The sequence below is a fragment of the Quercus lobata genome, chromosome 4, assembly GCF_001633185.2.
Source record: "Quercus lobata isolate SW786 chromosome 4, ValleyOak3.0 Primary Assembly, whole genome shotgun sequence".
NCBI classification, from domain to species: Eukaryota; Viridiplantae; Streptophyta; class Magnoliopsida; order Fagales; family Fagaceae; genus Quercus; species Quercus lobata.
In genome coordinates this window covers 52237780-52381958 of record NC_044907.1, presented here as the reverse complement: position 1 = coordinate 52381958, position 144179 = coordinate 52237780, and the positions used below count along the sequence as shown (strand labels likewise).

General features: G+C 34.9%; 5 protein-coding genes and 1 pseudogene across 9 annotated transcripts; 2 read left to right on the top strand and 4 right to left on the bottom strand.

The window, feature by feature from the left end:
• Nucleotides 1-27048: 27048 nt before the first annotated feature.
• On the bottom strand, nucleotides 27049-35778 carry LOC115983940 (subtilisin-like protease SBT4.3). 2 transcript variants are annotated; one of them, XM_031106798.1, is made up of 10 exons: nucleotides 35335-35652; nucleotides 34949-35040; nucleotides 34542-34788; nucleotides 31061-31553; nucleotides 30682-30776; nucleotides 30381-30599; nucleotides 30070-30181; nucleotides 29759-29972; nucleotides 29169-29665; nucleotides 27049-27487 (listed from the first exon to the last, which is right to left on the bottom strand). In XM_031106798.1, exons 1-10 carry the CDS (start codon nucleotides 35595-35597, stop codon nucleotides 27452-27454), a joined length of 2268 nt encoding a protein of 755 aa, XP_030962658.1. In that variant the 5' UTR covers nucleotides 35598-35652; the 3' UTR covers nucleotides 27049-27451. The 2 variants fall into 2 exon arrangements, with proteins under 2 accessions (XP_030962658.1, XP_030962659.1); XM_031106799.1 differs by having other exon boundaries at nucleotides 27049-29665; nucleotides 35335-35778.
• An 18821-nt stretch (nucleotides 35779-54599) lies between these two features.
• LOC115985429 lies at nucleotides 54600-58356 on the bottom strand (annotated as a pseudogene).
• Nucleotides 58357-68892: 10536 nt separating this feature from the next.
• Nucleotides 68893-83630, bottom strand: LOC115987070 (protein SCAI homolog). The gene is made up of 10 exons (XM_031110519.1): nucleotides 83256-83630; nucleotides 82282-82669; nucleotides 80678-80884; nucleotides 80299-80520; nucleotides 80101-80167; nucleotides 79768-79959; nucleotides 72680-72771; nucleotides 71016-71198; nucleotides 70788-70924; nucleotides 68893-69384 (listed from the first exon to the last, which is right to left on the bottom strand). The coding sequence occupies exons 1-10, from the start codon at nucleotides 83411-83413 to the stop codon at nucleotides 69150-69152; spliced, it is 1881 nt and encodes a 626-aa protein (XP_030966379.1). The 5' UTR covers nucleotides 83414-83630; the 3' UTR covers nucleotides 68893-69149.
• A 4690-nt stretch (nucleotides 83631-88320) lies between these two features.
• On the bottom strand, nucleotides 88321-94998 carry LOC115983456 (COP9 signalosome complex subunit 8-like). The gene is made up of 5 exons (XM_031106133.1): nucleotides 94860-94998; nucleotides 94694-94773; nucleotides 94046-94227; nucleotides 89520-89627; nucleotides 88321-88627 (listed from the first exon to the last, which is right to left on the bottom strand). Exons 1-5 carry the CDS (start codon nucleotides 94941-94943, stop codon nucleotides 88488-88490), a joined length of 594 nt encoding a protein of 197 aa, XP_030961993.1. The 5' UTR covers nucleotides 94944-94998; the 3' UTR covers nucleotides 88321-88487.
• A 9069-nt stretch (nucleotides 94999-104067) lies between these two features.
• On the top strand, nucleotides 104068-125043 carry LOC115987795. 4 transcript variants are annotated; one of them, XM_031111401.1, is made up of 20 exons: nucleotides 104068-104332; nucleotides 107596-107850; nucleotides 108869-108950; nucleotides 109046-109123; nucleotides 109231-109290; nucleotides 109397-109501; nucleotides 111000-111110; nucleotides 111976-112017; nucleotides 115441-115563; nucleotides 115730-115806; nucleotides 116591-116700; nucleotides 116773-116879; nucleotides 116982-117024; nucleotides 117155-117246; nucleotides 117757-117805; nucleotides 119196-119266; nucleotides 121154-121273; nucleotides 121853-121938; nucleotides 124184-124229; nucleotides 124727-125043. In XM_031111401.1, exons 2-20 carry the CDS (start codon nucleotides 107774-107776, stop codon nucleotides 124757-124759), a joined length of 1512 nt encoding a protein of 503 aa, XP_030967261.1. In that variant the 5' UTR covers nucleotides 104068-104332; nucleotides 107596-107773; the 3' UTR covers nucleotides 124760-125043. The 4 variants fall into 4 exon arrangements, with proteins under 4 accessions (XP_030967261.1, XP_030967265.1, XP_030967264.1 ...); XM_031111404.1 differs by having other exon boundaries at nucleotides 104070-104332; nucleotides 108899-108950; XM_031111402.1 differs by having other exon boundaries at nucleotides 104070-104332; nucleotides 115441-115554.
• A 3733-nt stretch (nucleotides 125044-128776) lies between these two features.
• Nucleotides 128777-130383, top strand: LOC115987796 (RING-H2 finger protein ATL52-like). The gene has a single exon (XM_031111406.1). The coding sequence runs from the start codon at nucleotides 129056-129058 to the stop codon at nucleotides 130142-130144; it is 1089 nt and encodes a 362-aa protein (XP_030967266.1). The 5' UTR covers nucleotides 128777-129055; the 3' UTR covers nucleotides 130145-130383.
• The last annotated feature ends 13796 nt before the right edge of the window (nucleotides 130384-144179 follow it).

Below are 144179 nucleotides of genomic sequence, written 5' to 3'. Positions count from 1 at the left end.
TTCACATTAGACTAAGGACTATCTCATTGTTGATATCCACACACAACACACAAGTTTATGTTCAATAAATGCTATATTCATTTGTGTGATTGTACTTGATGAAATGTGTTTTCACATGCTCAATCTTTGTTAATTCAAGCACAAAAAGATTTTTGAGTGTTTTAGGTGTTTTTGGAAAGTATTTTGTTTGAAAAAATTTGAAAATTTCAAAAATCCGGTTTTGCCCTATTTTGGCAACTCAGTCGCGGGTATGTCAAGTCGCGAGCCTCAGTCGCGTCTTCGCGGGTCATTTTTGGCGACTTGTTCACGAGTGGAAGGTCCAGTCGCGAGGGTTACTCAGAGATTTTCGCGGCTCAGCTCACGACTCACTCGCGGGTAGACCTTCCAGTCGCGGAAAACACTTAGAAAAATTTTTCAAATTTTTGTTCTTGAGTGTTTTGGCGGCTTGAACTGGCGACTGTGTGGCGACTTAATCAAGTCGCGAAAAACGCGTGTTTGGCAAAAATAGGAGCAGTTTTTAAATCTTTTTTTTCAGTTTTCCCTCGAACATTTGTGACTGTTCATCTTCTTCCTAAACTATCTCCTTCCCAAACACTCCGTGAATCCATTTTCCAATCTCCATTGTTGCATATTTTCTGCTCAAATTCTTCAAGTCGCAGGTATGGGTTTTTAGTTTTGATCTCATTTCTACTTGATTTTGTGTTTTTCCCTTTGATTTCTCGCTTCTGTTTCTGTTTTAGAGGTGGGTTTGTGTTTCGGACATTGCTTTTTGTTCATGCTTAGCTTGCGGATGCTGTTGCTAGAGTTTGATTTGATTTTAGTTGTTTCCTTTTTGGTCTTCATCCTGTGCTTTGCTAAGTGTTTCTTTTATTTTATCTGAACTTGAGCTGTGGAGCTGTTTCAAAATGTTCCGTTTGAGGTTGAGAGTTTTACTGAGCTGATTGTGCTTGTTCTATTGGGAGCATCTGTTTGTTTCACAATGCTGATTATGAGTCATATCATTTTCCATTATCTGTCTCATTGTCATATATCTGCCTTTAGGATAGTTTCTGTATCTGATGATTTTATATGTGTTTCCTATCTTAGGCATGTTTATCCATGTGATTGATCTAAGTAGCTTATTGTTTAAGTGTTCAAGTTCATCTGTGTAGCTGATATTTCTTTGTTAATTACATGGTACTGACTTGTTCTGTTCATATACTGCTCTATGCTGTTGTGGCCTTTTCTGATTGTTTCACAGATGGCTCCCTTACCTCCGAAAAAGAAAACTTCTGCAAAGAAGGCTGACAAAAGATTGAAAATGGATCCTAAACTGTTTAGGTCAGTTCATCACTTTGAGAGATACAAGGATATCTTCTTGAAAGCAGGAATTATTCAAGAAAGATTTGTAGATTTGGAGGACTTAAGACAATCCTTTATCCCCAGTTGTTTTGAAGGAAGAGGATGGGAAAAGTTTCTGAGTGATTTCCCTGTAGTGTGTGAACCCCTAATTAGGGAATTTTATTCAAATGCTGTGATAAAGGAGAATGAGTGAAGTTGCTGGGTTAGAGGTAAAGAATTCATTTTGGATGCACATGTCATAGATGATGTGCTAGGGCTTGAAGGTTTAGAAGATCAGGAATTTATTAATTACAAGGATAGAAGTGTTTCTATTGAAACAGTTCAACAAAGGATAGGTGGGCAGAGAGAAGGGAAATGTTTGAACACCACTGCCTTTCCAGTGGACATGAGGTGTTTAACAATAATCATGATGTTTAATCTCTATCCCATAAAGAAGTTGACTACAATCAACTGTGCAAGAGCAATTTTTCTGATGGATCTCAAAGAAAAGAATTTCATTGACATAAGTTCCCACATTTATGACACCATTGTGGATGAGACAAGAACAACCTCTAGGCCAAAATTGATCTTTCCCAGTTTGCTAATGAGGATTTTTAGAAGGAAGGGTGTTCCAATCCCTCAAGACATCAGTCCCATGTCCACACCCTCTGCAATTAACAAGCTTACCTGCAAAAGGATAAGTGTTAGGCTTCTAGGAGAAGAAGATGAAGGTGATGAAGAAGAGGGTGCCCCAATGGAGACTGAAGCAGAGGCAGCAGGGCATGCATCAACCTCAACATCTAGGAGGAGTGGCAAAAGGTCTAGAGCATCAACTTCTTCAGATACACCTCCAGATGCTTTCCAAATCATTCTGGAACGACTTGATGGGATTAGAGAAGTCCAGACTGAGCACTCTGAGAGGATGAGAGCCATGCAGGACCAGATTGATGTTTTGTCTGCAAAACTTGACAGCTTCACCACCCAGCCTGAACAGTGACCCTTTGGCCATTCCGGTCAAAAAGGGGGAGATGTTTCTTTTTTTGATAATGACATTGATGATTGAGAAGCAGAAAAACAGCTCTTAAGGGGGAGTAATGTGTTGAGGGGGAGTTGTCAAAGTTGTCAAGATCATAAACTTTGTTTATATATGCTTATGTTTTGGGTATTTAATGTTTTTATGGGTTTGATACACTGTGTTGTGTTGTGTTTTTATGGGTTTAATGTATAGTTGTTTCTAACTCTTAACCTATACTTTTGGTTTAAACTTTTATATATCTTGATGATGTTATTCAGGATTTTTTGTGTTTGTACCCATGTGCTGTTGTAAGCTTTTAGGGTTAATATTTTATGCATAGTTTGTAGGCTTTATGGTATGTACCTTGCTTAATGCAGCCTTTATGCTATGTTGAAATCAGTACTTTAATCTAAATGTCTTGCATTTTGATTTATGTACTGTCACTCTTGTGCCCTTGTAGGATTGTTCCTAGATGCATATACCTTGTGTACTATTCATTGGTTGAGTGTTGAACATACAAGTGTCTTGCCTTGTGCTTGTTAACTTGTATGTCCTTGTGTTCATTCCAAGTGTGAATGAGCACTGTGATCACTACCTTGTGGTGTTCACTTGGTTGATCAAGCCTTGGTTTGTTTCTTAACTCCATCTTTGCTTGATCACATATTGCCTGTTTCATATGCATTTTATGATTTTCTGCTTAACAATGATCATGGTGTATTGTTGTGTTTTAGGAGTATTATGTTCATATGATTCAAGTGCTTCACAGCTTCTAGAGTTAGGTGTGAGTGAGTTTTGTTCAACTGTTCTCAACTCACATGTTAAGTCTAGAGTCTGTTTTAGGGTTTTGTCACGGAATAGCCAAAGGGGGAGATTGTAAGGTTGAATTTATTCAACCATTTAATTGGCTTTATTCTGTGCCAAATTTGCTTGTAATTCGGCATTTAGTAACCCTGTATTTAGGTGGGTTTGATGTAAGGTTAGTGAGTGAGATAGAGTGAAGATTGCTCAAGAGTGTGCAAGAAAACAGAGACTCGCGGCTGGGCCTCGCGGGTGACTAGCGGCTGCAAGCCGCCAGACGCAGCACACATGCCAAGCATGCTAGAAGGTGAACAGTCATGCAAGCTGGAGCACTACAGGACAAAACATGACAACTGGCCATACGGTTATCTCGCGACTGGATCTCGCGACTTAGTCAAGCCGCAAGCCACCCCTGTTTTGTAAAAACCTGACATTTCACATTCCTCTCCCATTCCAGTATAAATACCCCTTTTACCCACGATTGTGAGAGAGCTTCCAGAGAGAATTTTGAGAGAGAAACCCTAAAGAAAAACAAGATTGATTCACCCACAATCTATACATTAGAGTCTCTTCAAATTCTTCAACTCTCTTCCTCTCCATTGTCAAATCCTTGAGAGGCATTATACCAAACCTAGTTCTCACCATCATCATCACTGTGAGACAGCTGTTTGGATTTTTGGGAAGCAATTAGGAAGGAACCAATCTTCATTGGTTGATGCTACGGTCTAGTAGCGGAATCCGGGAAGCTAGAAAAGAAAAAGGTTCGGTGCAACCTCGTTGGAGCAAGAAGCTTGGAGGGCTTAGGTGCACTGGGTAGATTAGGCTTGGAGGGTCTATTGCTGTCCATGTATCCCAACTGTATTTTCTAGTAGATTGTTTACCGCTTGGAGGACGGCGGAGAGGTTTTACGCCGAGGGCTTCGGTTTCCTCTTCGATAACACATCGCGTGTTGTCTTTGTATTTGCATCTTCCTTCCTCTCTATCTTTGTCTTTTTATTATCTGCTGTGGATTGTATTTTGTTTTGGCTTAGATAATTTTTAACCAATTCCATATTATAGCTTATGTTAAGTTTCCGCACACTTGTTGTTTGACATATTGCTTGAATTGGTTAAGTTGTAATTTGGGGGTCTAAACGTTCAAGGGTGTTTATACACATTTTTGAACTTTCAGTTTCTAACACCTTCCACACATGTAACCTGACTTCTGAACTAAAAAATCAATATTTTTTTTTTCTCCATCCACATTAGATTAGGAAAAATGCCCTTTTTCTTAACCTATGATCTTTAATAAAATCAAATAGAGTCAGGTGACCAATCACACCTTAGAAAAACCAAATGATTGGTGGCAACTTCACTTACCCTTGGTAATTTCCATAAAATCGACTCAAATTCCAGTCACATACCCAAGGTACGACACACCTCCATATCCATCCTCCACCGAAAAGAGGAGAGGCGCATGAGCGTCGTCGCGATGAGTGGTTGAGTAGCTGTGAGACGTCGACATCACCCTAAAGAGATACTACCAGTAGTATAAAAGACTACTGACTATGTTACTACTTTTCTTTTTAAGTTATGTAGACCATTAAGTTTTCAAGTTTTTAATAGGACTCCTAAAAGCCCGTCAGGCAAGGCTGTCAACATTTTGTGTTCAAGTTATTTTTAATAAAGGAACTATTCTTAAGAAATCATGTCCTCAAACAAGAAATTGGCGAAAAAACACAAATCCAACTGATGACCAAAGACACCGACGGATGGCTAGTCACTTAAAATATTGTAGGTCTCACCCAAAGGGAAGATTGGCGACCAAGGACATCAAAGGGTTCTTGGTCACTTAAAATATTCTATGTCTCACCTAAAGGGAAGACTGACGAATAAGGACACCGACAGATTCCTGATCACTTAAAATATTCTAGGTCTCACCTAAAGGGGAGATCGATGACCAAGGATGCCAACGGCTGCCTGGTCACTTAAAGTATCCTAAGTTTCACCCAAAAGGAGGACTGACGACTAAGGATACCATCAGGAGCCTAGTCTCTTAAAAGATTCTAAGCCTCGCCAAAAGAGAAAGGCTTACACCTAAGGGTGCTTGGCCTCTTAAAAATTTTTGAAGTTTAACCCAAAGGGAAACCAAGACTACTGATGATCAAAATAATTACATATTTTGACTAACGGTTGCAAAACACATCAAGAAGAAATATTTATATTGAAACTCAAAAACATAAAACCGACGGAGGCATCAAATATAATTAATATAAAGTGTTTCATCACATTGTTGAGCCAAAAACAAGGCACCTTAATTGATTTCAAAAAAATACAAATAGAGAAACAAAGAAACTATTTAAATCTTGTAGTCGTCTAGATAGTTCAGTTGAGTTGGCTCGTCAGTTTCCTCCTCAACTTAACCATCGGTCCCATAAATCACAAGGGGGTAACCTCCATCCCCCCGAGAATGGTGTCTCCCTCGTTACGGGCATCTCCATCATAAGGCGTCATGGAGATGAGGGACTCTATCTAGACTTGGGAGAAATCCACCTCAAGAAAGAAAAGGGTCACCTATTTTCAGAAGTCCTCAAAACCATCACCATATTGGATCCCCAGCTCGTCGATGTAAGGTTAGGATGATTGAAATTCAGTGACGGCGTCGGCCTTTATCTAGTCCATTCACTTGCGAAGGGCTGCCAGCTCTAACACCAAATTGGTGTTCTCCTTTTCTAGCACCTCAGCTTAATGGGCATTTACCTCCTGTTGGCTCAACTTCTCCCTCGGCTCTTTAACTTCAGCACCAAGGGTCCACATGCCTTCCTTATAGGTCTTTAGCTTCACCTCCTCGTCAGCTAGGCGAATCCTCAGCCTTTTGACCGACGCCTTGGCAACACACCTTATCTAGAGTGCCCTCATCCTCACTAGCCCCTAGAAACAGACGAACAATTAGGCAGGGCAAGAATTCACACGAAAACTACTAAGTCAAATGGAACAATTGCTTACCTTCACCATATCAGAAAGGCCCAAATCTCCTAGATCTTTGGTCTTATGGGATGTACGAACTCCCCCCCGACGGACCTCAGAAGATCACGAGCCCGTCAGTCTAAGATGAGGTGTGTCCCACAAAGTGCTAGACTCGTCGGATTATATAGAAAGATTCCCGACGAATCAGTCCTCATTCTCTACCATATGACTTCAGTTGTAGTCGACGAACTAGCTAACCTTGATCCATACTGACAAATGGAAGTGGGATCATACAAATGGATCACAAGAAGACAAGGAGATCGACGAGTGGAGTATGGTCCTGACAGTTGATCCATAGGTCCTGCAGGGTCCTTAAGTGTTCACCACTCATAAATCCCTAGATTTCTGGGCATTAAACTCTACATCTTCCACACAAGAAAAAATCTTGTGTTCATAAGATCTAGGTCGGCCCTCTACCACTATAAAAGCCCTAGGTCTCCCCATACCTAAGGTACACAGAAAATCCCTAACTCTTTCACTATAAAGTTCTTGGATATTTTTCATTCACTGACTTAATTTTCAAAGGGTTTTTGGCTGGCACCTCACCTATGCTCTCTGTAGGTTCCTAGTTTCTTCAAATGCCCATTAAAGTGTCCAAGGGTGATCAGCTCATTAACAAGTTTTGAGCATCATCATATATATATATGTGTGTGTGTGTGTGTGTGTGTGTGTGTGTGAATTCAAGAGGCAAAAAAATGAAAAATACCTTCTAAGTCATCTTTGGGCAGAGGTTACTAACATTTTTTTGAAAGGCTAAATAAAAATTCATTTCAAGACAACATACATCAGCCCCTACCTAGCTACAGGATACCTCATTATATCTTTTGACTTTTCCAATTTTCTCTCGAAACAATAAACACCACTTAGATTTTTTTTTCTTGCTTTCTCATCTAAGTTTCATCTAGCTTGTTATTTTTAGACCTCTAAGAAAATTAGTGTTTAATCAACTTCAAGGCCATATTTTTAATTCAATCAATTACGAAAGCCTTAGGTTACAAAAACAAACATTCATGTCATGGTGGAATATTAAATAAGACAAAATATGATAACCTAGAAAACCTTATGGAACAACTTGTTCCCAAAGAAAAACCTGAGAGGACTTGACCTAATCAATCTAGAAATAAAAGTTTCACTATAAGCTGGAAATTGACAATAAAAAATTGCAATTTGTAGAAATCTAACTTCAATTACTAAACTGAGCTATGAATCCCATAAACTTCCTTTATAATGAACTACTGCAATGTAAACCTCCAATCCACGCACTTCAAAATCCCATTGAAGATTTAGAACTCCAATACACTTGATAGCTAACGCTTAGAAACTTGAATCCATTGAATGAATGTGTGAGTGATCAGTGGTAGTGACTTTAAAAGAGCAGTAGGCACAAACATTTAGATTTTAAATTGAGCAGCTACAAAGTCTCCTAGAAAGGTACCTTAGAATTTCCCTTAAATATTTAGTGAAGTAGGTCTAAAACCTAAACATTTGATGGGCTAATAGGCTAAAGAAAAGATTCTAGAAATCGACTTTCAATCTTTTGAAGTTAAGTTTCGACCGATCGAAACTATTAAATATTCATATTCTTGAATCAACTTCTTTCCTATTCTTGCACACTGAATACCAGCTTCTTTTGCATTGTCTAATCAATTCTATAGACTCTATGAGCTATATCTAGACAAGTTTGCATTTACATGTTTGCCAATTAATCTATACAAGTATAGAACCTAACATACCTAGCTCCCCTTTGCTTTCTTAGATCAGTTTTATCTACCTCCCTTGCTTTCTCATATCAGTCTCTCATCTCAATTTCTCTTTCTCCCTCTCATATTTCTTTCCCTCTCTCTCTCTCTCTCTTCCCTAAACAAATAGTTCATACCCACATCCAAGATCTAACAATGATAAAGCAAAAAGCCTACATCTGACCCTATAAACCTGTGCACAGTTCTATAATGCTAGCATTTTGAATGCAGTTGGAGCAGTTCCCAGTTAAAATGGATTTCACGAGTTTCTTTTTGTGTTTAAGATGACCAGTTCCTAGTTAATCAGGTTCGACCATCCAGTCCGATTTTCAAAACCATGCCTAGAGCAGAAAATAATTTTTCATTAGCATTGCACAAATTAATGACTATTAATAATAATTTTAAATTCTTCTACTAAAAAGTTTATAATTTTCAAGTTGTACAACACTTAATTGTATTATTTAAGGAAATGAAAGTAAAATGAAATAATACTTTCTAGGATTTATTTGTGTACACAACAATTGGACTTCTAACGTTACGAGTGCCATCCGACCACACGAGCGATGCAGACAACCTGCTGGTCCAAGTGATTCTTTAAGTTCCTACAGTCCTCGGTGGTATGCCTCGGTTCTTGGTGGTATTGGCAATATAGGTTTTGCTTGCGTTTCATGGGGTCTCCTGCCATCTTATTTGGCCATTTGAAGAATGACTCATTCTTGATCTTCTCCAGATGCTGGTGTACTGGATCTTGAAACACAGCATTAACTGCCTACGCATCGGCAGATCTGAATTGCCCTGCAAAGTCTCTCCTCAATCAGTTGTTGTTATTAAATCGGTCCGACCTGAAGTCCCTCCTCTCCTGAGGGACAATCTTTGCTTTACCTTTACCCAATTGTTGGTCTTCTTCAACCCTTTTATACTTGTCGATTCGATCCATGAGTTGGCGCAGGCTAGTGATAGGCTTTCCTGTTAGGGATTTTCTTAAACCATGATCGGTTGGGAGGCCGCTCTTGAAAGTGTTGATGGCGACATCATCAAAGTTACCCTCTATCTCATTGTACACCTCCTAGTACCTGTCCGAGTATGCTTTCAGGGGCTCCCCTTCTCGCATGGACAAAGACAGTAAAGAATCCAAGGGCCGAGGAACCCTGCTACTCGTGATGAAGCGAAAGCCAAAGGCCTGGGTTAGCTGCTTAAAGGAAACTACAGAATTTGGCCTCAGGCCATCAAACCATCTCATTGCCACTAGTCCTAAGCTGGATGGAAATACTTTGCACATCAAAGCCTCGTTTTGGAATGGACGGCCATCCTCTGGTTCAACTGGCTTACATGCTCTACGGGGTCCGTTCGACCATTGTACATGGTGAAAATAGGTTGATGGAATCACCAAGGGAGCTTAGCCCCTTCTATCTTGCGTGTGAAGGGTGACTTAGAGATCTGATCCAAGGCCTTGCTCATGGCGTCATTTAATAGGCCTTTACGAGACGGACTTTTGTATCTGTGTTTATGGTGGTGCTCTTCCTCATAAGAAAATGTTTCACTTGGTGGAGTTCTTGACATTTGTCTATAATTGTCGTCCCCTTCATCATTACAGGACTTATCTGAACTGGAAGGGGACCGCTTCCGTTGCGCACGACATAGTTTCTTTTTTAAGTTGTCAATCTCCTGCTGCAGGGTTTTATTACCGTCCCGCCTTTGGGACACGAGACTTCCCACCCTAGAATGGCTTCTACTTGTATGGGTAGTACGCACACTACCCTCTCGATACCTGTCCCGATCTCTTTCCCATTCAAGGTTAAGAAAGTTGTCTTGCCATTGAGAACCTGCAGGCTCTGTTTGGTGTGGACCTACTTGGTGTGGACCTGATCCCACCATGTTTAACTATTACACTCACTGAGGCACAAGTTCTCCCCACAGACGGCGCCAATTGTAGGGTCACAATTTACAGCCCAAGCCCAAAACGTATGGAGTCTTGGCCCAATAAGCCCAATATAATAAATTTGTAGAGAATAGATTAAAGAACTAGGTCCTAATGAGTTGAACAACGACTAGTATTGAATTGCATGACGATCAAACATAAATAAATGATGCTGATATCAATGGACTTTCAATCCGAGGAGGTTAGACCTGTATATAATGATCACTCTTGGATATCAGAATGATTTAGATTGCTATAATATTTTCTCTCTCTATTTTTCGATCCCCTTCTCATGGAGGGTCTCTCACATTATATAGCTCCTTTTGGGTCATCTTAATCCTACACTTGTTGATCATCTGAGTCCCTACTTGAGTGCCCGTCCCATCAAACACTCCTTTTAGCCTTATGTGAGTTGTGGTAGTCAATGCAGCACTGTTCAGAGGTCTTCTTCACATAAATGCGGCCAGAAAAGTAGCTGCAATACATTTAATGCAGTAGTAGCAACTTTTCCTTAGATATTTTTGAGTTTCCTTCTTTCTTGTATGTTCATGAGGCACATTCCTATCGCTAGAGCCTTTTGAAGAGTCACTCTAATTGCTAGAGTACACACTTGGGCTACATTCATCGTATCTGAGGAGGGATTCCTCCTAGGATCATCTTCCATTCATTCCCTACTTATAAGACTTTAACTGGGAATCCCTAAAAACTATTTGCTCCTCCTCGGACTTGTCAATGTCCCAGATAAATCCCAAAGCCCAATATATGATCTTGGGCCCTTACCCCTACAGCAGATTTTTTAAACCCAAAAAAAAAGGTAAATCATGACAAAAAAGAAATCAAGAACATGTTTCAACAAAAAGATATTGACAATACATGGTATGAGCATTTAGAAATCAAAACTAAAAGAATATTTACACATGCATCATCAAAATAAAAGAAATAGAAGAAAAAGAAAATAGTAAAGAAAAACTACCTCTTGCATGGACGTACTCTTCTTCTTGAGGAAATATTTTAGGGTTCAAAGAAATTTGTTTAATTATCTTTGAAACCTAAAATACCTTGCTTACAAAAAAGAAAGTCTTAAGGCTAGAGCCTCTTGAACGTCTTTAACGTAAGAGAGAAAATAATAAAAAAGGGAGTCAGAAAGAGAGGAAATTTGAGAGCGTGAAAAAGTGTGCTAAATTTGAGATGAAGCCTCTATTTATAGAGGCTGGGAGACTTGAAAAAATAGCTAGATGATCAGAATATGAACTGGGACGCGTCCTTATCTCTAAAAAATTGAAAAGGCTGTGTTTTAGCTTAATCTGAATGCCCTCAAGCCAAGGCCTAAATTTGCGCCATTCGGCACTTGAAAAGTGTCGTTCAGCACTTGGAAAGTGCCGAATGGCACTTTTGGGTGTCAAACCTACTTTCGAGTTTCAGTCCATTTTAGACTCTTTTTTTGAGATTTTTTTGAGCTAGGACTTGCACTTAGACGCGTTTTTAATCCATATTCTAAAAATTAAACTCTTTTATGGATAATTCAAGTCTTTTCAGCAACAATTATCTTGTAGATAAATACTCTAAAAAGTCTTAATTATCCACAATTTTATTGTTATCCAACTATCCCCTTTATTCCCATGCAAGCAAACCTATTTTTGACACTAACTAACAACCAATTACAAAATTATTTAATTAATATTAATTGTTTGAAAAATCAGAATTAATTTAAATTAATCATGCATGGTTGATTCTACCTAGACACAATGCATGCTGATCGTGCAAACTTGATCATGCGATATCTTTCGATCCAACAATCCGATTTGGAAACCGGTATATCGTCACGACCATTAGAATCTCAAGATCATTTTTATGATATACAATAAAAAAATTAATGCATGTAATGCAATCATGAATTTTGGGTACATGAATGATCACTCTAGTTATCTTCCTTGATTAAATCATGGGTGCAAAATCGAGTGTCTACAGCATCACATTGCATCTTTAAAGTCTACGCCGCATTGCACTTGGATTGCATAGCCTCTCTTCTAGGTCGTATCGCATCACCTGACATCTTTAGAGCTTAGACTACATCACCACTTGTCTAAGTTATATCACCTCGCATCTCTGAAGTTTTGATGGCATCGCTAATTTTCAAAGTCTTAGGACGTCTTCTCACATCTTTAAATTCTTCATCATGTCATCTCTCAGCTTCAAAGTCATGTTGGCATCTCCTTGCGCCTTCGAAGTTTGGGATATGTCCCTTTGTATCTCTGAAGGAGCCTTGATGACGAAGCAAACATTCAAGAAGATAGTTTTCATCCTTGAACATGGGAAGATCACCACCCTGCTACTCAAGGGGGCATTTAAGAAGATATTTTTCATCCTTGAACGTGGGAAGATCACCACCCTACTACCCAAGGGGGTATCAAAAAAATTTGTCCACTTGAGCATGGGAAGCTCACCACCCTACTACCTAAGTGGACCTTCAAGATGATAGTTCTCATCCTGGAGAAAGAAGACCTTATCAAGATGCAAGGAGAATTGCCAGAGAGTTGAAGGAACAATTGTCAAAAACAGGAAAGAGCATGAAGTTCCAATGAATCAGAGAAAGAGAAGAAAACCATAAAAGAAAATCAAGCCAAAGAAAAAAACAACAACAACAGTGGCCGCTTGAAAAGAAAAGAAGCACAAAAGTTGTAAATTCATTGAAGGAAAAGACAAAACCAAAGAAATAAATAAATCCCAAAAAAAAGAAAAAAAGAAAAAAAGAAAGAAGATCTGTAGCTGCGGCAAGGTGAAAGTATGGATCATGTCTCCTTTTATAGGTGTCGTGACAACTGACGAGTAACCCTAAAGGTACGTTTGGTACATTGAATATAAAGTACATTAGGAATAGTAATCTTTATTACTGGGAATAGAAGTGATGATCACAAGGAAATCAATAGGCTGAATGTCTCGGGCGTTGATGATCTCAATGTTACTTGGAATGTCCTAAAAAAGTAAACACAAAATCAGAAAAGACCGAGGAAGACCGGCCAAAAATCCTCCGATACTAAAGTCAGTATTTTTGGAATTCCAATTTGTGTGGAAGTGTCTGAATGACTTACCCTTTCATAGATGAAAGTTTGTATAGCACATAGTTGGGACAGTTACTGGTTTAGCAACTGCTCCTATTATTGAGGAGTTCGGAAGACTCGGAGGTAACTTCCATAACTGCTATGGAAGTTACATGACCCTGTTCTCTGTAATTGTTATTTGGAAACGGTTTATGGTAAAGGACTTTGATCATTATGTTCCGTGCCGAATATGGAGCTCGTCCTAAGCTCGTATGCAAAAGAGATTTTTGGAATGTAAGGAGGTCGTCCAAACCTTTCATGGACGGACGACCTCCTCATGGACGAGTATGTTGTATCAGCATAGAGCATATTTTCTACTCGCGGTCTGTTTGTATTGTTTCCCTTGGACAACCATCGTGGACGAGTCTGGAGTTAGGTGATTATCATGCACCATCAGTTGCCCCTTCATCCATGGGCCGTCTACGGAAACGTATGCCTTCAATTTATTTCCTTGGACAAGTGCATTTATGTCACTGATTAGATGTGCCACGTGTCACTGTCCTATTGGTGACAAGTTATGTCGATTCATGTTTTCGAGGAGTAAGCCACGTGTCATTCCCTAGTTGGTTATGTCGTTTCAGGTGCTTAGGTCAGCTGCTTATAAATAGTGGAATTCCTCCTCTACCCTTTACATTTCTGAAATTTTTCTTCATCTAGAGCCTCGTCTAGAAGTCTCTCCGCGTCCATAGTCCTCTCCCATCTAGAGCCAGGTATTCTCTTCCTTCTCGTCTTTAGGTTTTTGGTTTCCAAAAAAAATGTATGAAACTATTATTTCTTCGTCTAGCAATAGTACAGAGAAAGCTATAGACAAGTATTATGATACAACCAGTGATAGTGGTTCTAGTAATAGTAGCCATAGTAGTGAGGGGAGTTCTATGGACGAGGGATATACCTCTGGTGTCCCTGGGCTTCCTTTAGAAGTTATCCAAGAACAACTTAGGAAAGCCTCTAGTTCCCAAGCTGGCACCCCGTCCAGTGTCCCTCCGTCTAGTCCTGTGGACAAAGAGGAGATCGTCTATAGTTGTGCAATAGGTATTCATTCCAAAACGAATGAGCAAAGGCTTAACAATCTCAGGACATGGTACCAGATCCCGGATGAGCTTAACCCTAGGTTGCCCGTCTGTGGAGAATGGTGTTGCAATCTCTATTTTGGAGTAGGCGTCTATAAGGCTTATTTTTTTGGGGGGTTTTAGGTTGCTTTTGAATGCATTTGCTAAAAAGTTACTAGTTAGGTTAGGTTTAAGTATATGTCAATTCAACCCTAACGCATGGAGATTAGTTATCTATATGCAAATTTTGTGGAGGGAAGTATTTGGAGGGAACTATCCTCTTACTGTGGACAAGTTCCTCTTTTGTTACAAACCCTCAAAGATAAATCAATCTCTTGGCTTTTATCAATTCACAACTAAGGGTAAAGATTGTAGATTAATCAAGTCCCTGGCCTCATCTAATAAGAATTGGAAGACAGAGTTTATCTTTGTCTCCGGTTTTTGGGCAGGGAACCCTGTGGACATTGGCAAGGACCCTTTTGGCCCTTACTATGGGGACTTAGGGAACCTTCATCCTGAAGGTATGTCCCTCCCCTTTTTCATCTTTCTTTTTCTTTTCTCTTATTTTTTATTTGTTTCTAACCCTTGTTTATCATTTGCTTTACAGGTGTTAAACAACCATCCTTAAGTAAATTTCACCGTGACCACGTCCACAGGGCTCGTCTTTACATCAATAGGGATTTTCATTTTTTGGTTACCCTACGACGTCTTGCCAAGTGGGGACTTGGTCCTGAACCAGCAGACAAGGCTATTGCTCACGAGGTCACAGTGCGAAGAAGTAAAGTTTTCATTTAATGGTCATTTGAACATCCTGTCATATTTCCTGATCTATTTATAATTCGTCACTTATTGTTATTGTTTTTTTGCTTTAGGAATGTCAACAATGAAAGAAAATAAAGAGAAAGAAGTTATAGGTGAGGAGAGTCGTCCTGAGACTCAGTCTCAAGCTCATCCGTTGGCCAGGGACAAAAGGAGGTCTTTGTCTAAAAACCTTGATTTGGGAAATCTCCCCAACCGACGAGGCAAAAAGGCTAAGCATAGGTCATCCCAAACAGTTAAGCCCAACCTTCCTATGTCTCAACCGTCCGTCAAAATATATGACATGGACTCGTCCACTCCAATTGAGACCACTCCGTCTAAGACTCCTCCGCCCAAGACGACTATGCCATCCACATCCCAGCTTTCTCAACAGGTCCCTTCAATTATTATTAAAAATGAAGACCTGGCTTGGGAACATTTTCAAAAAGCTATTTCAGATGAGGACATAAACACTTGCTATGACATGTCCCTAAAGGATTTTGAACATTCTGGTGTTCATGATCTTTTTAAGGTATGTAATCGCATTTTTTTTTTTTGCTAAAATATATATATATATATATATATATATTTTCATCTAACTTTCATTTTTATTCATTCATTTTCATTTTTTTTTAGGTTATGTCAAAATTTATTGCAGCATCCAGGCAGGCCACAGGATTAGATAAGACGAGGATCTTGTTAGAGACAAGGATTCAGGAGGTGAAAGAAGAATCAAAGAAGTGGGCTAAGGTAGCTGCCAAGGCTAAGGAGAAGGCAACGAAGCTACAAAACTTGATTAAGGAGTTGAAAACTGATGTGGTGGAAAAAGATACTCGTCTTGATCATCTACAGAAAAAGAGCAACGAGCTGAGTACTCTTCTTTCCAAGGCAAAAGGAGATGCAATGATTGAATTCAAGGAGTCCAAGCAATACACTGATCTTCTGGACGACAATTATGCAGTAGGCTTTGAGGATTTTAGAATGGATGCTATGGAAAATTTCCCTGAAGTGGACTTTAGCTCCATTAGGCTTAACCTGGTTGTTGCTACCAGCTCTCTTCTTCAAACTAGCTCTAAGGACGTCAATGTGGAAGATGATGCTACCACTCAGCCACTTCAAGACGACCCCAATGCTAATGCCCCTTCTTCATAAAGACGAGACCTTTACATTTAGGTTATCCTTAGTATTTCTATCTTTTTTCTTCTTCTTTTTTATTTGATCCATTGTGTTGGTTCTTTTTATTGTAACCCAAGTACATTTTATCTCATCTATACTTTTAGGACGGGCTTCTAAAAAATTGCCTTTTGGGCTTTTTATTTAACAAGGGTTTTTTTGAACTTTATGAATGTTTGTTTCCTTTCTATCATTGTGTGGACGAAAATGTTTTTTTTTTGCATTGGTTTCACTCTTGACTCGTCCATGATAGAAGTTGTATTCATTCATCCTTTTGAATTTTGCGAGTTATTTTACAAGTATAACTCGTCTTTGGGGATGGCAACACTTTTTTCCTCAGCTTATTCGTCCTTGGACTTGGTAGCTGGTTTTACATTCCATCCATAAGCCTAACTTTTTACTTGTCCAAATAATTGGATTGTTATAGTTAGCATCCTGCTCAACATGAAATATTCATGTATGCATTTCCTCGTCCATGGGTAGGACTGATGCATTATGGGCTTTCTTCATCCATTGTTAGGACGTTTTCATGCTTCACCTAAAAGTTTAAGGCTTCTGCTCGTTCATGATTTGGACGAATATGCCTCTGTTACCCTTAGGAGAGTTTATAGATGTTACATCTCTGCGTCCAGAGAATTTACTCGTCTTGGGCTCTTAGCCTTCTTATGGACTAATTTGAATGAAAATAGCATGGAAACTAGGAATTCACACAACATTATGTACATGGCATAAATATTGTTCACAGATGAGGCATATGCTTAGAAGCGAATGCCTTCCAGGGAGTTTAATAAATACAAACAAACCCACAATTTCATTCATAACCACAACATAATAATAATAAAGTAGTATTAAAAATATGTAGATAAACAGGCTCCAAGCTCGTCCATAGTAACACTCGTCCAGGCTAGCATTTTACTGATAATACCTCCTCATGTGCTCAACATTCCAAGGATGCTCTAGTTTCCTCCCATCCAGGGCCTCCAAGTAGTAGGATCCTTGCCTTTTACAGTTAATAACTTTGTAGGGTCCTTCCCAATTAGGTTCTAGTTTCCCATGAGATGGGTTCTTGATTTCCAAAGAAACCTTTTTCAAGATGAGGTCTCCTATGTTGAATCGCCTTGGCGTCACCATTGCATCATACTACCTAGCCATGAGGTTTTTGTACCTCGTCATCCTATGTTCTACATCCGTCCTTACCTCGTCTATTAGATCGAGGTTTAAATGGAGTTGCTCCTTGTTATCCTTATCTTGATACGTCGTTACCCTATGGTTGGCCATGTGCTCTTCTGCAGGTATGACTGCCTCGCTTCCATAAGCTAGCTTGAAAGGAGTTTCCCCTGTAGGGGTTCTCACCGTCGTCCTGTACGCCCATAAAACACCTGGTAGCTCATCTGGCCATACTCCCTTTGCCCCCTCAAGCCGAGTCTTGACGATTTTCAACAAGGATCGGTTTGCAGCTTAGACCTGGCCGTTTGCTTGGGGGTGGGCAGGCGAGGAATAATGATTTTGAATTCCAAAATGTACACAGAAGTCCCTGAAAAGTGCATTATCAAATTGTCGTCCGTTGTCAGATACTAATACTCTAGGTACCCCAAGCCTGCACACAGTGTTCTTCCAGATGAAGCTTTTGACATTTTGTTGCGTGATATTCGCTAAGGGTTCTACTTCCACCCACTTGGTAAAATAATCAATACCCACCACCAAAAACTTCATCTGCCTCGTCCCAAGTGGAAAGGGGCCCAAAATATCTAGCCTCCACTATGCGAAAGGCCATGGGGTCATCATTGGCGTGAGATACTCTGACGGCTGTCTGGGGACGTTGCTAAACCATTGACATTGGTTACATACCTTGACATAAGATTTTGCATCTACCTGGATAGTTGGCCAGTAGTACCCTACATGGATGACCTTGTGGATAAGTGACCTAGCCCTCGAATGGTTTCCACAGGCTCCTTCATGAACCTCTCTCAACACATAGTTTGCCTCGTCCGGAGCTAAACACCTAAAATGAGGTTGAGAGAAGCATCTCTTGTATAGTACTTCGTCCAAAAGGACATATCTGGCTACCTTAACCGTAAGTTTTCTGGCCTCGTCCTTCCCTTCCGGGAGCTTTCCGTCCTTCAGGTATAACATTATGGGGGTCATCCAGTTCTTTTTATTCTCTATTTGTTGCACTTCTGGAAGATTTATACTCGGGACATACTGAACTTCATCGAACTTGTCCATGGCTTCATTCGCTGAGGCTTCCTTTACTAAGGTATCTGCTTCCATGCTCTCCTCCCTCGGGATTTGAACGAAGTTAGCTTTCTTGAATTTCTTCACAAACTGCAATACCTTTTCAAGGTACTTTTTCATTCGTTTTTCCTTAGCCTCACACGTCCTGTTTATCTAGCCCATGACCAACTAAGAATCCCCCAAGACGAGTATTGATTTTGTTTCTACTGATCTAGCAAATTCCAACCCTTTAAGAAGAGCTTTATACTCAACTTCATTATTAGTTGCTTGATATTGCAAATGGATCTTATGCTTTAGCTTATCTCCTTCTGTGGATTGTAGAACCACTCCTATTCCCCCTGCATGTTGCGTGGACAAGCCGTCCACATGGACGACCCATTTCTTACTGTTTTCTATCCCTTCTAAGTCATCATAGCTTGGTGTGAACTCCGCAATGAAATCTGCCAGGGCTTGAGCCTTTATCGAATTCCTTGGTTGGTACCTGACGTCAAACTAATTGAGTTCAACAACCCATTGGATCAGTTGTCCTGTGGCTTCCAACTTGTTTATGGCTTTCTTGAGCGGATGGTCCATCATGACATTGATTACCCATGAGCTTGGAAGTAGTGCCTTAGCTTCCTGGAAGCCGTTATTAGTGCGAAAGCTAGCTTTTCTATTAGCAGATATTGTCCTTCCGCTCCCCTTAGTACTCTGCTTGTATAGTACATGGGCTTTTGTACTCTTCCTTCCTCCCTTATCAATGCTGAACTAACGGTATGTGGGGTCACTGCTAAGTACAAATAGAACTCCTCTCCCATCACAGACGAACTTAGCAATGGAGCCGTAACAAGGTATGTCTTTAAGTCTTGAAAGGCTTTTTGGCATTCATCCATCCACTCAAACCCTTTCTTAAGAACCTTAAAAAATGGTAAGCATTTGTCAGTAGTTTTAGAGACAAACCTGTTAAGGGCAGCAACTCGTCCGATAAGGGACTGGACTTCTTTGATGTTTTGTGGAGGCTTCATATCTAGAATTACTTTAATCTTTTCAAGATTTGCCTCAATCCCCCTATTCGAAACCATGAATCCGAGGAATTTTCCTGATGATACTCCGAAAGCGCATTTGCTGGGGTTCAACTTCATACTGTATCGTCTAAGCGTGTCAAAAGTCTCTTGCAAGTCATCTAGATGCTTTCCCTCGTCGAGGCTTTTTACCAACATGTCATCCACATAAACTTCTACATTTCGTCCAATCTGAGGACAGAACATATGGTTGACCAGTCGTAGGTATGTTACCCCAACGTTCTTCAAGCCAAAGGGCATCACTTCATAACAGAACAAGCCTTGACTAGTAACAAAGGATGTCTTCTCCTGGTCTGCCTCGTCCATCCTTATTTGATTATATCTTGAGAAAGCATCCATAAAACTAAGTAATTTATGACCGGCAGTGGAATCCACCAATTGATCAATACGCGGTAATGGATAGCTATCATTGGGGCAAGCCTTGTTTAGATCAGTGAAGTCTACACACATCCTCCACTTGCCATTTGCCTTCTTGACCATTACCACATTGGCTAGCCAATCTGGATAATACACCTCTCTAATGAACTTCGCCGCAATCAGCTTTCGAACCTCGCCCTTAATAGCATTGTCTCTCTCGGGGGCGAATACTTTTTTCTTTTATCGCACAGGCTTAGAGGAGAGACATACATTCAAACGGTGGGTAATGACACTAGGATGTATACCTGGCATATCCTCATGACTCCAATCAAACACATCAATGCTCTTTTTCAAAAAACGGATGAGGTCCTTCTTAGTCTTCTCTTCTAGATCTGCTCCAACCCTGGTGCACCTCTCAAGGTTATTCTCGTCTAAAGAAATATCTTCCAACACTTCAGTGGGCTCGGCCACAACTCTCTTTTCTTCAATATTCATTGTCTATACTTGTTCGTCCATGGCCAACATGGCTAGGTAACATTCTCTTACTGTTAGCTAGTCTCCTTGTACTTGCCCTATTCCATACTCTGTTGAAAACTTGACTGTCAGGTGATAGGTAGATGTAACCACCTTCCAACTATTTAAAATCGATCTTCCAATTATAGCATTGTAGGAGGAGGAACAATCTACGACAAGGAAATTCACATGTCTGGTTACTTGTTGTGGATATGCCCCCACCACCATAGGTAATGTAACTGTGCCTACAAGCTGCACATTTATTCCACCAAAACCTACCAAAGGCGAGTTCATTGGATGAAGTAGGTCTCGTCCTAGCCTCATCTGCTGAAAAGCTGGATAATACAAAATATCTACTGAGCTTCTGTTGTCTACTAACACATTTCTTGTTGTATAATCGGCAATAAGCAAAGTGATGACAATGGCATCACCATGGGGGTGGTGAACTCTTTTAGCATCATCATCTGTGAATGTGATGGCTTGTTCATCCATGTTCCTCATCCTTGGTGTTCGTCCAGATAGTTGAACGTTCTGCACTACCTTGAGATATGTTTTCCTTGACTTGGATGACTGGCCTGCTAAACTTCCTCCTATAATAACTCTTATTTCTCCAAGCGATGGTTGCAACGATTCTTTCACCTTCCCTTTCAACTTCTCGTCCTTGTGGTCTCATCCAAGGAAATTTCTCAACTTTCCTTGCCTTATGAGATTCTTAATCCGCTACTTTAGGTCAAAACACTCGTGCCCATGGTCTCTATGGAAACTACAATACTTATTTCTATTGCGCTTATTGGGGTCTCCCTTCATTTTCTCTGGCCATATCAAGGAAGGATCGTCCTTGATTTGCAAAAGGACTTGCTCGAGCGGCATGTTCAATGGCGTGTATTCTTGACTCTGTGCTGAAGGACTAGCCTTCTTGCCATCTCGGTCTTTTTTATCTTCCGTCCATCCCTTTTTTGGAAGAGGGCCCTGCTTAAAGTGGCACATGGGGTTTGCTTCCATTCTCTCAGCTCTCTTCCTCTTCTTAGTTATGATCGCGTCTTCTTCATTCATAAAGTTCTGGCCTGAATGGACGAGTTCAGCCATGGACTGAGGCTCCTTCTCATAAAGCTTGTGGATGAACAAATCAGAATTAACCCTATTGTGAAAGGCCGCCAATAGTACCTTATCATCCACCTCATCCACCGTCAAGGCTTCCCTGTTGAAACGAATGATAAAGGACCGCAGGCTTTCATTCCCCCCCTGTTCTATAGTCAACAGGTTGGATGAGGAATGCTTGTGTCTCTGTCCCCCAATGAAGTTATTAATGAACAACTTACTCAGCTCTTCGAAAGAACTTACCGAATTCGGGGGTATTTTACTTAACCACACTTGTGCCGAACCTTTGAGGGTGGTAAGGAAGGCTTTACACATAATTTCATCCGGGACCCCTTAAAGGTGCATCATAGTCTTAAAAATAGAAATGTGATCAAACAGGTCATGCGATCCATCACACGAATCCAAGGAAGTCATCTTGAATTTTGGAGGCAAGGGGTGACCATTGATGGAAGCTGTGAAGAGGGAGTCTGTTCAATGAACTAGATCCTCTATGGGATTTGCTCTTCTCATGTTCTCCTTCATCTCATCCATAACCTTCCTCATCTGGTCGATCTTGTCTCTCCAAGTATGGCACCCTTCTTGATGTGGTGCCCCTTGATTGACTTTCAGGCTCAGCGTCTCTTCCATCTCCCTGGTTCTGGCCTTGTTCTTCTCCATATGCCTCATGCCGTTGCCTCCTGAGATTAATCTCCCTTGTTAGTTCTTGGTTCTGGCAAGTTAACTCTGCCATAGCAACTGCCATGGATTGCACATGTTGAATAGAGGATGGTTGCATGGCAAGCGCAGATTGTCGATCGCTGTGCAGATTGCTAGAGGCATCCCTACTCTCTTGATGGCCTGGGCTAGTAGTCCTCGATCTTGTCCAAACCATTGTAGCCTTTTTGTCAGAGAAAGGAATTGTAGAACTCAAAGATAAAATCTAACAAAACTCTTTCCTACAGACGACGCCAACTGATGATTACAAGGAAATCAGTAGGCTAAATGTCTCAGGCGTTGATGATCTCAATGTTACTTGGAATGTCCTGAAAAAGTAAACACAAAATCAGGGGAGACTAGGGAAGACCGGCCAAGAATCCTCCAATGGTAAAGTCAGTATTTTTGGAATTCCAATTTGTGTGGAAATGTCTGAATGACTTACACTTTCGTAGATGAATGTTTATATAGCACACAATTGGGACAGTTACTGGCTTAACAACTGCTCCTACTATCGAGGAGTTCGGAAGACTCAAAGGTAACTTCCATAACTACTATGAAAGTTACATGAACCTGTTCTCTGTAACCATTATTTGGAAATGGTTTATGGTAAAGGACTTTGATCATTATGTTTCATGCCGAATATGGAGCTCGTCCTAAGCTCGTATGCAAAAGACATTCTTGGAATGTAAGGAGGTCATCCAAACCTTTCATGGACAGACAACCGCCTCATGGACGAGTATGCTATATTAGCACAAAGCATCTTTTCTACTCGCGGTCTGTTTGTATTGTTTCCCTTGGATGACCATCGTGGACTAGTCTGGAGTTAGGTGATTATCATGCACTATCAGAAGGCATTGTAATGGAATAACTATTACTATTCATAAGTTTGGTTGTTACATATGGAAAGCTTGTAAAAGATGATGTATAAGGAAACTTTATATTTTTGGAAATATATTAATTTTAAAACCTATTATATGCTCTAAGGAATAACTATTACATCCATTTTAAAAAGGAATAGTTATTCTTCAATTTAAAGAATAGTTATTCCAATGTAATAAATAATCTAGGCAAAAATGCAAAACTGACCCTCTAACTTTCACCTTTTTCATTTCAATTCTCTAACTTTCAGTTTTGTCAATTTAGTCCTCTAAATTTCAATTTTTGTCAATTCAAGGCTCCGTTACAAATCTGCTACTGCTGCTATTACTGCCAGTAATGATGCCGTTTTGCATTTTTTTTTTAATTCAGAATTAAAAGAAAAATCTGGGAAAAGAAAAAGAAAACCACCACCAACACGATAGGTTCGCTACTAAACAAAACAAAAGGAGTTCTAAGTTCAAAACGGCAAGTCCGCTGCCAACACCAAAAACAGTCACAACCACTCCACCGCCACTCCATTGCCAAGACAACCACAACACAGCCAAAACCAAACCCAACACAGCCACAACTACAACCACAACACAGCCTACGGCAACCACAACACAGCCAAAACCAAACCCAACACAGCCACAACTACAACCACAACACAGCCTACGGCAACCACAACCATAACCCACTTCTACAACCAAACCCATAGCCAAAATCAAACACGAAACCACCACTAACATAGCCACCAAACCACCATTTCAACCACAACTCACAGTCACAATCAAACCCACAAACAAAATAAAAAATTAAACCACCACCATAGCCACTGCAGGAAAAAAAAATGTGCACCGTGCTTCATCAAAATAGATTGGCAGCTACTAGAGATCGAGATCAGAAAGAGTGGATACAAAGAGAGAAAAACAAAAGAGAACAAAAGAAGAAGAAGAGAGAAACGGCAGGTCCCTGGAGAAGATGAACTCGTTCATGTTTTCTTTTCTTTTTTTTCTTTTCTTATTTTCTTTTAATTCCGAATTAAAAAAAATAAAAAAATAAAAAAAACCCACATGGAAAATGGCGTCGTTTTAGTGGGTTTAATGGTAGCAGTAACAGATTTGTAGTGGAGCCTTGAATTGACAAAAATTGAAAGTTAGAGAACTGAATTGACAAAACTGAAAGTTAAAGGACTGAAATGAAAAAATGTGAAAGTTAGAGGGTTAGTTTTGCATTTTTGCCAATAATCTATGTAATAAAGATGCAACCAAATGACCGAATTGATATTATACATGAATAACTATTCTATTATAGAAGTTATTACAGCATACTAAATGTACCATAAGTGTGCGAGGAAGTGGTTGCTAATGATTGACCATTAGGTCATCTAGAAAATTCTAGTGCACCGCCTCTGATGATTGACCATTAGGTCATCTAGAAATTTTTTTTTTTTTTGAGTAAAAGGTCATCTAGAATTTAATAAAACAAGCCAACCTGGAAATGCATAAAAGCTTAACATCGTTGTTCTTTATAAATGGGTTTAAGCTCACCAAAGCCCACTTCAACAAGCCCAGTTCTTACATACTCGTGGAAAAGAGCATGTTCAAATTGTTCTCAATTTGTCCAAGACAAATCATGCCATCATACATGCGATTCTTTTGTTGCCAACGTCCGCGTTGGCTGTAGATAAATAACTGAAGGCAAATCTTCCACAAAAATGAATAAATAAATAAATAATTCAAGAAAGCACTTGCAAAGTCTAAGTCTCAAACATCAAAATTTATGTTTTGAGATTCGCTCACTCACCACACTCAAAGATTGCGTACATGAACAAGTCTCGAGGGGGTATTTGTAGAAGTGGAAATTTTGCAACCAATCACAAAGCGCCACATGCTATTTAGTAGGTCCCACTAACATTATTTAAAGACCAACAGAAATATTCCAAGTGTTTCGAAATAAAAATTGCAAAGACTACTTAAAGGCCAATCACACGTCAACACGTGTTAATATTTTAATTTTAAATGACATAAGCAGTCAAATTAAATACTGTCATATGTAATTTTAAATTAGAACATTTTGACTAATCAAATAGTCTCATGTGTCCCTTGAAGAACAAGACATAAAGTTCTTCCATTTAAATTATTACATGTGTCACTGCTCATAGCCAATCATGTGTAATCACACCTTTCTAAGAGATACTTCTCAGTCTTATAGGGGGATTCAGAAAGATTTAGAAGTCTTAAGACTCTGCTAGAATCAAGCTCTAAAACCTCCAAGAACATTAAAAACTTCAACCTTCGAACACAAAGAACATTTGAAGCAAAAGCATTTAGTCATCCCTCTAGATCTCAAAACTCATTGGAATCAAGCTCAAAAGCCTCCATAAACACTAAGAGCCTACAAATTAGTGAAGCAAAAGCATTCAAGCCATCCCTCTAGATCTCAAAACTCATTGGAATTAAGCTCAAAAACCTCCATAAACACTAAGAAACTACAAACTAGTGAAGCTCTATGGATCCAAGCCTCCAAAGCCCAAAGAACTTTCACTACAAATCTCCGAAGACGAAGAACATTCATCCAAATAATTCTTTCCAAGTCTCAAAATTCTACTGGAATCAAGCTTTGAAGCCTCCAAAAACTTCAAAGACTTTGATCCATCGAAGTTTCATTGGATTCAAGTTCTAAATCCCCGAAAAACTTCCACCACAAATCTTCGAAGATCAATAAAATTTGAAGAACCCATGAAGAATGCGAAGAACAAGAAATCCCTAACAAGCGCACAGCTAGAGATTCATCGTAATTTCATTCCAAAGAACTTTCAATCCACTTTCCAATCCAAGTGGAGGACATCTTGTGTTCGAGTCAAGACTACATCAACACAACACTTGAATTGAAGACTTTTCTAAGGAAATCGAATCAAAGGATTATTCAATTGTATTAGAATCTAAACATAGAGAATATTACCTACAAATTCATAAATACAAATTTACACTTGCGAAACATTGCCAATTGTTTGATTTCCAAACTTGAGATTTTGTGTTTACAGTTACATGTCTTTAAAACATTAGTTAATGGAGAAGCAAGGTTTCCTAAGTAACTCCAACTTTGATGGGCAAGTGGAGGTTATAGATACAAGGAATTTGGTCCTCTCTCTGCCTATAAAAAAGACATTTAACTATCCTATCACATACACTGAATAGTTAAAGAGAAAAAAGAGTTAAAAGAGAGAAAACAATTCTATAAGAATTAAATGTCTTTTATACTAAGACTTGATCTTAAGAAAATTTCAACAATGGATCAAGGTAAGCTTAATAATTAATTTTTGTAGTTGTGATATCATGATAATTTAAGATCCTAGAAATTATGTTATGGTTGTTTATAATATAACACCATAAAGAAAACATTTACACAACAATGCCCCCAACTGAGAGCTTAAGGGATCAAGGATAGGGGAGATGTTAATGTTACGGAGCTAGTTGCAAAAGCAATCCAAGGTTGCTATAAAATCAACATAAAGAGCGCCTCGTTTAATGCATCACAGACATCCAGCATTGAACTATAGGGAGTTAGATTGCCGCAATGTAGTGACTGCACTGAGAGATGGAGGGATAAGTCACTGGTGGGGCACATTTTACAGGGTGCTCTTCGACAAACAAAAGATTACTCATCTGTACTGCAAATCAATTAAGGCAGCTCACTTGCTCACAAAGCACATTGGCCAAATAGAAATTACGATAGTGTGGCTAGAGGAGATAAATCATAGAGGGCATAATTTCATTGAATGGATGGACTATTGGACAATACTGTTGTGGTCTACCTAGAGCACAGAATAATATATTTCTCATTAGCATTGCACAAATTAACGACTGGTCACAAATAATTTTAAAATTTTCCACTAGAAAGTTCATAATTTTCATAGGTACAATACTTTTTTGTGTTATTTATGGAAATGAAAGTGCTATGACATTGAACTTTCACGTTAATTGGACTTCACGTTATGGGTGCCATCTGACCATGCAAGCAATGCAAATAACGTGCTAATAACTTTTAATCCTTTCCCAGACATCTGTATCTTTCTAATATTAATGGAATCAAGTCAATCGAAGTTCGCTAAGGCCTTAAAACAAATGTCCATTGTTTAAAACTAGAAAAGCAAGCAAACCAGTGATGTACGCTATGTGTGGCCCAGGAAGACATGCGCGCACACGCCCGTGAATTCCGAGCGCACACTATGTGCGCCTAGAACTGAACAGTCTCAAAAAATTTATAAATATCCCCTCCTCTCTATATTTCAATATGAACAAATTTTGGGGTCTTTGAAGCTTTTTCTGGGCAGTTTTCCCTCTCTTTTCTCTACAACTCTATCCCAAAACACTCACCAAAAGTCTTTGATTCTCTCTTCCTCCATACATCAAAATGTAGTGTTTTTGCTTCCATTTTCTCCTCCTTAGTCCTTCTTCCTAGGTTTTGATGTTTGGAGGGTGTAGACGTAGCTTCTTAGCTACTATCTACACCCTTTTTAATTATAGCTTTTTAATGTTTTGATTTAATTTCCTAGCATGCTTTATTGCTTTGTTTAAATTATGTAGCATGTTTTTATTGCTTTGATCATGTTACCCTAGCCTTCTTAGTTAGGATATGTCTAAATTTCATTGTTTCTGCTCTTTATGCCATATTTGCAATTTTTGATGCTATGCTTACATGCCTTTTGCCTTGATGTCATATTGTGTTTTGTGTCATAGGTAGGGTGTAGATCTTGATTTTCTAGTCAAAATTTACGTCCAAACACCCGCATTCATTAAAGAGTTTGGATCTAGAGTCTTTATTTCATTTTTTGTATATTTAGTGTTTTTATGCGTTTCCTTTTATGTGATACCGTGTTTAGATGCTTTATAATTAGATCTATACTTACATGCTTAGATCTAGCCTTTTTCATTTTCAAACGTACTTCCTATGCTATTTTCTCCCATTTATGGTCCGTTTGGATTGAACTTATTGTTGCTGAAACTGAAAACTAAAAATACTGTAGCAAAATAATTTTTAAATGTGTGAATAGTACTGTGGGACCCATTTTTAATGAAAAAGTTGCTGAAAAATGAGATTTGTGGTCTCGTGAACAGTACACGGAACCCACTGGCAGCTGTGATCACGTGCTTCTGGTAAAAAAAAAAAAAAATCAAAAACATAGACGCAAACGCCGGAATAATTCGAATCCAAACACATACTTAGTATATGTTTGGTTGCACCCTTTGTATTTTCCTTAGCATGTTTTTTTGCACCTTTGTGCTTTTCTTGTCTACGTTTGGTTGCATCATTTTCTATGTTGCTTATATCGGTGCAACCCCTTGTTTGCGATCATATGATGATGATGTTGACATGCTTACACCTTGCCTCTCTCTCTTGATTAGTTTTGAATATTAGGATTTCTCATGTTAGCATTTAACGTGCATTATGGCGTGTTTATTCTTTGTCCTTGTATGTGATGATAACATGGTTTGCCTCCTATGTGCTAGTGGCTTTACTTGTTGTATGTCATCATGTATGATTTCAATACGTTGGTTGCACCCTTGTTTGCTTATTTGTCTTGTTTATGCATGTTTACTTGCTTGTCTTGTTTGCGTAACAAAGTTTTCCTCTAAGATAGGGTTCCTTGTTGGTTCACACCCATCTATATATACGAAACCTGAGAACCACTTTTAGGAGCTTAGCTTGTTAGAACGTGTATCATCCATAATTCAATCCAATGGAGATGCACATCAACCTATGAAACTGAGGTATGATATATACGAGATGGCAGAGGAGACAACTTAGAATGCTTAATGGAGTGCACAGACCTAAGAAACGTGTGGACTACAAAAATTCCCCCAACTGAGAGCTTAAGGGGGATCGAGGCTAGGGGAAATGTTACCGAGCCAGTTGCAAAAGCAATCCAGGGTTGCTATACATAAAATCAACATAAATGGTGCCTCGTTTAGTGCATCACAGACATCTAGCGTTGAACTAGAGGGAGCTAGATTGCCACAATGTAGTGATTGCACAAACAGATGGAGGGATAAGTCACCGGTGGGGCACATTTTATAGGGTCCTATTCGACAAACAAAAGATTACTCATCTGCAATGCAAATAAGGCATCTCACTTGCTCACACAGCACATTGGCCAAATAGAAGTCACAATAGTATGCCTAGAGGAGATAAATCATAAAGGGCATAATTTCATTGAATGGATGGACTATTGGACAATACTGTTGTGGTCTACCTAGAGCACAGAATAATACATTTCTCATTAGAATTGCACAAATTAATGACCAGTAATAAATAATTCTAAATTCTTCTACCAGAAAGTTCATAGTTTTCAATGGTACAATACTTTTTTTGTGTTATTTAAGGAAATCAAAGTGCAATGACATAGAACTTACTAGAGTGAATTTGTGTACACAACAATTGGACTTCTCACGTTATGAGTGCCATCCGACCACACAAGTGATGCAGATAACCTGCTAGTAACTTTTAATCCTTTCCCAGACACAGTCACAATGAAAGACTTCTTTTCACCCGAAGACTTAAAGGAGAGTGTACCAGGTTTCACGCTAACTTTGATATCAGAATCTGCAACGTCTACTTTAGCCACATACGTTGAATTACCGGGGCCAACATTCGTTGCTGTTCTGGGAAACTCAACTGTAAATTTTTTTACTGCATTCACTTGAGCTTGTATTGAAGGGTAGTTCAAATCCTTTGGAGATCCTGTAACATGCTTTGGACAAGTACCAAAAGTGGTAATGTTGATACTGCAAAGCATTTTTAGGTAGTCATCTTTAGATGCTTCATAAACTAGACCGGGAGCTTTTGCTTTCACTGGATTGATATGGCCAGCCCCAAAAGCAAATTCACCATCTTCATATTGACCTTGTATAGTGGCATTCATTGGCCAAGCTAAAAGAACAAGAACATATAGCGCGCAATAAGTTATAGTAATAAATTTAGCAAAGGAATGATTGAGCTGAAAGTGTGGCAAATGAGATATACCAGTGGTCATCAGGGCAGATTTGATGGCGGATGGAGACCAATCAGGGTGAAATGTCTTAATATAGGCAGCTGCACCGGTTACATGTGGACAAGCCATGGAGGTTCCAGATAATATATTGTATTTTGCATGCCTCTTATCCTCATTGAATGAAGAAAGTGAAGCAACAGGGGAAAATGCTGCCAAAATTTCTATTCCTGGAGCACTTATATCTGGCTGTTGTGTTTATGAAATATATGTATTAGAGAATCCAAATGTAACAAAGGCACAACTAGAGAAAGAAATGGAGATATGCAGATGATTGATGCATAACCTTCAAAATATCTTCTAAAATGCTGTTTGGCCCGCGTGAAGAGAAGGAAGCAACTACAGGAGCATGTGTATCTTTAGTGGTTTCACTTTTTAGTATACTTCCTTGTGGGTTTCTGAAAAACATATGACCATGAAAAGTTAATTGAGGAATCATGTATCCTTTTTTTTTTTTTTTTTTGCCAATCTTATATGCCATTAATCATCATATTAAAATTCTCATGAATTCAAGTAAAATGTCAATTTTAGATCTAAATGTTCTGCAAAAATAAAACATTGCAAGATCAAAGAGGAAATAACTATTAGAATCCTTACTTTGTAGAGTTCAAGAAAGACTGAAGCACACTGAATTGGTCAGTTGCCAAAATAGATGCAGGTAACGGTAATACAAAAGAAACATCTTTTTGATCATCACCTAAAATGATTGTCCCAAGGGCGCCAACTCTAGAAGTTTCTTCAATTACATTTGGATCATTACATACGACAATTTTTCCTTCCACCAATCTGCTATCCAAACAACCTTCTATGCAATTCCTAATATTGAAAATGACAAGCAAAGTTCTTAGCTTTATTAAGAAAATTTGGAGTTAGCAATAAGCAAAAGAGCATAAATTACCAAGCTAAAATATCAGAACAACTTCTTGAAGCAGCTTTCCCATATACCAAAGGGAATTTAGTTCCGTTCAGTGTGAAAGAATTTACTGCATTTCCCTGATAACAAAAAATGAAACTGTGACACAAATACACTAGAATGAAAAGAAATATATATATATTGAATACAATCATTCTAAGGAAGTCCTAGAACTGCATAGGTTGATGTCCTATAATTAAAGGTATCATTGAGCCACAGCAGTGTCAGTGACGGGAAAGAACAAAGTAAAGAGAAAACGGTTATAGTTGAAGAAACTTGTCATCAAGCAAAGAAAGCAAAGAAAACATTTTAAGGGAATTATGAGGATAAAATTAAATTAAATGCGAAAGATGAAGATACTTACAGTGAGTGTCTTTCCATTTGCAAGAACAACCTTAGTAATAATTTTACGATCTGTGCTGCTGGCTGCTACGGAGAACAACCATGGTGCAACACTTGATACTGATGATACAGAAGGACCTTCGTTTCCAGCTGAATGAACGGTGAGTATACCTTTCTCCATTGCATGAAAAGAACCAATAGAAATAATATCAGAGTCAACAGCTATTGGTTCTCCACCTAGTGAAATGGAAATGAGGTCAACCCCATCTGCAATAGCATCATCAAAGGCAGCAAGGACGTCTTCGCCTGCACACCCAATAGAATCACAGACTTTGTATGCGGCAATCCTTGCGGACGGAACCCCTCCTCGCGCGATGCCCTTTGCCACTCCATAAAAGCTTGCATCTGGTACTTTGCTACCAGCTGCTGTTGAGGCAGTATGGCTACCATGACCTTCCTCATCCCTTACGGAACTATTTTGATCCGAGGAGTAAGCTCGAGCTCCAATAATCTTACTGCAAATTGTACATTTCACATTGTTCATTATGTTAGTATTTTTAGTATAAGTAGTGTCAAAGATCATGTTAATACTGGGTTTATGTTTATTATGTGTATTGTTACAAGTGACCCAATTTAGTGTAAAACTCATCCACACTTAAACAAACCCTATATATATATATATATATATATATATATATATATATATATATACTCACACACACCATACAAGGGGTCTTTCTATTTCACACAATTCTAATATCAAAGATGTAGCCGTTTAGGACTTCATCTCTGTTAGACTATGTGGAGCATAGTTTATGTTTAATCCAAATTAATGGCCCAATCTAATATAGAAGTGTTATGATTTTTAATAGGAGATTTTCTAAGGCTAAGTCCAGTAGAGATCAGCTATGAGGGATATAAATATTGTTTCTTATGATTAGGGTTTGATTGTGTTGTTTTAGAGAGAAAAAGTGTATTGCTGAATCTTGTATGATTTCCCTAAAAATACTTAAATCATTGCGACGCCGTGGATGTGGGCAAATTGTCGAACTACATAATTTCTTATATTGTGTGATTGACTTGGTGTGTGTGTGTGTGTGTTTGTTATTTTTCTTCTGTTTTTCGTATTTCAAAAATCTGGAAATTTGAGTGTATTCCTAATAATTCTGTGGATATAGGCGGTCCGGCCAAAAAATGTAACCCGAGTGTTCTTTCTTTTCTCTTTACTTTTGCCTTTGCATTTCTTTACATTTTCTCTACAATTCTTTTTTTCTTTAAATTTTAACTTGTAGAAATCAATGTTATGAATCCCGTTTCAGGACCCATTTTGGTTTGTCTATTAGAATTGAATATTTTGGTATCGGCTTATTTCATTGTACTATTTTAGACCATGTTAGAATTACAACAAATAAGTATATATATATATAATATAATATAAAATAATTAATTCAATATACTTGTTTTTTTTAAATCTCAAATAAAATAAGTATATGGATATTAAAAAATTCATTTGTCAAAATTTTTGTAAATAAAGTCAACGTCATGATCAATTAGAAACTAGGAACCTTCTTGAAATTAACCTTTCCCATTTTCCCAAACCCACCCATGTGAACCTCTATCTCTTTCTCACCTAGCCAATTTATTTCCTGCCTCACACACTAATCAATTCTCAATCTTCTCACTCAAAGTTTCAAAAAGTTGGAATGATCTCTCTCTCTCTCTCTCTCTCTCTCTCTCTCTCAGTTTCTTCTTATTCTTTCTTTCTCTACTACTTCTATTTCATTTCTTTTCTTCATTGTTTGTTTTTTCATCTTGTGATTTTTCTTCTCCGTTTTAAACAAAGACGAAGGCAGTGGATTTTTTTTTTTCCTTCTCAAAAGGCAGTGGCTCAAAGTCTCAGACATCAAAATCAGAGGGTAAAAAAGCCAAAAATTCATACAGGTCGAATATATAATTCCGACCGATATTGACAGAAATGCCCAGAATAGCCCGAAATGGGCCGAAATTCTACCCAAGATGGAATAGGGAGGGGTCACCATTCCGGCTTGCATACCGATATGAGATATTCCAACTAGAACGGAACTATATTAATAATAATGGTAGAAACCAATGAAGGCTCCACATGCAAGCGAAGGTGATCATAGGACCACATTAACTTACCAAAAAAATTATACTTGAAAAAAGAAATAGTGTGTATATATATATATATCAATAACAACTTGTCTTCTAAGATTTGTTGTGAAAATATTGTGGACATAGTATTTCTCAGAAAAATAATTTCCTCCCAACATAATCTTTGACCTTTTAAATAAATAAATAAAAATTAGCTTAAATAAGAGCAAAAATTAGCCAAACAGCAACAAATAAACAAAATACTCAACAAAAATCTCATTCAAAGACAAAAATAAATAAATAAAGACCCTTAATAATTTAGATTTGTAACTCATACAACTCATTTCATAAAAATAATCATTGACTTCATTTTTAGGAATTTTTCCTTTACATTCGTTTGGAAGTTCATAAAGAAATGAAATGTATTTAAATAAAGCAAATGAATGAAAAAGAAATAAATGGAATGAAATTAAGTAATTTTATTTGGATGTTTTAACATAAAGGAATGGAAATCATTGTTTGATAATAACATAGAAGGGAATGAATGAATCATTTTCTGACAATATAATTATTTGACCCCTATTTTGAAATAAAGAGCTAACTATATAAGGATATTTGGAAGTTTTTGTAAAAAAATCATTAAATCTAATTATATTCTCTCCAATTTCTCCTAATTTTGGGGGGAATGAAAATTTTAGGCTTTGAGGTAATAGAGAAGAATAAGTATTCCCTCCTATTAATTTCATTCCCTCCTAGTTAAACTCTCAAATAAGGGAATGAACTTTTCTTTCCCCCCACAAAAACTCTCAAACAAGGGAATGAAAGAATATCCTAAAATTATTTTTTTCAATTAATTCCATTATTTTCCCTTCTCCCAAATGAGCTATTAAAAAACTAGTGATTCGTTGCTCTACTCTCCTTGGCTTTGCAAAGGCAACAATTCTACTCTTCTCGACAACTCGGCTCGCAGTAGCAATAGGTGTCATCCGTTGCTCTCTCTCTCTCTTTACTTTTTTCTTTTTTATTATCATTTCAAACTCTCTCACTTTATTACTCTCATCTCAGCATTTTCAGTTCTCAATTTATCTCTTATGAATCCATTTTTGCCTTTTCATTTTGTTAGTTGAATGAAATTGTAAAACCTTATATACTTGCATGTTCTCTTTTTTTTCTTTTTCTTTTTTTTTGGTGATAGCGATATTTTCAAGTTCTCTTTCTGTTCAATTTTGTATAATTTAAGTTTCTTAATAACTCCCCTAAAAAAATTTCCTAGAGTCACCAATGGTAGAAACCCAAAAATCCTACAATGATTTTCATCTTTTTCATGGTGTAGGCTAGGAAAATTATTCAAAAGAAAAATCATAATATTATTCTGGGAGAAAGGAAATTACTTGTTGCAAGTAAAGTTGCTGCCACCTTTACAAGTGCCCTTCCATTTCTTAGGTGGTGGACCATAACCTTTATCGCTGAAACTTTCAGACTCAGGCCAAATTCCAGTATCTAGAACACCAATTATTACGTCACTCTCGACAGCAGGATTTCGTTTTGCAGTTTCGGCTAAACCAATGAATTCCCATGATCTTGTTGTTTGAAGTTGGAGAGTTCTACTTGGAAAGACAGATAGCACTTCCTTCTTGCCTGCACATTATTGTCAGTATACTAAGAAATAAGTTATTCCAATAACACTACGTTAAACACTAGAATGATTGGTGTTATTATTCAAAGAAATTCAACTACACAATTGGAGGTGGGAGGGAGAGAGAGAGAGAGAGAACAAAATAAATAATAAATCATTTACTAGCAATTCTTTGTTGCTCTTCATTACTGAGTCTGGCTGCAAATGCATTGAAACTCCTAGTATAGCTTCTAACTATGGACTCAGTGGCGGCACTGCGAGGACAGAATTGAAGAAATGGTCAAAAACTTAAATCTTTCTTCCTCTTTTTTGCTATTTCTTTCTTTTCAAATAAAAAGAGATAAGACCTGTATATGTATAAGTCTTAACAGTAAGATTTGAGAGCATAGTTGATGTAAGGATGCTAGTCCCATAGCACCAAATCATTGCATTTGCATACGGAATAGAATTATGGATTGGCCATTATACAAAACTATATAGTAATTTACCATCCTAAAAGGTGCAGTATTAATGTTATAGATTAAAGGTAAAACTCTATGAACTGTTACCTTTCCCCAAGAATTTCTTCAAGAAGGCTGAGATGGTGAGATGTAGGAGAATATTGACCTTCTGGTAGGGAACCCATGTACACAATGTAAACATCTTTCTCTTTGTCTGTAGCACCACAACAAATGCTGTGGGCGGCGACCAAGAGAATCAAAAGGAAATGGAAAGGGGATATAATGCTAGACATAGCAGTCATTATGCTGGGATTTAAAAAATGAAGAGGTCTGAACTGATATTTATGATATGAATCCAAGAGAATTGCCATTCATACGACCGTACTTTCCTTTTGAATAGCCAAACACATTTCTGGCAATGACAATACAGCTCACTAGCCAGGCAATTAAAGAATTTATGGGGCCTCAAATTTTCATATGTTTCCTTTTTTAAATTGGTGCAAAAGAATCTTGATATATAAGTAGCACTAATATCGTCTACATTCACGGTATCAGCAAAGCATAAGGACCATTTGTACTTTATATATAATTTCACATGTTAAGAATATAAAGTGATAGAGAGAAATACTGAATAATCTGTATATTGATGTATATTCTATTTGTATAATACAATATAATAGAAAGCCTTATATAAGCTAAATATATGTGAAGTACAAGTAATATAAGTATATTACAAATACAATATACTGAGCTAAGCTTAATAAACTAAGTTATATACTAACACCATATAATCTGTTGTAAAAAATGGTTTACCCATGATTAAAAAAGAAAGAAGATTCATAAAAAAATAAATAAATAAAAAGAAATGATTAAAAAAAAATGAAAGAAGAGAGATAAGAACAATTGAGACATCTAGATCAACACAAAATTTATGTAACTCAGCACTTTGTCTTTGTCCATAAGGGTGAGAAGCTATTAATCCATTATATAAGAAATTAAAGTTGCATCAGTGTTTATATAGCATAACCCTACCCACTCCATTTCCACTCATTGTGCTTTGCTCAGCTCCTCTATGCCCATAAAAAGGCCCTTTGGTCAATAGCCTAGAAATAAATCTGAGCAAACTCCAACAATCTCAACCTTGACAAATATTCAACTCCTTATATGAATTCTCATTGCTTTGCCTCAAGCTTCAACTAATAGGTGGGAGAATGTCATCTATCAGAATGCACATAATCAATATGCCTTGGGTCTTATGTGCGACAATTTTAAATTGCACTATACATTGCTTTTCATAATACAATATTTGCAAAAAATCCAATTTACATTACTTAAATCTAGCTAACAAATTCGAATGTGTTATAAAAGTGAATCATCATGCTCAGACTTTATTACAATGGCAACTCTACCTACAATGTTACTGCTGAACAATTTAAATATTCCCACCTACTTTTTGACCCCTTATTACAACCATAGCACCCTTTTCTTTCTTCATTATCCCACTCTCAGACATATACATATGAAACATGTCTTACCTCTCTTAATGTTGTCACCAAATTATTAAACATCTTAATTTTAACTCTTCTTATTCTAATGATTTTTTATGAAGCATCATTACCCATTAGAACATAACCACAATTAGGGGACACCACACGGGGTGTGGCTTGATAGTAAGAGTTCTCGTTCTGTACTCAGAGATGAGCGGTTCAAGTGATAATCCCAGCAAGACCCACGTAGTACACTTGGTATTTACCCATTACCGTCACGTGGCATGGGATCGATAAGCCCACACCGGAGACTCCCTTTTTCATTAAGCAAAAAAAAAAAAAAAAAAAAAACAATTAGCTGACTTGTAAGTGTCAAACTAGTCTGGGCAGTTACGTGGAATAAACAAATATAATGAATTTAGAATCCAATAATTGATCAGAACTTGATGAAACTAAAAACAAATCACTGTCAAAGTCTGAGTTAGCTTCCACTACATTGAAGGATTTTGAGGGCCCTTCCTCTTATCTTTCTTTTCCCCCTTTTCCAGTATGGACAGACCTGCTTAATATGCCACTTCTTCTAGCATTTGTATTATTGCACAACCTTTTGTTGAATTAGATCTATTATGTTCCCTAGTACAACTATTTTCTTCCCAGGTCTCATTTCCCCAATGCAGTATTTAACCAAGTGTTCATAGGAAACAGAAAGGTGGGTCAAAAGCATCAATGCTTTATCTTCATCATCAAATTTGATATCAATTCATAACAGATAACTAATGAACTAGTTCAGCGTATTGATGTCAGAGCTGGGTCCGCACCCTTGGCCATCTTAAGCTCGGACATTCAATTTATTCATGATGTACTTGGACATGCATTGACTCTCCAATATTAAGCATATCCTTATGGTTGATCCCTCGTACATGACATAGTAGATAACCTTGTTACTTGTTAGTTAGACATATCCAAATTGTACTAACCGCTTTCATTTCAATTTTTTCCCACTCATTGTCCGTTATTTTCTCTGGTTTCCACGTTATCCTAACTGTACCAACAAATCTTTCTCCCTTCTTTACCATAACCCGAAGTTACCAATTCCATTGAACTTAACTGCATACGGATGCCTTAACAATAGAAGCATATATATATCTCCATTGGAATGACCAACCTAAGCTCTAATAACAATTTATGTAAAAAATAGGTTTATGCAAGATTAAAGAAGAGGGATGAGAGAAATCAACATAGACAGCTCACATGGATTGGTAGTGTGCCTACATCCACAAGACCGGGTGGCTTTTTAGTCTATGATATCAGAAATTAGCGTTACATCATTGTCTATGTGACATAACCCTACTCGATACAAGGTTAATATCTAAATAAATACCCTTGTACTGTTACACTCCAATCCACTATGCCATAAGTTAATTTTTTTTTTTTTTTTTAAAGTTTGATAATATAGTGTAAATGTTTTTAGACATATGATTTTAATATATATTAGTCTCATTACACGCGCTCCACACATGTGATGGGGCTCTTTTTTTTATTTTCAAATTAATGTAATTTTTCATTTTAAATTTATCTATTATTAGTGAGGTTACATGGGAAGAAATTTTTAAGAAACTAAAATTTAAGATTTGAAATTGAGTAAACTGCTAGATTTAGTGTATGCTAGTTGTAAGAACCAGACTTGAGTTCCTAGCTCAGCACGTGAATGGACTTAGGCCTAAGAAGCCCAAAACAATGAATTTGTAGAGAAATGAGTTGGAAAACTAGGTTTTAGTTAATCAAACAATGATCTAGATAGGCTTGATGACAAAAAGATAAAAATGGACAATTATGAAATGAAGAAAGAACGTCCTCAGCGAAATCCGAGGACAATAGTTCTAATATAATGTTCTTAGATATCATTACAAATTTGATTGTGGAATGCTATAGTATTTCTTCTCTCAATTTCTCCCTTCTCTTTCTTGTTTCCTTCTCCTTCTTTTATACTCTCCCCCCTTTTCACCTCCACCGTCCACCTGTAAACTAGATAATTAGGGCTAATACTTGTCCCATCAGCCCTTCTCATAAATCCCCAAGTAGTAGATGTAAGGTTGAAATACACTGTTTAGGTATCACTTCTACATTAATGCGGCCAGGAGATTTAGCTGCAGTGCATTTAATGCGGAGGTAGCAGCTTTCTCCTCAGATATTTTGGGGCTCATTTTTATCTTATATCTCTGCAATGCTTGTCCGCCCCAAATGAATTTCAGGGGTTGTCATCCTTGCTGTCAATCCATTTTCCAAGACCTTGGCCATGTTCAGCCGAGGAAGTTTTCATCTTCAGCACACTCTCCGAAGCCTTTAGGACCAAACCCCACCTTTTTTCATCAGTGCAATTTCCTCTAATGAAGACATCTCCTACTAGGGCAAATCTTCATTCTCAGCTTGGACCACAAGCCCAATATATGAATAAATAATGAACTTCTAGGCCCAAGGACCCTACACTAGTTTTTAGGGGAAAAAAAATGTATCAAACGTGCGTGAGATATATTTAAATAGAGAGTGCTAATTTTTAGGAAAAAAGTTTCTCTAGTAGTTTTTTTTTTTTAATTTTGTTGAATTATAATTTTAACCCCATTTTTTATTTTTTAATAATAAGGATTATCTAATTAAATTAGGGGTATTTTTAACATTTTTTGAAGTCATAACTAACTTTCTGAATCCTCTTTCTTTTTCTTTTTTTTATAAAATTTCTAAATCCTCTTAATATATAAAGACGATCATTTTAGGATATATATAATCTAATTTTAACCATTAATTTATTATTATAAATTATATATTAAATAAATTATTTTATATTAATGATTAATGAAGATTAAGTAGATATATGGGTACAAAACAATATATACCGCGTAATCCTCCATGATCTTGTTTGCTACACGAATTATGGAAAACTCATCCACAAGCTCCATAATAACCCATATATTATTGAATTTTGACAATGATCGAATGTAATCATATATAACAAAAATATTTAGTATACTCCAAAATATATATATATATATATATATATATATATATATATATATAACAAAGAGAGAAAAATGAGGAAGGCAACCAAACCCATATATTTATTTCATTGATATAAATGATTTAAATAAATTGTGCTTCAAGTAAATGAAAATAATATTTGATGTGAGAGATAAAATTTTTGAGGGGCTGATATGAGAGATAAATGATCGAGTGTTATGCAAATCAATTTCTTAAAGTAAGAATATTTCATTTTTCGCATCATGTTAGACTTTGAACTATATATATATTGTTAGTAACCAAATTATATTTTTCGCATCATGCATGTTAGTAACCAAATTATATTGTGCTTGTATATTGCCTCATTGCCTTAATTGCTTTTAAAAAAATATTTAGAATTTAACTTTTTTTTTCTTTATTTGTCTTAATATTTAAATTTTGAGTTTTTAGCAAAAACTTAATGCTTGAAATTATGTGAGTGCCCATAGAATAGCTAGAAAAAAGAAAAGAAAAAAAATTCAGTGGAGGTATAGGGGCAATATGAGTGTGTGTGTGTTTTTTCAAGTTTTTTTTGGTTGTTTTTTGGAGTTATTTTAGTTAAAATATTGGTCCACTACTCCAACTGGATCTTTGGATTATAGTAAAATGAGAAAGACGATTTTTTTTTTTTTTTTTTTTTTTCAAGAAAGATGAATTTCAACAAGTTTTAATTTTTTAAATATTACATCATACTTCTCTTCTTATCTTTTCCATATATATCATTTCTTTCATTCTTTTTTTGAATAAATCTATTGTATGTAACTTATCTTTTATTTTTTCCATATATATCATACATAGTATCTTTCATTCTATTTTTGAATAAATCTATCATATGTATGTAACTTATCTTTTATTTTTTCCATATGTAGCATAAATATCTTTCATTCTTTTTTTGAATAAATCTATCATATTTATGTAACTTAGGAGTATCTTTTATTTTTTCCATATCTATCATACATATCTTTCATTCTGATTCTCAAAAAAAAAAAAAATATATATATATATATATATATGTTTCATTCTTTTTTTGAATAAATCTATTATATGTATGTAACTTATCTTTTATTTTTTCCATATATATCATACATATCTTTCATTTTTTGAATAAATCTATCGTATGTATGTAACTTATCTTTTAACGCGGGGAACTTATCTCCACTTTTTAGCAAAAAAAATTTGTCTTATTATCATTTTTAAAATTATTCTTTATGTTAGAATTAAAACATGACATGCTCACATTAGTCGAAGGATTGAGTCTCTTTCCCAATGGGTACAAATTACAAAATCTGGCTAAATAAATTAGATTGATAATTTGTGTATTTACCTCTTCTTTTAACGAGATCATTTAAATAGTAGGCCTTTTTTTTCACTTTTTAAAATTTAAGAATCAATGAATGGTAATCTTTTTTGAGAAATATATGAATGGTAATCTAAAATGATAAGTTATTACCCAGTATGATATTTTCCCGTTATGTACCCTTATTTATTTATCTATCTATATTGAGAACAATAGCCATAGTGGTCTAAGATTGGACAAATGACACGTTCCTTGAGAAGGAAAGAGAATTTTCTTTATTTAGCCTTCCACCTTATCAAAACTTTGCATTTATGTCAATGTATTAATGAAAATTGCTACAAACAAAACAAATTTCACAACTTATTAAGTTGGTTGAATATAATTGGTGGTGACATCATTCTCGTTTGGACAACCACTATCATTACTTTATAGCACACCATTTGCAAATTATCACATTTACAAGTGTGAAATTTGTTGTCAAAATCTTTGCATACTTAGACTTACTTTGTATCAATTGACATCATTCTTATCTAGTTACCATTATCATCATTTTATGGCACACTAATTATAGATTGTCACCTCAACAAATGTGAAATTTGTTGTCAAATTCTTTGTGTACTTGGACGTACTTATTTTTTGGATGTTCTTTCATTTAACCTTCCACCTAAGAGAAGGTTTTAAGGATTTTTTTTTTTTTATTATTTATTTCTATTCATCAATAATTATATCTCCTTAATATTTAAATTATAATAAAAATTTTAGGCAACCACTTAACATTTTATATATATATATATTAGTATTTTAACTCACACTTATTTTTCAATATGGGATGTAGGTTCTAGTTAGCTCAACTGGTAAAGTCTCAGATGGTTAAATAAGAGATCTGGGATTTAATCCTTGCCTACATCAAAAACTTATTGGTGTCTTGATTTGATGATAAAAAACTATCATTAAGAGCGGACGCCATAAGTTGAAACTCTCTAAAAAAATTCCAATGTGGGATTAACCCACTGTTTTTTCTTTTGAGAATACTAAGTGTTTTAATACACACACACGGGGAGAGAGAAGAAGATCTTAAAGAAACTGACATATCCAAAAGAGCCTAAGTCTTGAATACACAACACAGACTTTAAACTTCTTTAACTCACACTCATTTTCCAATGTAGAATTAACCTACTATTTTTTCTTTTGAGAATACTAAATATCTTAACACACACACACACACGGAAAGAGATGAGAAGATTTTAAAAAAAATTGACAATAATGTATATCCAAAAGGGTCTAACTCTTGGATACACTGCATGGAAAAATAACCCTATATGATTTATTCTCCCTTTTATTTTTCATAAATATGAAATTTAATACTTACTATAGCTATTAATTGGTATTTGTTATGATTGTATTTGTATATAGAACTATAGATTGTAGCACTATGGACTACGCATTTATTATGATCATGTTATATATGGAACTATATATTCTAGCATTTAAAGAAATATGATATGTTATAATTTTAATGGAGAGTTAATATTTAGAATAGATTTGAAATTTAATGAAAAATAGGATAAAGTACAAATTTAGTCCCTAACCTTTTCACTATATGTCAATTTGATCCCTAACATTTCAAATTAACATACAACGAAAAGGTTAGGGACTAAATTTTTGTACTTAATTCTTAAATATATAAATATATATATATATATATATATATATATTAAATTAGGGCATGTTTGGTACACTGAATGAGGATACGACTCTTTATTTCTAAGAATAAAATTTTTTGTAATAGAATAACTAAACATATTCATAAGTTTGGTTGTAAGTTGTAATATTAGAATAAAACTTAAAATTTATTTTAGGAAATATCTTACTCATACAATTATATTTCCTAAAAAATAATATTTTTTAAATTTTTGATAGAGAGGATTCTTTCTCATTTTAAAGATAACTATTCATAATGAATGATTAATCCTTGTAATAAAAACATGGACAAAATTTGATAACAAACTTTACTGTAACCTAAGACTACAATTCAATTAATATCTTTTTATTGGACGTGAATTTTAATAACTCCATTATTAGATTACATTTTTTTTCTTATATCCTCCATATTTGCAAAATTCCAAAATATTAAAGATCAATAGCGATGTCATCACTCAAATGTTAAATTTCAATTTTTTTGTAGTCTAAAATTATGCATAGAAATTAAGTTTATAGATCGAATAGTAAATAAAATCTGATTGACAAGAAATTTTACATGTGTATTAAGAACATTAAGAACATGCAATTCAACGGTTAGATTTTCAAAATATGTAGTCTTGTTAATTTTTTAAGTAGGAGTTGTAACTTTAGGCTACAACCAAATTTGTAGCCAAACTTTATTCTAAAAATATAACCAAACCATAGAATAGCTAAATCATAGGAATAACTATTACATTATAGTATCTATTACAATCTACCAAACATGACCTTAGTAGTGTGTATTCTGAGGTCTTAACTCTTAAGATTTATGTTGGCACAATATTACGAGATTTTCCAAAAGGATATATATATATATATATATATATATATATATATATATCCTTTCAGCTCATAAGAGCACCTTGTTTGTTTGGATGATAGTTAAGGTCGTTGGCCATGTTTGTTTTTTATTTTTAGTGACTCTAAAATAGTGAATCACTCGCCTTTTGCTTGACAATTGACACACCAAGTTCTTGGATACTGAACCTATCATCACTCATTTCCCAAGTGACACCTATGGGACTTCGGACATACGAATCTCACGCAGCTCTTTGAAATTTCACCCCGCCCCATGTATGCATGCTATTTGCCATGTGCATGGGTTGGGCCCAAGCCATACGTCGAAGTAAAATATTTTGTCTTTTTTTCTTTTGATTCCATTAGCGAAGCTCATGAATCAAAAGAGGGGCAACTATAACACTTCATTTTATACCCCTTTAAAACTTGAGCCCCCGTTTCCCATTGACGATAACACTAGGAGGTCTAGGGCTAATCTAGGGCCTAGCTATGGAAATACTTTAGTTGAAAAATTCTTTGAAAAATATGAAAATCCTTACAAAATCCTAAGGGTGCGTATGCAGCTATGAGCTTGCGTATGCATCCTTAACTCTTACGTTCACGGCCATGAGCCTACATATGCAGTTAGGGTTCCAGAAACTTCTATAAGGCAAGTTTTTTACAAAATCTCAGCAGAGGCAGTCCCACATCACTGGGAATCACCTCCGCCCCTTCTCTTTGAACACTATAAAAGGTCCCCATAGCCCCTTTTCCCAAAACACACAGAATCTACTCCAAAAAAGTGATTCAAAGAGTAGCTTTTTTACTTTGAAAAGCATCCTAAACTAAAGTTTCTTGGCTAGGACTTATTTTAGTCCCAAAGCCTTCTAGTTAAACTTACTAACCCTCTAGGTATTTTGTTTTGTAGATTGACTGAGGGAAACTATCAAAATTAAGCTTTAAAAGTTTCTTGTGTAAGGTACTTGTTCTTGCTACAATCTCTCTTTTTGTTTGTTTTCACTCCTATTTGTTTGCATTATTATCTTCCTGCGTAGTTTAGGTTTGTTTTTAGTTTGTTTAGAAAGCATAATAGGTCGTTTAGATTAGGTTTTGATTGATGTATGCTTGCCATATTATTAGGCAGGTTACAGGTTCAGCTAGGGCTGTCCAGGCAAACCGAGAACCCGCCGGAACCGACCAACCCGACCGGAACCGACCCGTCACGACCGAACTGACACCTCCGACGGGTCGGTGACGGGTCCCAAACTTCAGAACCCGACTTCGGCGGGTCGAGTGGCGGCTTTCGTCCTCAAAAACCCGAGCTACCCGACCCACCCGACAGAACCTCAAAGAAGGCCGAAATCCGGCGACGATCTGCGCTTCTCAGCTCCGATCTGGCCACATTTGGCCTTCCTTTACTCAGATCTACTCAAATCCTCACTTAGATATGCTTAAATCCGGAGAAGCTAGCCCAGATCTACTCAAACTCGGCCAAACTCCGGTAAGCCCGACTATAACTTGGCCAAATCTCAGCCATATTTCCATAGATCCGGCGAGTTATCGGCCAAATCTCGTTAGATTCGGCCAGATCTGACGAGATCCGGCCAGATTTCGGCCAAAATCCGGCGATATCGGAAAACCCGAAACCGACCGATTCTCACCCGAAAACCGATACGACTTGATCCGGTTGATCTGAAACGTTATTCGGGTCGGTTGCGGGTAGAAATATTCCCCACCCGATAAGGTCGGGTCGAGTCCGGGTTGGGCACAAACCCGACCCGGCCCGACCTGTGGACAGCCCTAGGTTCAGCCTAGAAACCCAAATTCACTTAATTTTGTTCTTATTCGGTTACATGCATGTTTTAGCTTTTTGTTATTCTCTTTTATATTTGTTTTAGGCCTCAAGTCAATAGTATAAAATGTTTTAATTCCTTTTGCTTAGATTATATGATTAGGGCTTACGATTGAATTAACACCATGAACATGCATATAAATATGAATATGCATTGACGCATAGGTGCTATAATGCAGTGAGGTAAGTAAGATAAGTCATACATATGAATATGAACATGCATTTGATTGATTGACATGAGTTGCTTGATGAACATGATGAATGTGATTGATTGATGTCATGCTTGGGTATTTGGATTGCTTGATATTAACATTCCATGATGCTCATGCCTTGATATACTTGCTGGTCTTGGATAATGTGATTATTAAATGCCATGATAGATGAATGCTAAGATTTTGGGATAATATTCCATGTTTGTGTGATTAGATGCATGTTAGAGTGTGTGAGTTTAGAATAGTCAATTAGAAAACCCTTTGATAGGACTAGGATTTGAAACAAAATAAGTGGAGGCCAACTCACGGGTCGGGTGGAGTTGGGTGCCTAACACCTTCCCATCCCTATACCTAAACTCTAGACACGTGCTCTGGTAAAGATCATCCTTCACAAGGGCACTATATATATGATTCCTAAACCTAATCTAAGTGGTGGCTCCATTTAAACTCTCTGTCTGGTCCACCCTAGGCTGGAGCGTACTTCCCACAAGGAGAAACAACTCGTCATGGGCATTTGTGCCCACAAAGGTTGATTTTCAACCAAAAGAACCCACACTCTTTACCATACATATAGTTACTAAGGTTAAGATCAAGTAATACAAGGTTTGATCAAAACTTGGTAAATATTTCAAGTTTTTGGTAAGTTCTTGTTTTCAAAATAGATGAATCAAATGTATGATTCTCCTCTTCAAAATTTCAGATTCTTTGTTTGTGTGAATTATTCAAAATTTGAAGTAGATCCTTAGACTTATTTCTACAGCATATTTAATACCCTATATGATGATGCATGTTGATTTCCCAAAATTTTCCCCTTCTACATCCATAATAGTTTCTCAACAATTTCACAACAAATCTCAGATAGTAGGTTGTTATTAGTAAATAAAAAAGTAATTTAAGTGATGAGCCCAATTTATAACCAGTAAAAGTTTGCCACCTAGAATTTATTGCGAAATTATTGTAAAAATGTTATGAACATAGCATTTCTCTTAACTATAAAATCATATGCAATCCCCTCCTCAATTGGAGGAAGGGTATTTTGGTCAATTTGGTATGGAATATAAAATGATTTCATTAGGTCTTAACAGAAAAGTGGACGATAGAAGGCTATTTAGTTTAGGGACATTGATCGATTATACAGTTTTAGCGATACTTTGAATGGCCCTATAGTTGTTATTTAAGTAAATGAAAGGGCAATGACATAAGACTTTCTAAGTTTCATTTGTATACACAACAATAGGAATTCTTACATTATGAGCACCTTCTGACCACACAAGTTATGCAGATAACCTGTTACTACTTACTAGTGTGTAATCCTTTTCCAGTAGCCTAAACATATACCACAATTTGTAGTCAAGCCATGGGATCCCATATAGTCAATGCAAAGGCCAAAGAAGTAAGGGTGAATCATCATCTTCTACAACTCTTCCTCTTCTAATGCTTCTGAAGTAGAAACTTCTATTTATTGGACCTTAACTTTTTTCTTGTGCTTTTGAGCTTCAATCTTGTTAAGGGAGCAAGACCCTATGGGCATTTGTAGCTTGACTGCAAGAAGGAGAGGAGGAATGGAAAAACCAAAATGCAAATGAATTTTGGTGATGAACATAGGGTGAAATAAATCAATTCTCTTGTCATTAGTGAAATAGACAAATAAAATAGACTTGCAAAAAATAGAATGCAAATCAAAGGAAACATCAATCAACAGAGCATACAAAAAATATGCCTTGTGCAATGGTGATAGCGTTTGCATGGAAAAGAAGTAATAGGATTAGGATATGATTCATAATTCTATTTACCAAATAGACTTTTCAATCTAAGGAGGCGACACTAGGGCCAATGAACCAAGTCTTCTCTCTATCACAAAATGTAGTCAAAAGAGTATTTAAAGATGGTTCGGTATAGAAGAGATAACCTAATTCTTAATTCTGGGAATCCCAAGAGTAATAGATACCATATCAGCGCCTTTTTTGCTAATTGTGCTGATTTTGCAAAAATACTAGTTATGTAGCCGAAAATGAAATATATTAGTTATGTAGCATTGATTGGAACTCGAGTTCCAGATGTGAAACTCTAGTCTCAAAAACTCAAGTTCCATGGAGAAAAACATCAATTGATATATTTTTGTTATGTTCTCAGTGGAACTCGAGTTTTACAGTCTCAAGTTCTTCACATTGGAACTCGAGTTCCAAATGATGTTACTTAACAAATATATTTCATTTTGAGCCACATAACTAACATGTTTGCAAAATCAACACAACTAGCAAAAACAAAACCACAGTAAAGATTGTTCCCTAAATAAACACTTTGAAAGTGTGCAAAGGAGTCCCAATAGAACAAATTTTAGTAGAACTCAAATATGGATGACATGAGGGATACACATCTCACTCAACTCATCTAAATGGATCAGACACACTCACTAAAGATCTTGTTATGGATTCTGAGATTTTCATGGTTCTCTTTGCAATCGAAGTTGAGGAAACAAGTAATGTCATAGGTGTTGATGGGAAGATAAGGTCTACAAAAGGCTAAGGAAGAGTTGTGAGGAAGTGATTTCCTGGGTGCCAAGATAATCACTGAAACACAACACACAAAATTGATGCATGTCCTAATTCTATATGAATGGAATGACAAGAGACATGCAAGATGTTTAAGAACCAATATAAATAATTTGGAGCACTCTATCAAACATTGGAAGTGAAATTTAACCCTAACTCCTCAATTGCAAATATGAACTATGATTTCCCAACATTTACATAAATTACTCAAATTGAAGATGAATTCTGTGAAATTTATGATCCTAATTGAACAAGTTGGCAACCCACTAGAATCAAGGGGTTGTAAGGGCTACTTCCAAAGAGAATTATGGCAAGGAGAGCTTTCAGACAAAAAATGAGAATTTCGGTGGCTTTTGCCACTTATGATCAGTGTTTACAAGAGCAAGACAATTAACTTCAAAACTAGGGTTCCAAAAAGCTTAACTTTTATTAAAAAGAAGTATAAGTTTTAGAAAGGGGCACCCTAACTATACCCCCTAAACTACAAGGTAGCACGCAATGGCTTTTCAGACTACCTATCAATCAAAAAATGGGATTTGAGAGGACCACCAGCTAGCGAATTAAAAAGATTTTTATCCTACTCCTACCCAAGCTTTCCGATCAATTAATCCCCTATTTTAGGGTCATCCCACCAATCCTTGCATCATGTCTGCCTTTTTTCTTTGCTATCAAGGCCCGAATTTTATTTCGTGGACAATTTTTATGAAACCCCTAATTTCTATATGACTTGTGCATGAACAATGAAAAATAAGGGTTTAGATTGACTTACCAGGAGATGTGGGAAAAACAAAATAAAAACAAAAAAATAAAAACCTTGAGCAGCTTTGAAAAATACACATACTTTTAGGAAACTAGGCTAAAAAGCTTTGATCAATCAGAAATGAATCAAGGAAATTCCAAAATTGTTCAATCAATCTAATCAAGTGTTAAGCCTATGTTAAGAAAGCAAAACATTCAAAATAAAAGGAGACACACTCAAAAGTCTCAAAGAGATTGAAATATGTAAAAATATGGAATAATTATGCATATGATTCATCTCAACTCTCAATTTATACAACTTTGAGACACAACACTCAACAAATGCTACTCTCAAATCTCTTAAACAAACAATCAACTCGATTTTTTTAAGAATTTCCACTAAATATTTCAATTTAGCTTAAAACACACTAGTATGTATGAATCTTCTTAAGGCCACCAACAAGACATCAAACCATGTACCAAAGGTAGCAAAAACTAAGCGTGTAATGTGTGAGACTAGCAAGTCAAGTTACTGAAACATGAGAGGTGACTTAGACAATTTAAACATGATCACTCACATCCAATATCATTTGATTGGGATAATGACCTATTAGGTCATTTAAAATCCCCTCAACGGGAGGGAGGGTATATTAGTCAATTTTGGTATGAAATATAAAATGATTTCATTAGGTTTTAACACTTTGTTTGTTTCAGTGATGATGTTTTCTATAAAATTATGTCATTTTCCTATGTTTGGTAGCAACTTTAAATGAGTTGAAAAATAATTTCCTAACTTCCCTTATTCAGCTTGTTATGAGATAGAGTTGTTTTCCAAAAAAGATTAGTGGAAAACAATCTCTAAAATAAGTCATACTTTTTATATTTGTAAATACCATATTTTGTCTGCCCTCGATTGGCATGCCGGACCTCAAAAATTCCAGAAATATTAAATTTTCTCCATGGGGTCGCGAAAACATTTAGATTGACATGGCATAACCCATTCGAGCATCAGAGCACTCAAAGTGCCATTTTAGGTTAAAATGACCAAAACGCCCCTAGTGACCGAAAGTCAAAGTTGGTCAAAATCATCTCAAAAAAATATTTTTCATGCTTTTACATCAAACCCAAGCTGCTTGGAGATTTTTTTCAACTTTTACCAAGCTTGACTCGAGGTTGACTTTAGAAGGCATCGAAAACCCTAATTGTGATCTGTCCATCAGAACGAGTTGGGACCAGTGTCATTGCGAAGATTATTGAATTTCCTTTCCAATGACTATTCATGGGTCAAAATCAGAGTTAAAACAGTTAAGATATCTCGAAAGCTAGTTAGAGCGCGTCAGCATGCTTCTCGAGGCTATAACTTTTTATCTGACCATCAGAATTTCAACTTCTTTAGTGTTCTAGAAATTAAACATCCAGATATTCCTAGGGACATCAAGATCATATTTATTGTAATTTGGGAAGACCTTCAAATATGCATCTGAAGTTGAATCGGGGAAGAAGTGAGATTACTGATGTCAGCATTAGACCCGGCGGCCACTAAAGGGCCGCCGGACCTAACCAAAAGCCACTAAGTGGCTGCTGGAAGCTAAAGAGTCACTTTTTCATCTATTTAACCCCTACCCCTCAGATAAATAAAATAAAATAAAAAAAATTTTGGGCATTTTTGGAGTACTTTTTTGGGCAGATTCTCTCTCTTTTCCTCTCTAAATTCTCTCCTAAACACATCCAAAAACTTTTGATTTCTCTCTTTTCTCAACAATCAAAAGGTAGTGGTCTTACACTCTTTTTCCTCTCCTTGACCTTAGGACCTTGGATTTAAGGTTTTAAGGGTGTAGATGTAGCTTTTTAACTACTATCTACACCCTTTGCTTTATCTTGCTGTACAACATGTTTTATTTCTTTCCATAGTATATCTTCTTTTTTTTTGGTTCAACTTTCCATTGTATATCTCTTGCTTTATCTTGCTTCCTAGCATGTTTTGTAGCTTTCCTAGCATATCTACTTGCTTTTTGCCATGTTTTATTGCTTTGATGATGTTGGCCCAACCTTCTTGGGCTATAATATGCCTAAATACTATGTTTATGCTTAAATCTATATATTTATGTGCTCCTTGCCATGTCTATGCTTAGATCTGTACGTGGATATGCTCCTTGCCATGATCATTTATCTAGATCTACATGTTGGATGCTATGTCTAGTGTTTGGCTTTTCCTTTTTCTCTCTTGTTATGCCTTTTTCTTGTGTCTTGGCCCTTAGGTAGGGTGTAGATCTAGATCTTGTGGTCAAGGCCTACATCTATACACCTTGGCCTACATTAAAGGGTTTAGATCATTTCCTTTATGCATGTGTATGCTTGCTTGCTTGCCTAGATCTAGGTTTTGCCATGCTTGGCCCTCTGTGGGCTTGAGTTTGTTGGTCTTTAGGGCCACTTGCTCGTGTTTGGCTGCATCCGTCTCTCTTGTGGCGTGTTTGGATGTAACCGCTTCTGAGACACATCTCCATGATGTTGGTGTGCTTGATGCATACCTCCCTCTGCTCCATGCAATGATATTATGCTTGCCTTGTTTGCTTTGTGCCACCCATTTGGCTCTCTTTGTTTCTTTGCATCTTTGCACGCTTGCCTACATGTTCATGCATGAGTCCTTATGTGTGCTTGTTTGTGTCATCAAGTTTAGTTCCTACAATCTCGTGCAAGTTCACACCCATCTTTGATACACGAGACCTCAAGTCCATTTTAGGAATTTCACTTGATGGTACATGTGTCGTCCATACTCCAATCTTATGGAACTATGGACACTAAATCCAAACATACATTTGTCCTCCTAGAACACCCCATTTTGCTTGATAACATGCTTGTTTGCCCCCATTTGGCTCTCTTTGATAGTTTGTCCTTTTGCATGCTTTCTTTCCAGTTGTTTCTTTGCTTGTCTGTTAACTTGTTTCCTTTGTCATTGCATGTACATGCTCGGAGCTAGGGTGCAAGCAAAAAGGGCAAGGATGCAAGCAAGAAGACACAAGCCCAAAAAGGGCAATGTTTAGTAAATTAGGAGGCCTAGCCTCCCTAAGTGGTTTTCTCTCTTTCTCTTACCCTTTTCTCTAGAACAATGTACTAAGGTTTCTCTTTTCCTTGTACCTTTTATCTTTCCTGCATTTTGCTTCGGCCGCGTTCCCTGGGTATGGCAATGTCTAATTTATATTTCCTGTACCTTGCTAGGCCATATGCTTGGAACATTAGCAATATCTGCTTTACTTTCCCACTCTGCATGATAGCATTGTACATAATGTATGTATACCTATATATGTCTATATATGGGTGATCATGCACTTTGTATGATGGACTCTTATGGCTACGTGAGCGACCCTCTCTAGTCACGAGTGCTCTTGACCTTGTAGTGTGGGTATGTGCTCAAGGCAATTGTTGTAGGTGCATATTCATGCTATATTGTATGCGTGATCATCGCAACGTGATTGTCTCAATCCATGTCACCTGAGTGATATTGGTTTCCATGTGTATGCGACACGCATCAATGTGCTTGATGCTTTGAGGGGCTCCGGCTCGTCTTAGCACAAGCATGTTGGCATGCGCCATAAACACAAGCATGAAACCCTGCCGATGCACCATAGCTCACCAAACGCGAAACTCTGTCGAATTTTCACCATGAAAATTGGGCACCTCCGTTGCCGTATTCTCACAGCAAAAGATTGGCGAGAATAATGTTTTGTTTTCTAGATGCACCTAAGGCGAAGTGCTACTGGATTTCCGCCATGAAAACAAGGCGAAAATGCTGCCAGATTTTTGTCGTAGAAATTTGGCAACAATTCCAAACAAATTAGGGAAGCATCGATCAAGACTGCACCTTTTTCGAGACCACACCTCAAAGCCCAATTCGTTTAAAGCCCGAAAGCTAATGCCAATAGCTCATTTTTAATTGTCAATGTCCAAAAATAAAGATTTTATCAAAACAAAGGACTGTCATTGGATAGGCATTGTAGGGTGCCTAACACCTTCCCCATACATAACTAGACTTCCAAACTCAAGAATCAAGATTTTTTATCCATCCACATTAGATTAGGAAAAACTACATTTTTCTTAGCCTAGGATTGGTAATAAAATCAAATAGAGTCAGGTGACCAATCACACCTTAGAAAAAACTCAATGATTGGTGACAACTTCACTTACCTTAGGTAACTCAATTAAAATTAACTCATATTTCAGTCACACACTTGAGGTATACCCTTCTTCACAGCACCTGAACTCCCCCAGCCCGCATAACACACCTCGTGTATGCACTTCAAGGGCATGCGAGCATCTCCGCAATGGTTGGTCAAACCACCGCAAGGCATCAACAATATTGACTAAAGATAGTTTTCCTTTGACTCATTTTTTCTAATGTTACTAAACACTATAAAATATGGAAAACTATCTTTGCATAATATTTTCCATTGAAATTGAAAGATCGGATTTGTGTAAAAACACAAGAGCTTGTTCAGACCCCCAATCAAAAATTACAACTAGATAACTTTTACTCTAACTCAAACTAAGTGCGGAACAAGAGTAAATGATCGTAAATAACCGATAACACTACCCTAAGCCATATTCATCCATTATCAACAATAAAAGAAAAGCTTAAAGAGTAGGGAAGATAGATGCAAATACAAGATAACACCAAGACATGTTATCGAAGAGGAAACCGAAGAACTCGGCGAAAAACCTCTCCGCGACCCTCCAAGTCGAAATCAATCTACTAGAGAATAAAGTTGGAGTACACAAATAACAAAAGACCCTCCAAACCTAGTCTACCCCATGTACTTGAGCCCTCCGAGCTCCTGCTACCAACTGGCTTCTCGGAACCTTGTCTTCTCTAGCTTTCCAGATCTCGCAATTCAACCCAATTGCATCCGCCAATAAATGGCTCCTTCCAATGCTTCCCAACAGCACCAAATTCTTACTTTACACTCAGGATGAGTGTAATAAGTGTTTGGACTATCAACCTCTCAAAGATATGGAGATGAAGAGGTAGGAATTGAGAAAAACCATAAGGAAATGTGTCGATGATTGTAGGTATAACAATCTCTAACTCTCAAGTATATTTTCTAGGGTTTTCTCTCTGAAAATCACTTCTTACACTTTGTGGGTGATGAAGGTATATATAGTGTGAGTAAAGACTTGGTAAAGCAAAACATAACTTTTTGCCAAACAAAAAATTTCGCGAGTACTTCACGGGATGGCATTTCCCGCGAGACACTCGTGAAAACCTCCAAGCTAGCATGACTCTTCATCTTCCAGTCATGTACTCTACACATGGCTCTTTCGCGGGTAGGCTTCTTGCGAGACACTCGCAAAATCCACTTGTTCATCCTTTTAAGCTTGAGTCTTCACACTCTTTCACACTCATCCCTTACAATTAAACCCACATACATACAGGGAAAAATAATTGAAGAAATTACAATCAAATTTGGCACGGAATTAAAACTAATACAAAATAGTTATAAATTACAATTTTACAGAAACAAACAAAGCATAATAAAAAAAATAGACGATAGAAGGTTATTTGCTTATTTCTAATAGTTGAGGGGGAGATTGATTGATTTTATAGTTAAGGGGGATACTATGAATGGCCCCCTTAACTACGCAATGTAAATGAAAGGGCAATGACAAAACATTTTATGATTCATTTGTATACGCAACAATTGGACTTCTTACATTATGGGTGCCATCCGACCACACAAGTGATGCAGATAATCTGTGACTAGTGTGTAATCCTTCCCAAACACTGTCACAATAAAAGACTTCTTCTCATCTGAAGACTTGAAAGAGAGAGTGCTAGGTTTCACGCTAACATTTATCTCAGAATTTGCAACTACTTTTGCCTAATACTTTGAATCAGCAGGGCCTACATTTGTAACAGTTTTCGGAAATTCAACCGTGAAACTTTTGACTGCCTCCACTTAAGCTTGCATTGACGGGTAATTCAAATCCTTTGGAGATCCTCTAACGTCCTTTGGACAAGTACCAAAAGAACTAATATTCATGCTACAAAGCATTTTGAGGTAGTCATCTTTAGAGGCTTCATACACCAAACCAGGCTCTATTGCTTTCACAGGATTGATACGGCCAACCCCAAAAGCAAATTCACCATCTGCATATTCATCTTGCTTTGTGGGATTCATTGGCCAAGCTGTAAGAACAAGAACATATAGCAAGTTAACTTATCTTAGCAAAAAATGATATAGCAGAAAATGTGGCAAAGTGAATATATCAGTGGTCATCAAGGCAGATTTTATTGCTGAAGGAGACCAATCTGGGTGAAATGTTTTAAGATAAGCAGCTGCACCCGCTACATGTGGACAAGCCATGGAGGTTCCAGACAATATACTATATTTCACAGACCTTTTATCCTCATCAACACCAGAAGGTGAAGCATCGGGGGAATATGCTGCCAAAATATCTATTCCTGGAGCACTTATGTCTGGCTGCAGTTTTTATCAAATATAGTGTTAGAGAATCCAAAAGTCACAACAAACGAGAGCTAGAGAAAGAAATGGATATATGTATCCTACAAAACTTATGATGCCTAACCTTCAAAATGTATCCTACGAGTTTCTCAAAAAAAAAAAAAAAAAAATGTATCCTACGACGCTGTTTGGTCCGCGTGCAGAGAAGGAAGCAACTACAGGAGCATGTGTATTTTTAGTAGCTTCACTTTTTAGTATACTTCCTTTTGGGTTTCTAAAAAACATGACCTTGAGAGGTTAATTCAGGATCATGTAGCATTTTTTTTTTACCAAAGAAAATTGTATGCCATTAAACAACATATAAAAATTTTAATGAATTCAAACAAAATTTCAAATTTGAAATCTAATTATTCTGCAAAAGTAAAACATCGCAAAATTACAGAGGAAAAAAAAAAAAATAGAAACCTTACTTTGTAGAACTTAAGCAAGATTGAAGTGCACCATATTGGTGGATTGCTAAAGTTGATGCAGGTAAAGGAAAAATAAGAGCAACATCTTTTCTTTCATCATTTAACATGATTACCCCAAGGGCGCCAGCTCTGTAAGCTTCTTCAAATCCTTGTATATCATCACATACGATAATTTTTCCTTCCACCAAACTGCTATCCAAACAACCTTCAGCATTGGACCTGATATTCAACACGACAAGAAAAATTGTTACCTTTCACTGGTTTAAGAAAACTTGGGGTTGACAATAATTAAAAGAATATAAGTTACCGAGCATCAGAACCATAACAATTGCTTGAGGCATCTTTCCAATATACCAAAGGAAATTTTGTTCCATTCAGTGTGAAAGAATTTACTGCACTTCCCTGAAAACAAAAAATTAAAATTAAAATGTGATAGAAATTTTTTCTTAAGTAAAATTATTCTAGTTTCTATGGAATAAATTTAGTATTTAACAACAATATCACAATTTGTAGAAGATGTTCAAGGATGAGATTTTCAGGACACCACTTCATACCAGATAGTATTTAGAGATTAAATAAATCATAATGGCTTTTAGAGCTACAATCAAAACTAGCTGATCCGTAAAGATGCCAATGGGTGGGAATGTCAAATTCGCGCACAATTAGAAAGTAAAGAACATTTTAAGGCAATAATGAGGATCAAATAGATTAAATGTAAAAGATGAAGATACTTACAATGAGTGTCTTTCCATTAGCAAGAACAACCTTACTAATAATTTCACGATCTGTGCTGCTGGCTGCTATGGAGAACAACCATGGTGCAACACTTGATACAGTTGATGCAATAGGGCCATTATTTCCAGTAGATTGAAGGGTGAGTATGCCTTTCTCCATTGCATGAAAAGAACTAATAGCAATAGCATTAGATTTAAAAGGTATTGGCTCTCCACTGACTGAAATGGTAATGAAGTCAACCCCATCTGCAATAGCATCATCAAAGGCAGCTAGGATGTCTTGTTCTTTAAACCCAAGTGGATCACAGGCTTTGTATGCTGCAATCCTTGCAGATGGAACCCCTCCTCGTGCAATGCCTTCTGCCAGTCCAAAAAACCTCACACCGTGTACTTTGCTACCAGCTGCTGTTGAGGCAGTATGGGTACCATGATCTCCATCATCCCTTGCGGAAGTACTTTCACCCGAGGAGTAAGCTCGAGCTCCAATAAGTTTACAGCAGAATTTACATTTCATAGTATATTTTTTTATAAAAGTAATTTTAAACCCTAAATGTTTTCATTGGAAATACTAGAAAGTTTCAGTTGCATTACAAGGCTCTTAGTATATTGTTTAGATATGTTAGTATTGTTAGTACAAACAAAAATCCAAAAAATTTACAACGATTTTTATCTTTTCTAAGGTGTAAGCTTGAAAAATTTTCAAAAGAAAAATCACAATATAATTCTAGGAGAAAGGAAATTACTTGTTGCGAGTAAAGTTACTGCCACCTTCACAGGTACCCTTCCATTTCTTAAGAGGTGGACCAAAACCTTCATCTCTAAAGCTCTCTGACTCAGGCCAAATTCCACTGTCAATAACACCAACTATTACATCACTCTCGACAGTGGGATTTCTTTTTGCAGTTTCAGTTAAACCTACGAAATCCCATGACCTTGTCGTTTGAAGTTGGAGAGTTCTACTTGGAAACACTGATAGGACCTCATTCATGCCTGCACATTATTGTCATTATACTTGGAAATAAGTTATTACAATAATACAACATAACAAAATGCAGTAATTAGTTCAAAGTTATTGTCATAACATCACCCACGTCACATTTAAAACATAGGCATCAATAAAAAAAATGTGTACATCACACGTGAAATTTGTTCAAAATTAATGTTTTGTAGTTTTCTATGAATGTAGTTGTTTCCTATGTATTTTGAACTTGTGCCCTATATGGTCATTATCTAGCATGCATCTAGGCGTGTGCATGATGGACAAGTGTAAGGGCTGTCATTTATATTTAAACAAGATATCCATGTAATTGGCTGTAGTAGAGAATCAATTGAATAGAGAAGAAGAAGAAAACTACGGCCCCATTCTCTCTCCCTTGTTCCAAAAATACATGCTATCCTCTTAGAAAAAACTAATTGATAGTAAATTCTTACACAAACTTATCAAAATCATTGTTCTCTTCTATTCCAAAGCTAACAAAATTATGGACATGATGTGTACGGAATGTGAAACAATTAACAGTACTATTTTACATATACAAAAATGTATGGAAATTAACTGGAATGAGAGATGCAGATGCAGTATTACTGTATTAATACTATAGAATATAGATAAAAGGTAAAAATTCAATGAACAGTTATACCTTTCTTCAAGAACTTCTTGAAGAACACTGAGATGGTGAGACATAGGTGAATATTGATCTTCTGGTAGTGAACCCATGTACACAATGTAAACATCCTTCTCATTATCTGTTGCACCACAACAAATGCTGTGGGCAGCGACCGTGAGAATCACAAAGAAACGGTAAAGGGAAATAGTACCAGACATAGCAGGCGTTGTGTGGGATTGCAACACTGAGGAGGTTCTAACTGATATTCATAATATGATTCCAAGATAAATGCCATAGCTGTAGTGTACTTTCCTTACGAATATCAAAGCATTTCTTTGAATGATAATATAGCTCACTAACTAGGGAAAGGGGCGTTTCTCATTTGCTTCCTTTTTAACTTGGCACAAAACTTATCAATTGTCATGGTATATATGTAATGCAGCACTGTCGTTTGCATTATTGTTTTGAATTTTAAGGCTGATTCATTTTTATGTGCTTCCATATCATATGTCATTTTTTTCTCTCTCTCTTTTTTATGGTTAGTACCATATGATTTGTAATTATTATTAGGGAAAATTTCCACAATTGATGTGAAAATATCGACATTTTAACACATAAAAATGGATGTAAATAACCCATATGAAAAAAGTGATGTGAGAAAATAAAAGCCCTTCTTCACTATATGTTTTATTTATTTATCATACCTATTTTTCATAATTTCAGTGAAAAATGAGAGATTTGATCTCTAAACATCTACATTAAAAACACCATAATTGTCAATTAAGCTACAAAACTCATGTCATTTATCATACCTACTTAATCTTAATCTTTCATTTATTATTATAAATATAATTAAATTAAGGCAAAATTCTATGTTAATGGTTAAGATTTTGTAGGCATGGAACATTCTATGTTAATAAGGCAGTAAAACCAACCAAGCAATATAGATCAAAACAATTTAAAGTATAGAACAAACTGAACACTGAAAGTAGTTAATATTGAAAATAAGTAGCAGAACTTACAGTAGTAGTTACAAGATCTCAACAGTTTATCAGTTACAAGGCTTGAATTAGTTCTAGTTACAAGGCTTTGTAGGGAAATAGTGGGAACAGTGGTAATTCTAGAGAGAAGTTCTAAAGGAGAGTAGTAGTAATCCTAAAGAGAATTCTGGCTCTAGAACTAAACTTAAAACTTGGTTTAATATAAGGGACAACCCCCCCTTAAATAAGCAAAATTTCAAAATGAACAGTAACAATGAATAGTAAACAGTAAGAAGTGAATAATGATTTTCACTTTTTGACTAAATCTTGAGAAATCAACAAGAGAGATCTTCAAATGTCCAAAGCTTGCCAAAAGTGAGCTTGGAATGACTAAAAGTATGAAGGATCTCTTTTCCAAAACATCATCATAGTGGTGTGAAACAATAGTGGAAACTTCACCATGGGGTAAACATTGTAGTATTTTGGTCGTTGTGTAGACCAAACAAATAGGGAAATCAGTCTTCTACAAAATCATGAGTTTCTTCTTCATCATGTCCAAACCACTCCTGATTGTAGGGGTAGTAAGGGTCTTTTGTAACAGAAGTTTCAGAGGACCGTTCATCTTCTGCATCAACAGCTTCTTTTTCTTTGGATATTATCTTAATCAAGGCATATAAAGCATCAAGGTCCTTGCGAATCTCATCCAAAAGGGAACCCTTTTTTCTAGGCTTAGCAATGGATTTAACAGTTTTAGCAGATGTAGAAACAGGTGTATCAGCCAGTTCAGCTTTTTGCACTGGGGTAGAGATTCTTAATGCTGGAGAAGCACTTAGGGATGAGAATTCTCTGGAAACATTGTTAAAAACTAATTGTGTGTGAGGAAACTTATCCCACCATTTAACATACCAACAGCGAGTGAGAACATCACCTTCCTTATCATATTGCCATTTTAGGATCCAAGGAACCTTGTATTTCTTAATGAAATGGAGCAGAGGAGGGAATTTAGCACCATAGGAATCAACTTTGAGCACATTTTTGAAATATGTAAAAGAATTCATTAATGGTTCTGGGAATATTTCAACAATTGAACCAAACTGGGTCCACCAGTGTATGAACCAGAGGGGGAGATCAAAATTGAAATCCTTATCAAAATTAACAAACCATGAATGAGACATATTTTCATTTTGATGAAGTATGAACCTGAACCAGGCAGTGAGATAATCATGATATGAATATGGAACAGGGGAAGTTGGCATCATTCTTGTGGAGGCAAGGTTAGGACCCCACATTTCTTCGGAAATAATATGATTCAAGAAAACACTATGATAAATAATCTTGGCACTATTAGCTTTGTCTCTTATGGCTTTAATAGTGATGGAATTCTCATGACGCAAAATGTCAGAATAGTATTGCACATCCTTCCGACAATGTTTAGGGATCCAATGAAATTTTGGGGGAAAATAGCTAGTAGCAAGCCTAAAGGGGTCAGTAATGGAGGCCTTATTTGACTCAATAGAAAACAAGTTTTGAACATATTGTTTTTTAACATACTATGAAGCATTGAAAGCCCTAGGATAAATAGTTTTAACAGGTTGGGAAACACTGGTTAAAGCATAAGGATCATAGGAAGAGGCTAGGACAGAGGAATAGTTAGGCCTAGGGATAGTACCTAAGGGGGTGAATCAGTTAACAATTTCCAGGGAAGAAACAGGTTCTTTTTTAACAGGTGGTTTATCAGTGGTTGGGCTTTTGTCTTTGGATCGCCTACTTGCCATGGTGACACTGCAAAAATTCACGGGTAAGAAAATCAGGGATAACATTTTGAGATCCTTTGATATATTCAATATCAAGATCAAAAACACTTAAAATAGCTTGCCATCTAGAAAAAATATGTTTTGAACCAATATTTTCAACATTTTTTCAATAACATATTTAGCACTTTTGCAATCAATACGTAACAAAAACTTTTGATTTAATAAATCACTTTGAAATTTTGAAATACATAGTACTATAGATAAAATTTCCTTTTTAATAGTACTATAGTTTAATTGTGCATTATTCCAGATTCCAGAATAGAAACAAACAATTTGTTCAAATGACTCTGGAGAAACTCTTTGTTTTAGAATACCCCCATAACCAATGTCAGAAGCATCGGTTTCAACAATTTTGAAAGCATCAACAGTAGGAATACCAAGGCAAGGCAATGTCTTAACATGAGATTTTATTTGTTTACCAAGAGAAGTATGGACATCAGACCAAGGTGGAGGATTATTTCGTAACCGATCAAAAAGGGGTTTACATTGTTTCCTTATATCCTTGTAAAAATCAGCAACATAATTCAGGGAACCAAGAAATCTCTGGAGCTAAGTTTTATCAGTGATAACATCAGGAAACTTATCAGCAAATTGAATGGCTCTATCTATAGGATGAATTTGTCCTTCAAAGATGTCATAGCCAAGGAAGCGGACTTTTGTTTGAAACAATTTGATTTTCTTGGCAGAGACAACTAAACCATTTCTTTTGATGGTATCTAGAAACGAATACAAATGTTTCCAGTGTTCATCAATAAAACTGGAATAAACAGGAACATGATCAATATAAACAATGGTGAAATGGCTTGAAGAATTGAAAATATCATTCATAATATTTTGGAACTCACTAGGGGCATTCTTAAGACCAAAAAGCATCACATTCCACTCATAATGACCAAAAGGAGTGGTAAAAGCAATTTTATACCTATCATTTTCACTAATCTGGATCTGCCAGAAGAATCCAGATTTCATGTCAAACTTGGAAAATATCACAACCTTACTCAATCCGTGAACCAAATCATTTTTGTTGGGTATGGGATACCTAATCCATTCTAAGACTTTATTCAAAGGCTTGTAATTGATGACTAAGCGAGGGGTTCCTCTCTCAATCTCAACATTTTTTTGAACATAGAAAGCAGCACAAAACCAAGGGGACTTGCTATTCCTAATGAGGTTTTTTGAAGTAAATCATTGATTTCCTTTTTGCAAAACTCAACAATTTCAGCATTCATTTGAACAGGTCGAGCCTTAGTAGGAATGTTTTTTTCATCAAAATCTTTAACATAAGGCAAGTCAACAATATGTTTACTTCTATGCCAAAAGGCATTAGGAACATCAAAACAAACATCATCAATCAGAATTTTCTGAAAATTATCAATTTTTTATTGCAACAATTTATCAGAAGTTGTTCAACAATTTTCTTGTATCTAACTTCTTGCTTAAGGAAGTTAAGATGTTTAACTTTAGCATGAATCAGATTTAAAGCATCATCATTATCAATTTCAAACTTCAAAGCAAATTTGAATTTTACTTTCTGTCCAAAAGGATCAGTAGTAATTCCATCATGTTCAACAAGAAAAGGATACAAAGCATTTATAAATGGAAATCCAAGAATCTCTTTATCAATCATGTTTTTAACAAGAACAGAAGGATTCTTGAAGCAGACATTACCATGGCAGACATGAGCATTATTCAATTCATATTTAATCTTCATTTGAGTACCATTAGCAAAAACCAATTTTTCAATTAGCTTTTCAAAATATTTTGAAGGGATTAATCCTTCTTGGATACAGTTCATATCTGCACCAGAATCAATCATAGCAATAACAGTGAAATGATAATCATGAGAAACAACAATTTTAACTTTTATAAACCATTTTGGAGGAAGCACTTTATTAACAAGGTTAAGTAGAGAATTATCAACAATACCTTTATCAGAAAGAAGAGTCTGTTGATTGGATTCATCTCCATCCTTGTGCTCATCTTGTTCATTATCAAATTGTTGTTTATCAAGGTTTTTATCAACTTTTAACAGTAATAATTCTTGTCTAAGATCATTGTTAACACTTTTCATATTTTTAAATTCATTTTTTAACTCAATTATTTCTTGTTTAACAATAGTGATTTCACGTTGAAGATCATTAACAGTTAATTCTTTGGATTTCTTTTTATTAAATCTTTCCAAAGTTTCTTCAAAGCTTATCGTTGATTTTAGTTTTTTACCAATTTCATCTTTTATCAAATTTCTCTTGAACTTGTCCAAATATTCTTTTTGTAATCCAGGGTTTTGAATTTGACTTATCAATTGAATCATCAAACTTTCATTTTCTTCACTTTTGGTGAGAACATTAACAAATTTAATAACATTGTAATAGGAATCTCTACAACCAATTTTAATATTAGGTGAAGCAGAAGAATCAATAGCAAATTGATAGCAAGAATCAGATGAGGAAGAAAAATCCTCTTCCAAAGAATCAAACAAATTGTTTGATTCAAGGATTCAGAATAACTCTTCTTGTTATTTATCATCAATATTTAACATGTTAAATTTATTTTTTAACTTACCAGGTTTTTGTTTGCGATCTTTACTATAGTGTCCAAGTTTACCACAGTTAAAGCATTTACCTTTACCTGATCTCTGTTTATCATATTTTTTAGAAACATTTATCTTTTTAGCATAAAAATCATTGGGTTTAACAAAGTTGGTTTTGTATTTTTTATATTTTTTATGGATATAATTTTTATGACTTTTATCATGTTTTTTACCCTTTTGCCTCGAAGGAGCAATAGGGGGCAGACCATATTATTCACAAAAATTACCCATTTCATATTTAGCTTTTCTTTTATTCTTTGATTGGTGTTTTAACAGTTTTTCATCATTGCACATATTAATTCCAAGTTTTTAAATAGTGCTTAAAATATCACCATAGTTAGATTATCATAATCAATAGAATCATTTTTACCAATTAATTCTTGTTTTACCTTATGAGCAAAGATAGGAGGCAGACCGTCAATAAACTTTTCTTTCCAATAAGGCTTGTAGCAATCTTTCCGGAGCATCACTCTGGAAATGAAAACATCTTGGTACCATCTGTAATCAGACATAGTAGGACATCTCAAATTGTTCAAATAATCAGAAATTCGAGATGAAATATTAGATGGAGTACCAACAAAATGTTTGAGAATAGTATAGATCAAGGTATTGACACCATCAGGAATACCTTTACCAATACTTTCATCAAAAATTGGCAAACCTTTATCATTCTTTTTAACAGCATATTTAATAGATTCTCTAGAATCCTCTGTGAGATATGAATCCCACCATCCACGAAGTGTACAAGAAAAACCAGTAATAAGAAGGTCAACAATTTCAAGGTGATCAAGATTATGGTTATTCACATAAGCAATTCCAACCATAGACATATGACCCATTTTATTAATGATTTCTTGTTCATACAAACCATCAATATTCCATTCATAAATTTTATCAGTAGAAACAGAAAATTGGGTTTGAAAAGATCTTTCTTCAAATTGCGTATCAGGAGGAGTAGGTTTTGAATACCAATTTTTTGTAAAAGACATGGGTTTGGAATTTCCAACAAATCTTTTAATTTCTGGTAAATCATCATCAAAAACCTTTTAAGCAGAAACAGAAGATAAGGAACCAGAATCTGTATTTTCATCATAAACAATTTCTTTTCCCTTTCTTGAAATGGTGCAAGCAGCACTCTTAGAAGTACCTTCAGTTTTAACTTTTAAATCAAAAAGCATTTTCTCAACAATGTCAAGAGTTTTGGCCTAAGAGGTTTTGAATACCACTTTTTCTCTTTGACTGGGCAAATCAATCAAAGGTTTCTCAAGTTTTGAAATGGCAGTTTTTTCATCAATTTTTTCTTCAATACGGTCAAGCTATTGACCGATAACATGCAAAGATTCATTAGTAAAATTGTTTTTTTCAATAAGACTAATGATGGGGGTTTGATTATCAGCAATTTTGAAAGGGGAGGCCTTCACCTCAGTCTTTTTACAAGTTACCAAGACTGTCTCAAGAGGTGGATGGGTAGACCTAACAATGGTTTTATCTTCTTTAACAAAATTTGATTTCTTTATCACATTCAAATGATTTTTTGAAACTTCATCTTTTGAAACATAATGATTTTCAAGAAAATCCAAAAAAAAAAAAGTGTTTTTTCAACTGGTTCATCTTTTCTTTCCATTTCCTTGTAACTCAATCTTTTTCAGATTGGGCAAAAGTACTTTGGTAATATTTTCTTTTATCTCTAGTTTTTTGCAAGCATGAACTCATTATATAGGGAAACCATATCAATTTCAAAGCTTTCATTCAAAACATTTAAAACTCTTAATTGACTTTCAAAAACAGGGGTTTCAACAATTGTTTGAAAATCAAAAAAAGATGGTGACATAGGTTTAACTTCTTCTTCTTCTTCATTAGCAGTTCTGCCATATGGAGAGGAAGATTCTGCTTTAGTAGAGTAAAAAGGAGTGCTAACTTGGGAGTTACCACTTGAAACACCTTTTAGCTTCAAATTAGGTTTTTCAAAACTCTTTTGCAAAAATTCATTAAGATCTTGATCTCTTTTTGAAATACTTTCAGATCCAACAAAGGAATGTCTTCCTTCGTTGATCCTCAAGGGTTGATTGTTTTGAAAACTTATTTTAACAGTACCATCAAGATATTGTTGAATATGAGTGAGATCTAATTCATCAAAAACAAGTTTAGCAAGAGGAGATTCTTGTTCCAACAACCATTCATTGGGAAGTTTAACATCTTGCCATTGAATCATTTTTGGAACTTGAACTTTAGCATCAGGAGTTGAACATTGAATTAACATGGTTTTACCAGCAAGTTCTCTATTGCTCCAAGCACCAGGATTCAATTGAGTACCTAACAATCTGTAATAAATACGGTAAATCAAAGCAAAAGGCTTACTACCTTCTTCCCTGTGATAACTAGATGAAGCAATATTCAAAGTTAAAACTTTAACAATATTAATTAGAATCATCCAAAGCAAGAGTAAGATCAGGATAATAGTTAAAATACACAGGACCATCATATAAAGAAGTAGTTATCATACCAAGAATGCTATCTTTAAAGTTCTTAAATCTAGCATCTCTTAAACACATGAGAACAGAAGCAATAATACTCTTCTGGGTGAGTGGTTTAATAGCAACTTGAACAAGACCAATATGCAAATAACTGAATTTTTTAGCAATAAATTCACCAATATTCTTCTTTGAAAACCAACAACATTTTTCATGAGTTCTTGAAATAGAAAATGTTTGTTCAACAATTCTAACTTTATAAGCAGAATGAAAAGCAGTTTCAACAAAACTAGTTTTATAAACAGATATCAATTTTAGGGATATTCCATTTCTGGAAATCAGGAATCTCACTTTCTTCAATAGTGTGATCTTCTTCATTTACAATATCAGGAGGACAACCAATCCTGGAGCTGACAGAAGAGTTGGATCTCCATAATCTATCCATACTATCCTAGTTTTAACACTCAATTATCATGTTTTTCTTAATACCATTGCATTTCGTTACACATACCCTAACCAACCCTATACCTCTCATGCCCTACACGCTCTCCTAGCTCAAACGAGCCTTACAATTCAATTCTGGGAATTCACTTTACGACTAAGGTGGCGCCAATGATGGTAAAAAGGGAACACAACAAAGGAGTATCAATAGACACAAATGGACAACAGAGAACACAATAACACTATCACCGGCCAGAAAAGAATTTGCTATGATACCACAAAGGGGGAAGGGACACGACGCTGAAGGCGGAAGCACAGTAATAATATACTGAAAATAAACAAAGTAGAACCAACCAAGAAGGCAGTATTGCAGATATAATCAAAGTAATTTAAAACAATAATAAGGCGGTAGAACTAGTCAAACAGTATAGATCAAAACAATTTAAAGTATTGAACAAATTGAAAACTGAAAGTAGTTAATATTGAAAATAAGTAGCAGAACTTACAGTAGTAGTTACAAGATCTCAACAGTTTATCAGTTACAAGGCTTGAACTAGTTCTAGCTACAAGGCTTCGTAGGGAAATAGTGGGAACAGTGGTAATTCTAGAGAGAAGTTCTAAAGGAGAGTAGTAGTAGTCCTAAAGAGAATTCTGGCTCTAGAACTGAACTTAAAACTTGGTTTAACATAAGGGACAACCCCCCTTAAATAGGCAAAAATTCGGAGTGAACAGTACCATGAACAATAAAAGTGAATGGTAAACAGTAACTATGAATAATAATCTGTGAACAGTGCTTTTTCACTTTTTGACTTAAAATCTTCAACAACAGGAGTCTTGTCTGATTCTCCAAAACAAATAACCAAAGAAAGCTTGAAAAGACTTAAAGTCAAAAGAATATCTTTGAACCAAAACATCATTTACGCATGGAGTAGCAATAGTAGACTTTGAAATGACTAAAAGCCAAAAGACCAAAAGAATCTCTTTGAACATATATATATATATATATATTTATTGTGTAATAAAGAGAGAAAAATGAGGAAAGGTGGCCAATATTTCCAATAAGGCCATTTATTTTAAAGATATCAATGATTTCAGATAGGTGCATGCTTCACTAAAATGAAAACAATATTCTGTGAGAGATAAATGATATTTTATGATCCAAATCAAATTCAAATTGAGAACACCAACTCATATTTAGAAACAGTCAAAAAGACTACACTTTTTTTTACCATGAAAGTTCACTTGAATCCTATTGCATGGTTTGGACTTGAAGTCCTCCCATATATGTAAGTACGTGAGTTTCCATCAATACCAGCAACATGCACATCAATTCCGGATATTCCATTCCCATGTACATGCTTGCGCGGCTGCATCTATGATGTGGGTCATAAGTTCGATTGAGTTGACGTTATCACTTGAGAAATCTAGTTACTCGCATGTTATAACTTTAGTTCTTACCATAAAAGAGAATTTTTGAATGAAATCTTATATTTCATTTGCGTATTATCTTAGACTTTGAGCTATATCAAATATGATGGTAGGTTGCGCCATGCTGTCTGGTAAACCTCGTTTTTTTTTTTTTTTTTTTTAACATAACCCAAGTAAACATAATGTAATAATGTTCACACACCTATACAATATTTGCACGATCCAAATTCATATATTAGAATTCATCATGAAGTAAACACCATAGATTGAAATTATATTGTATTTAATCGAAAAAAATACCTAACAACCTTGTTAGAAAACTGGCAATACCACCTCAAATCACCTTACGTTGCAAGCTTGCTTCGTATGATGTCACAATCTAGAAATGTACTAGTTGCATGTTAGGCCCCTTTTTTTTCCCCTTTCTTACGGGCATCATATGAAACATTCACAAATCCATTGAACTGCATGTAGGTGTTGCTATTAGGGCTTTTGATGATGGCCCAACGCCAACGGAGTTGACCACCACCAAACTGAACCAACTGCCGTTGCAGGACACAACCGTAGGTGTCCAATGCGGTTGTCAACAAACCAATAAACAAAATAAAATGACTTCAAAAATTCTTTTGATAAGGGATGCAGGAACATGATTGTCTTGTCTCATGTGCCACCATGGCACCATCTGTATGGTCCGATCTAATAAATTCTCAACGACCACACTTTGTTCCAATAACTATTTTGACATTTCAATTGAAGCAATCAAGTTGATATCTAATACAGAATTTGACACTGCCATAGTGCCACACATCTGGAATGAAATTGCAGATTCGTATATAGTCATTTACATCAAGCAAATAATATTCAGGTAAGTTAGTTACAAAAGGGTAAAACACCTGGAAGCTGCACCAGAGGGCTGATCCTTCAGGAAGTTATTTTTCTTTGCTCTTTTAGTAAGAAAATATTTTTATTTATCTACATTTCACTGAATGTCACGAAATTGCATCCATACTGAATTTTTTTTTCTCCACTCAAAAAATATCAACATCACCCAGTTGTTCTACACAAATAACAAATTCACAACCTGGAAGCTCTGTATTTGTGCAATTATTTTCCTGCACAGAACCCATCCTAAGATGCTAGGATCATTTTCATGAAAAGATTACAAAACCCACAAATAAAAACACATTTTAAACTTGGAAGTTCATATTCTGCAAGATATGTACATCAATTGGACATCGCATCAGTGTCATCATGTTTATCTTCAGGAAGCACCACTTCTTCAGAGAAGATAAAATTGTTCACTGCATTAAAGATGCTTGCAATCTGCATTACGACCATTTGAGAATTGGTGGTTGTTGGCAGGACAGACACCGGAAGAGGGGGCATACACATAGGATGGAATTCCTTCTTATTGAAGGTTGGGGCATATAGCGTTAGGACTGCCTGACAAAAGAGGAATCTGCAAGAAACCCCGAGGCTTGTGTTTTTAACTTATTTATAAGCATTAAAAAGAAAACTAAATATAAATAAATAAATTTTCTTTTAAGACATTTGTCTCAAAAAAGAAATCTACATATTTAATGCATAGAGAGATGTATGAATGTGAAACTTGCAAATGCATGCTCACAAGAAGAAATCCATCATTCTAAATTTCTAATTCTTCTACGACCACACATTTTACCACAACTTGCACGTGTCAACCTGTGATTGGATTATATCACTTACACATAGATCCACCACTAGTACTTGGTGAAATGTAATCCAATTATCACATGAGATGTGCAAGTTGTGGTAAAGTGTGTATCACTATACTTTTCATTATCATATTCAAGTCATCAAATATATTGCTGAATGATGAATCTAGACTTAAAACACTACTTCTGAGTTAATACAAAAACAGGCCACCATTTTACACTTTTAGACTAGATGAAAAAAGCCGCAGCCAATTTAAATATCACAATGAAAATTTTGAGTCGCCAACTTACAACAATAATTACGTGATACAAATAAAATACATGCAGGCATCTAGTATCAACATACAGAAAATAAAATTAAACAATACACAATCTACAAATAAACGAAAGTCATATTTATAATATCATATTCATATAGACATTTTTATTGATCAGGATTGGAAATTATACCAATAAGCAAGCAATTTTTTGGCAAGTCCTGTACCACGAATTAATATCTGCTTTCAGCATTACATAAATAGTCATCAATTTTGCAAGTACAATGTCTTTCTAATGCAAATTCTTTCAACTCTGTTCTCACCAATAATTTTAATAATCCACAAGCAAATCGCATCTAAGAAGTGTTAACAATACCTACCTAAGCCAGTCATGAACTGTGTATTATTTATTGCTCAATAAGACCATAATTACCACCTTAAAAAATAACAAATAAATAAAACACACACTAAAACAGAACTGCAATATTAAGAAAGTTCATATATGGTCTATTAATTGGTCAAAATTCCACTTGGTTCAAAAAATAGTTGTATTTAGTGCACAAGGATCTCGCTTCTGTGGGGTCTAGGATTAATAAGCAGTGGGTTGCAGCATAGCTAGGTCTTAGGTAATCTAATAGGCACAAAAAAAGGAGGAAGAAAAAAGCAGGAAAAATTGTACTTAGTTCACAAAATTCTCGCTTTTGCAAGATTTTAGAGAGGTGATTAATGGGCAACCTTACCCCTAATTTTGGAGAGGCTAAAGAAAATTTATAAATAAATAAATATACATATATATATATATATATATATAGAGAGAGAGAGAGAGAGAGAGAGGTCATGAAACTTTCTACTTTGTGCATCCCCAAAATTTCAAGCTTTGGAAAAGAACATTATGAACAAATGAAAAATACCTTAAGAGAAGTCGTCTTAGGAATGGATCACTCAGGGTCTGTGCCCAAACAGGATTTAGAGTGTTTGATGTTGCCAAAGCTGATCCCCAAGCATTTAATGATGAGGAAAGCAGCTTCTCAGCCTTGTTAAACAAATCCTGAAACATTTTGTTTCTATAAATTTATTTTGAAAAAAAAAAGAAAAAAACTATAAAGCATCAAGTGAGGGGACAGTTGTCCATTACACACCATATCAATATCAGAACCTGAATGACCAAGTAGCAGACAGAAAGCCTGCAACGGAGCAGTGAGAAAAATGGTGAATAGCCTTCCACTTGTGTGACGTGAGGAATCAGCAGCAGCAATGGGAGATGAAGAGCTTGGAGATAGGAGCATAGCAACTGGCTCTCCTTTTTCTGCTCCAACTATAGCCTGCACATAATTATGACCATGACGATTACTTCTCATGAGTTTAGCAATAAATTGAAGTTGTTTGGCAGTGACTCTAAATAAACGTGGCTTTAGGGGGGAAAATAGTGCATTTTCAAAAAAAAAATGTAAATATTGTGCTGATTTAAAAAATAACTGAAAATCTGGTGCTATTTTTACATCATGTATTTCTGAGCTTAAACTTGTGTCTTCAAGACACAATTTCTGCATTATTCTATTGATGTGGCCAAGCTGACAAAAGTTAAAATAAAAATTAATTAATTATCCATTTTGAAATTGTATCTTAACACGATTTTACTATCATCAGAATTTCACTGCTATGGATTTCTTTTTTTTTTGTTATAATAATTCAATAATTGGGAGAGTGGGGATTTAAACCCTGGCCATCTCCTTTGGACACACGAGGGGATGTCAACCACTGCTACAGATTTCTTTGGAAGCAGAAAATCTCTCTTTAAGTTTAAATGGAAGAAGTGTTCCATTAGAGAAAACCTCATGAGCTGAACAAGATTCATGTTCAAAGGTGCTGCACATGCTGAACTCAAAATTAAAATTTGAGCTGGTTTAAGACACATTGAGATCAATTGGTACATCTGCTTCACCAAGATCATGTTGGAAAGATATTCTTTGAGGACTTGATTCTGAACACATATCAATCTGATTCTCACTAAATAAGGACAAGTAAAAATGGTATAAACCAGGAAAACATGGTAATTCGTACACAGCATGCCCTTTTTCCTTTTTTTCTTCTATCAAAAACCCACTCTAAATTCCCATGAAACTCCATCAAACACACCATGCCTGAAATCTCCAACTAGCCAGCACCCAGCACCATCAAAAAGCCATCACCAGCCACAATTTTAGCCTCAACCAACCACCCATATAAGGCAAACCCACAAACCAAAAGCACCCAAAAACCCAGTGCATACTCAAGGCTACTCAATCCAGCCCCAATCACATAACTGAGACCCCACCACTAAAACTGAGACCCACATCACCACCACCAAACCCACCCATAAATCATCCCAAAACAGCCACACACAAAACCAACATGCAAACTATACCCCAAGCCGCCATCCAAGCTATATCACCCATCAAACCAGTCACCACCACCATGAGACCAACCTAGGCCAACATTTGGGCATTTAAAAAATAATAATAAAAAACTTTTCTTAACATATGGCTTTTGGAGACAATGCATCCCCCCCCCCCCCCCCCCCCCCCCCCCCCCCCCCCCCAAAAAAAAAAAAAAAAAAAAACCTCAACTTCTATTAACCATCAATCTGTCCAACACCATCTCTTTTTTCAGAATCCTCTTTATATCAACAATTTTAAACTTCGGAAATAAATACTTTTTTAAATATATAATTTGATAGTTGGGGGAGAGGGAAATACTTATTACTTTGCATATGGTATATAAATGTAAAACTCATGATATCAAAAATGCAGAGCATGAGACTTGCCTTGAATGCTGCACTGTTGTCACTGTCAATAATTAAAAAAAGTGGCCTTCTTGTAAACGGAACAAAGTCACTAGGGTAAATGCAGTTTAATCCTGGAAAAAGGTTATTTCATGTTAGAAAAATAGTGTTATAGTCCCAGAAAAATCATGGGCGAAATGATTCAAAAGCAAACTCATTGTTTGAGATTTCATGTACTAATGACATGGTAAAGCAGCTATCATAACATTAATCAAATAGGACTGTATTATCAAACACTAGACACAGAATACCTGGCTCTACTAGTTCAGCCTTTCCAAATTTTTTTTTTTTTAATTCAAGCATACATCACTTTTCATCATCTCATTCATGTAATCTTCAACTTATAGGAACAACGAGCAAAGCTCCAAACCTATCAAATGGGTATTGGCTGAATACTTTAATCACCCTTTTCACTTGGTTTAACCCATGTGAGTTTGCCATGGGAATTATTGTGGATTCTTTTAACGGTCAAATAGAAATAGAGTTGTTAAAAGCATGCTTAGGCACACTTAAAACTCAAAACATCAAAGGTCAAAGCCCAAGATCTAAACTCATTTAATGAAACACACTTAAGCACGCTTTTTTCTGATTTTTTTGAAGAAAAACAAAGCACGCAGGTGCGTTTTTTTACCTTTATGTTGAAAAATGTGAATCATCAAAACTAACACCACAATCATGAGGGAAATGGCATGGACTATTAATTTGTTATACAAACATTATTCTTAAGTGTAGTACTATCCAAATTTTTGAATTCTGTTCAGGAGTCCATTTCGGATTTGGCTATTGGAATTTAATATCTCGGTTCCAGTACATACTAAAGTACTATTTCGGGGATTACCGCTATATATAACAATAACAATATAATAAGTTCATTCTATATAATTCATGCCATGTTATTAACCAACATAAATTCATAAAAGATATAGCATTTATAAATATTATAAAAACAAAACAAAATACAAAGGTTCATAAAATCTCAGACATAATTAAACAAACTAAAAGTTCACAAAATCTCATACAAATTTTTTTTTTAAAACATCTCATACATAATTAACAAGCAAAAAAAGTTCATAAAAAGTTGGTTTCTTTCTTATTAAAAAAATTATAAGAAAGCCATAAAAGCAATTTCAATCCAGAATGCATATTCTGCCCAAAATGAATGACTAATACAATGGTTCATGTACCGCAACAATATATTCCATCCAGAATGGAATAGAACCCAAAATATTGGTACTATCATATAATTTTTTGTCTACAAATAAAAAGACACAAACAAGGATAATTTATTATTCTTGTGCTTTTCGGTCTTTTGCTATATAAAGCATAATCAAATTATCTAAAATGTTTACATTTAAACTTTATTTTGATAAGTAATGGAAAAAATTTATTAAAAAACAAAGCCAACCCAATTACAGTGGGAAAGTACTATGGGGGCAGTATAATCAAAACCCCAAATTACAAAGATCAAACAGAAATTGAAAAACATGAGTAACTCTGTAAAACTAAACACCACTCAAGCTTAGTATGAAGGAGACCGTTCATGACTAAACTTTATAAGACAAAATTGTTATCATATTATCCATTGATAATCATTTTCAAATTTTCTATATAAAATTTTTTTGGAAGTGTTCAGTTGATAGGAATTTAAAGGGAGAACTCATAATTCTTGGGAGTTTCGTAAATTATAGATGTTCTTTTGAACCTTATGGTGAGAGTTAGAAAATCACAGGATATTTCAATTATTTCTAGAATTTATGGATTCTGAACTTGTGGGGCCCAACAATTCGTGGACCAGGCCCATTTGCCCTTAGAGAGTCCGAAGGCCCAATCCGAGGAGAGCTGTGGCCCAAGCTCTACAACGCAGAGCACAAAAGAATTTTGGGAGGCAGCCGAGGACAGTGTAGTCCTCGGCAGATCCATAGTCCCACCAGAACAAAGGGGTGAAACTGGTATAGGGACGAAATTCGTAAGGAGATCCAAGATACCTTGGGGAGGTTATCCTTACTACCCTTCCAGATAAGACCCAGCGCCTGACAGAGCCGTACTCTGCAGTTTTATCAAACCATCCCCAACAATTCCGGGATTGGACTGATGGGACAAATGTCAGTGTTTGTAAAGACTGACCCTACACGTGGACGAAGGATAGCGAATGCAAGCTAGTATAAAATAAGGAAGTAAGTAAATCACAGGGGGGAGCCCAGCCCCAAATAAGAAAGAAAGACTACGTGGGGAAACATCTCAACCAGACTGGACTTCACGGAAGAAATCCCGCCGTTGGGTAACCGGGATAAGATCTCAAAAGGTCCTCAGATCAGCTTCGAGGAGCTCCATCCCACGGGGTACGACGCCTTAGAGCTTCCTCTAAAGCCATGACCGGGCATCGCCACTTGGCCAGCGGCTAGCTTTTCAAGCCCACTCTCTACAAATCATATTGTGAGGGACCTTTATTGCGTGAGCCCAAAAATGTTAGTGGGCCGCAAAGGAATCGTGTCCTTACAGAACTCTAACCTAAAACAAAGGAATTTTGATCTCTCATGCATTATGCTTAAGTGGGAATCATTAAAATTGCTTCTTGCACTTAGGATTTTTTTCTCCAAATTGATAGTTTTTATTTTTGAGTGAATCATATTGATTTTTTTTTCATAATGACAGATTTCTTTATTTAACGTATATTTTTTCTTCAAAGATAAAAAACCTTAACATTAAAATTTTTTTTCCAGATTTATTTATCTATTTATTTTTGCATCAAATTGGCTGATACTTATGTAGTGTTTTTTAAAAAAAAAAAAAAAAAAAAAAAAAAAAAAAAAAAAAAAAAAAAAAAAAAAAAAAAAAAAAACTCATATACCCAATAGATAGAGCTTTGTTTTGACTCATATACTTGGTAGTTATCACTAAGATTTTATTTCATAACAAACTAACTTATTTCAGCTATGTTACAAAATGTACAGATTTTAACCCTGTTAATAAAAATTTATGGGTGTTCTACACATGTTTTGATCTTATATATAAACATAACATTTTTTATTCTTTTGGTGTAGTATGTAAGGAGATGACTTAATGAGACTCATAATATTTACTTGACACCCTTTTTTTTTTCATTTTAGATGAAATTGTATATAGGTGTGAATATTTTGTATGTGAAATAGGCTAAAATCATTTCCCTTCAATAGAATATAAGTTTACCGAACAACTTATATTAAATTATTGGTATTTTTGAAATCAATTCTCAGGATTTACCAAACACTAAAATTTAGGGCCCGTCTGATAATAGATTTCTAGTAACTTTGTTTAAGTGTTGTGAAAATACGTGTGGATGAAAAAGTGTTGTGGAAATAAGTGTTGTGTTGTTTAAACAACGAAAACTGTTGTTCAAACAACATTACCAAACAAGCCTTAATTTCTTAAGAATTCAAACTCATGAGAATTTTGTATTCTTAGGAATCAAAATCATGTCAAACGAAAAGAATCTCAAGGAATTGAAATAATTTTTGTAAAAAATTAAACTTATAGACTTTGTTCAACTGCATTGACCATTTGAGTAAATAGGCAATATATATTAATATTTTGAGTTTATTAAATTTTTTTAATTATTATGAATTTTATGATAAAGGTTACTATAATTATATTTGAAAAATATACTCTTTACTTCAATCACACACATGTTTGTGCTTGTGTTTTACACCTAAGCTCTAGGAGGGACAAGAGTTGATGTGCGCTTGATGCTTTTACAAACACAAGAGAAAAGGTATAGACTAATTAGTCTTATTGGCTCCATCTACAAATTTTGACAAGGGTGTTCAGTGTTGGCTAATAGGTTGAAATCAATATTTGGGAAGCTCCACTCTCATTCTTAATTCTTTTACCAAACGGAAGACAGATTCTTGATTTAGTCCTAATTGCAAATAAATGTCTCAATGGTAGATTGAAATCAAGCACGTCAGGAGTTTTATGCAAGTTGGATTTGGAGAAAGCCTACAACACAATATTGGACTTTTCTGCCCTACTTTCTGGAAAGATGAAGATTTGGGGAGAAATGGAAAACTTGGATACATTGTTTTTGTTTCACTACAGTTAGATTTTCAATTCTTATTAATGGAATCCCACGTGGTTTCTTTGACAGCTTGAGGGGACCATGTCAAGATGATCCTTTGTCACCATTGCTATTTGTCATCATGATGGAGCAATTGAGTAAGTTGTCGGACAGAGCAGTGGAGGGGCAGCACCTTGCTGGTTTGAAGGTGCGTAGTAAAAATAATGGTTTGTTGATGGTTCCCTCCTTTTATTTGCAGATGATACCTTGATTTTTGTGGAGATGATCCAGAACGACTTCAGAATTTAAGATGAGTGCTACTGTGTTTCAAGGATATTTATAAAGACCATGCTATCTAGTTTGCCTTCATATTTTCTTTCACTTTTTCCAATTCCTTCAAGTGTTGCTCTACATATTGAGAAGCTCCAAAGGGATCTTATATGGGGTGGGTTAGGACTTGGGAGAGGAGGTTAAATTCCTTCTTTTCAATTAAAGGAAGATTTTTGAACCGATTCAACATGGAGGATTGGGCCTAAGGAGTTTGGTATCTTTCAACCAATCTTTATTAGGTAAACGGCTTTGGTGTTTGTAACAGAGAAAGATGCCCTTTGAAGGAATTTAGTGGATAAAAGATGGCAGTGAATGGGCTAGTTGGTGCTTGATGATTGGTAGGGGTTCTTACTTCTTATGGAGTATGTGTTTGGAAGTATATTAGAAGGGACTGGTGTACAATTTCCAAAATCATTAAATTTGAGGTTGATGACGGCACTAATGTTTGTTTTTGGCATGACCATTGGTGTGGGGAAGGGGCTCTCTAAAGGAGGCATTTTCTGATTTGTATGGAATTGCTCAGAGGGAGGCTACCTTGGATGATGTTACAAGATGGAATGCAGGCAACCTTCAGTTGGATGTTACTTTGGTTTTAGAGCTATTCAGAATTGATAGATGGATATGCTAGCAGACTTTCTTAATCTCATCTATTCCACAAAGATTAGAAGAGATGCTGAAGACCAAATATGTTGGATGCCAACCAGAAGCAAGTTATTTGAGGAAAATTCCTATAGCAAGCTTTTTTTTCCTTTTTATTTTTTTGATAGTTAAGAATGCAAAACTATTGATAAAGAAAGAAAACCTGTACTAACAATGATGAACACAAAGTATCGTAAGAATACAAATGAATCAAATGCTAGATCTAAGAGAATCTAGAAACTCAAACATATCAGAACAATGTGAGGAACCGCAAGCCCTAGACCAATCCAAAAGAGTATGACCAAATAAAGATTTTAATTGATCCAAAGAGCATTCAATATCCTCAAACGAACGGCGATTCTAGCCCTTCCAAACAGTCCACATCAAACAACCCGGCACCAAGCTCCACATATCCGAGCCATGCTTCCTGAACCAATTCCTCCAACTAAACATTAAGCTCCCAATAGATCCTGGCATTATCCAGTTAATCCCAAACAGTAAGTCCTATAGCATGCTTTATGCTAGAGGTATGAATTCTTTTCCTTGGAAAAACATTTGGAGGGTTAAAGTTCCTGCTAAGTACCTTTTTTTCACTTGGACGGCTGCTTTATGAAAAATTATTATGAAAGATAACACACAAAAGAAACTTAACTGTTGTGGTTTGGTGATGTACATGCAAAAAAGATGGACTCTGTTGATCATTTACTTATAGATTGGGATATCAGCAGAGAGTTATGGTCTCTAGTGTAATGTTTATTTCAGGTGCAGTGGATCATGCGTAATAGGGTAGTTCATTGGTTGGCTTGTTCCATCGCAATGGTGAATGGTGATCTTTGGAGATACATAATGTGAACTATTTGGAAAACACGCAATTGCAAGACATTTGAAAGACTTGAACGTGCTATAACATATCTTAAGTTAATCATCTTAAGTTCCTCGTATGATTTGTGGTGCGTATCAAGTACCCATGTACTTCAGGTGTGCTCTTTCTTCTCTTTTAATAAATTTTCTTTTAGGAATGGTAGTGCAAGGGGAAAGTGCAGTTGATAGAGGATGAGATGTATTAAAGCTTAGGGGTGGAGATAATGGAATCATCAAAGGCTGGAGGTGGCAGTGCCAACAGGGGAATAAATTAGGAAGACGAGGGGGAAAGAGAGAATTAATTTTGGATTTTTCCATATTTATTTTCATTTATTATGTCTATTTTTTATGATAAAACGACATACTTTGCATCACTTAACAGTTCAGTCCAAGTTCTAACAATTGATGATTCATGACAGAAGAGTGACATTGACAATAACTTGAGAGTTCAACGTCTTAGTTCTAAGTTTTGAAACTTGTGAAATCAATTTGGCAACAACATCAAATTCAGAGGGAGTATAATGCATTTTAGCCACACACACACACACACACACAAAAAAAAAGAAAAAAAAGAAGAAGATGCAGAAGAAGAAGAAGATAATTAAAGGATTACATAGAACTAATGTTTGTTCATATACTAATTAAAGAAGATATTCTTCAAATGAATGAAAATTTTATTAAAACAGGGAAAGGTCAAATGTCTAATTGAAGCAGTCTAGATTTGGCCTGCTGAACAATTTCCTAAAATGCTAAAAAAAAAAATAAAAAAAACAAGGGTCTATTTATAGACAAGTGTAATCCTAAAAAAGAAAAAATAAAAGGAACAAATTTTGATTATGAACAATTGTAATCCTTAAAGATTTTTTCCAATTTCTCTCTATACACTAAAATAACAAAGCAGACTACCTTTGAAATTAGTTTATTTTCCTTTGCTTGCTGCTAGCTTTAATCCATCTCAAATATTAGAGGACAAAATGTCACGTGCAAAGGTATGCATGAAGCTTCAAGGCATACAAACACACCACTTATAAGAGGGTAAGAGGGAATCAATAAAAGTTGAAAAATAAAATACTACATATATGGAAACTACCAGAATCACCTAGACATCCCTCAAAGGGGGGTTCTATGAAATAATTGGAAATTGGAGAATGCATCTCAGTCAATGGTAAAAGATTGAGAGTTTATCAAAGAAATTCTTAGAAAATACCTCCACTTCCACGAGTTCCAAATTGCAAGCAACCAGATTGGTGTTGCAAACAATCTCCTTGACTTTTCTGAGAAGGGTCCAAGACATCACATTGGGGGCCAAATGGTGAAGCAGAGGTTGCATCAGAGTAGATAGCATGCAACTGAAGATTCCTGGCAGAATTCCCTGTTGTGTCAATAAAAGTTCCAGTACCTGATGTAGATGAAAATAGTAAGTCCAGCTCTTCTGAAGCAATTTAAATGACATAAGAGGCATGAACACCTCACGGACTTACACTCCAAATAAACCGAAAAGTGGAAACGATGAGTTGAAAAATAAAAAGAATTTATGTACCTGAAGCTGACAGATATATTAAAAGAACTCCATCAGGGGGAAGCTCCTCACAAATTGTGGCCAGAACCTGCCCATAGAAAGCTAAATCACATTTAACATTGTGAATGCTAGAAAATCACAAAACATAATCCTCCAAAGCTCCTAATCTAACATTCTTTATCATTGTGCTAGAATGGTAACTGAATTCTGCATACTTACTGCAATGAAATGTGTAACAGATGGACGATATAAGACGGCTTTCCGAGGGTTAGGTGGCAAAGTAGGATCAGCAATATCCTGGGAGTAGTTCATACGACTAGACCCCGAGGCTCCATTCTGGATAATTCTTGCACTGCTTGACTGATAAAATGAGCCACTAGGCTCCCACTCCAGACATTGAAGCATCCTGAAAGTGTCAAGAGTAAGCTCTGAAAACTTGACCTGATCAGGAAAGAACAACAAAGACAAGAAAAAGGAAAATTTAAAACATAATTTAACATGCTCTATAGAACAATATCTTTTGATTAGTTAAAATATATACATTAGTTCCAATTAAACACTTATGATGGTGGAAAGCAGAAAAGAAATATAGTAATACCTCATTATGATGGTAGCTGCTCAATATTGCATCTCGTAATCTTAAATTTCTCAATGGAACAGATGGGAGATCATGTGATAGTGAATCAGGATGAGGGTCCAAAACAAGACTATATCTCAAGGGCCTGATATTCATAAAAGCCGTGTCAGCTTTCAATAATCTAACTATTTCCTGAACCACCAGCTTCCATTCTTTAAAGTCAGTTTCCTGGAAACAAAAATTATCCAAAGATACTGTCAATTCTGCAAACAAATGTGAAAAAAATTTATGCTGAGATTCATGGAAATTTAAATTCTAAGGAACGCATTGCCATATTACTTTGAAATTGAATGGCTCCATGCTTCCCTTGTATTTACATAGCATTTGGAAACAAGAATCCCTCATCTATAGTGAGACCACTTAAAATTTTTAATATCAACACCAAATCTAATGGTATAGGATCTAACGCAAGACATAAGTCTTAAAGGGCTCTATTACCATTTTTTTTTTCAATTTTTTTTTATAGACACAATAAAATTTCAACCTATGGCATCTACTCCATGATAATTTTTCTTTATTATCAATCCAAGACACCTATCGGCTTTTGATATAGACAGGGTACAAATCTCAAATTTCTTATTTGACGACAAAATATTTTACTAGTTGAGCTAATTGGAACCCACATGCTCTAATACCAACTTTTATGTCTGATCTTTACGAATTCAACACTAAATTAGAGTTCTTGAATAGGGATTGATGTTTAAGGGTTTAGGCAGTGTGAGGTAATAAAAAGAAATGAATTTTGAATGAGTTTGATGGTTCTTTGGTGCTAAATAGTGAATATAACAAGAAACAAAGTAAGATAGACCTAGCAAATTGCCACTACTACTACTAGAAGGACTAGGACTCCTAAATAACGTTTTAGGTTTCCTAATAATAACGGAAGGTAATTAAGAACTTCTAAACCAAATAAACAACCCATAATTTAGTAAGCCTTTATTAAAACTAAACCAGCAACCTTTTTTTCCCAAAGAAACTTAATACTAAGACTCGATAATAACTAAAGTTAGCCTATGAAAGATGCCAAGAATTCCACACATCAAAACTAAACCACTATTCTTAAACCTTTTGGCATTTGCTATTGTTTTTCCTCAAAACTCTTTACTATTTGCATCATGATCTGTTATAGAATCATAAATGAGACCATTTTTTTGTCTTCAAATTTTATTGAGATGGCCCTCATTTCCTAGAACGATCCCAATCTCCAAAGATGAATTTGCACAATAAATAGTACATTTGAGGAGGGAAAAAAATGCCCCCGGGGGGGGGGCAGAAAACCCAAAAACAAAACAAAGAGCTTTTGAAAATTCCAATTCCCATGGGAAGACAAAATTGTCAAATTCACAATGACACCATTTCCATGGTATATTCACAGAGCCGATTCCTTCATTTTTATTCATACTTTCAAAACTATGAATTCACAATCAAAACTATATATAAAACACAACAAGTAATTTCAATTCTCATTAGCTATCAACACAAACCTCAAGAGAGAGAGTATCAACAAAGCCATAAAGCTCAAAACCGAAACATGCATGCAAAAGAGAGTTAAAAAGTTAAACGACCTGGAATGTCCTCTTGCACTCATCAACCAACATTTTCAGCTGGTTAACCAACTGGTGAACCATTTCCCGCCGGTTCAAAACTAAACACACCATGAGAAACCTAGCAAGAAACCTCAACTGTTTGTTCGCGAGATTGACATCCTGAAACAATCCCTCCTTGAAATATTCACGAGTCAATATTGCTTCGTAGAATACATAGGACTCCGACAAATAACTCGCCTCACTCGTCCGCATGTACTGCCCAAAATAAAGCTGCGCAATCCGAGACGCAATCTCACCAATCTCCCATCTCTTAAGCCCTGCATCCACCAATTTCTGCCGATTCTCCTGTTGAAACTTCCACAACTGCGTGTACACTTTGAATACCTTATAGAAGTATGTATCATACCTAAAACGAAGCCACAAAAACAGAACAAGTACTTTATCAATAACAAATAGCTTGTTTCTTCAAAATAATGAAATTTTATTCCATCCTCTTGTAGATCACATTATTATTCACTATATGTGGACTCCTTGCACTAATTTTAATACAATGTCTCTCTTCAAAAATTATTAACTTCTACTCGGTCAATTCCGTATTCTTAAAACTACAGAAAAATATCTTCTCCATTTCATTCTTAAATTTTTAAATAAAGTGACAATATGTACTCCTTTATACTTGTAATATTTAATCCAAACCATGAAATATATCCACATTTCAAATGGAGATGATCCTTTTGCACCAAACCAATAAAAACCTGACAACTCAGCCGTTGCGAAAAATGTCATGAAATCGTTATGTCCATTTGAGACTCAAAGCCAAATTCAACGATTAGCATTTAAGTCTGGTACAAGATACCAATACTAATCTAAACTTAATTGATAGTTAAGTAACCATATGTTATAACAATTGCAATCAATTTTCAAAAAAAAAAAAGAAAGCCCTAAGTCAAATGTAATAAAGAAAAAACAGTGGAAAAGGGAAATTGAAAAACCTGTTGCGTTGATAATAGGGCAAGTCTCTGATCTTAGAGAATTTCTTGTCAGCTTTGTCCACCAATGACCAATACAATTCGCTCACCGGAATCACGTTGCTGGTACTACTGTTACTGTTTGTGTTTGCGTTTGCGTTTGTGTTTGAATTCTGAGACATTTTTTGAGTTGTGAAATTCTTCTCTTTCGGTTTTTTTCTGATTATAAAGTTGGCATTGTGTGTGCGACTGAGTTTGATCAGATGGAAAGAGAAGTGGAGGAAGAGACGGAGGAGGTTGACCGGTTAGTTCCGAGGGAAAATGTGAGAGTAACTGGAGATTTACCGGTTAAAGTAAAAAAAAAAAAAAGGAGTTTTTGGAGTAAATGATTAATTGCTTTTCAATTTCAAAGGAAGATCCCTTAACGACGAGGTCGTCTTCAATGCTCCACTCACAGGTCACAGTCACAGTCACAGTCACAGTCTATTATGGCAATCGGGTAGGGTCGGGTTTGGTTTTTTTTTTTTTTTTTTTTTTAACTCACACGCTATTATTAAAACTGCACAATTCTTAAGTTTACATAATTTAAATTCATTATTGTATTAATAATATTATCACATAAAAAATTAGGTAATTTACGGTTAAATGCCCCGAAATGATGTAGTTTTGGTTTTTTTTTTTTTTTTTTTTTTTTTTTTACATTAAAAATTTATAACATTATAAATATATATATATATATATTTTTTATATAAAAACAAAAAAAAGAAAAAAGAAATAGAACAGTAAATGGCCATTATTTTGGTGGCAATTCAAGCGACAACGGTCCATTCCTTCAACTCTTATCCTCTCATATACAAATTTTGTTTCATTTTGAGATAGTGAAAAAAATATTAGTTCACTTATAACAGATGAAATTGACAATAGCAAAGATCCTATGAGTCTTATTGCAAAATCTTGGAGTTTAGACCAAAGCACTTAACATTTATCACACCAAAGATTGTAGAGATGTTGTTTCAATCTTTCTTTTTCTTTTTCTTTTTCTTTTTTACATCGATAGTTGGAGGAGAAGGTATTCAATATTGTTTCAATCTAAGATATTTCATACTTTCAAAATTTGTATTGTAAGAGTGTGTTTGGATACCGTTTATTTTGCTAAAAACTGAAAATACTGTAATAAAATAATTTTTAAATGTGTGAATAGTACTGTGGGATCCAGTTTTAAATTTTTTTTCCTGAATAAAAAGACTTGTGGGTCCTGTGAACAGTGCACGGGACCCAATAATAGTGCATAATCACGTGAAACGCTCTTCCCCAGCAAAAAAAAAGAAAGAGAAGGAAAACGCCAAAACGTAGACACTAGCAGTTGTATCCAAACGAGTACTAAAACAAGAAAGATAACTAGTTGGTGGCTGCTATTTAATTCAATGTAATCAGTATATTTCAATAATTGACATTATGTTGTAATTATTTCTCCAAAAAAAAAAAATAATTGACATTATGTTACATTTACATGGTAGCATATGGTATTATTTTTACCACCAAAAAAAAAAATTTTGTTTAAAAAACAAGTTGCGCCATGGAACAACCCGTTTTTACTATATAGGTCAAAATTTTCATATTTGGATTAGGTATTTTCCTTTAAATTTTGGTCAGATTATCAAATCTAAGTCCAATTTTGCTAGATTTAGTAGTATAGATCTCAAAATGGGCCAAATCAAATAAGTTCACACTATAATTGGGTATACATGATTACATCAATATTATCTTGATTACATTTCCCCTTTTTTTTTCTTTTTTCTTTGACTTGTATTTAATAGTTTAATAGTTAGGGAAAAGGGGTTTGAACATTGGATATTTCAGTTGGAGACACCAAGAAATTATAATTTACCTACAAGGTTCTTGTTAAAGGGATTAAAATAAATTTTAACCCTTTTTGTACTCTTTTTTATAATATAGGATAGAGCTTTATTTATTCCAAATTGACTTTCTTTTTGTACAGGCGTGCATTGTACTCCTTGAGAGGTTTTTTCCTTAAGTAATAAGTTTGGGAAATTATTGTTGTACACACAAAGGCACAAAACTGACAAAAGGCAATATATGTCTTAAAAACATAATTTCAAATTTTAACTTAAAAAAAAAAAAAAATCGCGTGGCACACACGCACACGGTGTAATAATTATAGCTTTCCTAAACCCAGTAGGAGTAGGAAATATATTTGGGTGGGCCCCTTAATTGATTTCCGAATTCTAATAGGAATAGGAAACAACATAGATATACACGCTTCGTCCAAGGCGGTTTCCAACACGGCTATATATATATATATATATATATATATGCACACATTGACAATGACACCGGCATAAGTCTTAATTTAAACGTACGGCTCATTTATATTATTTCTCAGCGGGCAAGTAGTAATGGCGAAATCAGCAGCAGCATCATCATCATGCAAAAGGAAAAGAACCCAGAACAAGAAGAAGAAGGAGTGCATGGATTTCTCAGTCACAGAGATGGACGTGGCTGAGCAGCTAATACAACTGATGAGCGCAGACTCTATAGCTATGGGTCACCACCAAGACCACACCAACAATAACAGCGTGGAAGAAGAAGAACAATGCAACCAAGTCTATGCAGCTGATTTATCTATAACCAATGTAATCTTTCCCAACAATCTTATCGAAGGAGAAGAAGAATATCAAGTTTTTAGCTCTAGGAAAAAGAGGTTTCGATCCATTTATGATTTGTACTACTCCACCAAGCCTATATAAGTTGTTGTAAAGTAATTAATATCTGACTCCTTCTAGCTAGTCCTCACTAGATCTCCTGGAATGTAAACTAACTTGGAATTGTGTTATTTTAAGCATCAAAGTAAAATTATTATACGTTTTGAACTCATCCCTATTTTTATAGTATGTTCCTTCTTCTTTTTTTCTTTTTTGTGTTGCGAGAGAGCAATGCCCAATTTTTTATTTTATTTTTTTTTTTTTTGTTGAATGCATTAGTTTGTATTGTTCTGCTTTCCAAATGTTGAAAAACCCACTTCTATTTACACCAAAAAATAAAGGTATTCGGCTTGTTAATTGCAGTTATGCTTGTAGTAGAATATATGCATGCAGAGAATATATTCGGCTTGGTGCATGCAGAGAATATATGCATGCTTACCAAATTTTAGCCTAAACAGTGCTCAAACTAGTAGAAGCTCTAATTAACTACTAAAGAAGTAATCTTATTGCTAAAAGCTCTCATGGCGAATCATATTATAGTGAATCTAGTGATGAAAATTTTATCACAACTTTAATTACCAACTTCTTACCTATGGCTATGGATATAAGATTGATTTTTCAAGAAATTAAATAACTACTCAAAACATAATGTTTTGATGATAAAATGAACCAGGTAACTTGGGAGTTGCAAAACAACTCTAGTTTGAACCGTTAAGATTATAATCAAACTCTTTCATACCCTAAAATAAGTAAATAACCAAGCTCGAGTTCAACTCAAGTTAACAAACGAAGCTCAACAAAGGGACAAAATTGGTCTTTGCCCTTTTCGGACAAAATAAATAGCATTTTACTCCCTTTCCCAAACTAATTAGGAAAATGTTCCTTTTTTGAAATTCGACTTTCTCAAAATCGAGTTTTAAAAAAAAAAAAATTCTAAAACCCTATAGTAGTGTTTTAAGAAGCCTATAGTGACGTTTTAATGACCTATAGTGACATTTTGTAACTCGATTTCCATGAAGTCAAGTTATATGCAATTTTTTTACCTATAACTCGATTTCATGGGGCTTTAGTTAAAAAACGCAACTATAGGTCCTTAAAAATATCACTATAGAACTTAACTCGATTTTGAAAAAGTCGATTTTCAAAAAAGGGATATTTTCCTAATTATTTTTGGAAAGGGGGTAGAATGCTATTTATTTTACCCGAAAAGGGCAGAAGCCAATTTTGTCCCTCAACAAAGTCAAGTTAAACTCTATGTGCGTGAACTTAAATGTGATTAATATGAGTAACTTAAAAATAAAAAATAAAAAATGCATTAATATTTCTTGTTTTAAAAAAATAACATTCAAGTTTTAATGAATGAATTAGTAAATTCTTAGTAGAATTTGACCATTAAGTGACTGTTTGGATCCACATTTGTGCTTCTTCTCCTTTTTTTTTTTTTTTTTTTTTTTTAAGATAAGCGCCTGGTGCATTGTTCATGGGATATGAACAGTGCACCAAGGCATATGAACAGTAAAAAAAAGTGAACAGTAATTTTTCACACATTTAAAAATTATTTTGCTACAATATTTTCAGTTTTCAGGAAAATAAACTGTATCCAAACGAACCCTAATATTCACTAAGAAAGGAAAAATATTGATTTATTATGTAAAACCGGTGTTAAGTTAGTTACTTCTAAAGATAAATACATAAATCTTCATTAAGTTAGTTTAATTAACAGAAATTAACAAACCCACTTGAACAACAACAACAACAACAAAAAGGAAAAAAAGAAAAAAAAAATTTTGAGCCCAATTCTAAACTTTTAGCTCAAGTTCTATAACAAAATAAATGAATCAAACTTGAAAATTCTAGTTCTTGGCTTATTTATAAATCTACTCATCGCTCAATTGGCACAAAGACTAGGCAAAGTTTACTTCCAATTAGTTAGGTTTCAACTCATCATCAGGAACTCGAAATGTTGCCTGTAATGATAGGTGGTGATAAATAGGTTAGCTTTATTTATTTAATTGAGTTTTTCTTGATTTGCCTCCAGCCGTGGTGTTCATGTTTGTATCATCTGAGTCATCTGACTCAAAAATGAAAGTTAAACATAAAAATTATTCCACTTTCTATTTTATTTTCACTTATCAAACATGAACAAGCTGTTCATCGCATTTGATAAAGATTTTTTTTCAATTCTGCACAATGGGGAGAAAAAGGGAGAGAAATTTACAAATTATATTCTAGAACAGTTTTCTCCACATTCTAGCTAACATTAAATGGTTTGACAATCTTTTATTATGAAATTTGAACAATTTTTGCATTTGTTTGGCAACAAAATTGGAAAAGCAAATTGTATAGGTCATACTCAAGTAACGACATTAAATCCAATGAAACATGCTTTTCACTTCCAATAATTTCACTGAGATAAATATTACCAGAGTAGTTTCAAGTATGGGATGGAATATAGTATATACGACAATGCTGAACCGAAAGGCAGTCTCCTAAGCAAAAGACATTCATAGCTCATACATTCCCCAAAACTCGATTAATGCTCAAGGTGGAAGACATATTCTGTCAACCGCTGCAATTTAGTTGCATCTAGTTTTTGCTCTGTCACAATAGTCTGCTTCTTCACAGTAAGCATTCTAGAAGCAGGGTCCACAACCCAACCTTGCTGCAGGACATCTGCATATGCCAGCCAACCAAAAGTCCATTAGCAATGAAAATCAAGCCAATTCTACTTGTCAACAAGCCTATGGAACTGCGAGCAATGTGCCTGCATTAGCAAATCCTAGCCAACAACAATTTAATAATAGTTGCAAGGGAACTACTGAAAAATTAAGCATTGCACAACCAATGGCATTACATCTAGGCGACTTAACTATTTTTCTACTATCAGATTTTAACTTAAAATTTTTCTTCTGCAGAACCATAATGAATGTCCACAGATCATAACAATAGTATCAGAAACAACATAATTTTGCAGGCCACGTTTGGATTTATATATCAACTGTCACTATCTTTGAACAATCATGGAACCTCATCTTTTCTAAGGGCTGCCTTCACCTGAATGGTCCAGCATAAGTTCTCAGGAATTAGGATTGGCTATTTTTTAAAATTTTTGGATAGTTAATTAGGATTGGCTAATTAGGCAGTGCTGACAGTTTTTTCTACTGAGCAGCAGCAAAGATAGGACCTAAACTACAACCAACAAGATACGCATTATCAGCCAACATGCTATGAGGTCCAGCAAGACAATGCAAGACCTTTAGAAAAGGCCTTATAAATCTTTAGTATGGAATTAAGCAACACAGGAACCTAACAAAATTTTAAATGGACCACCATCACAAGTGAATGAAGTCATCAATATATTTGAGGTTCTGGTAGTACAAGTCCCCTTTGGATGGTTATTTATCTTTGTAATTTCTAATTGTGCAGCTTACAACAATAAGATCACAATCTGGAAGATAGACATGCTTAAATCAGAAAGGAAAACAGTAAAGGAAAGACATTCACACAATGAATTAAGAAGGCAGCAATATCTGTTTAAGTCAAACATGGAATATACAATACTTACAATTAGTGGCATCATCCTCACTCATTCCTAGAAAGAGAGCAGTGTCTTGGATGCTTATTGTAGAATAAGCAGAAAGCAGCAGGTGAAACATCCTCTTTGTGTAAAGCTCTGTAAAAGGTTCAGAAGACTGTTATTAATAAGTAGGAGATCTCAAGTGTCATGGTCCCAATCAACTTAAAGAAGGTCATCATCAAAAAACATAAATTATAACCATAGTACACTCAAGAAAATTTAATACATACAACATGCCCATTTTTGTGCCCATTGATTTTTCAACTGTAGAAATAATTGTACAAGCCAATGAGATGTAGCTCAAATGGCATCTACCCTTGTAAGAGTCAAGTGGGGGTGAGTAAATGGGTTTAAGACCCACCAAGCTTTTTGTAACAAAAGATGAAAATAATTGTGCAAAAAACCATAAAATCTTCAAATAAATCAATTTCAAAACAACAGCAACAATAACAAAAAAAATCAATCCCAAAACTTTTGAAATAAATCAATTTCAAACTACAAGGTAAATAAAATTTGAAAAAGTAACATATACTATCCTCATTCTAATTCTATTTCAAAGAACTGCCTTAATATTTGAAAATTAGAAACTTCCTTATTGCAATAAACAATCATCATTCAAGTTTTTTTTTTTTTTTTGATAAGTAAGAAAGATATATATTAAAAGGTACCTCATGAAAACACAAGGCAAAACAAAGAATACAGAGAAGGAAACAAACAAAAAGAGAGAAGAAAAAGAAAAAATATAAGAAAACAAACGGAGACAACAAATAGCAAATTAATTACAGAGAAGAGAACTAAGGAACATAGGGATAGAATCACTAGAGGTGAGTCCCCAAGCCCTAGACCAATCAAAAAGAGAGCCACTAAAGTAAGCGAGCAACTGGTCATCAGACTTGTCCCTATCCTCAAAAGTACGCCAATTATGCTCCCTCCAAATACACCACATTAGGCACAACGGAGCTAGATTCCAAACGCCAGAAGAGTGCTTTCCAAACCAATTCCACCAACCGAAAAGCATATCTGCAACCGATCTTGGCAAAACCCAAGAAATCCCAAAGGATCTAAAAACCATGCTCCACAGCAGATAAGCTTTGTCACAATGGAGAAGCAAATGATTCGCCGACTCCCCATTACAACGGCACAAAATGCACCAATCAACAAAATCGAATCCTCTACACCACAAAATATCCCCTGTAAGAATCTTCTCCCAAGCCGCAGTCCAAACAAAGAAGGAGGCGTGAGTAGGAGCCTTAGCCTTCCAAATACCTTTCCAAGGAAAGGTAATAGGCAGGGAGCTTCGGAGCTTATTGTAGAACGAGCGGATGTCAAAAACCCCTTTCTTCGACAATTTCCAAACCATGCAGTCTCCTTACTCAGATTGAGGTAAGTTAGAACCCAGGGTTTGAAGGAAATCATCCACCACACCCGTCTCCCAATCATTTGGATTTCTAAGTAAAAGAACCTTCCAACTTCTCCGAGGCTTGGTCCCCAAACGTTCAAGAGACGAGGCCACCGAAGCCTCTCTATTAGAAGCAATCCCGTACACTACCGGGAAAGATAGATGGAGTGGTGAGTCCCCACACCACTGGTCCGTCCAAAGCTTCACTCTATCCCCCACCCCTACCTCAAACCGGATGTGTTTGCTAAACACCTCCCAACCTTTTCGAATACTTCTCCATAAACCACACCCATGAACACCCCTGCCCAGTTTGGAAGACCAACCCCCCCACTCTTCCCCAAACTTCAGAGCCACCACCCTCCTCCAAAGACGAGTCTCCTCAACCCCAAACCGCCATAGCCATTTTCCTAGTAAAGCTTTGTTAAACGTAGTTAACTTCCTTATTCCCAAACCACCATTAGCCTTAGGAGCACACACCTTATCCCACCCCACCAAATGAAGCTTGGAATCCCCCCACAAGAAGTCCCTCTGAATCTTCTCAATCTTATTAGCCACATGCGAAGGGATGGTAAAAAGGGATAAATAGTAAGTAGGAAGGTTGGAAAGCGTACTCTTAATGAATCTCAATGTTTCAGGTTGACCAAAGAAGTAAGATTTATAATTCTATATACATTAGATAGTGCTTTGAAAATGAAAACATATTTACAGAATTCAATAGAATTCCACAATGACAGAATCCATTATATGGCTTAGCTGATTAAATTTATGCAAACCTCAAACTCAAGACCAAAAGATCATATCATTTACCCACTTAACAACTTATAAAAAAAAAAAAAAATCATTTACCCACTTAACCACAAAACTACAAGGTCAGGCATACAATTAACAACATACGAAAAGAAGCACAAAATTACAACTTTTTATATGTAAAAAACCAAACTTGAGCCGAACTTAAGGGATGTAACATGTAGTAGTTCCTTTAAATTATCCTACACCAATCTTTTTAAGGCTTTAGATCTCATTTCAACGATAAATTCACAAATTTAAAACAAATAAAAGATGATTAATTATGAGGACAGGAACTACTTGGTGTATTATAAATAAAAATGGTGATTATATCAAATTTGCTAAAAGTTTTTATAATGTTGAAGAGTCCTGAGAGCTCTGATACTTATAATTTTTATCCAATCCAACCATGCTTATTTTATTGGTAAGTAACACAAGTGTCCAGTGTGTATTAAAGCCACAACATCACCTTCCACCCACACTTGTGAGAGAAGAAAGTTCCATTTGGATGGAGAATTCTCTCATTTGGTATAGAAGAGAAGGGGAAGGGAGGAAGGCAGGCCCCAATGTTTTATTCACCCAACCTTGGGATGAAAACTAGGTGGGAATTTGGGAGATTAAATATGATTACTATTTTACTCCTTATCTCTCTCAATACCCATCATTACAACACCCCCCCTGGTTTTTCTCTTTTTATCTCTCAAATTTTACTGTGAATCACAGAATATGGACTTTAGAAGCAAAAGTCCTCTCTCCCACACTGCATGGCCATTGACCAAATCGTATCACTTTGAAAACTCCAACTTTCCGGATCTTTCCGAAGGACCATGGATCATAGCCAATGAGGCCCCCTTTTCACGATATGTCAATTTAAGCCCCCCCCCCCCCCCCCCCCCAAAAAAAAAAACTTTCATCTCTTCTCAAACACAACATTAGCCACCCAACCATACACCTACCCCAAATTTATGGATCCATGAGTTAGCTTTGATTACTTTTGGATACTCCAATACAAGCCAAATCACCATCCTCCCAAGCCCCATTTTTTATTCAATTAAAAATTTCCAAATTGCTACTGAGCAGGTCCCAAAAGATTACAATGAAAGAGAAGGAACAAACAAATAGATCTAAGTTGAGATGATTTGCCTCACAAAACAAGAGCAGCGTTACTAATTTCATTTAAGCCTAATGGAATCTTGCCACAAGGGTTGTTTTGATCCCACCATTAAAAACCAAAAGAAAAATAAGGGGAAACCATCCTACAATTTTCTTGTATAAATAAATAATTTTACTGGAACACAACGGCATATATGAAATAGACAAGAAGGAAAACACAGGCCAGTTCTTAAAATATAGGAGTTCAGTGAACTACAACAAAAACTCAAAAAAGAGAGAGAATTTGCCAAAAAAATGATAAAATGCTCTCAGCAAACTGAAATTCGAGGTTGCCGCTGATGTTTCACAGCCCTAAAAAATCTGAGCATTTCGTTCTCTCCAAATATGATAACAAATACAGGAATAGCTTTCCAGATTTTGCCATTAAGGTAACCATCTCCACCAGCAAACCAAAAAAAAAAATCAATCACCATTACAGACACAGTCAAAAGATCATACAATTTTCTTCTTTCAAGATGAAAGAGCAAGTTTCAGAAATGCTTCGTCCTTTGATCTTTTTCCTTGTTCTAATTTTTTAGAAATGCTTGATCTTTGTAATTTAAGTGTTTGATGTACTGTTATCCATGTACACCACCGGTGTACCTGGATATTTGATTAATTCAATTCCGTTATTTATCAAAAAAAAAAAAAAAAAGAAGAGCAAGTTTCAGTACCATAGAAACTCACCAAGGAGTGTACTAAGAAGTTGAGTATTATGGAGCTGGTGTAAGTAGATTGAGTAGCCAATAATGCAACCAAGATTTTATTTTATATATATGAAAAAAGAAAAAGGCATTGACCATGGATACCATGAATTTGAAGGTTAATCTAAACTGATAGGTTGAAAATAGGTTATTCTTCAACCTATTAGTGAGGTTATAAGCTTGCAAGTTGAAACTTCCATTGAAGAATAATATAGATAGAATACATGATGTCTTGAGGTGCTTTCAGCAAGAACACCTAGCAAAGTGTTAATTGAGATTCTAGCACCTATTAGGAGTCAAACCTAATCTTAACTCTTTAATACCGACACATTTTTTTTTATTGGTAAATTACACATGTGCCCAATGGGTTTTGATCCCATGACACATCAATACATTAAAAAACAAACAAACAAGCATGTAAATGCTAAATATTAGTAATGTGGTATTGTGTATGATGTAGTTTTAAAACTTGCCTGAGAATGCAGCAACAAGACACTGAACTTCCTGACTCCAATCAAACCCACGAATAGCCTCATGCACACCACCATAATCTCTCATCCATAGCTTCTGACCGATTTTCCAAACCGCAACCACTTCTAGCTGACTCTCCTTAATTGCAGAAGGTATCGATTTCCACAGAAACCGAGCACTGTTACTGAAATATACCAATCCACATATAAAACTCTAAATCCCACTAAAATCCAGGTCACAGAACAACAACAACAACAACAACACAAACACTGAAACCCATTGCTGCAAAAAAGGGTTTTCATGAAACCCCAATTGGGAAAACAACAAAAGTCTGATATGAAAAAACAAAACTTAATAATACAGTTCTTAAATGCAGTAACTTAGGTTCTCCAATTAAATCGAAAAACATGGTTGCATTGACCAACAAAGTATAAACAGTGCTAATTTTTTCTAAATCCAATCCAACTATGTGTTTGAATTTAATTGGGGAACTAAATGTACTACACCGAAGTAACTGTATCTAAGTTTTACCCAATATTAAAACAACAAAAGCAAAAACAAAAAAACATGAAAAACATCAACTAGTGGGTGCATCGTGAAACAAAGAATTGTGGGCTTCAACAAAAAAGAAAAAGAAGAAAGAATCATACATATCATCAACGTAAATGTGGGCAAGAAGATGAATAGAGTAGGGCCAATCGTCCTCATAAGCAACGCCCTCAGCAGCAGCCTGTTCAAACAACGCTATTAACTCAATTACAAAATTACTATTATATAAACCAAAAATTAGAAGAAGAAGAAAGAAGAAGAAATTGCCTGAAGCAAGAGGTTGTCACAGATATCAGCGATGTTTTGATACGATTTGGAAGCCAAAGCCTTTGTGAGGGGACTAAAATCCATGCCTGAAATTCACTGTTTTGTTTTATAAAAACTTCATCAACCTATTTTTGTTCCCAACTCGGCAGGTAGATATAATACAATACTACATGATTAGTATGAGTATTTTAAAGCCCACTGACCTGGGCTTTTGTTGGGCTTTGCTTCCAAGGGCTGGGTAAGTGATTGGATTTTTTTAAGGAACGTAGTTGGAGAGTGTGTTTGGATACCGTTTGATTTGCTGAATCAAAAAATTATTGCTAAAATACTATAGATAAAAATAAAAATTAGTTGAAATAGTATAATGAGACCTATAAATAGTACAAAAAAATGCAGTGAGGTCTATGAATAATAGTAAAAATAAGTTAAATAGTAAAATAATTTAAATTTTCCATCCCAATCTAAACGTACACTAAGTGTTGTGAAAATACGTATGGGTGAAAAAATGTTGTGAAAATACATGTTATAATATTTAAACAACGAAAACTATTGTTTAAATAACAGTACCAGACAAGCCCAACTTTTCCTCTAAATCAATTTACATATAATTTTTAGACTAATTGCACATTCCTCTCTTCAAAATTGCAAGAATAACACTCCATCTCAAACTTCAAAAGGAATTGGGAATCAGACCCAAACCAGTATAGTAAAAACTGATAAACTAGTCAAAAATCAATAAAAACTAGAATCAGGCCCAATTTTGGTTCTTTAACCGTTCCAAATTTTAATACCATGAAAAACACTCATCTCCCTTAAGACTTTAAGAAAATAACGCTCCTCTTTATGTTTATATTACTAACATAATATTCTCATTACCAAAATTTAACCATGTTCAGTAAAAACAAAACTAATAAATTTACAATATAAATGCAAAGTTTATCAAACATCAAAAGACTTCCAATTGTAAATTTCTCCACAACCAATTGGGAAAAAAAAAATAAAAAATTTATTAAAAAACAAAAAAAAAAACAAAACAAAACAAAACAAAAGTCTGAATATTTTAAAATACTCTTTAATTAAAAAGTTAAACAATGGAATTTTAATTCTGAAGGGGAGGTTGGAGGTTAATTTTGGATACCTACCTTTGAGCAAAGGGCATGTTAGACAATTAGAGCATTCACATTAGTCTTTGTAAAATAGAAAAGCTCCACAATTTTCCCAACAAGCCACCAAAACCTCCCATGTCAATTTATGTATAATTGTGTAAAATCCATCCACAACTACAATAAACATGTAAATTTACACTAGAACTATTCATTTTGCATTTCGTTTTTTATTATTGCTTTACGCATCCTAATGATGGAGGAAGAGAGTAAATAATGGTTGTTGTGTATGTAGAAAAAGAAACATTTTAAAAAATAAATAAATAATTGACATGTTCGTGAAATAGTGTTTAGAATAAATAATTTGATGTGCATTTTTGAAATGTTGTTATATAAAATAAAAAAATTAGATTCTTATACTAAAATAAACATGGATTTTTGCACGAGTTAATATGAATGCTCTTAGTATGCAACATTTTTAACATCAATTTAATAAAGGCTGATCAAACAGATGTCAAGGGAGGGGGAGAGAGGGATTGTTTTTCCCTTTTCAAGTTTGGGGCAAAGTGTCATTTGTCCAAACCTCAAGGAAGAGGAGTGTAATTACTCCTAATTTGTTTTCAAAATTTTGCCCCCTAAAGTCAAATTGCTTGGATGGCACTTTTTTCTAAATAAATAAGTATATTTTATTCCCAAAAAAAAAAAAAAAAAAAAAAAAAAACCAAGATATAGAATAAGACTCAAAACACACATTGGGGGTTCTTAATACTCATGATACCCAGCTTTCACAATTTGAAAGCACCTACTTGAAATGTGACTATCACATCTAAACAGAGCCAGCCCTAGACATTTTAGAGCCTAAGGTGAGAACTAAAAATTGGGCATTTTTTATACTTATATAATTAAATTAATGTTTATTTAACATTTTTATATTATAATATATTTCATTTAAAATTTATTTTTTCTTACCTTTTAAGATGCAAATTAACTAATTAAATTTTTGTATTCAAGTTCATCTAACATCTCATTTTCAATCGATGTTATCTTGCAATTGTATCATTCCATTATCTTTTAACTCTTTTTGGTTAATTTCTTGCACATTTGTGATATTTTCATCTAAATTTTCTGTTATATTTTGTTTATTACTAATGTAGGGATAAGGGATCCAAAAACATATGCTAGGCCTTGGGCTTTGTCCGAGGACACTTTGTGGTCTGAGAACAGATAAACAGTAATGAATATGTAAGACTTAGGATCCCATGAGAGTTACAGGTGAGAATGTTGGGGAAGGTAAGCCGAGGAGGAGTGTATCTCTTCGGCTAAGTGAAATAGAGGTCTGTCATCCAAGGTGATCTTCCGGGAAATTCTAGTGATAATGATATACGTTGTGAATGTACAAGACAACTAGGAGGTGGGAAATATCTAAAGAAAAGCTATTACCCCCACATTGAATGTTCTATAACTAACTCTCTAATCACATTAATGAGGAAGTGATACATGAACAATAGTTTTCAACTTTATAGCTACTCTCTAGAGACTTCAAAAAGGTGCTGATGTGACAGGGATCAGCACCAACAATCTAATCTACACGTGGAGGGCAGGGATGAAGGCAAAGGGATAGTATAAAATAGGAAGAAGGCAATGAGAGTGGGAAATCGAGAAATTGAGAGAAAAACACTGTAGCAATCAAAAATCGAACTTGTAATCAAACTTGAGAAGAAATATATAAGAACTGATCTCCTCAGATTGTGCCGATGACGATTTTCTTTAGTTTAAACCAATCTATCTTCATTTTCTTGTCATTTGGATCCACTTTAATTATTGACTGACTCATTAAAACCCAGTTTTCCAATTCACTCTCTACAAATTCATTGTATTGGGCTATTTGGGCCTAAATTCATCCATCCTTTGGGCTTGGAAGCCAAATTGTGTCATTACAACTAATAACAAATTTATCCACTAATCTTTTTTGAGACTTAATTAATCTTTATTCTTTTTTTTCTTTTTTTAAGTTTTTCATATCCAGATACATATTTTCTAATAGACATTTCTAATCAAATAATATATTTACAGCTACTTTAGAAACTTCAGGAAGGTGCCGATGTGACAGGGATCGACACCAACAATCTAATCTACACGTGGAAGGTAGGGATGAAGGAAAAGGGATAGTATAAAATAGGAAGAAGACAATGAGAGTGGGAGATCGAGAAATTAAGAGAAAAACACTATAGCAATCAAGAATTGAACTTGTAATCAAACTTGAGAAGAAATATATAAGAACTGATTTCCTCAAATTGTGTCGAGGACAATTTTCTTTAGTTTAAACCAGACTATCTTCATTTTCTTGTCATTTGGATCTACTTTAATTGTTGACTAACTCATTAAAGCCCAGTTTTCTAATCCACTCTCTACAAATTCATTGTATTGGGCTATTTGGGCCTAAGTTTATCAATCATTTGGGCTTGGGAGCCAAATTGTGTCATTACAATTGATAACAAATTTATCCACTGACCCTTTTTTAGACTTAATTAATTTTTCTTTTTCTTTTTTCTTTTTTTAAGTTTTTCATATCCAGATACATATTTTCTAGTAGACATTTCTAATCAAACAATATATTTATAAAGACTAAAATAAAAAATACCTTTCAAGTGTAGAGCAAATGAGAAATAAAACATGATTTATATAAAAAATATTGTTGTAGTTTCACCGAACGATAACAAGTTTTTAGCAATCTCAACTTGTATAAATAAAGACTTATTCGATATATTACCACTATAACCCCCCAAAAAAAAAAAGCGTAGACTTTATAAATAAAAAAAAAACTTGAAGGCCCAAACAAACGTGAAATGTCCAGGCAGCCACATAACTTAACTCAATATAAACAAAACAAGCCCAATAGAAAGCCAAGTGCCCAAATAAATTATATTTGATACGGTGATACCTCAAAACTCAAAACCTTGAGCAGTTGAGAGAGGTGGAGAGTAGAGAATTAGAGAAAGAATGAGAGAGGCGAAGGAAGCTTGCTTTAGTAGTTGAGCCAGCCAGGTAGCCAGCAACAGTGGAGAGAATTAGAGAAAGAATGAGAGAGGTGGAGAGTAGAGAGGAAGAAGTAGAGGGAACGGTAAAAATTTTAGGGATTTGAGTTATTTTATTTGTTTTGATTTGTGATTGTTTTGTGGTTAATCTCTTAGACTGGATTTGTAGTTTATCTTGTTGATTTTTGGTTTGTCTAAAGGATAATAATGTTATTTTTGGGTAATGATTTTGTTTAGAACCAATGTTTAACTGAATCTACCAAAAATTTTGTTTTTTGGTTAAAAGGATGTGCTAGATATTTTTAATTCATTTGAAACCCTTTTTTTTTTTTTTTGGCCTCTACTACCCCTTCTTTTCTAAAATTTTTAGGGCCCCCCCTTTCCACTTGGGGGCCTTAGGTAATTGCCTAATTGGCCTAGTGGAAGGGCTAGCCCTGCATCCGGAGGGTATTAGGAAAAAAACCTCTCACAAATTTAGCTAGTCTAGAAAATAGATTCAACACACACATTGGGGTTCCTTATTCTCTAACACATTCTAAAACCTTGCCTTTCCCAGAACAAGAAGCTCTCAAACTCAACAAAAACGTTAAATTTTAGAAATTATCTTTCTACAAGTTTAGATTGCTTGTCTTTCATATATTTGTCAATACTATATTTTGTTCACCTTAGTTTTACAGGCAAAAATCTCAATTTTGACTTTAACAATGCTGAAAATTGTATCTTACACAATGAGGTCTTGGTGATATCAAACAAAACATAATTTGTCCCAATTGGATGTTGAATTTAACGGTTTAAAGTTAAAATGACCAAAATGCCATTTGACAATTGAACTTTGGCTAAGTTCACAGAAGGTCAAACAATGTTTGAATTTCCAACACACTCTAAAACCTTGCCTTTCCTAGGGCAAGAAGCTCTCAAACTCAACAAAAACGTTGAACTTAAGAAATTATCTTTCTACAGGTTTATATTGCTTGTCTTTCACAAATTTGTTGATACTATATTTTGTTTTTACATGCAAAAATCTCAATTTTGACTTTAACAATGCCGAAAATTGTATCTTACACAACGAGGTCTTGGAGATATTTAAAAAAAAAAAAAATAAAAAAAAATAATTTGTCCCAATTGGATATTGAATTTAATAGTTTAAAGTTTAAAATGACGAAAATGTCCTTTAACAATTGAACTTTGGCAATAGTTCACAGAAGGTCAAACAATGTTTGAATTTTCACCTAAGCACCAAATTTCGTCATTATACACCAAAATCCAAATTTCCAAACAATTGTTTGGCTCTTCACACTTCTTGTGAACTTTTTTAATACAGAGCGAGTAAAAGGGGCAATACGGAAGACTTGTCCACCCCGCAAAGCTGGGCTTTTCAGTTTGCTTTGCTCCATATGTGGTCAGCCTTCTTACTTATTTGCCTTGCTTGGACTATCAAAAACATGTAGGAAAAATTTAACCCGAGACAATAGTTTCTGTCATTTAAAAAAAAAAAACTTCAATTGTCAGTTTTTTTTACTTGACTTACCAAAAACGTTTATGAGAAGAAATTAATTTGTTTCATCGTGGTATCTTATCATATATATTATATAAAAGTTGAAGCATAACTAGAATTCAAATGAAATCCAAATTATTTTATAATCTGTCTTTTGCATTATGTATCCAGTTTAATTTTCTTAATGAAAGTTGAGATAATTACCTCACTCACCTAAATAAGATCACCTCAACATCATTATTGTTGAAATGATATAGGAGTTTTGACTTATGTTATTATCTTATGCTTTGACATAATGACGTGTGTCATCACTGCCTACATCATCTTATTGTTGATATCTAACTTTTATAATATACTATTAATTTTTTTTTTTTTTGACATTCACGGAATCACGGTTTAAATCTATCATCGTCATTATAACTATTGAACCAAAAAAAAAAAAAAAAAAAAAACATTGGAAGCAAAGTTAAAACTGGAATTGAAGCCGAGGAAGAGGGAGACACTCCAATGGGTTTCACTACACAAATAAATAAAAATTGTTTAAAAACATTTAAAAAAATAAAAAGTTAGATAAGAACTAAAGAAATTATACGTGTATTGTGTTTGCCGAATAAACAAAGAAAATGGAGTGTTAATTTGATGCAACAAGTGATATTGTCTCTACCTTTTGAAGTAAGGATTATCTCTCCGGTGTTAGGATCATTCACACTGCTTAGCTAAAAAAATGGACGATAATTGAATTGAGATATGATTTTCCACAAGGGTAATAGTATAAGACATGAAAAGTCAAGTACATGACTTAACTGGTTACTTTAAACTATATAGCTAGCTGTATAGAATTCACAATGTGGAAGGCATAATGTCTTAATCAAATAAAGAAATATCTCAATACAAAAATTCCTACTTTTTTTCAGACTAAGCAAAGGCTGTTCCCATTGTCTTTTTATTTTATTGGAAAAAGTCTATTGTTAATCCAGTTTAAAACTATCTTTTTCTGATTAATTATGTGACGATTAAAAAGATAAATTATGTGAAATTTTAGTCACATAACTTTTTTGATGACGTGTGTAACTTGTATAAATAATTCATATGAATAGTCTTATAAATCATCATATAGTAAGTTGGAGGAGATAACTAGTTTGAACTGGTTTGGAACCAAACTTTGTTGATAACTGATTTTTACCTTAATTTTTGCTTTGTTACAGGCAAATTAAACCATAAAAGTTGATGCTAAAATAAAATTAATTCAAATAAAAATCGCATTATATTAATCAATGGATCTAATGGTTAACATTGCAACTGACTTTCACAAAAATACAAAAATGTTATTCTAATTTTTTTTTTTTTTTTTATGCCCAAAAAATGTTATTCTATTATAAACGCTAGGCTGGCTAGCGAATATTGCAATGAATTAGCATGTGATCCATGGCTATCTCTCTTATCATTTAATAATTATCCTAAGTGATTATCATATGATATTTTAGTTTTTAGATAAACGTTTTTTGTTTTGTTTTGTTTTGTGTGTTTTGTTTTTGTGAATTCTTTTTCAGATCTTCTTGAACAACAACTAAACATGTACAGTATAATTCACAAATTCATACAGTTATATTCTTATTGTGAGTTTGGATTATAAATTATATGTGTGTTAATAAGCTGATAGTAAAAGGAATTCCGGATGGAAAAAAAAGGAGATCAGACCAAAAGAAATTATATATATATATTTTCTGTGTAAAAACAAAAGAAATTATGCATAACCGTGTATTAAAAAAAGTTGATAAGAACAAAAGAAATTGTATTAATTTCTCTCTATATGGAGATTTAAAAAAGAAAAAAGAAAAAAAAAAAAGAGAAACAAAAAACATAATCCCTGGTAATTACTAATAAAACTATTATTAAAAGCAACAGTAATACACATAGTAATTGGATAGGGTATCTATTAGTTAAAACTTAATTAATTTTAGGATAAACACAATTAAAAGAGGAATTTACATAATTAGCTAGTTAATTAATTGAACCACCAGACAATTGCAAGGGTGAACATAATTGAACACTGCAATAAAGTAAAGGACAAAAGGTAAAGAGAGAGCAAACCAAAGATAACACCCGATCTTGTTTGGTGATGAGCTTGAACTTGGCTCATGTTCAAAATAAAATTAAATAAACAAGTTTGAGCTTTTAATAGACTTCACTAGCTTTCCAGATCTCGCAACACCTCTCAGTTGCACCATTGATCCTCCATGTTAGAAAAAGCGATCAAGCTCCAATACTTCCTAAATGTCCAAACAACAATCAACACTCAATATGGTGAAGAAGGTGAATGATAGAATTTCCTCTCATGAATATGGAAATTGAGAGAAGGAAGATGTGTAGAGAAACAAAGGTGTTTTGCTTTCACAATGAAAGACACAACTCTCAAGGTGAGTGTTTCTAATCTATAAAACTATTTATCTTTTAAGGTTAAAACTTGTGGGAAAGAGATGCATATATAGAGGAGAAAAAAAAGGCATAGTTGAAAGTTTTAAACATGAGCTATCTAGGAGCACTCGCGAGTAGGCACACTAGTGAGTCACTCATGGCTTATCCAACTCTTACTGACTTTCAAAATTCCTTACGTGCTTCTCACTTGAAAACTCATGGGTGCTGCTAGTCATGAACCACTCATGAATCAGTCCTGTGTTCCACAAATTTTGCAATTCTTTATCAATTCTAAACCCAACCCAATTACATTAAAATCCCACAAAATACAAGGAAAAAAATGCACGAAATTACAACAAATTTGACATTGAATAAAGCTAACAAAACAACTGTGGAAATTCACAACTTAACATCCCTTCCATTATGGTTTGTCACATTTTCGCTATATTTCAATTTAGTCTTTATCTGTTTCACCAGGTTTCAATTTGGTCCATAACCTTTCAATTGCAGAAATTAATTTTTATTTTTTTATTTTAGCCGTTTGCAATGTGATCAATTCTCATTCAAGAGATAATGATAAAGACTAAATTGACACGATATTAAAAAGTTATGGACTAAATTGACACAATTGAAAGGTTGTGGACCAAATTAAACTATGGTGTAAAGTATTGAGACCAAACTCGTAATTTATCCTAACATAAATGGTCAAAATGAAAATTTTAAAATATGAAAGGATAAGAAATGAAAACAACTTCAGTCTAATTTTTTATTTTTATAGATAAATAGTGGGGGAAGGTGAAACGGCATTTGAATCACAAACAAGATATCAGATAATTGGATAACATTCATTCCTATTGAATTCTTCAATTCCCCCTTATTTTTATTTAGACGCAAAATATGTCGTATTTAAAATAAATATCACACATTCATTCGACTAAAAATAGGAGAATATTAATCGGAGGATTTAAAATCGAAGAGATAATCATCGTATAAACCCTTAATCACTCCAGATCTATCTAGAGACCTAACAAGTCAACTAATAATCCAATAACCTCAAAATCTTGCCCCCTGATTAGCTCAATGTGTCATTTTCACAATTCTCTTCAACAAGTCCCATATTCACACACACACAAGGCACTACTTTGTCCTCATTACACCAAGAATAGCAGGAAATACGTGGAAGGAACAAAACATAACGACCTTGCCGCATTGACTTTTAAACACCAAAAAAAGCCCATACCTTTATTTCTCTTCACCACCATCATCATTTCCTTCTCCTATCTATCTGGTCTCTCTCTCTCTCTCTCTTTCCCTGGAATACATATTAATAAACCCATTTCAATTTTGGGTACACTCTAAACTTTTGCCTTATATATATAGAATAGAGCCTTGAGATCTTTCACCTGTTAATTCAACAAACCACAGGTACATACCCATTTGTGTATTTCAGTTATAACTGCTTTCTATATATCTGTTCCCTACTTTTCTGAAATTTTAATGTTAGTCCTAGAATCTATGTTTTTATTTTTTTAGTTATTATTATTATTATTATTTTCTGGGTATTCACACATGGCTTTACTGTCCATAATTAATGCTTGTGGCTACATTAATTAATTAATTAATTTTTTATAGTGTGTGAGATTTGGACTGATCTATTCTATGTTGTATTTATGAAGTTTGGTGTAGTTGATGAAATGATGAAGTGGGTTTTGATATTAAGGATAGATTTGTCAGTCAGTTTCTCTTATTAACAGATGCAAGTCTGTCAAATACCGATTTTAAGCAAATGGGTTCTCTGTTTCTCTGAAATGGTGTACTGTCATGGTGTGTGCTCCAAATCCTTTCAATTTTTTTTTTTGGTGGTGCTGTGAAATGAAATTCTTGTCAATAACCCTTTTGTAAAACGGTTTCAAACTGCACTTTTTCAGCTTACAACTGCACTCTTTTTAGGTACAACCTTTTCAAACAATCCCATTTTCAATAATCTGAAAAATAAGCTGTACCAAATGGGCTAGTCACTTGGTGCTAGTCATTCCTGTAAGTTTTCTCTCTGATTTGGAGAGAAAATATTTTGTGGGCTTTGGGAGAAAAATACTTCCCCACCTTTCTTCCTTTCAACGAGTTTTGTTCTCTACCAAACAAAGGAAAATGGTAATAACCCACCTTTTTTTCTTCATCTTGTACCTATTTCTCCAAATTTTTCACATGGACAAAGTTTGGTTCCAAACTAGTTTGGAGCTATCTTTTCCAACTCATTACATGGTGATTTATAAGATTATCCATGGTATTATGTAAACAAGTTACACGATTCTTTAAAAGGGTCATGTGACTAAAACTACATATGGATGGTTTGTTCAATTACCACATCATGGGTTGGAGCAAGATAGCTCCAAATCAGTTTGGAGCCAAACTTTTTCCTTCCCACGTTAACAAGGGGGACTGCACTCCACAAACAGGAGTTTTTGTGTTTATCAAAGCAATATCCCCATCTAAAATTAAATCCTCAACTCTCTTAGGCATCACTTGATGAATCCTAATCACAAAAAGTACAAAAGACTAGAGTTCACGAACAAGTGATCTATAGTTTCCCATTACATTTGAACATATTACACCATTCTACCAATGTTATACCTCTCTTAACAAGATTGTTACCTTTTCAAATTCTCTCATAACTCTTGAGTACTTTTAAATACCCTTGTTGTCCATTATTCCCAAGCTTCCTGTCTCCCATAGCCCCATAGCCATTTACCAAATTGAGCTTGATTGAAGGTACCCATTTTTCTCATCTCCAACTCCCCATTCTTACCTGGAGAACACGATGTATTCCATTCCATTCCACAAGATGGAAATAAAACTCATCCCAGGTCCACCCACACAAAATTCTGCAGCAATCTCTTCAATTGATTATCCACACAGGTTGGAATGGTAAATAATAATAGACAGTAAGCTGCTAAAATTGGATAACAGACTCTTTATAAGAGTCAACCTTCCGCTCTTGGATATTTTAAACTTGTACCATCCTGATAACTTTGCATATTTTCTTTAGGGTAGGATTCCAAATTCTTCTCACTTTGAATGATGATCCCAATGGCATGCATGATAATTCATTGGCAAACATCCAACCTTACAATGCAAGATATCTGCCAAGTCATCTGTATCATCTTCTTCTCAACATGAACAGTCTCACTCGTCTCTTTGTCAGGCTTGATACCTTTTCAAAGTATAGCAAAACATATCTGATATAAAGGAGATGTTCAACATTTGCAACAGAAAAAAAGTATGGTATTATCAGAAAAAGTAGGTGAAAAATCATCAAGCTATCACTAGATCCATCCTCAATCTGAAAGCCTAATATGAAACCCTCTTCCATAGTTTTCATTAGCATTCTACTCAATATTTTCATAGCAAGAAAAGCCAAAGGTGAATGTGGGTTTCCTTGTCTCTACCACCTGGAACCCCCCCCCCCCCCCCCCCCCCCCCCCCCCCCCTCCCCTTCTTTTTTTTTTTTTGTACAGGTATGACACAGAATTCTTCAAGACTCCTGATGGAGAGCCAATAGCCAAATCAAACCCATTCTACCCATGCACTGTAGTTATACAGGAATGAATCCAATGCTTCCACCTTTCACCATACCCATTCTACCAGCAAGTAGATTTGTGTTGTACTTTTATTTACTCTCCATATAATAGTTGGCCTTTTTGTCTTTTTATTAATATTTATTTCTGAAAAAGAAAAAAGAAAAAAAGAAAAAAAAAAATCTGCTCTGTGTGACACATTTTACCCACAGCCCTAATTGGCTTATTGGGATAGTCTAATATGCCATGCTTAATTGTGCTTGTATCCATCTGTTGTTGTACTCTTTGAAGTTTCCCTTCAACATAGACTACTCCTGAATTCACTTTGCTATATTTATTTGGTTTGAATTTTCTGTTTCTGTTGGCTGTCTGTCAGATTGTTTAACAATTGCTGGAAAATACAAAAGTTTTGTGCACAGCAAAAGCTTTTCTGTCAGCTTTGTCTGTGCAATTTTCTGTTCTATCTAACTCTTGTTTGGGGTGGGGGGAGCCAATGAGCTCTAGCTCAAACTATTCCTCCTTTCCCCATAAGAAAGGGTTAAGGGTAAATTTTTGGGTTCAAAACCCATTTTGTGTGTGTGTAAACTTACCCAAAAAAAATAAGAAGCCTCAAATTTGCATTAGCTGTTGATGTTGAGATGAGGTGTATACAATATTCCCACAATAATTGGTTTATTGCTATGGGCATGTTCTTTTGATGTGTTTTAATTGAGAATATTGTGGCCATAAATTAGCTCTTAACCATTTGATGGTTGTTTCCTATTAGATTGTGGGATTTACTGATACCAAGTTAATATTCGTTACGAACCATGTGGATGTTGGTTGTCTGATAGTTTAGCAATCATCATGCACCTGCAGTATCATCAATATGAAGTGCTCTTACTATTAGGTGCAAATCTTGTTCAGCTAATGAAAAAGCAATTGTGATAGGTTGTCTTATTTATTGATATGGACTGTTAACACTAATATTTGTTAATTTTTTTCTTCTTTTTTCTAGCAATATTTGGTTTTATGTTATATATTTTGTAATTGTGTTTTTCCTAATGAAAACAGAAGTTTGATTATTTTGTTCTTCTTCATATCTGATAATGTAGTTGTCATTGTTATTTATAGATTCTTGCAACATCTGGGAGTGGGGATTGGATAGTACAGAAAATTTAATTTTGCTTGGATGAAGAAATGTGGAAGAGGAGATAAAGTAAGGTAAAATGCAGGATTCTGTTGGTGATGATGGAAAATTCCAGCTATGATGCAATGAGAGGTTGTCTGGAAGAGGATCTTATACAATCCAATGTCTTCAAGTAAGAGTGCTTCGCATGGGCTTGATGATAATGGGGTTCAGAAACAAAGCACTGATTTTGTAGACAGGTACTACTTGAATTAAGTTTGTTAAAGAAGAAATGTGTTGTGCAAGTATTTATACATGTGTGGAGACAATTTTACCTATAAATTGTGCAAAGTCTTGGTGACAATGGAGTGGGATGAGGTTGGGGTAGGTCTCTGGTTTGATTCAATGATTCTGAATTCAACCTTATTGATTTGATTGGGTTGGTTGGGACCCAGCATACTAGATACAACTTTTCTTTATGGGAGGGTTTTTTTTTTTTTTTTTTTTTCTTTTTGTGGGGGGGGGGGGTGGGGTGTGCCTTCTCTGAGCTGTATGTATGGTCAATATGCTTTGATTAAAGGTGCTAATTGCTCCTTTTCTTTCTCTTTTGATTGGCAGAATTTAGAAATACCGCCACAGAAAATATCAAAAGATTGGAAGTTTCTTGAAAAAGCTTCTACTCTGACAAATAAATGACTGATAATAAATAAAACTCTAACCAAACTCATCTGAAATGGGACTTTACAGAAAGCCTTTTTTTTTTTTTTTTATTTTAATATCATTATTATTATTATTATTTTTTTAAATTTTATAATTCAATAGATTCAATGGGAGAGAGGGGAATTGAATCTTAGGTGTCTCCACTAAAGAGAACACAAGGGGCTGCCAGTTGAGCTACAAGGCTCTTGGCAGGACTTTATAGAAGTCCATTATTAGCTACTAACTATGAAACTAGACGACCAAAATCTGTAAGATTACCAAATTACTATTGACGTTGATATTTGAATAAAGCCAATGATAAGCTTGTTGCATACTTTTGCAAAGGGAATTAGAATCATAGACTCAGTAATATAAACAAGTTTGTGAAGAATCCTAACTGGGATGCATGGAAAATTTAGCGTGTATATTTTTTATTTATTTTTGTAGTCTCTAAGCTCACTCTTCCTTGAGCTTCTTGTAGTCTGCATTATAGAGCTTTCTATCTTTACCACTTTAGGTAGGAAGCAAGTCAATATTGAAAAGTTTGTGTTTGTGTATCTTTTTTCTCGTATTTTGTAGGACTAATATTGAGAAACAACTTGATTCCAGGAATTTGAAAGGAGATGTCAATTTTAGTCATCTTCAAGACCGAGAGGCTATGGTATTGTCAACTAACATTGCCATGCAGAATATTTGAATTTGAACTTACAATAATGCTTGATATGCTTCCTTTACACTAACTAAGTTCACAAGTAGGAACTTTATTCACGAGCCAGAGCGCAGGAAGAGGAGATCCAATTTCTTCGTGAACAAATTGCTCTTGCGTGTTTGAAGGTATAGCATTTCCTCAAAGGCTTTTAGTTGCATGCTTATGTTAATTTGTTAGTCACTGTAATTCTACATTTTTGACATGAGAGGAAATAACATGTCTTTTGGATCAGGAAATGCGGCTATTGAATGAGAAGTATGCATTAGAGATGAAATTCTCCGACTTGCGAATGGTTGTTTATTTTTTTGAGAGTATCTATATATTCTCTCTCTCTCTCTCCTTTGGTTGTACTTGGTGGTGTTGGAAATTGGACTGATGAATTTAATCTTATTTTTTAGGCTATTGATGAGAAGCAAAATGAAGCCATTACCTCTGCCTTAAACGAGTTGGTTAGGAGAAAAAGTGCCCTTGAAGGAAATTTGAAATTGGCTCATGATTTGAAGGTAAATTTATATATTCTCAGTCAACTCATGCCTCTCTGTACCCTTGCAATAATGTTGATAGTTTGTTATATCTGTTGCATATAGGAAAAGTCCTTTTAGGGCATGTTAATTTACCTAACACATATTCTTAATATTTATACTAATAGCATTTGTACATTATTACACATTTACTCCTTATTATGTAAACGATGCTCATAAAAACCCCACCTGAAGCTGGGAATAAATGGTATATCATATAATCCTAGATTGTTACATAGTAAATCTAATCTAGTCTTCATAAGGGTTTAGTAAACATATTTGCGATTAGAGTTCTTGTAAATGTATTTGGGGTACCGATAACTTTACTTTCTATCTTTTCTCAAACAAGATGGCAATCCACTTCTATATGCTTAGTCTGCTCATGAAAGATAGGATTTGAAACAATATGGATTACTTTCTGGTTGCCACATTACATGGTCAAAGGTAACTTAGCGTTAAGATTTAACTCCTCAAAGTAGGTGCTTAATCCACATAAGCTCATATGGCGTATGAGGTATGAGCTATGGCTATACTCAACTTCTACACTAGACCGGGACATATCACTTTCACTTTGCTTCTTACTCTTCCAGTAATCAAGTTCCCTCATAGAAAGGTGCAATCTCCAGTAGTTGATCTTCTATCTAAGGGTGATTCTGCACAATCTGAGTTTGTAAACACTTTTACCTGTAAATGCTTATTAGCCTTTTACAAAAGTTGCCGACAGATCAAAAGACCGCAAAGTTGCCGGAGATAAGCTCTATTCAGCTTGGAGCATTGATTGCCCATAACAAATAGGCTATCTCTATCTCTCAATTGCCTATCCTGTGCTCAAAAAGGTCCCCCAGTTCCTCGGCAGCTCTTCAAGGTGCATTTAGTTGTCTTAGATGAGACTCGGGCTATTCCTCACTCCAAGACCAGGATGTCTGGATGTGCTTTTGGAAACTTCAAAATCTGAAGGACCGTGTGAGCTATTATTATCCTGATCAGATTAGACATTTTTTTTTTGTCCAGTGAGGCCACCTTTTTTGAAAGGTTTTGCAATTTGTCCTTCAAGTAAAAGTTAATATGTTAATCTTTGTATAACGTGTAAAGTTGAGCCCTCGCTAGCTACATGATATAGTCAAACAGAAAATGGGAATATTTGGAAAACATGTATTTTCTGTCACACGTCATTGTATATATTAATGTACTCTTGATTATGATGTCAGAGATTATCTTTCATTAATAAGTTTACTTGAGGTCAGTGCCCGAATATTTAGAAGACAATCTAGAAAACCTGGTTGATTGCTCTGATAGTGATATATGAATTTAAGTGCTTAATGGGTGATGCCTTGAATGCTTTGGATGAAACAAATCATTTTATATTTTCTTGCAATGCTCCTTATCTGTTGTCTTTTTTTTCCTTTCCCCGTCTTCTATTCACATCTTGTTTATAATTTTTTTTGGTTAGCTGTTTTTTAATGGTATACTTATTCTCTAGGCTGCAGAGGACGAGCGATATGTCTTCATGTCTTCCATGCTTGGGTTATTGGCTGAATATGGTATTTGGCCGCGCGTTCTAAATGCCTCTGTTATATCCGATAATTTAAAGGTATCAATAGTATGGAACACAAGTATATGTAATGATAAACTGTATGGAATTGTCTTGCATATCATTTAAGTGCTACTTATCCTTTTCACTGAGCACAACCCTATGCTATGGTTCATCAAGGAAGCAGATCTGGTGGTCCCAAACCTTAACATGCTTTGCCAAAAACCATCCAAAGTCCCATGCAGTGCTTCTATGCACTACATTAACCACTTTAGTCATTCTGATAAGAGACTTTATGGTATTATTGGGACAAACAAAACAAGAATTTTGGCCCTACAGGTGGTGGATTTTGAGAGTTGGATGATAAGTTACTTAGAATCATATTGTAGATGGAATTTAGTTAAGCTTTATAATGATGAACAATTTTTATTTTTTATTTATTTTAAATGTTCTCAAAGTCGATGTATGGTTGAAAACAGATTTAAATCCACATCGTTGATTTTTGAGTGGTGTTAGAGTTGAACATTTCTGTCTAACAAATGTAACAACCTTAGTATTGCAAATTCTTGAGCTAAAAGTGTAGATATGATTCTAGTGTGTATATATATATATATATATTTTTTTTTTGATAAGTAACATAAAGATTTTATTAAAAAAATAACACAGCCCAGTACATAGGAAATGTACTAAAGGGGCAGTATATTTAAGGATGCAATATTTAAATCTCAGTTACTATCTGTTCCATTTACTGGTATTTTTTCTTTCGTTTTCTTTCCCTGGTCCCTTGCTTGAAAGGTATTTTCTCTTTATATTTTTCTTTTTGCTCCATTTAGGCCTCTGCTTTTAGGCCTATAGGAGCAGTTGGAGACTGTGCTATATGTTGCTAAATATCAGTCAATTAACCAATTTTCTTGCATCTCTGTAGCGGTTACATGATCAACTGCAATGGAAGATCAGAACTTCACATGTAAGCCTGCCACTTATGGTTTCGTGCTTTTTTTTTTTTAGTAAGTTGTAGCTCTTGATGTAGTAATTATGCAGTGACCTGTTTTTTTCCCTTTATATATAATTGTCATTCTCATTCCATCATTTTGCAGTTCTTTTTCTTTTTAATATTTAAGTTTTTGGGCAAATTTTGTTTTAAACCCCGTAGTTTAGAAGTACCCACACTTTCAGAAGTTTCAAATTAAAGCCTATACTCTTAAAGATTTCAATTAAAACCATATAACCATTTACAATGACATTGTTAATGGAAAATATGTAAACAAAACGATGCTGTGTGGTTATTTCTTCAATATGTATATCTTAGTTCCAAATTTTTGGGGTTGGTTATGGATCTTTAACAAATTAGTTAGGTTTGACAACATGTATTCTTTTCCTTCATTTTATTTTACCTTAAGTCATACTCTTTGTTACTTTCTTAATTGATGGCATTTTTTTGCTACCTTTACTAATGTTATTTTTGGTTTTACTTTTCCTTTTTTCCTTCCCCTTAACTTGAATCAACTCATTCTTTCTTACTGGTGTGTTGATTGCTCTCACCTGAACATAAGCAAATTGTTTTAAGCGATTCTCCCTCGTCTTTTCATCAATAGTGGTCACCCCTATTTTTAAGTGGGTTTCCTTATTTTGAATCCTATCTTTCCGTGTATTTCTCCTTATCCATTATAACATTCTCATTTTAGATATATGAATATGTTGCTTTTTAATAGCCCAAAATTTAGTACCATCCATAGAGTGTAGTTTGTCTTATAGCAGTCTTATAAAATTTTCCCTTTAACTTAATAGGTGTTCTACAATCACACAGTACCCATGCTGCTTATCTCTGCTTCATTGACCTTGCTCTTATCCTATGATTCACATCGTCTTCAATCTCTCTAGCTTTATGGATTATTGATCCAAGATTTCTCGTTCTTTAGTATCTCTTGATCATCAAGTCTTAATCCCCTCCATCTTTGTTTCTACTTTTACTAAACCTACATTTCATGTACATGTGTATATTATATATGGTCTCTAATTCACTCTAGGCCACATGGTGTTGTTCTGTTTGAACTTTAAGCATTTTCCATTAACCGCATCACATGTAATGGGTTTATGGTTTGAATTGAAACGTCTTTGAAAGTGTAGGATCTAATTCTAAACTTCTCAAAGTGTAAGGTTTAATTTGAAATGAACCCTATTATGATGTTTAAATTATAATTTATCCCATGTATTCTTTTGTAGCAGCCTTTGTCTTTTTTCCCCTAGTATAATATACAGAAAACTGCTTCCATGTACTTATATCTGAGATGAACTCATCTTTAATAGTCACTCGACTTTTGTTTCGCATGAGTACTTTGGTGGTGTATGGGATGTAGATTATAGTTGACAATGCATAGCAGTTATGTTTATATTTCTTCTGGGAATCCTTTATATATGGCATATATTATCATCTCTTTAGTTACCTTCCTCTCAAAGGTATTTCTTGCTCATAAAATACTTGGTTGTAAGTCATAAAACTAGATCTTGTAAGACTTATATGTCATAATGTGAGGAAAACACTAGTCACATCTACGCTATTCTTGAAAAGGACTAGTCAAGTTACAAGTAGGGCTCCTTGCAATTGTTTATATAGCCAAAATCTACCTATTACATGCTTGGTATGAAACTCAGCACACATCTATTATAATAATTGAATGATATACCACCTAGTGATTGGCATATATCATATTTTATTATTTTTTTATGTTACTAATTAATTGATTAAATGTTTTGGAGTGCAAAACAAGAGAGGACCTCTGGGTCGAGTCAAACTCTTGCCAACCAGTCAAAGGTCTAAAAATAATTAGCCATTAACATATGGGTAATTTTGACCCAAAGCTAGGTCTATTGGATATGTATTAGGTCAATCTAGGTTATATTAGCGATTATTCAGTTGAAATTTGACTAGTCCTTTAGAAGCGTAGTGCAAGTGTGATTAGGACTTTTTCTTGGGCCGTTACAAAATTGTAATACCCTGAATTTTTTGGATTTGGATTCTGAAGGTGCTGTGCTAGCATGTGCTCAGTCTCACATGGAGTTTATACAAGGTTGATCTGGCTATGTAAGTGATTACGAGGATTCCTAATTGTAACTTGACTTCTCTTTTTGGGGTATAACCTAGATGTGATTAGCACTTTTCTTGGATGACTTGTGTGGCACTGTTTAATGTTATAACTCCAATTACTTTGCTTCTTACCTACAACAATATCTTAAAGAAAATGTGTCTTTTGTAAAGTTCCTATGTACATGGGTTCTGCCTCTTTTGGTGCTTTTAAATTAATTTTACTCCATACAAAAAGAATTATCTACTCAATCCGTGATGGAAGAAACTTGATATAAATGATGAAATTCAGAGTCCGACTAAAATGAAGCTTCCCCATAGTTTTTTGATGTGTCTTATCTATATATATATGTTTCTGCACAGAGGCATATGTGTATATGTGTGTATATTGATAGATAGACACAAACGGCATACATATATATGTATACATTGGCATGCAGCGATATGTTCTCTGTATAGCACGTCGTTCCCTTGGAACTTGGTTTGATGATCAAAGGTCCCGCCTTGGGTGGCCTTCTTTTCTTGGGCTGCTTCTCTAGGGAAGATTTTATCCACTGAAAATCTCTAGAAGAGAGGTATTATTATATTGGATTGGTGCTGCATGTGTAAAAGGTGTGAGTCTGTGGACCACCTTCTTCCTCATTGCCCATTAGCTTAAGAGTTGTGGACAATGGTGTTTTTTCTATTTGGGCTCCAATGGGTTATGCCAAAGAGGGTCATTGATTTATTCGCAGCTTGGCAAGGACCCTTTGGAAGGCATAGAAATATAGCCTTTTGGAAGGTTGTGCCATATTGTATTGTGGGGTGTGTCTATGGTGTGACGGAATGATAGAAGTTTTGAGGGATGTGAACAGTCTATCCTAGATGTTAAAGCCTTCTTCTTTTGTACCTTGTTGGACTGGAGTGTTGCTTTTCACCCTTCTCCTTGTTTTTCTCTTTTAGATATGATCAAGCATTGTAGTTTGAAAGTTTGATTGTACTTTACCCTGAGTTCACCCCGGTGGATTTAGTTTTTTTTTTTTTTTTTTTTAATTTTTTTTAATTTTTTTTTGTTGCTCATCAAAAAAAAAAAAAAAGGGTTACACAAATATATGTGCATTTTCATAATTTCTTTGCATGCCTTCTGAATTAGTACGTCAAGACTATTTCTGCCTTCAGCTTTTTGAGTTTTCTTTACCCCTAAATTTTTAACATGGAGATGCTTTCTTCTTGTTCATGAGTTCGTACTTTAACTGGATTATAATATAACTTTTTTCTCATTGGTTGTACTTGAGATATAATTAAAGCATGTGCGTACTCTCGTCACAGGATAGAATGAGAGAATTAATATCTGTAGTGGACAATCTTGGTGGAAATAGCTCTCATGATAATGACAGCCCAGATTTTGACAATTTGAGAGATCAACTTCATCATACACCCATGGTACTATGGGCATGTAATCTACTTGTGTACCTCTCATTATATTTTATTATTCATTTTATTAACTTGTGCTTATGATACCTATCCAAAAAAAAAAAAAAAACTCGTGCTTATAATCTTATCATCGGTGTCTTTTTTGTTAATATTCTTCCTTTAATTTTTGGGGCTCCGAATGCAGGGTCCACAACCAACTGGGGATATGCCGAGATATATGCAGCATAATGATCTTGCAAATATATCATCCAATATTGATAGGTTGGCTGTTGGCATGATTTAATCTGTTTGGTTCTAGTTGTAAAAAATGATCTTGCAAATATATCATCCAATATTGATAGGTTGGCTGTTGGCATGATTTAATCTGTTTGGTTCTAGTTGTAAAAAATGTCTTGATCCTCTTTTCCCATGACTTCTATGCAGTTCTGTTTGGAAATTTATTTGTAGTCTCCTTCTGAATAGTTATGCTGCATTATTTCTTTCCTTTATGTCTTGTAATTAGAAAAGATTGTTTCTGAACATTATGAACTTGTTCTGTCTATGAGAATAAATCCTTAGTTAGTGGAATTTTCGGCGCTGGTTTGCTCTATTCTTTTATTGACTACCATCTTTGTAAAAGGTAAAACTGAATGTTTTATAGTGTTTATGTTATTATGTATCACCTTGGTCCATTTGTCATTGCATAACATGACTAACATCACAAATATTGCCAAACCCATAAAATGTGGAGTTGCAGGACCATTTCAAATGCCAATGGTTGCCTCTTTTCCTCTATATGTTTCTTGATTGATTCCCTGAAATTCAGCAGACTACCTGCAAAATTGTACCCTTAATATGAATTGTTATCTGAGTCAGAGTTACCTTAACTGAAGAATTTGTTGCTAAATCCATTTTGAATTCTGAAGGAATGGATGTATTATGAAATAAGTTATACTAATAATATCAATTATTGTAACTAAGAAATTACTTCTTTTTGACATAGTAAATAGTTACTCATTTAGACTCTGTGACATGTTTCTTCTTACTATAAATCATATTCTTGTAGGAAGATGGCTGACCCTCTAACCCGTGGCTCAATTTATAATGGCAATGTGAGGGGCAAAGTAGAAACAGAACCAGTGCTTGATCCTGCAGACAATGGCTCTGTTTCTGAAGGTAATTAGTGTTTTTGTCCAAGAAAGAATGAGATAACTGTTATTAGAATCTAATTTGAATTTTTCAATCTAGAGGGCCCTGGCATAGAGAACTTTCAGATTATTGGTGATGCAATACCAGGATGCAGGCTTCTTGGATGCGGATATCCTGTACGTGGGACTTCTCTGTGTATGTTTCAGGTAAAATTCCTCAAAAAATCCTTTTCAGTCACAATTTCTACTATTTTTTCAGCATTAATGTTCTATGGTTTATTTATGTCCACAATATTTGTTTGCAATCAGTGGGTTCGTCATCTTCAGGATGGCACCAGGCAGTACATCGAAGGTAAGCATATATACGAACCTTGAGTTTTGCAGTAGTGTTTTTGTAAATTAGATGCTTTTTTGTGTGGCATAGTTATTTTTTAGAAGCTTATTGTATATTTTATTGATTTATTTAGTGTTTTCTGATTCAGGAGCCACAAATCCAGAATATATTGTTACAGCTGATGATGTTGATAAACTGATTGCTGTTGAGTGCATACCAATGGATGACATAGGCCATCAGGTTTTCTACGTAATTTATACATTCATAGATTGTATGTACGTTTTATGTGTTGAATGGTTTATGTCCTGCTGAAAATCCTTGCATGGTGTTAAGACCTGATCGCTATCTCTCTCTCATAAGTAATAGGATTCTCCACTTCCCTATGAGTGCTATATAATGTAGCTAGTTTTAACTCATAAAATTTGCAAAATTTTGAGGATCCAAAGATTTGCCGAAAGTAGTCATTCTTATAGTGCTGCCTTCTTTGATTGCACATTTGCATGATGCTCCCTGGGAGAGAAAAACTAATGCGTATTTCTTTATTTTTGGCAGTGTCATTAGATCCCTTGTAAGTTATGTTCTGGTTTGTAACAAATGAAATTATATATTTAAAATTTGCGAAGTTAATGTCTTTCTTATAACTTGCTGTGGCTAAAAGCATCTGTCATTACTAATGAGAGCTTTTATATAAGTTGTGTGCAACAATTTTGTCTTCCTGATTATTTTTGCTAAATTATTTACTGTCACTAGGGGGAACTTGTGAAGCGTTTTGCTAATGATCAGAACAAAATAAAATGTGGTAAGTGTCCTGTACTGAATTGTCCTTTAACTAAGAGTTTTTGATAATTAATGTGACTCACCAATTTTCGCATATTCATGTGTAATAGGTCTCTTCACAATATTTCTCAAGCATTGGGCAAGTTTCTAATTAGGAATGAGATTATAGTGTTGTTACCACACACTGAAAGTTTGGAAATTGAAGTTTATTCTTTTCTTGTTAAGTTATTGACATGATTTAAATTTAGAAATCTCTTTCTTTGACCAAGAATAAAAATATTCTTCTAGTTTTACTTAATCCTTTTTGTAGTGTTAAGAGGCTAGGAAGCATGGGTGCGCCAATTTGGCCAGCACACCCGACTTGGATTTGCACGGACACGCCGTGCGGCCAGGGACGCGGCTGCATGTGCGTCTGTGGAGGGAATTTTTTTCCTTCCCTATTTTGTCTGATACAGTCCAATTCAGTCCGATTCCGTCCGAAACGGTCCAAAACAGGACCTGAATCAGTCTGATATGGGCCGAAATTCTTGTTTAAAAAAAAAAAAAAACTTAAAAATTAGATCAAAACACACTGTTTTGTCAGCAGACTTTAAAGGAAAAACCCTAAAATCATCTCAATTCTCTTTATTATCTATTATTACTCTTAAATTGGTATATGTTTACCATTATATGAAAAAAAAATGCTTAGCAATATGTAGAAAATATAAAAAAAAAAAATTTAATAATTAATTAATAAACATATCCTGCTGCACCCGTGTCCTATGTTTTCAAAAATTGCCATGTCATCGCACCGCACCTGAACCTGAATCCGCACCTGTGCTTCCTAGGTTAGAGGTCATTTTAATGGTCAAAATGTCATGGTTGTGCATCAAACATGTTCCTTGACCTTCCATGATGGAGACAGACTGCAGTAGTGTTCAAAATGTCAATTGTGTTTTGTATATCCTTACATTTTGGAAAGGCCTATAATTTTTGCCACTCAGTTGAAGCTTCTTATAATTTAATTCAATAACTGTTGTTTTGTACTTAAAAACAATGATTGTGATAACTGTGGTTTATTACCAATGTTTTAATGCATTTAATATAGAGAGAAGCTGAGAAAGTTGCATCAAGTAACTGGAAGGCTTAAGTTTTTCTAGCCTTTGTTGGACAAAAAGGGTGCTAGTCACTGAAACTCAACTCAAGTCAATATAGATCCAACTAATTGGGTTAGAATTAATGAAGAAGGATATGATATATAGGAGGTGTTATAGGGTACAGTTTTATAGAAGTTATTCCATATTAATTCTCAGCTATATAGCAGTGTGCATGAATGATTTTTAGATGTTCATATTTCTTCTTTATATGCATTACCCCCACCCCCTTCCCCCAGTGTTATATTATTTGCATTTCTCTGATGAGCTACTTTTTAGACCCTGAAATGCAAAAGGAGATTGATGAAAATATTGCTCGAGGACAAGCCATGTTTAGAGTTCTATTTCTGGTAGGTCTGCTTCTGATTTAATAGTTATGTGTCATTGAAGTTTTCCTTTTAGTTATGATACCTTTAGAGGATGTATGAGTTAGCATTGTGAAGTTTGAAAAAAGGGAAATAAATTTAGCTTAATGGCCTATTTTTGGTTTTGTTTTTTTTTTTTTTTTTTTTTCTTCTTCTGGTAATAATAAAAAGTTATTAATAAAGATAAGCTCTAAATAAATTGCTTCCAAAAGATTACAGCTGAATATCTAAATAATCCATAAACTAAACTCAACTAAAGAGTTACAAGAAACCCCTCAATCATCGTACAGCATTTAAGTAAAAAACACAAAAAAGCATCCATAAGTTGAATTATGGATTTCTCCATGTCTTCAAAAGTATGACAGTTCTGCTCCTTCCAAATTACCCAAGTAATACAATGGGCTGACAGGAAGTCAATACATCCTTTTCCAGCAAGATAAGACACGTATCACCCTATTTGGCATCACATGTAGCACCCAAAAGCAGAAAACTCAAAGGACCACAAATCATGAGCAATTGATGAAGCAAAAGATGATCCATAGATTCTTCATTGTCCTTACACATACATCTGCAGTTTACCAGAGCTATGTATCTCTCGATAAGATTGTTCTTGATAAGATTATTGATTGTCAAAAATCTTATTCAATGTAGCTGTCCACACAAAGAAAGCTACTATCTCGGGCACTCTACTGTTCTGAACACACTTCCAAGGGAAATTACTTCTATTAGCATCTCTCAAAATGCATAATACTCACGAACGCTGAACTTGGCCATTGCTATTGAGGCTCCACTTCATACAATCAGCTCCTTTAGAAAAAGGCAGATAAGAATATAATGAATCCAAGAGGGAATTCATCCAACTCAACTCCCAATCATGAAAATTGCAAGTATTTCTTAAATTCCAATAATGGAGCCCATCCTCACTTCTGGTGCATAGCTAGGACAGCACAGAAATATCTTGCTTTCAGCAATTGAAAACTAGTCCAAGCACATCTTGTTTAAGGAAAATCTAATCCTCTCACCATCTCTTTTTATTTTCAATGAATCTTTATTACTTATCAAAAAAAAAAAAAAAAAAAAAAATCTAATCCTCTCACCATCCCTTACTTTGTAGGAAAAAAGTAGATTACTTTGTACCCCTCTTATTCCTTTCCACTGGTTACATCCATGTGGGCTATGAACAACCGAAGTAGTCCAGCCACCCTCTGCTTCCCCATATTCAGCAGCAATAACACATTCTCAAATGTGATCGCACTCCTCTTTGAACATCCATAACCACTTAACCAACAAGGCTTGGTTAAAAGTGGTTATTTTCCTAAATTTTCATATTTAGTTGGGTAAAAGATCTTCTCTCTCTCATGTATGTGTGCACCCACACACAGATTGTTCGAGGAAAAATCATGGTTTCCATACAACCTATTTTTATTTATTTATTTATTTTTTTTTTTGGGGGGGGGTGGGGGGGGGGGGACCAGATATCCTACTAGCATATATATTGAGGGAACAATAATTTTTTCTAATGAATTATTTTCCAATGAACAAAGAATGGCTGAAGAGAGAGTTTCCAATAGATTTCGGTGCCAAACACCTCTTACGTTCTTTCTAGCAAGTTTTAATGCCTTTCTTTTCACTAGGCATGAAGTCCCTACTTATCCAAAATAAAAAAGGAAAAAAGAAAAAGAGGAAGAAGGCATGAGGTTCCAGCCCCTGCCAGGAAAGAGAATGCAAACAGAATAGAAGTGATATGAACCTCTTAACTTGCTGAATGTTGGTTGCTAACTTTGGTGCAATGTTATTGAAGTCTTAAAATTATTTTGCGACCTCCTTATAGCTTTAAATATAATGTGACACTTTCCAAGTCATATTTTACAGATGGATTCTTCTGAGAATTGGGAGCAAGCTACTTTGTTTTTGAAACGGTCAAGCTACCAAATTAAGATCAATAGCTCAGAAGCTGTGGGAATTCAAGAGAAATTTTCGAAGGATCTATCAGTATGTTCTTTACTTTGAGAAGCATGCCTGTATTTTATCTTAATTCTATTTCTTGTTTGGTAATGTTCATTTGTAATTTTCATCAACACAATTTTATTTCATGGTAGCAAAGAAATTGTTTGAGCATACACTGAGTATGGTAGAATATCTTTTTGAATTCATTTTATATTCAATTGTATCGTATGATTCTAATAGAAGAGTTTTAAAGTCAACGATTATTATAGGGTCTATTTTGATAAATCTTGTTTAGAGGTGTCTTGAAAGTTCAAAATTTCATATAGTAGATAACTGTCTTATCAAAATTCCTTTGTTTTCACTTGCAAGATCCTTAAAATAATAGTATTGTAATCTAGTTTCTCATAAAATCTTCAAGAATTTGCACTTTGTTTTTCAATTATTAAAAAATGTGATGAGGCTATGTAAATTCTTAAGTGACTTGGCCTATGCATGACATTTTTGAATGCTATGCTTTAATGAACTTGCATCTATTATTTCAAAATGTTCTGAAATTGTTTGAGAAGGTTTTTCTTTATTGATTAGAAGATATTGAAATTATTTCCTTTGTCATTGTTGTTGCAGATAAAAATTCCCAGTGGGCTTTCAACTCAATTTGTTTTGACATCTTCTGATGGAGCTTCTCATCCCTTAAACACATACAGTGTTCGGTAATTTGTTAATTTTAAGCATGAAATTTTTGTTGAATTCATATTAATGTCTATAACCTTTTCATCTTGGAGTGAATTATACTTATTATAGTGTATTTTTGAGGCTTACAATTCTTATGTCTATATTCATGTTATTAGTTCCAATGCAACCAAAGATCAAATTGTTAAAAAAGATTAGATATAGCTTTGATAACATGTGAAAATAGGACGAAGAAAATAAAATGATGTAGAGAGTCAAAGCGGAAGCAAGAGAAAGAGAGACAATTTATATGGTTTGGCCTGATGACATATATCTATGGAGGAAAGCCCTTGATGGCTATATCTTTACTATTAAGCATTAGGTGTTACAATGACCCGTTGATGAAGTTTTATAGTAGGCTAAATCCTAGACTAACTAGAGTTACAAGACTTGCCAGCCATAAAAGTAGAATTAGGATTTTTTTGCTTGCACACCAAGTAGGATTGGACTTGGGCTTGATAATGATTGGGCCTTGATATATATAACATTTCCTTACGAACTCTAGTTGGAAATTTGAAGACAACTTGAATTGGAGAAAAAGTAAGACCTTGAAGGAAATCCTGACCAAATTGGATCAGATGAGTTGGATGCGGACCAAATGAAGTGCAGATGACAGGCTAGAATAAAGGTCAGATGCGTGCGATGATTAAGGCTTGAATGATGAGCACAATGCATATTATACTTGTGGAGGCTATTGATCAGAGGTGTGGTACTTTGCTTGAAGATGATAAAGACGTTTGATCAGAAAGAAAGCCAAAAAAAGGACACTGATTAGAGGTGTGGTCTGAGTAGGGCAGCCTGAGGATGATGAAGATGCCTGAGTAAAAAGAACACTGATAGAGGAGGGGGCAACCGATCAATATGATCGGGCCACCAATCAGTTTGGTCCATGATAGTGAGCCAAGATATTGAAGACATTTGATCATAAGCAAAGTCAAAAAACCAAGCGCAAAAGAAAGATGCGTGTGCCCATTAAATGTAGTTGACATGTATGAGGTTGACATGAGAAAGATGCTTATGAATATGTCCATATGCTATCCATGACAGGGAATAAATTATGATGATCCTATAGAGTGGTTGACAACGATGGTGAAAGAGAGGGCCTTGATCTAGCACTTAATAGAGGCCACATAAGCTTAACACGGAACATGTAAAAGCCTGGATCATAGAAAGAATCTCACTATGCATAGCAATGGCACAACTTGGCCCCCACACCTGTGGCCCATATAGGAAGCCACCATTTATAGATTTCAGCTCCTTGACTTGGGTGATTGTGCACTACGATCTTTATGACTCTTGGTATCTCCATGCCTACTTTGTACTTTGTAAAGGAACTGTAAATATTCTGTAAAACTAAGAGGTGGGGGAACGATCCTATATTCTTTGATTGCCAGGTTCCATATGACAGAAAACAAAATCAGCAGCCAGGCCAATTGATGCAAGCACATATGTTGAGTGGAATATGCTTGTTCATGCTCTTTGTAAAAAATAAAATGTCTACGTTGACTCCAGAATCAAAACCATCATCATCATAATGAGAGTGCAGGAACATGGCAGTCCTTGAGGTGAAAGAGTCTTGGCCCATGAAGAGAAAACTTGGAATTTTTTTTGTGAAGAATAGTGGTGGCAGTGGTAGCCTTTGACTGAAGACTTGGATATTTTTAGGCAAGACTGAATTTGGCTATGGTGATTCTGTGAGAAATAAATTGAATGGTGATACCGTGTGAAATTATAAAGAAGAAAATAAAATAATGTCGAGAGAGTAAGCAGAAGAAAGAGAAAGAAATGAAAAGAGAGAATTTATGTGGTTTGGCTTGACAGCCAACGTCCATAGAGAAAAGCCCTTAATGGCTATATCTTTAATATTAAGCACTATGTGTTACAATGAACTAGTTGATGAGTATTTATAGTTGGTCAAATCCTAGACTAACTAGAGTTACAAGACTTGTAATATTGGTAGAATTAGGATTTCATTGCTTGCACATCAAGTTCCCTCCTCCCACCCCTCCATAAAACAATGTACTTCCCTCTGCCATTGACTGCTTGCCATATTAATGCCCCTCATCAGCCTCATGGTAAAGGTCCTTATGCCTTTAATATTGTACTGCCAAGTTTAGTTTGAAAATAAAAAGAAGAAAGAGAAATGTTCTTCAATGCACTAAAATCTATTTGTTTTGCCTTAACCGTAATGATGCCTATTGTGATGCCGTTTTATTTCTATTGTAGATTGCGTGACACTCTTGTGTTGACTACGAGAATGTTTCAAAGCAAGGTATTGTTTCTTGCTAAAAAATATTAAAATATTGAAGTTTTCCATACATTTATGTGGGTGGTATTCCTGATTGTTGACTACTTTTTTTATCCTTGTTAGAGAGAACCGTCGTATATACTTGTAAACTGTTATCACTTAACCAAATTTTCACTGGCAAATACTAAACTCTTAGTTCAGTGCTGTTGACTATAATGGTTATAGAAAAAGAATAGTTGTTAAGAGGACATGAAGATACGCTACTGAGTGTGCAATTTTCATAATTTTATCTATGATGCCTAGTTATTCAACGAGAACGGTTGTTGTTTTGAATACCTTTGGTTTTATAGCCTTCTGGCTGAAGCTGAATATTATTAAAACTATAGATGCAATTTTGTTTATCTTATATTGATTAGAAACTAGTCCTGCTTGCATCTCTATGTTTTGACTCAAAATACTTTGATATGGCTAAGAATTAGATTATCTGACCTTCATACTTGGAACTTTTACATTTTGAGCAGGCACTAGATGAAAAGAGGAAAGGAAGAGCCTAGACTCCTCTCCGTCCAAATAATGTTCATAGGCATTATTTATTGGTGATAGTAAAAGAGAATAAATCTGAATCACACTTTGTATCTTCATTTAGATTGAAAGAAGAATGCGCTCACATTTTTTTATTTTTTATTTTCATTGTATTTTAAATTATCATTGAAACTCATAGCTAAAGGCATAACAATTGTATCACATTTTAGCTCATAGCAGCATGTATAACAAACTTGTATGTGATTGATATGCCTTCTATTTTTTGCGCCCCTAGGACTGGATTCTTCTTTCATTACTTGATTGATTGTTTGAATGACAGATTTCTTTCCTCTTGGACTATGAGACTATCAATCACTTATTCAACTTGAAACTATGGTAAAGTTTAAAAGAGAGAGAAAAAGAAAAGGGTAAATTGTAAGTTACACCTCTTAAGATTAGGGGTGTTTGGATTTTATACCTTGAAGTTTTAGAATTTGGATTTTACCCAATGAAGTTTGGGGGTGTTTGAATTTTACACCTTAACGTTTTAGAATTTGAATTTTACTTTCCAAAGTTTGGAAGTATTTGGATTTTAGACCCCTTTATTAGGGAGTAAAATCCAAACACCCTTAAAATTTATGAGGTAAAATTTAAATTTTAAAACGCTAAGGGATAAAATTCAAACACTTTCAAACTTTAGGGAGTTAAAAATTCAAATTCTTAAATTTCAGATATAAAATTCAAACATCCTCAAACTTCAGGAGGTAAAATTCTAATTTTTAAACTTCAAGGTGTAAAATTCAAACACCCCTAAACTTTAGGGGTGTAATTTGTAATTTACTAATAAAAAGAAAAAGAAAAAGATGATAAGATAATGCTAGAGATTTTTTGTTGATTCCATGACTCTATGGTTCCCAAGCAATCAAGAAATATCTTTGCAATTGATTTTGGCTGAAATCTCCCAATATTTCACTTTTAAGGATAGTTTTTTTTGATCATGTGGATGCTGTTTCGCAAGCTGCCCACTTGAAATATTCTGAGTGAATGTGAATTTCTATACAACACTCAATCTTGGCTAATCAAATGGCATTAGTATCCTAATAAGGTTGCTAAATTGACTAAAAAGTCAATTTAGCAACCAATACCCTAAAAACAACTTAGGCGAAGAAGGCAAAGTTAATGTGGGGTGTTAAAAAAAATAGTATTTTAATGTGTTGATGGTTGTTGTTTATTGTGTTGGATATATTATTTTATTATGTTGTTTATATTATTTTATTGTGTTAAATGTTAAAATAAAACTTTTGATGTTGAGTGCATTATAAAGTGAGGTGTTAAAATAGATAAAATAGTGTTTTGAGTTGTTAAAAATTATATTTTTTAGCTTTCTTAATGTGAATGCCCTAACCAATGTATTTGTTCATAAAGTCATCATATCTGGGCATGATATTGGATTTTCATAATTAGGAGATTTTTTATTACTAATTTTTTTAAAACTTGAGAAAACACCCGCCAGAACCATGTATTGGGTAATCTAGGAAAACTCCTACTTAGGATTAAACCTATGATGTCTGGGTTTATAATTCATTCCAATCCTCAAACTACTACGAGGCTTCACGGGTAAATTAGGGGATGTTTCTGGAGCCTACTGCTGGTTAGTCTTGCACATGGACGTAACTAAAAGATCTGAAAAGTTTCCTTGTTTGGGCTTTTGTGTTTGTGTGTGTGAGATTCTGAAGCTGTCCATAAGTAATTTATTTCAATTGCATAATAGGTTGGAGACTTGGAGAAACATTTCCAAATGTATCTTGAAGTAGTCCACGCCTAACCTTTTCCAACACAAATTCCTTATCTAGTCTTTCTGGTTCATATTTGAAACATGGGTCTGAGGCATGAAGAAAATTGTTTCTCGCAGGAAGTCAGGTTCAAACCTTCATGAATTGGCTAACAGTCAAATGCTGGAAAAAGAAAAAAATTTTCTTATTTTTGAAAATTATCCTCAAAGAAAATTTAATATTAATTCTTTTTAAATGAAAAATAATAATTAATAACTAGTTATAAAAGTTTTAAATATTGGTCAACCTCTTCTTGGAACATGGTAACGGCTCATAAAAATATGGGTGTGTCAACCGTTAATATTTTGGATTAAGATTCTCTAAAACTCTTAAGGTAATTGTAAGGACAAAAAAATCTTACCGATCAAACCTACTTAGAACAGTGAGTTGCACAATTAAACCTTAGCCCAAATCAATAGAATTTGTAAGATAAGAAAATGAATAACAAGAGGGGATTTTGCTTGAGGATTAAGATAGAGAAGAAAAGGTTAATTTTATTGAATAAAAGGGGCATATATCCCTCCACAAGCTTGCTCGAGGAGGCTAAGTTTCACTCTCCTTTCTCTCTCTTCTTTCGTTTTGTGCTTATGTCATTTTGATACTTGTGTTTCTTTTTTTTTTTTTTTTTTCTCAGTGCACCATCTTTTCCTTATATACCTCTATCTCTATCATATCTCAATCGGATTCTCACCTAACCTCTCTACTCTCATGACACTTGTCGCTTTTAACACCTGAAGAAGATGGTGGAAGGAATCTGCTTAGCTGTGACTTACACTGTTCAAATCATTTCCTCATTAATGCAACTGATAAAACTATTGCCCACTTTTTAATGCGGATGCAACAGGCTATACCAGATTAGAAGCTTCCTTGATGTCTACAAATTCTCTCTCTTCAGATTCTAGCTCCCACTCGGAATGCCTTAGAGTTCCTTGACTCACTTTTACCTTTCCTCGGGCGGCTTTCCTCCTCGGGCCCATGGCTCGTGGCATTCCCACACCAATCTTGCAACTCTTCAACTTCATCCTTGGTTCTCGGGCACCCACAGTAACCATTGCAAAATTCTTAAAATTTTATCTATTCATTTTGAAATGAGTTGATTAAATTTTATCATATCATTATAATTTAATTATAAATACTAAAATAGGAATAGTCAAATTTTTTTTTTCCTGAGATCTCCCATGTACTACCACCTTCAATTGTCATGCAAATTAATGAGATAGGGTAAAAATCTAAACCAAATTAAAGGATCTTATAGTTTTAGTTTTTTTTTTTTTTTTTTTTGGGGGAAACGATCTTATATTTGTAGTTCAAACGAGGATATAGTAGCATAAATAGTGATCCACCTCATAAAGTACAATTTCTTTATTCAGTTGTTTTCTATTTCAGTTTTTTTTTTTTTTTTGGTTTCTTCTCTCTTCTTTTTAAAAGGTGTCTGCATTATATAGCATTGAATCACACATAGTGGATGAGATATGGGAATTTCAAACCGAAAAAGAAGGCTATCCCATTGTATAGACTTCTGACCTCCTCATAGCACTCGAAATTAAAAGGTAAACATGAAGAATCTTGAAAGTAGGACGGAGTAACATGTAGGATAGAGTGTCATGCTTTGATTGGAAAATGGAAATTGCTTTTATGCCATGTGCAACCATTGACATTCATTTCGAGCCTTTAATCTTTGCTAAGCTTTCTTACCCTATACTTAACTAACCTATAAATATTTTCCGTGTCAAAGAACTCACGTGGTTGTACGTGACTACTCCCTCAAACTTTTTATAAAGATAAGTAATTAATATTCGGTGGCCGCACATTCCTTGTTATGTATATTCACCGTACATATACTGTTATATAGACTGAAAAAACGTGCTTCTAAAACATGATTTCAAAAGAGAGTGAGGGGAAAACGTGAATAACTTGTGTATAATATGATTTTTTTATTACAAGATTTGAAGGTAAGACGTCCTCGTTCTTGTCAAATTTTCATTGGTAGGGCTGTTTTGACGCGTGGTAGCTTGTAGCTTTCACAGGGGAATGCAAAGAGTCTATTCTTACCAACACTTGACCAACCAATAGCCATTTAACTTGGACCATACTTTTGCAATTTTCCATAGTCACTTTGATTTAAATAAAAAGACATCTACTTTATCAACAAACAATCATCTCCCACAAAGAAAGCTAAAAAGCAAAGACCACTAATAAAACAAAGAAAAAAAAAAGGTTGTGGGGGCAGAGAGAGAGAGAGAGAGTGAGTGAGGAATGAAAGAAATACTAGAGGATAAGAAGATACATCAATTTCCCACCTCCTCTACTTTGCTTCCCTTCACATGTAAGCCCCTTTTTTTGCTTTTTATTTTTATTTTTTCTATAACAACTAGCCTACCTTCCTAACTTTGCACACTCTCTCTTTCTTTTGTGGCAAAGTGAAGACACATAGAAAGAAAGTAAACACACACTGTTGCAAGATCTACTAGTCATTGAGTTCTAATCTGGGGGTTGATGGGTTCTATGAACAACCCAAATCCTTGGTCACCCTATGCGACATATAGGGATTGTAACCAAGGAATTTGTAGCATATATTGCCCACAATGGTGCTCTATCATTGTGCCTCCTCCCCCTTCTTTTCGTTTTGGTCTTGGAGATGATAATGATCCTTCAGGCTTTCAATTCTCTCCTCTCATAGTAGCAGTCATTGGCATCTTAGCAAGTGCTTTTATCTTGGTATGTTACTACACAATCATCTCAAAATACTGTAGGAGAAGAGGTAGAAACAGTAACACAACCATGGAACTTAACCATGATCGTGATTTCATCAATCATGAATCATTGCAAGCTGCTTCTTCAGGATTGGATGAGACCCTTATCAAGTCAATCAAAGTTTGCAAGTACAAGAAAGGTGACGGGTCAGTTGAAGGCACTGATTGCCCTGTTTGTCTAAGTGAGTTCAAAGAAAATGAGAGTCTAAGGCTGTTACCAAAGTGCAACCATGCTTTTCATCTCCCATGCATTGATACTTGGTTGAAATCTCACTCAAGTTGTCCTCTTTGCCGCTCCAATATTAATATTATTGCTTCTACCAATTCTTTGCCACCTCAAGTACCAGCTCATCCAAGCCAAGAAACTCCACCAGCAACTAATGTTTCTGCTCTCCAATACCAACATGCCAATGATACTATTCTAGTAGTACAAGATTTAGAAGGTGGTGCTCGTGAAGAGGCTGTTGTTAGCCTTGTACTTAGTGATGATGTTATGCCTAAAACTTCAATTCCAGGTCTTGGACATGGAGACATTTCTCAAACAAGAGATAACACGATTGAAATTAGACAAGATGGACTTCAGCCATTGAGGAGGTCTTTTTCAATGAATTATTCTGTGTGTCAAGGCCATGTTTCAATTGCTGACATATTACGCGAAGGCGACAATGGTGAGGAATGTGCAATCGAGATTTTGGACATTGGATCCTCAAAGGGACTTGAAGAAAGTCATTGCAAGGCAGATAATAGAAAAGGAATGAAGAGGTCGATTTCCACAGGAAGATTTATGTTCACAAGGTATGGGAAAGGAAGTATTTCTGACATTCCAAATTGATTTTTTTTTTTCCTTCTTCTAGATGTATAATACCCACAATATCTTTGGTTCTGTAACATATTAGAGATACCCAAAAGAAGAGAGATCCTGGATATAATTTGATAGAAAGCATAAACTTGCACTTGTGAATCTGTAAACCTTTTCCTGCTTTAGACTGAAATGTTTTTTTTTTTTTTTTTTGAAATGCTTGCTTTGAAGATCTAGATTATTTAATCATGTGGTTGAATTCAATTGTAGAATTTAAAAGTATTGTACCTGAGTTTTGTTTTTACATAATTAGCCAAAGTCAGTAAATACCCATTGATTTGGAATCTGTCAAAGATATTAGTACTATACTAATGTGTTTTATTTGTTCTTTATGCATAATTGGCATAAGTTACTGGGTTTGGACATTGCAGGACTGATCTGTCTCATTTTATTTTAAGAGTTGGATCTCACATGTTGTATTACACACATGGCTCGAGGCAAATCATTGTGGGTTTTATTTTTTTTATTTTTCAAAATGTCATTAATTAAAACTTTTTTATACTTTTTAAATGAAAAATTTATAAATAATTAACTCTAACTAGGAACTACTTCCCAAAAGTTGTAGTATAGAAATTGAAACATTGTTTACTTTATTATATTTAAGATTTCTGCTATCAAAAGCTGTAACTAATATAAATTGATATTTTTCCTTTCCTCTTGTCCAGAGTCATTTTTTATGTAACATATATTTCAAATCAATGAAACATAGCTATCTTTCTTTCTTTCTATTTTTTGTCAAGAGTTAGTTAAACCACTATAGGCTCATATTAATTTTTTTTTTTTGTCAAAATAGTTAGTTAAACCACAATATGTTCATATTAAAAAAAATAATAATAGAAAGATAATTTTTGTCTTGTCCATTGTTTTTAAATTTATACATTCATTTTTATTAATTAACCCCATATATTGAAATGACATATTACTAATTTATATACTATATAACTAGCGGCCAACTAACCTAAATGCATGCACAAGTGGGTTGATATTGATATTCTGCCAAACGGGCATGCTCATAGAAGATTCCCATTCCAAGTTGCCCTTAATAATAGCCCCACTCTTTAATTATGTGATAGAGATATTTAATCTGAACTTGAATGAAGGTTAATTTTTAAGAGTAATTTTATATCTACAATATTATCACAACAAGTCTTAGGTTATCCGTTATGATTGATTCTAATCTGAGTTCACCATTTACATTATTTTTTTTTTACCTACTAATAGCAGTCTGCTACCTAAGAGTTGTTGCAAAAATATTGTTGATGTAACATTACTTTTTTATTTATTTATTAAAGAAGTCTACAATCATTAGGAAAAACATCAAATTCATAAGGATTTTTGTGCATAGAGCACCCACAAAAAATGAGTCCATACAAATAATCACATTATCAAAGTATGAAAAACTACAAGCTTTTGGTTAGTCCATTACAAGCTCCACGGTTCAAATTCACACTATTACTGATTTGGTTGTGTGGTGAACTACTAGTGGTCCCTGTTACTTTCTTTTACGAGCTCATGTGTTCAACCATTCCACCGACTATTCTAATGTCTATGTCACATTCTAAAGAGTAATATGCTGCCTTAGCTCTGAAGCATGCGTGACAATTTGCGTAGACTCTCTTTTTTGGCCTCTTATCAACTCAAGCAGTTGAGAGCAATTATGGCCTGGGAGATCTGTGCCACACAATATCAACTAAGGCACGTTCCTTGTGATCCCACAAACTATAATCTCACAAAGCTTTCAGTGATGCTCAGAACTTTATAATTTGAAGTACGACACTCCAGCAAGAAAAATGTGTTCACTAAAAGGCACGTAAAGGACACAACATATAATTGATATAATAATATATATTTGAAAAATAAGGCCCAGTTGGGGACATGACAATTAATTAATTAATTAAAAGTTTGTAAGATGGTACTAAAATTTATAAACATCTAACGTGCCATTGTTCTTTTATTTTAACTTTTACTTTTTTTTTTTTTTTTTTGTGTGTTTTCTACGCTTATTGACATAAAGTTGATTGAATAGGTGTTTGGATCTGACTTATTTGCGCGTTTGTGTTTTACATCATGTTTTTGTTTTTTTTGTTTTTTTTTTTTCAAGTGGTTACTTTTGACTATTCTCCCGTGAACAGTGCATTCGTGTATTGTTCACGGGTCTCAAACTTCACTTTTTAGTCATTTTTCATTAAAAATGGGTCTTACGGTACTATTCATACATTTAAAAATTATTTTACTACACTATTTTCAGTTTTCAATTTTCAACAAAAATAAGTTGTATCTAAACAGATTCTAAGTGTGTACCCGAGTAAGCTAGCTTATTTGTTGCACTCTTTTCAAAAATCTGTGTTACTTGCTAACTTAGATATCTCTATATATTGAAAACACCAAAAAGTGTCAATCAGTTAAATTATAAGACTCTCGACACCTATTAATAGAAACCCAAGAGGAAACAATGAATAATATTGGGGATTGATCCAACCACCCACAAATAAATCTGGAGATGATAAAATGGTCTGATGGGCCGACCTTAATGGGCCGGACGGATTGAAACTGTTGGGCCCGTGTAAAGATGGTCCCACGCGCCTCGAAGGCCCATCGCTCACAGGTGCAGTAAGGGCCCATGATCCGAAATCTCTATTGCCTAGAAAAAGCCCTAAGATCCAATAAGGGAAATTGTATCAGAATCCCATATTGGAAAGATCTGGAGGTCAAGAAGAAAAGCCAACTCTCTATTACTATAAAAGGAGTAACATTCACGCAAATCAAGGTACGAAAAATTGACCCTCTTTAACGCTCTAGAGGAAAAAGGACGAATTCTGACTTGACCTTCGGAGAGTGTTTGGCCGGCACCACACCGGTGCTCTCTAAAGGTCTTCTTCCGTTCGTTCTTGGTGTGCAGGTTCGTTTTGAGTCGCGAGTACGGTGTGACTCATTGGTGACAATTTTCAATGTCATCAAAATCCATATTTTGCTGAAGTACGACACTCCAGCAAGAAAAATGTGTTCACTAAAAGGCACATAAAGGACACAACATATAATTGATATAATAATATATATTTGAAAAATAAGGTCCAGTTGGGGACATGACAATTAATTAATTAATTAAAAGTTTGTAAGATGGTACTAAAATTTATAAACATCTAACGTGCCACTTGTTCTTTTATTTTAACTTTTACTTTTTTTTTTTTTTTTTGTGTTTTTTACGCTTATTGACATAAAGTTGATTGAGTAGGTGTTTGGATCTGACTTATTTGCGCGTTTGTGTTTTACATCATGTTTTTGTTTTTTTTGTTTTTTTTTTTCAAGTGGCTACTTTTGACTATTCTCCCGTGAACAGTGCATTCGTGTATTGTTCACGGGTCTCAAACTTCACTTTTTAGTCATTTTTCATTAAAAATGGGTCTTACGGTACTATTCATACATTTAAAAATTATTTTACTACAGTATTTTCAGTTTTCAATTTTCAACAAAAATAAGTTGTATCTAAACAGATTCTAAGTGTGTACCCGAGTAAGCTAGCTTATTTGTTGCACTCTTTTTAAAAATCTGTGTTACTTGCTAACTTAGATATCTCTATATATTGAAAACACCAAAAAGTGTCAATCAGTTAAATTATAAGACTCTCGACACCTATTAATAGAAACCCAAGAGGAAACAATGAATAATATTGGGGATTGATCCAACCACCCACAAATAAATCCATATTTTGTTTCTTTTCTCCCACAAACACAGGTCCAGGTTCTGGATGCTAGCATGTGCTTTAATATTGCATATGGTTCGAACATGGTTGGCATGATTAAGTCGTAGGGCTAATAATGGTTGCTTTCTATTTCAACTTACTTACGAAAGTAATGGTTGCTACTTATCAAGGACCCAATGCTTTCTTAACAATATCAATTTTGTTTAGGTCCCATATTAAAGTACAATGCCTGTTTCCTTTTTTTAATCGCATTTAAAACCCATTCCTTTTTATGCATAATTAAGTTGCTTTTTTGATTGCCGTCAAAAAAAAAAAAAAAAAAAAGGTCCGGTTAATATGTGTTCTAAGGACACACATTAAATTTTCTATTTTTAGAAACATTTTTTGGGGAATTGAAAAAATTGTCATTACTTATTTCAATTTTCGAAAAAATAATTTTCAAAGTTGTTTTTCTGATTTGGATTTTCTGAAATCGTGATAATATTGCCAACTCACCAGCAACAATGTCACAAAAGTCACTCTCTAACAATAATAATGATGATGGGATAGTAGAAAATGAGAATAATCATAATTTTCTTCCTCGATGATAATCACCCACCACTAGCAATTTGATTATGAAAGTACTAACCGTCAAATATAAACGATTGACGACTGCACGAGACTCACACGCAAACATTTCATGCCAACATTTCATATGCATTATATATGGTATTGTTTTTAATGTTGGGCCGGCGCTAACACAAGGTTATTTAGGCGATTCTCTATGGCTTCAATTGAAAAAATAACCTCATATATAATTTTGGTCTTATATAGTATAATCGGTATAATTACATATTTTATAGGGATCTAAAGTAAATACATTTCATACCCATCAACCTAAATGCCCATAATTTAGCATCTCTTGACAGCTAATTATCATTAGACCCATATTTTTTCACTTTCGTATCCCTAAACTTATTTTTATTTTTATTTTTTAAAGGAGGAAAGTAAATAAGGTGGTCTAAATTTTTTATACGTATAATATTTTATATACAATTGACATGAAAAATTCTAATATTATTTTACATTTAAATGAATTATCTTTACTTGAGAAGGTTGAGGTCATTTGGGTGATCCAAGTTTCACCAGACACGTTGAGATGTGGACATATGTTCGTATCCTAATGTGTCCAGTGGAACTGGTCACTGGACACAAGCCTTTCCAAACCTATACAAAATGAGAATGTAGGAAAAAAATACCATAGAAAATAATGAGGAACCATAATATTGAATTACCTGGGATGCTTGTAAATCATATAAATGATTTGATTCTTTTCTAAATATTAGCATCACTCACTAATTAATGTTTACTAATAATACTTGTTATAATTGCATTGCTTTAACAAAAATAAGTTATTCAAAATTAAATTGATAAAATCATAGTTAAAATTGATTAACACAAAATGGATTAAGTGGATTTTGAATTTTTACATCTTATATTGAATGAATCCAAAAAATTTATATGAAATGACATTTTAAATAAGTTATACAAATAATAAACCATTAGTAACTAGTTCAAAATTTCAGTGCAATGTGTGTCTATTATTAATGTTAATTCAATTCACTTTCCACTATTTGTGAAATTATTTGATGCACATAGTATATACTATTATTGCAATACAACATCTTCCTCTCACATAAAATTGGATTTTGCATGTATCAAATAATTTCTCCCAATACCTTCAAGCTACAGGTATGAGAATTTGATTTCCAGAATTTTAGAGTCTGTTTGGATTTAGTGTTTTCACTCACCCATAACTCAATTTCCATCACCCATTATTCAAAATTGATGGGTCCCATGTCTAGGATGGTTGTCTAGATTTGTTCTCATTTTCAGTTCTCATCACCCCAAACTCACCAAAATGTGTAATGGGTGAGTGAGAATGAAAACAAAAAAAATGGTGTTTATGAGTTATGGAAATAAAGTGATGGTGGCATTTTTGTAATTCCACTCAATAATTGGGGCCCATGGTCAATGTTTTGTAACATCATTGCCAGCCACTTTACTCCCCCCCCCCCCCCCAAATGGATCTTTCTCAATCCATACCAGACCTTTCCTTCATTAAAGACCCCTCCCTTTATTTTCTTCCTTTTCTCTTCCCAACCCTCTTCCTAAGCCGTCCCCTTCCTCTCTCTATACCCACTGGTAATAGCTATTTCTCATCCCGGTTTGCGAATCCAACTGAATAGAGGAATGACTTCTCTCTGAGGTTGTCAACTGAACTTCGGCAGTGGGTCTTGAACAGAGAGGTATATATGCGGGTGCCGTTCTGGTGTTTCTGAACCCTGTCAATCCGTGGGTCCCACATAAAGTTAAAAAAATTGAGTTTTTAGAAAGAAAATTCTATCGGATTTATGAGCCAAACAAAGCTGAGATGGGTCTTGGGAGTTTAATGAATTATAAGATGATGAGTTTTGGGTGATGAGTGATGGAATATGGCTCACTCTCAACCCAAACAAGCTCTTATTTTCTAATTGATTTTCTTTGAAAATTGACGATGAAATTAGTGGCTTGATGGGTTTTCCTCCCACCTTTTAAATTTGATTGGGTTGCTTATGATTTCTCTCGGCCTTAACCCTTTTGATGTGGAGGTCACAATCTTTCTTTCTTTCTTTTTTCTTTTTTTTTTGGAGAAGAACGTGGAGGTCACAATCTAAATTGCAAAGGAAAGGAATGAATATTACGTAGGTTTGAAATTCCTTGTCAATGTCACATCAAATTTAGAGATCAATTTGTATCATATTAATAACTGGAAGCTCAACAAATTATTATAAAAAAACTTGAGGAAATAAGTGAGGTTAGGCAAAGTTTAAATGTGTGGTTGGATGCTGAAAGCACAATGTGGAAGTAGAGATCGAGGAATATGTGGCTGGTGAGTGAGGATCGAAATACCAGTTTCTTTCACGCGAAGGCATCCCAACATTTTCAATGAAAAACAATAGTTGGGCTGTGTGATGAGGTAGACTTGTGGCAAACAGAAGATAGAGTTATGAAGTGTATTGTGCTCTACCTTCATCAGTAAAAAAAAAAAGTGTATTGTGCTGGACTATTTTAAGGCCATTTTTAGCTCAAGTGGTCCTACGGATGTTACTGAAGTAGTGGAGGCTATTGAACCAATTGTATCTCAGACTATGAACACATCCTTGACAACCGAATTTAAAGCTGAAGAAGTAGCCTGAGCCCTCAAATAAATGCATCCTAAGAAAGCACCAGGACTTGATGGTATGCCCCATCTTTTTTACCAACATTATTGGTCTTTAGTAGGAAATTGTGTTATACATATTGTAATTGATTTTCTAAACCATGGTATTGTTCCCCCTAAGTTCAATGAAACTCATATTGTTCTCATTCCTAAAGTTAAGAATCCTTCGAAATTTACCCAATATCAGCCTATTAGCTTTAGCAATGTGATTTCTATGTTGGCCTCAAAAGTCCTAGCCAATAGATTGAAACAGTTATTTCCCCACATTATTAGTGAAAATCAGAGTGCTTTCATGTCAAATCATCTTATCCCTAATAATATCTTGGTTGTGTTCGAGACTATGCATTAGATAAGTCAAAAGAAGAGTGGGAAAATGGGAGAGATGAACCATAAATTGGATATGAGTAAAGCTTATGATAAAGTCGAATGAGGTTGCCTAGAGAGTATTATGGTCAAGATGAGTTTTCATACAAAGTGGGCAGATATCATAATGAGATATGTTCAAACTGTTACATATTCTGTAAAAATCAATGGGAAACCTCGAGGCAATATTACCCTCACTAGGGGTTTACGCCAAGGAGACCCTTTGTCCCCCTCTTTGTTTTTAATATGTGCAGAGGGCCTTTTAGAACTTCTCAAAAAATTGACAGAACTTGCAACACTGAAGGGAGTTGCAGCATGTGTGAGGGAACCAGATATTTCCCACCTACTCTTTGTGGATGATAGCTTAATTTTATGTTGGGCAACAAAGGAAGAATGTTCCACTTTGATAGCTATCTTGGAAAAATATGAGCAAGCCTCGGGTAAACAATTAAACTAAGAGAAAACGTCATTGTTCTTCAGCAGAAATACACCCCAAGAAGTTCAAGAGGACATCAAAAGCCACTTTGGAGCTGAGATTATCAAGCAACATGAAAAGTATTTGGGCCTTTCATCACTAGTAGGGAAGAATAAGTGCAATACTTTTCATTAGTTGATTGAAAGGTTGAATAACAAATTATCATGGTGGAAAGAAAAATTATTATTAAATGTGGAAAAAGAGATCCTTATTAAGACTGTAGCACAAGCAGTCCCAACATATACAATGAGCGTCTTTAAGCTTCCCAACTGAAGAGATGACTAGTATGGTTTGAAAGTTTTGGTGGGGTCAAACAAGTGAGAAAAGCAAGACGGCAAGGCTAAGTTGGGATAAAATGTGTAGGCCTAAGGAGGAAGGAGGACTTGGCTTTCAGGACTTAAAGGTTTTCAATCTAGCTCTATTGCGGAAGCAAGGATGGAGACTTTAGACATGTACAAATTCTTTAGTTCATCGGGTACTCAGGGCGAGGTATTTCCCTATTGGAGATTTTCTGTTCGCGGAGATAGGGACCAACCCCTCCTATGCATGGCGTAGCATAATGGCAGCTCAATTAATTGTCTGATAAGGAACTCGGTGGCAATTTGGCAATGGCCATTCTATTGAAATCTGTGGGGACAAATGGCTACATCAACTTTCAAGCTTTTGACTCACCTCTCAACCTATTGCTGTACCCTCTGATGCTAAGGTTTCATTGCTTATTGACCCACATACAGCGGCTTAGAGGACTGACATGGTCACCAATTTTTCTCTCCTGATGATGTAGCAGCTATTCTATGTATTCTGCTAAGTTCTCGATTACCCATGGATCACTTGGCTTGGGCATATACACCTTGGGGAGTATTCACAGTTTGAAGTGCATATAAGGTGGCTGTCTTCCTGTAACAATGGTAGTGTAAGTGAATCATCCAATGGTCAGAATCACACAACTTTTTGGAGGACCATTTGGAGACTAAACGTTCCAAACAAGATTAAATCGTTTGCTTGGAGAGCTTGCTGAAATATTCTGCCAACCAAAGAAAATTTATGTTGTGGGAAGGTAATTGATAATCCCAGATGTGAAGCTTGCGATGATGAAGCTGATAGTAGTGGCCATGTTTTCTAGCGATGTCCTACGGCTCGTGAAGTATGGACCCTATCCGGAATTGACTTTGACACCCCTGGTTTTCACTTCTTGGAGTTTGAGGGACTTCGTTTGGCACTTGAAGTTTGGGCAGAAGATGGATGATGAATTGCTAGGATTGGTTATCACGGTGGCATGGAGTCTTTGGTTCAGTTGAAATGAAGTGAGGTATAGGGTAGAGCTAGATCTTCAGCATTAACAATATTGCGGAAAGCTCAAAATCTGTTAGAGGAATTCCAAACAGCCAACTTAGTTACTTCCCACCAGGTGAATGAGGATGTGGTATAGTGGTTATCTTCGGCTGAGCTTTGGTTCAAGCTTAACGTGGATGGGGTGACTTTCTCTATACTCACAAGTCAGCTGGAATAGGAGCGTTATATGTGATCATGCAGGGAGGGTGGAGGCAGCGTTGAGCAAGAAATTGTATGCTCCTTTAGGTCCTATGGAGATTGAAGCAAAAGCTTTAGAGGAGGGGGTTAACTTTGCCTGGGACATTGGCATTCAAGACTTGGTGGTGGAGAGTGATTCATAGATTGTTATCGATGCTTTAAAAGGTGATGGTATAACACGATGTTTATTGCAAATATCATTGAGGCGAGGGGACATAGCTCAAGTTATTAGAGTTTAGGCACATTCTTATTTCCCACGTCAAAAAATAGGGCAATCGCTTAGTACGCATCTTGGCACAATATGCCAAGAACATTGATGGTTATGTAACTTGGATAGAGGAAAATTCTAGTATGATTGAGTTTGTTTTGGCTCAGGATGTATTGAATTTATTTTCTTCGTAATAAAGCTGTTTTTTTAAAAAAAAAAAAAACTAATCCGCTCTAATTTTATATTAAGTATCTCAAATTAAATATTAAATCAATTACAATTTGTGCCAACTATTCTTCCTATTTGAATATACTTTTAATTCATTTGGATTGCTTCCAACCTATATACACCTCATTTCAAGTATGAGAGGTACTTTTGTTTTGGCTAAAAAAAAAAAAAACATTTCTAATCTCAATTTGCTATTTTTTGGAATAGAGGTAAAATTGTAGTTTCATATAATGGAAATTAGAGTTTTGACCTAAATGATTAAAAGTTGAATTTTAATTGGTCAAAACATGGGTTCATAGTTTTATATTGAGTTAAAATGCACAATATTATTTTCTGCTGGTTTGATTGTTGAACCTAGGAGGCTAGGATTTGATTTTAATGTGTCTATAAAGAAGCTTACCTACCATGAACATTATCAAAACAAATAATACTTACAAGATAAGATAAAATTGATTGATGATTACTTTGATAGAGATAATTCAAGAGCCGACTTGAATTTGGCGCTGAACAGAAATAAATTGAAACCCAATTTGACTAAAAAAAAAACCCACATGGTGATTAATGATCAAACCAATGAGCAACCCTCCCTTACACTTACCTTTTTCCAAAATTCACCCGACGAATAGAGGTGTGACAAGCTCACTTGTGACATATTAGTGAATTTGTTGATATGCATGACTTAGTGGTCGAAAAGTCTTTGTAACTCATTATACTTGTAAGTTTAAAAGTTGTGATTTGAATAGTTGTAAGTTCTATTCTTGTTCGGGAGGTCCCACACCACGTGTGATAGGGTTTAAGAGTAAGCGGGGACAGTGACCACGTGTGTGAACTCCCTTTTTATATATTTATATATATATATATAGAGAGAGAGAGAGAGAGAGAGAGAGAGAGAGAGAGAGAGAGAGAGAGAGAGAGAGAGAGAGAGAGAGAGGTGTTACATACTACCCAGGGGGTTCGAATGAACTCCCTGGCCTGGCCAAAAAAAATAATATATAATATATAAAATTTATAATTTTCTTTTTTATTTTGACCCCCTAAAATGAAAATTTGAACACTCTCACCCTATTTTTTTAACCCATTTGAAATAACTTGAATATGATCATCTTAGTGTCACTTTCACAATATTTTTCACAATAATTTCACAATAAAGGTTAAATGGTAAGTTGTAACTAGTTTTTATTTGGACACACAACTAACATCACTTTTTTACTAACTTTTAACAACTTGCTATTTAGATTTTGTTGTGAAAATTTGGGAAAGTGTTGTGTCCATAGCCCTACTTTTACAATATTTAATTTTATAGGAAAGAAAAAAATGTTTCAAATTTTTGCTCATTCATTAAATAAAAAAAAAAAAACATTTTTTTCGAGGACTTTGGCTCACTTAGGCCTGGACAACGGAATAAATCTATTTTTTTCTGCACTTTTCTTCTTCATCCGCAAAATTAAAATTACACTACCAGTACAACCAACAGATTTGTATCTATGTTTGTGATTATTTCCTCATTCTCTCTATCTCTCTTTCTCCTTTCTATGTTTTTTTAGTTTTCTCCTTATCCGATCAAGTAGTTTGATAAGTGCTCTACAAATTTCCAAATCTAAGAAGTCTTCTAGTGTTTACTCCAATTCCAAGAGACTGACCACATGTATAGTTAAAAAGCTATATACTTCAAAAGTAAAAACCTATATCAGTTACTATTTTTTTTTCTTAGTTTCACGTTTACTTTTTGTTCTACTCCTAGATGTTTGACTATTCTTTTTTATCATATATTTTTATTCAATTGATATTATATATAAATATAATAAGTTATTATTAATTTGACAAAAACGTATTATTAGTTATTTAGTTATATTTGTTTATGCATTTAAAGGTTGTTGTTTTATCGATCTGTAAAATATTATAATTTTTTTAAACTATTGTACAATATAGTTGTATTGTATACTAAATTATTTTTAGAATACTATTTTAGATTATTACATATAATATGGAAGTTGTATATAGAAAAAAAAAAAAAAAAAACCATTTTATGTTTTACTCCCTCCTCTCCTCCCTTGACAATGCTAAGAGGCTTCTGTACTGTAGATAGGGGCTTAGAACATCTCCAACAGTTTCTCTATATTTTTGTACTGTTTGGACAGTGAACAGTGACATTTATCTTTTATCTACCTACTTTTTCAAATACATCTTCCAACAGATTCTCTATCATTTCTTTATCTCATTTAAATATTATTTCTTCATTTTTCAACACACATATTCCCATACCCCCACCCCCACTCCTTTCTTAGCTAATTTTTTATTTAGTTTTATTATTTTGCTAATGTACAGTAGCCCATCAGATTTGATGAGCTACTGTTCATGAGACAAAAAAAAATCATGATTTAGAGAATCCATTGGAGACTATTTTTTGTGTCTCATTCTCTATTATAGAAATTATATATTTTGCTTTGGAGATGCTCTTAGGTCATCAAAACGACAAAACCCAACTAACTTCATCAAAATGCATAAATAAGCTTTGTTCATGTTTGTAGAGACGCATCATGTTCTTTTGTCATGGGTGATGAGTTTTGTGAAAAGTCAACTTGCTTTAAATGTCTTTGCCATGGCGTTCCTTGATTTGACCGAAAGATCATTCCATTCTTGTCTTGTGTTTTCTTGTTGAAGGAAGGAGAGAAGAAGATGAACTGGCCAACTTTTTTGATTGTTGATAGGAGACATGGCAAAATGAGCGGGTCGGGTCAATTGGGTTGTGGGTTAAACAGGTCACGGGTTAAAACGGGTCATTATAAGCGGGTTAAAAAGGGGTTTGCGTCATCGGGTTGCGGGTTGGGTCGATCCGTATTTTTTATATGAATTTTTTTTAATTTTTTAATTTTATAAATAAGACAACATGTATTTGCCATTTGGAAAGTGATGCAACAAATTACTTGATGTAAAATCATTATTTTCAATTTACCACTTATATCAAGAATGAACTCAGTTAAACTTATTAATACTTATTCAATAATTTTAAAATTATGCAAATCCTAGCATTGTCATCTAAAACAAAATAACACAAAAATAAATAAAATAAATACACAAATTTTATTTCTACACAATATCAACATTCCAAAATATAAAACAAAATTACAAATGACTTATTGAATAACTCATTTGATAAAGAATAAAAACATATAAGAAATTTACAATCTTGAAAATTAATTTTATAATCTATTATCAATTGTGGTTGGCACTCTATTTTAATTTGAGATATACATTACAGTTTGATTGCTTACTTATTTATACATGGTCTCTTTTATGAATATTATATTATTGTTAAGCAACACACACTTTATGAAATATCATAATTTATTTTGAACATAAATTGTTAAAATATAGGTCTAAGCATTTATAATTTATGCTAGTTTGATACTTTGGCTTTACTATTTCACACTTGTGAATGTTTCTCACACATGTCTAGAATTTTAAATCTATGTTTTTAACTTCACTGTAACCAGATTATCTTGGCATGTACTTTGCCATTTGATATCTAAAAATATTTACTTATTACAGAATGCTCAACCATTTATCTTTTAATTAATTTGCATATAGTTATGTAAATGTATCAATTGTTTTCTTAAAACTCACAATAAACAATAAATAAAACACGGGTTGACCTGCAAAAAACACGGGTTGGGTCACGGGTCAACTTGTTTTTGCTTCGGGTAAAAAAATTAGGGTTCAGGTTGTATATTTTTTGGGTCGGGTCAAAAAATTTTAACCCATTTCACCATGTCTAGTTGATAGTTGATAATCTAGCTCTAGGCATCAGTGCACTTGTTTACCCATGAGCTCACTTATGTGCGTTGTGGGCTTTGACGTTTTTTTATTTTCAATAAATTTTAACTTGTTTTGCTTCATAAATGACTAAAACTTAAATATTTCATTTTTAAGGACCCAATGGCCTGTTTGCTAAAAAAGAATCATGGGCTTTGGTTTTTTCTTAACAAGTCAATCCATTTAGCATCTAAAACTATGGGTTTGAGTATTTTTCATTTGTTGGCCCATTTATCTAAATAAGGGATTTCGGTTGTGGAGCCTAACTTGTGAAAAGAGAGAGAACATCGGCCATGAGCTCAATTCTTATAATGCGGTAGAGTAGTATAGGCCGTGAGCCCAAACTGCGCAGTAGAAACTTATAATTTGTAAATCCTATTTGCAGGATGAGAAAAATAATGCCGAGTCATGATGCCTAATCAATGAAGTGAACTATTTGGTTTTTATTTT

Coding starts and splice junctions, on each gene's coding strand:
- LOC115983940 (XM_031106798.1), bottom strand. CDS start 35,597: ATGGCAATTCTCTTGGATTCATATCATAAATATCAGTTCAGACCTCTT. Junction 30,777..31,060: donor CAAATGGAAAGACACTCACT/GTAAGTATCTTC, acceptor TTTTGTTATCAG/GGAAATGCAGTAAATTCTTT. Junction 30,182..30,380: donor TCTTTCTTGAACTCTACAAA/GTAAGGATTCTA, acceptor TATGTTTTTCAG/AAACCCACAAGGAAGTATAC.
- LOC115987070 (XM_031110519.1), bottom strand. CDS start 83,413: ATGTCTCAGAATTCAAACACAAACGCAAACGCAAACACAAACAGTAAC. Junction 80,521..80,677: donor GCAGCTACCATCATAATGAG/GTATTACTATAT, acceptor TTTCCTGATCAG/GTCAAGTTTTCAGAGCTTAC. Junction 70,925..71,015: donor CAGGTTCTGATATTGATATG/GTGTGTAATGGA, acceptor AAAATGTTTCAG/GATTTGTTTAACAAGGCTGA.
- LOC115983456 (XM_031106133.1), bottom strand. CDS start 94,943: ATGGATTTTAGTCCCCTCACAAAGGCTTTGGCTTCCAAATCGTATCAA. Junction 94,228..94,693: donor CACATTTACGTTGATGATAT/GTATGATTCTTT, acceptor GGTATATTTCAG/TAACAGTGCTCGGTTTCTGT. Junction 88,628..89,519: donor TGAGGATGATGCCACTAATT/GTAAGTATTGTA, acceptor TGGCATATGCAG/ATGTCCTGCAGCAAGGTTGG.
- LOC115987795 (XM_031111401.1), top strand. CDS start 107,774: ATGTCTTCAAGTAAGAGTGCTTCGCATGGGCTTGATGATAATGGGGTT. Junction 109,124..109,230: donor TTGCTCTTGCGTGTTTGAAG/GTATAGCATTTC, acceptor CTTTTGGATCAG/GAAATGCGGCTATTGAATGA. Junction 119,267..121,153: donor TGTTTAGAGTTCTATTTCTG/GTAGGTCTGCTT, acceptor CATATTTTACAG/ATGGATTCTTCTGAGAATTG.
- LOC115987796 (XM_031111406.1), top strand. CDS start 129,056: ATGGGTTCTATGAACAACCCAAATCCTTGGTCACCCTATGCGACATAT.